A 143,134-nucleotide genomic window follows, 5' to 3' on the forward strand; every position below is an offset into this window, starting at 1 on the left:
TGCCTGGTGGTGGTGGTTTGGTTGTTTTTTTAAGTCTTTTAGGACATGTCTGAAGTAAATGGAATCTTGTTTTGTTCACTATGAAGAACAGCGCAGGTTTTCCTACCTGAGCACGACTGCGTGGATTTGACTCGTGTTTTGAATGAGTAGGCAATAGGAATAGGGGCACAGATGGTCACTTTGACCTAACCGTTATCTCCTGCTGCTGAAACATTATTAAGTTTCCAGGTGGAAAATGCGTATAAAATGACAGTACCAGTCAAGATTGGGGAGGTCCTTCCCAGACGGACTCTTGAGAGGAAGAAATGCCAGAGGGGGCATTTAAGGGGGTATTTTTTTGAAAACTGCTATTTTTAAAATTAATTTTAAAGAAAGTTTACAGAGACTTAGGATTTCCAATCATTCATTGTTGCACTTTTCTCCCTGCCCCCACCCTCTCCCCTCCAATCACTCCTCTCCTTGAAAAGAAAAAGAAAAACTCTTTCATTGTTATGCAGTCCCTCCCCCCAAGTCCACCCCACTATGCAGCCTTCATTCTGGACTTCTGTAATGACAAGAATACCCGTTCATACGTCCCTTTTAAACAGATCTCTCCCTCATCTGTTTCAATGCAATATACATCATTCCTCTCCTTCTTTTCTGTCTTTCCTCAACCCTGATGTCAGTCCTGTTTTACGACAGTGGCCCTATGCAATATTTGTCCTTTTGTGACTGAGATATTTCACTCAGCATAATGTCCACCAGGGTCACCCTTTTTGCATATTTCATGAGTTCCTTGTTTTTCAAGGGGTTGTATTTTTAAGGGAGTTGTTGGCGATGATCAGAAGCCCTGGTGATGTGTGTACATACACATAGTAGGTTGTTAACTGAAAGGTCAGTTCAAATCCAGTAACCACGCAGAGGGAGATAGACGGGCAGTCTCGTGTAAAGCTTTGCCGCCTTGGAAGCCTGCTGGAGGGTTGGCTGGAGTTGGAGTTGACTTGATGAGGGGGGGAGGGAATGAGGGAAACTCCCGAATCGGACTAATAGGTAGACTTCTTTTACAAGAAGAACTAACTGCTCTAGAAGTAGCGAAGGTGTGTTTTCCTGATGGACACATGCGTCCTGTGAGTTTAAATGGCTGATTGCTGTTTTTAGAAAAGCCCGAATCCTAGTCTCGATTTTGTTGGTCTTGCATTTGTTAATAAGGCTGACTTTCTTCTTAAAATTTGTTATTTCCTGGAAACCAGATGTATGCCAAGTGAGGATTATTTTCCGCCTTTTTAATCTTACACAGCAGAGAACCAGGCTGCCTTGGCAGCTCTTCTAGCTGAAATTACTCTTAAGGGCATTTATCTCTTCAGCTTCTAGACTGTGTCCATACATCCAAGACAGGACTTGAACCAGTTTGACTCCCCGCTGAGATTTTCCTTTCCACTAAAGGATCATGAGACTTGGTCTCACATGCTTGGGGAGCACTGTCAGAAAGGGCCACTCCTCAGAAGGGGGTGAGACATGCGAAAAGTCGAGTTCTCTCCATCTCTTCACCACTTGCTGTTGTTTCCTGTGACAGGGTAAGTTGAACTGACTGTGAGTGGTGAACAAAACAGGTGAAAAAGGTTTATTAAGGTAAGGCATGGCTGGTAGAAGATAGACCATGAAGAGAGGTGAAGTGGCAAAAAGGAGAGAAACACCATGGAAAATTGGGGGGGGGGGAGGATCATCCCACTTGGGGACCTGTGGGATTGATTGGGGTTTGGCTCCCCTGCGTTCCTGAGGTGGGAGCTTCTTCCTGCTGTAACCCCCACTTTGGCTCCTGCATGAGGTACTGTCACGGAGGTGCAGCTGTTTTTGCCTTCCCTTCCAATTTCCTCTGAGTTACTTCATTTTTAGCCTTCTCCTGTGAGAGTGGGATAGAGAGACTGGCCTGGTAGCACAATTCTGTCCCTTGACAGAGGACATCAACATCATGCTTGAAAAGGTGGGGGATCAGGTTAAGAGGACCACCTTCAACGAGGTAGGTTGACACAGTGACTACACAGCAGAGATTGTAAGGATGATACAGGCTTGGACAAGCTTTGGATCTGCACAGTGACCCCGGTTAGACTGAGTCATTTGTATCCTGGGTCAGTGTATCTGAGTCTGGGGTGGAGAGACAAATTCTCATCAGAGAGTCGAGCCAGGCGAATCAGTTCAGAGCTTAGTTCAGGAAGCTTAGTAGACGTCTGCTTTACCAAAAGCACCATGTTGTTGGCAGGTGCCATCAAGTCGACAAGGACTCACAGTGACCCCGTGACCACGATGAACTCCTGCCCCATCCTTCTTCATCCTCGTGACCCCAGCATGCCACGTCCATTGTTGCCGTTACTGTGTTAATACAGAGTGCTGATTGTTCTCCTCTCTTTCCTGACCCTCCACTTTTCCTAAGGAATGGCCATAGTAAGTGAGATGAAGTGTCACCCTCCTTGTCCCTAAGGCACATCCTGTTACACTTCCTCCAAGACAGACTTGTGAGTCCTTTGGCAGTCCATGGCATGTTTTATACTTCACCAGCACCACAGTCCAAAGGCATCAGTACTTCTGGGCTTCCTTATTCATTGCCCAACTTTCCTAGGCATACAGAACAGTTGAAAAGACCAGGCCTGAATGGAGTGCACCTGTCTTTAAATTGGTTTCCTTGATCTTTAGCGCTTTGAAAAGGTCCTTGACAGCAGATTTGTCCAATGCAAAATGTTTTTATTTCCTAACTGCTGCTATCCTGGGTGTTGATTGTGGATCCAAGTAAAAGGAAATTGTGGACAACTTCTTTACTCCAGCTATTGTGATGGTGCCTTTTGGGCCAGATGTGAGGATTTTTGTTTTCTTAATGTTAATATGTAATCTGTACTGAAGGCTTAATTGTTATTCAACAGATCTTCATTTTGTGCAAGCAACGTTATATATCATCTGCATAATACAGGAATTCTCCAGTCCTGATGCTACATCCTTATTCATACAATCTGGCTTGAATTATTTGCTCAGAATACAGATTGAACAGGTAGTAAGACAACATGGCACCCCTGACACATTCCTTTGCTGATTTTAAACTATGCAGTATCCCCTTGTTCTGTTAGAATAGCTGGTTATGGGTTTCACACATGCATGATTGAGCATTCTGGAATTCTAATCCTTTTCATTGTTATCCATTATTTATTATGATGATATTTTGTTTGTTATGTACTGTCAAGACGGAACCAACCCATAGTTGACCCTCTAGCGAGCTTTCAGAGGCAGTTAATCCCCTGGGAGGAGACTGTCCATCCCTTCTCCCACGGAGCAGCTGCTTGTGGCCTTGAACCATATTCCTTTGGGATTGCAGTGCAAGTTCTTACCACTACACTACCAGAGTTCCTGTGATTGATATAGTGTATGCATTTGCCTCGTGTGAAAGCTGAAGGAACTGAAGAAAATGTTGAGCCTTGAGTTACAATACTAAAGGATTGTTTGCTGACTGATACAGAAAACATCAAAAGAAGATAGAATGAATACAGTCACTACCAAAATAAATTAGTCTCCACTGAACTGACTAGGAAGTAGCATATGATCAAGAGTCAGTAGTACTGAAGGAAAAAGTCCAAGATGCACTGGAGACATTTGCCAAAAATAAGACCTGAGGAAGTTATGGAATACCATTTGAGGTGTTTCAGCAAACAGATGTGGTCCTGGATGTGCTCACTAGCCTATGCCAAGAAATCTGGAAGCCAGCTACCTGGAGGAGGTTCATATTTGTTCTCATTCCAAACAAGGATGTTCTGATAGAATGTAGAAATTATCGAACAGTATCATTAAATTGCGACACAAGTCTTAAATTTGTTTTTCAGTTCTCTCAGCTTGAGAAATGCAGAGCGAGTTCTTCCCTTTTTATTGTTCAGTTGCAGCTCTCTGCACATTCCATTATAATACTTTGCTTTGTCCTCCCGAGCTGCCCTTTGAAATCTGTTCAGCTCTTTAATTTTGGCATGTTTTCCTTTTGTTTTGGCTTCTCGACACTCCCGTGCAATCTTTAGAATTTCTTCTGATATCCATTTAGATTTTTTCCCCTTTCTCCTTTGTTTTTTAATAAACTTTCACTTTCTTTTTTAAAAAAAATTATTTTATTATTTTTGTGTGAGTGTACCGTCAAATCAGATCTGACTAGTACAGGTGGAGATTGTCCCTCCTTCCCCGGCAGAGCATCTGGTGGATTCGAACCGTGCACCTCTGGGATTGTAGTTGCAGCTCCTTACCACTAGGCCCACTAGAGCTCCCCTAAACTTTCGCTTTCTTCATGAATGATGACCTTGATACCATCCCACAACTTGCTATGCACCTGAGAACTGTACAATGAATAAGGATGACAGAAAAAGAATTGATGCCTTTGAGCCTTGGTGTTGGGGAGAGCACTGAACATTCCATGGACTGCCAGCGAACAACAGCTATGTCCTGGAGAGGGTGCAGTCGGAGTGCTCTTTGGAGAAAAGAATGAGAAGGCTTCGCTTCACATACTTTGGGCATGTTGCTAGTAGGGACTGTTTCTTGGAGAGGGACATAATCCTGGGAAGGGTGGTAGTCGACAAAGGAGAGGAAGACCATCAGCCAGGTGGATTGACATGGTGACTGCCACAATGGGCTCTTGTGCATCAGGAAGTGTGAAGATGGCATAGGATAGGACAGGGTTCAGATCTTTTGTCCATAGGGTCACTATGAGTTGTACTTGACTCAGCGGCACCTAACAACAATCATTAAATATCCCACTTAAGTAGAATCTTGTTGAAGATTATTCAAGAATAACTGGAACAATATGTTGACAGGGAACTGCTAGAAAGTCAAGCTAGATTCAGAAGAGACTGTGGAATGAGAGATATAGTTGTTGATATCACATGGATCTTGATTGAGAGCAAAGTATACTAGAAAAATGTCAAGGAAGCTGTCTGAATTAACATTTGATGCTCTCTCTGACTCTTGGTACCTTGAATCCAAAAGCTTGCGTGTGACCATGCAAGGCATAGCAGTTGATCTCTGCTCACCTGGAGCAACAGGGAGGTGAGTCAGAGACAGGAGGAAGCCATGTGGCCGACCTCTGTAAACAGCTGCTTCCTTTGCTGTGACACCAGAACTGATGGAGCCCAGCTACCAGGACTGAGCATTTTGATAAAAGGGCAGGGGAAACAAAACAGAATTTCAGATTCTCAAAGACTGCAGACTTTCTGGCACCAGAGAGGCTAAATCAGCCTCTGAAACTATTAACGTTTGAAGCAATCTTGAAATCAAAGATATCCTCTGAGATCTTAAAACCCAGCAATAGTTTGTTGTTGATATGTGCTGTTGAGCTGGAAACTAACTCATAGCTGACACTCTAAATTGCATAGGAGGAGACTGCCCATCTTTCTGCCAAAAAATTTAGCATAATAAAAATGGAAAACAATATCTGCTTTGAGCTTTGGGCACTCTTAGGGACTCTGTATGGGATCAAATTGACAACAGCAACTTGAAAGATTGATCATAAGCTTAGGGAACAGTGGGTTTACATTAACAGGGAGGAACAGCTTAGAAAAGGAGAGTAAGAATGGGTATGCAGACCAAAGAATGCATTCGTGCCACTGAATTGTTAAGTGTAGGAACTGTTGAGCTGGTGTATATTTTGTGTGTATAAAGTCACAAGTCAGTGTTAAGCACCAGCAAGTTTGACCCAGCACAGGAACAGTTCATGAACCATTTGATGTTTTAGAGTGCTTGCCCCTGTGGCTCAACTTTCAGCCAAACATTAGAAGACATACAAGGTGCACAATCACACCAGGGAGGTGTTCATGCCTTAGAACAGTTGCTCATTAAGAGCAACTTTAAACACAAGATTAGGAGGACAGTATTTGCCCAGAGAAAAAGCTCAGAAAACAGGAGGAGATGGCAGAGTGAGTAAAAATGAGAATCCCAGGGAGGAGGTGGGTAGAGTGCTGTTATAAAGCTGGGACTTTAATTAATGCCGTAATACAAAATCTGTGTGAATGATTGAATGGAAAGCCAGATTCTCTGTAAACATTGACTCAAAACGCATAATTAAAAAAAAAAGTTGAGTAGAATGTTAAGAGTTAATAGTGAGGGCCTGAAATGAATGTTGCCTTTTTCTGAGACTTGCTGTCCTGATGCATGAGAAGTTCAGAGGTGCCCTTTCATAGGTCGTGGCTACATGATAGTGACCGTGCAGGTTGGTCCAGGATTCCTGGTTGAAGGTGCAGACTCGGCCATTGCCTCATCCTGATGGTTTGCATTTCCGTCAGCAGCAGCCACGTATGAAGGCTCAGCGACCCCACGAATTGAGGAACTTGAGAGACTCTCTAGGAAGACAGTCTTGATGGAGCCAGTGATTGCATTTCGAATGTTAAGTGTCTCGGTGGAGACCTCTGTGTCAGCCCGCCTGGCTGTGACGTGTAGAAATCATCCTCACTCCAGTACTTGCTGACTCTAGATGGTAGGTGGGCTTGCCGACAGAGCCTATGGCCACTGGTTTCCAGAAAGAAGGCCCTGGGGAGAGAGCTGGGTAAAGGCATCCTGTCTTCACAGGTCAGAGGTTCAAGGCCACCAGTTGCTCCTAGGGAGCAAGATGTGACAGTCTGCACACATAGAGACTATTGTCGTGAGGTGCTGTGAGGTCCCTCTCACTTCCTGCAGAAGGAAACCCTGCCTGATCCTTCCCCAGCTCTCCACTGTCTCAGTGCACCCCACTGAGAGCTCCCCCTCTTTGGCTGACTGTCTCTCTACTTTTCCAAGCATGAGAAAGACTGCAACCTCAGAAGCCCTGCGAATCTCCTCTGCTCAGCTCTGTTACTCCTGTGAGTCTGAATCAACTCAGCAGTGGCTGTTTGTATACCCAAAGAAAGTGCATGAGGGTAAAAGCAGGTAAACCAGTACTCCCCTGTGATCCAGTGAGGCACCCTAGTGATGGCGCTTAGTTGCTAGCCTCAAGGTTGGTGGTTCAAACCTATCTGCTGCCTGTGGAAAATTTAAAATCAGTGTCTGTGAAAATGTAGAGATTCATAACCCTCTGCTTTCTCCCGCAGAGTCACTGCGAGTTGGGATCGTCTTGGTAGTGGTGGGCGTGGGTTTGGTGGGTTTCTTGAGATTTGTGAAATCCTGGGATCTCCCACAGGAGGATCATCATCTACACATTTTGGTGTAGAATCGCTGTGCCTTTCCTGTTACCGCGGAGGAAAGGCTGCCTGTGCTTGAGGGGCGCTGGCTTGCCCCAACCCCCGCTGACTCAGCTCTCCTGTCAGCCCTTCCAGGACCATCACTGCTGCCAAGCCAGGTGCCTGGCTCTGCGCCACACCAGTAGGGCCTTGGCCTTCATGGGCTGGTCTTCTCTTCCTTTTGTGGGGATGAGGGATGAGAGCTGTTAAACCTCTTTTATTTATTTTTTTTAAATCCATTTTATTGTTAAGCATAAACATAACAAAACCTACAGTTCACCGGTTTGTACATGTGGGACTGAGTAACACGGGGCACATTCTTGGAGCTGTGCAGCTTTCTCACCCTCCTCTTCTGGGTTAGCCCCACTAATTATCGTGGACTTACTCCCTCCCCCCCAAGGTTCGTGTGTAGCCTTTCTAATTACTGTTGTCACTTTCATTCCACATCGCCGCTAAACTCATTGCTGTTGAGTTGAAATGACTCTTTGCTGACCCTCTGAAGTTTCTGGGAATGTAAGTCATGTGGGAGGAGGCTGCCTGTTTTTTTCCCTTGGAGCCGCTGGTGGGTTTGAACCACTAGGAAGAGCTGCCTTTGGGTTAGGAGCACAGCTCCCTATCAGATCTGACCCGTAGCTGACCCTCCTGCAGGTTTTCAGAGGCAGTTAATTGCAGGAGAGGAAATTGCCCATCCTTTTCCCACAGAGAAACTGGTGGATTCGAACCATGTGCCTTTGGGATTGCAGCATGGCTCCCTATGAACACCAGCAGCAGAGCTATTAATTAGATCGTCCCACGTAGGAGATTACAGGAGTGTGAGGTTCAAAGGAGACATTTTTTTTCACTAGGTAGGCTGGACTGTGGTTTGAAGTAGACTTGGGTGGGCTGTTTTTCTGCAGATGTCAGACCTCTTGTCTCAAGTCGGAAGATGACAAAGGCCTCACTCCAGCCTCCTCTGACTCTTGGGCTTCATCAGAACGTGTTAAGTGAGGTAGACTGGCATTGTGAGGAGGGTACTCTCCAGCCAAATAGCAGTTTTCTTTCCACCAGTCTTCCTCAACAAGAGCTTGTCCACACCCAGGGTACTCCAGGTGGTGTAGACCAGCCCCAGAAAGCCAGGCCTCACCCTGTACCATCTGAGCACCTTCAGCCTCACTCCTGAGAGTTGCCGCAGTCCAGACTCTCCATGTCCCAGGACAGGACACCTTAGAACTGCTCAGGCCTCTGTTGGAGGCAGAAGCCAGCAAACAAGAGTTTGCATCAGGGGAGGCGGCTGGGAGGAGGTTGTCCCTGTGACCAGCAGCTACCAACGTTTGCCGCCCCAGGGCTGCTGAACCTTAGACCAGAAGGTTGGAGCTGCAGAAAGAAATGTCTGTTTTCTAAGTGTCTTCTGTTTGTATTAAAACATGAATCAGTGTATTCACAATAAAATATTTGCACAAGTGAGTGAGAAAAAGTTAATTTTTTGGTATGTATAAGTTCTTTTTGGAAAGTATAATCTTACACATTTTCACAAAGATAGCAATATATCTTCTTGTTGTTATGTAGATAATAAAATTTTTAACAAGCAAAGAAGCACACATTTTAAAAAAATTAAAAAACAATGTTCATTCAGCTACAGGAAAAAATGTAATGGAAAAAATGAAGTAAAATATGGAAACAAGAAATACATATGGTCACTCAGTATACCATGTATATTCTTTTAAACCACCATCGGAATATATGTATGTGTGTATATAAATACATAATATACATACTGTTTTTCATTCTCATTTCTGTCAAGTCAGAACTGACTCAGAGCTGACCCTTCAGTGGTTTTCCAGATCCTGTAAATCATGTGAGAATTGATTGTCCATTTTTCTCTTGAAGATCAGTGGTTGATTTGAATCGCTCACCTTTGGGTTACTGGTACAGCCCCCTAACCACCAGGGTGCTAGAGCTACACACACACCACACGCGTATGCATATGTTGTTAGATTCTCCTGAGTCTTAGGAGTCATAGCAACCTCAAAAACAACATAGAACAACAGATCTTCTTCACAATCTCAGCCAGACTAGGGCTCCTTGTAACAGTCATTGTTTTAGTCCATCTCTTTGTTTTTGTCTCTCTCTTGCTGACTCGCCACTTTTCCCAGGGACTGGCCTCTCCTAACAGCATGCTCAAAGTATGTGAGAGGAAGTTTCATCATCCTTGCTTCTAAGGAGCACCCTGGTTGCACTTCCACACCTATATAGATGTATATCTGTCTGTCTGTCTATATTTGATCCTCTGCGCTTGTTGAATACAGCTTTCAATATAGATTGCATCTTAAAGATTCTTACCACTAAACCAATAGGCAACATCATGATAGATGGAGAAAAGATTTGAAGCCATCAACCACTTCATCTTACTTGGATCAACAATTAACAACACCCTTGGTATCAGCACTCAGGAAACTAGGAGACATATTGGACTGGGAAACTGCAATTAGGGACCTCTGCAAATTATTGAGGAGTATTGATGTCATTTTGAGGACTAAGGTGCATCTGATTCAGGCCATGGTCTTTCTGATAACTTACTATGCATTTGAGAGCTGGACAGTGAATAGGGATGACAGAAGAATTGATGCCTTTAGTGGTGGTGCTGGAGAAAAGTACTGAACAATCCATGGATGGCCAAAAGAACAAACAAATATGTTTTGGGGAGGGTGAAGCCGGAGTGCTCTTTGCAGGCAAAGGTGATGAGGGTTCGCCTCGTATACTTCTGGCTTGTTGCTAGGAGGGGCTATTCCTTGGAAAGGGACATGATGCTTGGAAAGGAGGAGGGTCAATGAATGAGAGGAAGACCCTTGACCAGGTGGATTGACTGCCTCAAGTGGGGTCTAATGTGTCAAGAGGTGTGAGGTGTGAGGATGGCACAGGATAGGACAGGTTTCACGGCTGTTGTTCATAGGGTTACTGTGGGTCATACTTGACGGCACCTAACAACAACAACAGGAGCAACAACAGTCGGTCTATGTCTCACACTCACTCTTTTCGGTGAAGTTGAATCTGACCCACAGCTGCTGACCCTCGGGTTTTCAAAGGGTGTAAATCAAACATGGGGAGGCTGCTCCCATCTTTCTCCTGGTGGATTCTGACCACCTGCTGCAGCACAACTCCCTTCCCACTGAGAGAGAGATATTGTTCATGTTCTTTTTTTAGATAAAAAGAATTGTTTTCTATTTTATGACTTGCTTTTTAAGTTTACAACTTTATTGAGATAATTTACATTAAAAGTTAATCCTTTTAACTTTCCCAGTCAGTTGATGTTTGTCCGCAGAGTTGTGCAGCTCTAACCACCATTAGAAACTCCACCTCAAAGAGAAACTCATGCCCATTGGTACCACTGTCAACCCTCCCTTGGCCGTAGGAAGCTATTGATTTTCCTCTCTCTATGAATCTCCTGTTCTGGGAATTTCACACAAATGAACTCATACAATATGTGATCTTCTCTGATTGACTTCTTTCACGAAAAGATCACACATTTTGGGAACTCTGGTGACGTTGTCTATAAGAAGTTGCACTGCTAACACAAAGATGGTGTCTCTGGTGGTTGAAATCTACCAGCGGCTCCTGGAGAGAAAGATGACTTCTGCGTAATTTACATCCTCTTGAAAATCTTTGGAGGGTCAGCTGTAAGCTTGTTTAGACTGGATGGCCATCAGTGAGTACTTAGGCTGTTAGAAACATTTGCATACATAGGTATGGTGTGGGTTTTTTCCCAATTTTTTTTTCTTTGCTTTATCTACAAAGTTCATATACATTACCACTCATACTGGATCCCCCCACCTCCCCAAGCCACCCCCTCTTCACCAATCAGACCGTGTGACCCCATGATTACCACCCCCCATTCCCACTCCTCTGCTCTCTCCCCCCTTAGATCCTCATTTGTGTACATGTTTTATATGAACAAATGTTTCATTTCCTTCTCCACATCTCCGAGTGGAGTTGTTGGGTCATATGTGTGACATTTTGAGGAACTGTTGGACTATTTTCCGAAGTAGCTGGGACATTTTACATGCCCACCAGCCATGTGTAAGTGCTCCAGTTTTCCACATCCTGGCCAGCATTGCAACCCCAAAGGCATGTCGTTCAAATTCACTTGTTGCTTCACAGGAGAAGGATGGACAGTCTCTCTCATGCAATTTACTGCCTCTGAAAACCTGCCAGAGGGTCAGCTGTGGGTCAGTTTCAGCTCTGTGACACACAACAACAGTGGCTATGAAGTAGCCTTTCATTATGGCTTTGATTTGTATTTCCCAAAAGGCTCTTAACAGTGAACATATTTTCCCATACTTACTGAAAATTTGCATATCTTAGCTGGAGAAGGGTCTGCTCAGATCTTCTGCCCAGCTTAAAATGGAGTCCTTTGTCTTTTTATTTTTGAGTTGTAAGAGTTTATATATTTAGATAAAGTTCCTCTATCAAGACCCCCTGGGGCTTGCAGACAGTTAAGCAGTGACTGCTAGCTGAAAAGTTGCTATTTGAACCTGCCCAGAGGCAGTTTGGAAGATAGGTGTTGTGATCTGCTTCCGGAAGGTCACTGTGTAGAAAACCCAGCTGGAGAGGTCTCCACAAGTTATATTTGACTCAGTATCAACTAGCAACAACTGGAATTCTTTATACAAACAGTCCCTCCCTAGTTTATGAATGTCAAATTCCAGTAATGTCAAGGCTGTATCCTTTCTCCATACCATTTAGTTGTTGTGCAAATAGTTTGAAAAGCTGGGCATTCTGAGGAAGAGTATGGCATCCAGTTTGGAGTAAAACTCCTCAACAACCTGTGTTATTTAGATAACACAACCTTGCTTGCTGAAAGCAGGGAGGACCTAAAGTACTTGCTGCAGAGGATCAAGGACTGCAGCCTTCAGTATGGATTAAATCTCCACATCAGGAAAAGAAAAATTCTCACCACCCGGCCAATTGGGTAACGTCATGACAGATGGAGAGAAGATGAAAATTGTTAGTGATTTCATCCTGATTGGATCCACAATCAAGATTGGTACCAGCAGTCAGGAGATCTGGAGACTTACACCATTGGGAAAGTCTGCTGCCAGGGATACCCTCCACAATTTTGAAGGATAGTGATGTCAGTCAAAAGACTGAGGTGTACCTGATTCAGGTCATTTTTCAGTCTTTTTCGTTTGTTGTGTATCTCAGAGCTGTCCAGTGAATAAGAAGGACAGAAAAAGAATTGATGCCTTTGAGCTGTGGTGTTGGAGAAGAGCACTGCATATCCCATGGACTGCCGAAAGAACAGACAGATATGTCTTGGGAAAAGTGCAGCCAGAGTGCTCCTTGGAGGCAAATATGACAAACTTTCGTCTCACATACTTTTGACATGTTGCTCAGAGAGGCTGTTCCTTGGAAAGGAACATCATGCTTGGAAAGGTGGAGAGTCAGCAGAAGAGAGGAAGACCCTCAGCATATGGATTGACACAGTGACTGCAGCAACGAGCTGAAGGGTGTCAGAGATAATGATGGCACAGGATAGGACAGAGTTCAGGTCTGTTGTTTATAGGCTTACTCTGCATTATACTCAACTTAACAAAACAACAACAAAAACAACAGTTCTAGTAGACCTGTAGTCATGAACCAAACCTGTAAAACCTGTGATACTAAAATTCAAGGTATATTCAGTGTTTCATGATAGCAAATGGATGTTACATTGTAATGTATATGAAGACATTTTTCTCCTATATGATTATGTTTAAGATGTTTCAGTGTATGTGAAAATGTTTCTTTTCATGTTTTTGTGTATACACAGAAAGATACACTGTATACTGTATACTAAGACAAACATTTGACTGGTGTTAGATAAGAACTATACCTGCCTATCTGATTTATGTGGACATTTGACTTAAAGAGAGCTTCAGGAATGGAATTAATTCCCAAGCTGAGGACTGTCTCAATATTATGAGTACAGTTAGTGGGTATGTGATTTGGAGATATTTTCTCTCAATCTGGGCGTTGTCTTTTCACATTTCTGGTGGTGTCCTTTGACTCAAAGAAGTTACTCATTTTAATGGACCAGCCTATTTAGCTTTTGGTATCAATCTGAGAAACTGTTGTATAATCCAAGGTCATGAAGTTATCTACTCATGTTTTCATTTCAGCATTTTATGTTTTAGTTCTTTCCGTTAGTCTCTGATGTATTTTGAGTTAATTGTCATATATAGTATGAGGTATAGGGATATCCACTGTGTTCTAATGCATATAGGATTCAATTGTCTTAGATGATTTGGTGGCTTCTTCTCACCATTGATTTGCCAAACATCAATTCACCATAAATGCAAAGGTTTATTCTTCATGTCTCAATTTCTGATCTCTTGATTTGTGTATGTGTTCTTATTTCTGTACCATACTGTCTTGATTATATTAGCTTTGTAGTAAATACGGAAGTCAGAAAGTGTGAGTTCTCCAAATGTATTCTTTTCCGAGGTTGTTTAGCCTACTCTGGGTCTTTTGTATTTGCATGGGAATTTTGGAATCAGGTTTTCAGTTTTTGTAAAATATAATTGACTTTTTTCATTTTTTATACTGTTTTCATTTCCTTGGCCTGTAAATATACTTCCCAGTGCAGAAGCCATGCACCTTCAATAGCTGTGGAGAGCACTTGTTTTGTTGGAGTTGCGATATGTGAGGGACACACTAGAGAAAGAAGAGAAAGAACTCACTGATTATATTTTTATTGATTACATGTTGAAATTATGTAGTTGCACAGTGAACAAAATGGAGCCACTCTGCTGGTCTAGTTGTTAGGGAGTTGTGTTGCTAACCCAAAAGCAGGCAGTTCAAACCCACAGAATTCTCTGTTGAAGAAAAATGCAAAGTCTCCTTCTGTGCAGTTTATAGTCTGTGAAGACCTGCTGGAGGGTCAGCGGTGAGTCAGTTCTGACTTGACAGTAATGAGTTATTGTTGATGGGAAAGCATACGTAAAGTAATTTTACTAATTTTGCGTGTAAGAGTGTTTATTAGAAGATTTTAATGTGGCTGCTAGAAGTCATCGTGCTAAGAAAGGTGGAGGGTCAGAAAGAGAAAGGACAAGTTTCATCAAGATGGATTGACACAGAGACTGAAATAACAGACTCGAGGACCTCGAGACCATGACGATGGTGCAGGAGGGGAGAGTTCAGATCTCTTGTTCATGGACTCTACAGAGAGTCAGCATTGATTTGATGGCATATAACATTAGGAGATTTCAAATGATTTATGTGCCTTCTTTTTCTGTAGTATTTTTAGTTGCTGTTTTGGGGTTGGTTATATGACAGTTACATGATGTATCAAAGTTTCTTGATTGATTTCTGTTGAATACTTAGGTTGTTTCCCGTTTTTTCTGTTTGATTAGGAGCCTTATAGCTTGACTTTTGTGCCAGGGCAGAATTCACAGTGAGGGCCTAGGGAACATATGGTCTGTGCTTTGAAGCCTAGAACGTAAAAGAAAAGTGCATGTATCATAAAGCTGTTAGAGGAGTACATCTTCATTCAACAGATTTTAAAGCAGCTCTGCTCTGAGTTGGTCAGTGCTCCAAGGGTTGGGAGCACAGCGTGAAAGAGCCCCAGTTCTTGCCCTGGGTTTATATTCTAACAGAGGGAAAGGTAGTCAGCAAACTAGGCAGTCAGTTAATGCCAAATTAAGGAGAAAACAGGCCTAAGAGAGAGTGTGAAGGGAGGACACTTGTGAGGCTGTGACCCTGAGAACAGACCGAGGGTGTTAAGGGAGCAAACCTTGCACAGTGCTGGAAGAATGTTTTGGGCGTAGGAATCAAGGGGGAGGGAACCAAGGCCTTGGGGTGGGAATACCCTGATTGTGTTTTAGAGCAGTGGGGAGGCCAGTCTGGGTTGGCCTTGGTTGGATTTGGCACGTGAAGTTGAAACTGGTGGTCTTCTAATGGATTGGGTGTGGTGTATATAGGGATGCTGGAGGATGAAGGGTGACAGTGGGGAAGTGTCATCGATTGCATTGTCTCCTTGCCTTTTCCCCACCCCCTCATTGTGTCTACTCGGTTGGACCGTGAGTCTCAGTTCTCAGCACCAGGTAGTTCCCTTATATGTTGTAAATGCTAATCTCTGTGATGTCAGTAAGATAGAATTAGAGGCAGTTATGTAAGGATGTTCTTTCCAAAAACTAGTCTCTCCTGATCACAAAGATGGAGCGTCAGAGAAAGAGTGGAAGACCCTCCACAAGCTGACTTGACTCAGTGATGGTTACAGTGGACTCAAGTCTCAGAGATGGTGAGGATGGCACAGGACCGGGCAGCGTTCAGGTCACTTGTTCTGTGAGGTACAGTTGACTGGACAGCACCAGACAACATGCAATGATGTTACTGTTTTCCATGATGTGATCTGAGATGTGACCAGGCGGTCAGTTGTGAAGGGACCAGAGCCTTGATCTGATGTAGAGGGAGTTTCCGGAGATGCTCCCTGCATCATAAAAGGAGAGAATGTACCATAATTTCTCAATCCCTTTGATTGTGGTTGGACATTTGGACTGTTCCCGTATTCTTGCAGTGATGAATACGCAGCTTTGAACATTGGTGTTCAAGTCTCCATTTGTGCCTCAGTTCTCATTTTCTCAGGGTACATTCCAAGCAGTGGAATAGCTGAATCATATGGAATTTTTATGTTCAGCTTTCTGAGGAAGTGCCAAACTGCCTCTCAGAGTGGTTGTACCATCCCACCAACAGTGTATAAGAGTTCCTATCTCACCACATTCTCTCCAACTTTTATTACTTGCTGTCCTGTTAAACTTTGCCACTGCTACTGGAGTGAGATGGTATCTCATTGTGGTTTTGATTTGCGTTTCTAATTGCCAGTGAATTGGAGCATTTCTTCGTGTGTCTGTTGGCTATCCAAATATCTTCCTCTGTGAAAACTCCTACCATGTCTTTTGCCCATTTTGTAATTGTGTTACCAATTTTTTTCTTATGGAGGCCCTGCAGGATTCTAGAAGTTTTTTTATATGAGACCCTTGTCTTAAATGGTATTGCCAAATGTTTGGGGGTTTTCCCCCCCAGTCAGTAGGTTTTCTTTTCACTCTGTTGGAAAATGTTTTTGATGCTGATGCGCACAGGGATTTAATCTTCAGAAGGTCCCATTAGTCAGATACTACAGAGCATGCAGGAGCAATTATTTTGTAAACCACTACCTAACTTGAGAGGGACTGGAGAGCATTATGCTAAGTGAAATAACTCAGTCCATAAGGACAAATATAAAATTATTATTGTAGAATGTGTATGATGATCAAAGGGGGGAGGGTGGGAGCAGAGGGTGAGGATGGCTGGCAGGGAGGGGGTTATTAATCGTAGGATTGCACAGTTTGAAGGGTGGAGGATGGATGAGTAAAGGAAATGGGAAAGATCCAGTGTGAAAAACAATGTATACAAACTTTGTAAATAAATCAGTATAAAAGAAAAAATCACTTAAAATTAAACACACTCATTTCTAATCTGAAAAAAAAAAAAAATGGAAGGGTGTCCCTTGCTACCATTAAAAAAGAAGAGCTGGGATTAGATTGTGTCCTTTGGACCAAGGTCACTGCACTGGTAGACTCAAGCCAGATGACACACCGAGAGGAGCCCTTCCTGAGAGCTGGTACTCCACTCTCAGTTTGTGAGGGAACATTTCTGTCTGTTATTGCTGCCCACTCGTGGTATCTCTGGTATAGCAACACTGGGTCACCTGGACAGGCAGGTCTGCATTCAGTGTTGGACCTAACTTTGAGTTTCCCTTTGGACACTCCAGTGGAGATAGATATTGAGTTGTGTTATTGTTGTTAGAGGCCATTGAATTGAGTACCACTCACGGCAACCCTGTGAACAACGGATCTGAACACTGTTCTCTGCTGTGCCAGTCTCACAATCTCTGACATACTCTAGTCCATATGTCAGTCCACATGGTTGAGGGTCCTCCTCTCCTTTGCTGTCCTTCCACCTTCCCAAGCATGATGTCCCTCTCCAAGGAATAACCTCTCCTAGCAACATGCCCGAGGAATACTCTGCTGCACCTTCTCCAAGACATACCTGTTCTTGTGGCCGCCCATGGGATATTCATCACTCTTCTCCAATAACACAGCTCAAACACATTAGTTCTGTCATCCTTAATTATTGCCTGGCTTTCAGATGCATAGCAAGTAATGGAAAAGACCGTGGCCTAGGCACACTTGAAGACCTTAGTCCTCAAACTGACCTCATTGTTCTTCAGTGATGTGGAGAGGTCCCTCCCTGACTGCAGACTTTCCCAGTGCAATAAGTCTCCTGATCTTACAACTGCTGATATCAAGTATATTGCTTGTGGATCCAAGATGAAGTTAACAGTTTCAGTCTTTTCTCCATCTATCATGATGTTACCTTTTGGTCCAAAGACAAAGAGTTTTGTTCTTGATTTTCATATGCAATCCACATTGAAGGCTTCAGTCGTTGACTTGCTGCAGCAAGCACTTCAAGTCCTCACTTTCAACAGGGAAGATTGTGTTATCTGCATACTGAAAGTTATTGAGTCTTCATCCAATTCTTATGCCACGTTTTTCTTCATGGAGTTCAACTTCTCAAATAATTTGCTCAGCATACAGATTGAGTGGGTAATTGGAAATACATGTCTGGAAATCTCAGGGAAAGTGAGATTCTCGATAAATACTGAGAGTTAACAACAGTCCTGGGACTGAGTGAGGTGACTTCAGGAGTGAGTGTGATTGAAGATGGATTGGAGGACAGAGCCTGGAGGTGCAGAAGCCAGCAGGAAGACCTAGGGGCAGAGGCCACTCTCGAGGAGAGCTACTGGTGGCAGGAAGCCCTAGAAAGGATATGTTTGGGGGCCGAGATGAGCTTTGACAGCTGCGGCACAGGATGAGGAGTGAGGGCTGGTGATTGGATTTGGGATTGTGGAGGGCTTTAGGGACAGGCGGGAGTGGGAGTGGCATGGGTTGGCCATGCCTCTTGGCAGATAGCCTGGTTGTTTGCAGGGAGGGAAGGATGTGTCAGCAGCTCCTTTGAAAGTTAATGTAAGGGGGGTTGTTGTTGTTGTTATGTGCCATCGAGTCCTTTCCGACTCATAGCAACCCTGTGCACAACAGCCCTAAACCCTGCTCTGACACACCCATCCAGATTACCCCAGTCACCGAATCAATCCATCTCATAGAGGGTCTTCCCCTCCTGTGCTGTCCCTCCACCCTCCCAAGCATGTAAGGGGGGTAGGGAGGGGGAAAAAAGAAAGTGCAAGGCAGGCAGAGTCTGGGAGTGGGAGATGGGCTGCCGGGGACATTCTCTTTAATGAGCTTTGGTGGCAGTGGAGAACATGTGAGGGCCGAGGGGCTGGGACCCAGTGCTGAAGTGGATGCAGGCTGTGTGCGCACATCTGAGAGGGGCTGAGTGGACCCTGGCCCTGGGCCTCGTGCTTGGCAGTGGGGGTCTGAGACCATTTCTATCCAGATTACATCTATTTCCAAAAAAACAAGAGTGCAAGAGGTGTTTTAGGATATGCTGTGGAGTTCAGTGTAAAATTTGTTTTTAAAACATAAGACTTTCAGAAAATTTGAGTTGCTTCCAAGTGCCCGCCCTTGGGGTTCTCCCCGCCCCATGCGTTTGGGGGTGTTTTGGAGGAAAAGTTAGAGGAGCCACTTCATTATTGGGTTCTGTGGTTGTGTTGCTAAATCACACCCAAGTGAGTATTTAACCTTAAAGAGTCTCGGATTCACTTACCCATTTTGTTATCCTTAATAGAGCTGTTGCGGCGGCTGCGCCAGCTAGCCCTCCATTTGTGGTGCTCCTAGGTGCTTGGCAGGCCCCTTCATTCTGCACTGGGGAAGGCTAGAAGCCTCGGTGGGGTGCCTGCAGGAAGAATGAGGGTCCCTGTGTCCTCTGTTCTCCACTCCTGAGACTCACAGGTGTGAGGGGGGAGGTAAGGTCCACACAAGGAACCCTGAATGCAGTGTCTTCAGAGATGTTTGAGAGAGCCCTTGATCTTGCCCTTGCCTAGTTCTCCTGTTGAATGGAGTTTGGATCAGAGCCACAAGCCAAGTCATTTCAGTTCACCAACCCCTATTCACCTCCCCACCCCCAGAATTTGCATTTCCACCCCCAAATATATTGAATCATCCTGAATCAGAATCTACTTTTTAACAAGGTCCCCAGGGGGATGGGATCTTGTTAAAATGTAGATTTTGCTTTAGTGTGTCTGGGATGGAAATGCAAATTCCTGCAGGAGGTCAAACTGGAACTGGTTAGAGGCCCTGGTTTGGGGGTGTTTGGGGGAGCTGAGTATAATACTCTAGCCAACCCTTCCCAACAGTTAAGTCAATTAAGTTCAGAAGTTCTGGTGGCATAGCACATTGTGTGTCAGCTGCTAACCATGAGGGCAGCTGTTTGAATCCACCAGGCTATTTGAAAACTGCAGCTTTGGAAACCCAGTAGCAGGTCTCTGGTCAGAGCACCTGGCTTCCATGGTGCTGGGCTTGGACTGAACAGCAGTGATAGCATGTAGGTTGCTGGGAGTCGGAGCCTTCTCCATAGCTCCTCACAGCGTGCTGGGGAAGTACGTACCTGTCCGCTCACTGCCTGGTTTTTATAGTTTTCTAGAACATTTTCTGTGACAAACGTCAACCTCAGTTAAGCTTGTTCTCTCTGCACAGTGGGAAGTGTTGCGGACAGTCTGGGTCACTCCTGAGCTTGTACACACAAAGGGGGCACTTTAGGCTTTTGAATTTGGTCCCTCTTGAGGACAGGGGATTTGTACTACATCGCTGGAGGGCTCAACAGGACCTGCAGCCTTTGCTGCCACCACACTTCCGCCTCCACCTCTGGCCCAGTCACCTAACCCTGCCCTTTGCCCTGAGCTGCTGCTTCTCCAGGGCACCCTCACCCATGTCCTCTGCTTGTGGGCCCTGAATTCCCAGAGCATTGCACTTTATCCCTGTGTCCCCATCCTGTGCCCACATCCTGCACCCTTTTGTCTGTCCCCACCCTGTGCCCCCCCATACCTGTGCTTTCATCGTGCACTGTTTTCTCTATTGTCACCCTGTGCCCCCCCACACCTGTGCTTTCATCGTGCACTGTTTTCTCTATCGTCACCCTGTGCCCCCCACACCTGTGCCCGTCCTGCACTCTTCTCTTTGTTCCCATTCCTGTGTCCCCGTGCCTCTGTCCTCATTCCTGTGTTCCCGTCTTTATAGCCCCATCCTTGTGTCCCTTATCCCTTTGTCTCCATCTCTATGCCCTTGTCTCTGTATCCCCATCCTCATGTCCCCATCTCTGTATCCCCATTTCTGTATCCCATCTCTGTGTCCCCATCTCTGTATCCCCATCCTTGTGTCCCCATCATCGTGTCCCCATCTCTGTATCCCCCATCCTCATGTCCTCATCCCTGTGTCTTTGGGTCTTCCATCCCTATACCCTGCCCCCCATCCTTGTGTTCCCCTGTCCTTGTGTCCCCATCTTTGTATTACCCATCCCTGGGTCCCCATCCCAATGCTCCCACCTTGTATGCAGCACCTTCATGCGCCCTTCTCCCTCGGCACCCCTGAGTAGTCCCCCTTTGTGTCTGGTTATTTGTTGTCATGTGCTGTTGAGTCGCCTGTGACTCATAGCTACCTTATGTATAACAGCTCTGAACCCTGCCCTATCCTGAGCCAGTCTCATCCTCTCCAGCAGACCTAATTTCACTTCTCCAGTCACTGTGTCAATCCGTATTATCCTGGGTCTTCCTTTCCTGTGCTGTCCCTCCATCCTTCCAGGCATGATGTCCTTCTGCAAGAACTGGTCCCTTGTGGCTGCGTTCCCAAAGTATGTGCGATAAGAGCTTCAAAATCCTTGCCTCTAGAAAGCAGCTTGGTTTCACTGTCTCCAGGACTGGCCTGTTTGTTCTTCTGGCAGTGCATGATATATTCAACCATTCCAGCACCACAACTCAAAGACGTTGATTCTTCTTCTATTGTCCTTAGTCATTGTCTAGCTTTATGAAACATAACAAGTTAATTGCAAAGAACATGACCTATATCAGGCACACCTTAGTCTCCAGACTGACATCATTGCTCTTCAGTATTCTAGAGAGGTCCTTTACAGCAGACTTACCCAAAGCAACTGTCTTTTGATTTCCTGACTGCTGGTGCCAAGACTGTTGATTGTAGAGCTAAGCAAGCTGAAGTTGTTTGTTAACAGTCTCAGTCTCTTTTCTGTCTGTCCTGAAGCTGTCAATTGGTCCGTTCTATTCCCTTCATACAGCCCCACAGTTTGTACTTGTCCTGTGGGAGGGAATTAGTTTCCTGGCCGTAGAACTTCCCGTGTGGTTAGGAGGCCTTGCCTCAGTGGCCCTTTCAGCCTGCCATGTCCCAGCGTGCTCAGCACCTGGAGAGGTCAGAAAGTATGGCATAAATAGTTGTCTCCTGGTCGTCTGAGGGCACTCCTTCCTGCCGTCTGGTCACGGAACTAGCATGTTGACTGGACTGTCACAGGGCCACACTGCTTATGGGCGCTCTGGAATTGGAAAGTTTTGAGGTGGTGGAGCAGAAGCCGGGCGTCTGCCACCAAACTGGCCATCTTGGCAGCACCCAGTAACCAAACCCCGTCTTTGTGCGGTGAAGGCTGTGGGCTTTTTTATTGAGGGGGCTCTTGGGGAGTGTGAGGTGTCAGCCTTGAGTCAGGGCACCCACCCGGTGAGCACCCAGCACCATTCCATTCTTAGAGTGTGTTGCCTTTGGAGCTGCAGGTAAGGCTCCTGGACCTGTCCAACTGGCATCGTTCAGTGCTTTGCAGCCACCTAGGTCATCTGTTTCCGGAAGGTCCCAGCCTGGAAATCCGGTGGAGCAGCTCTGCTCTGCACACATGGGTCCCTGTGAGTGCACATCCACTCAGGTGACAACAGCATTCCGCCACATGCCGCAGGACAGAGCTGAGCTGCCCTCTAGGACTTCCTGTCTTCCAGAACTTTCCCAGAAGCAAAGGACCTCTTCCCTTTCCTGTGAAGTGGCAGGTGGGTTCAAACTGCCCACGTTTCAGTTCTCAGCCTGTTACTGTAACCACTGTGCCACCAGGACCCCTAGTTCAGGGGCGATGGGCATGAGAGTTGTGGCTCAAGATGCAGCCGCACTCTGAGGAAGTTCTGCTTTGCCTACAGCTTTAGGGGTGTCTTCCCACGCGGACAGGGAAGCCCGGCGGTGGTGTGAGGGTCACAGGTGTACCCGCCCTTACAGCTGCTTGCTGTGTGCTGACTCTAGTTGGTTTTCAGAGGCAGGAAATCACATGAGAGGAATTTACCCATCTTTCTCCCTTGGAGCAACTGGTGGATTCAAACTGTGTACCTTTGCATTTTCCAGATTATCCTGGCTCCCTTTTCTTAGGGTGGCCACGTGACTTAAGGAGCAGAGAGTGACAGGTCTTCATACTAGCTTGCCCCTCTGGCTGGCCTTCACAGTTGGACGTTCTGTGAGGGGCAGGGCCTTGTCTGTACTCACCCGCTCTGCTCTCTGAATGGGGTCAGAATTGCTAGATACCGAAGATTTAATGTAACGTTCTTCTGACTTTTAAAACACAGTGTTGTTGTTGTTGTTGTTGTTGTTGTTGTTGTGTGCCATCCAGTTGACTCCAAGTCACATAACCCCATGTCCGATGGCAGGAAGCCCAGTCCACAGCCATCCTCGCAGGGTCGGCGCTGCTGAAGCCCTGTGGGTCAGTTGCTGTGTCAGTCCACCTCAGGACTTGCTCCAAAGGACAAAATTTTGGAAAATTTCCCATGTGTGTTTTTTTAAATGTAGTTAGAAATCTGCCTGTTAACCTGCCTGTTTTCTGAAATGGCACTTGGATTTCAGAGATGTTGAAATTGCACAGCTGCAGGGAAACCTGCCCTTCTTAGAAAATGAGAGACTACTACTCAAATATGTCCAAATGTACAGATTTCAAACACTTTAAAAGGATATAGAGTGAAATAGTATGTTCCTGAGGCAGATGTCACAGCATACTACTTCCATTATTTTGAAAGTTTTCTGTTGTTGTTGTAGTTGGTTGCCATCGAGTTGCACACGACTCATAGCAACCCTATGAACAAAAAAAGGCTTGCAGCCTTTCTTTAACTATTGCCATTTATCAAAAAAGTGGTCTTTGATAAATTATACAGAATGAATTAAAACTCATCTGAAAATGTATACAAAAGCTTGTTCTTTCAATTTAGAGTCATTTTTGTCCAAGGTACTTAAGATTTAATGAGCCATGACAATGAGCTAAGAAGCCTGTTTTCGTTCTAAGAGCTCTTTCGGTGTTTCAGAGCCCTTTAAGAATGGCCTTTTGCAGTGTATTTTAACACTCCAAAGATAATGAAGAGTGGAGTTGACATTGGAAAAAATTACTTTCAAAACACATTCTGGGATTTTTAGTGCACCCAAAGTACCACAGTTAATATTTACAAATAGTTTCTTTATCCAAGTCTAAAAGAGACTGTTTAATTCTGGTGGCATAGTATGTAACATTTTGGGCTGCTGACTGAAAGATGATCGGTTTAAGTCCACCAGCCTCTCTGCTGGAGAAAGAGGGACAAATCATCTCTTCCTGTAAAGATTTGCAGCTTCAGAACCCAGTTGAGGGTTGCTCTGAGTCAGAAGGAACTCATGGCAGTGGGTCTGGATACCATTAGGCGCCCTTAAGACCAGTCTATAAAATAAACATCCATGCTGCAGATGCCTTGTAAGCATGGGACTGGAAAGGTCTCATTTCTTAAAGTCTGCTGTCAGAGACCTCTCCAAAGTACTGAAGAATGATGATGTCTGTCTGGAGACTAAGGTGTGTCTGATACAGGCCAGGGCCTTTGCAGTTACTTGCTGTGCATCAGAGAGCTGGACAGTGTCTAGAAATGATAGAAGGAGAGTTGATGCCTTTGAGCTTTGGTGCAAGAGTATTGAATAGACCATGGACTGCTAGGAGAACAAACAGGTTCGTCCTGGAGAGGGTGAAGCCAGGCTGCTCCTTGGAGGCAAAGATTCTGAAGCTTCATCTGACATACTTTGAACATGTTGCAAGGCAGGATCAGTCCTTGGAGAGGGACGTCATGCTTGGGAGGGTGGAGGGACAGTTCAGGAGAGCAAGACCCTCTGAGATAGATTGATTCAGTCACTGGGGTCATGGGAATAAGTGTGTCAGAGAAGGTGAGATTGGCACAGGATAGAGCAGGGTTTAGAGCTGTTGTACATAGGGTCGCTGTGAGTTGCAGGCAACTCCATGGTACATAACACCACCACCACCACCACCACCACCACATAGATGTAGAGGTAGATTTTACAGTTTAAAATATTTGCTCATCATTTTATATAAACATGCCATGTATAAACGTGTCCCTTTTCAAGGATGGCCTTTAGCCAATATAGACTACGAAGGTATTTTTAAAGGTCATAGTAGAAAAATCTTTTGCATTTCAATTGCTTAAGTATTTTTCTTTTACTGAGATTAAAAAAGAACCCTGACACGCTGGCTGTAACATACAGGAAAATGTTGACTGGATGCAGCACTATAACATTTTCCACACAAGTTTTTCCTTCACACTGAAGCACAGAGGGAAGACTCCATTTGCACCCAAGATGGTATCACCACGTTGGAAAACCCCTTTCACCACGGCCATGTTGCACACCTGGGACCAGGCGGCCTCCGCCCTATTTCCGTGTGTAAGGGTAACCAGCGGCAGCACCAGCCTGAAGTGACCTGGTTGGCACGTGCAGGCTTGTCCACACTCGGGATCTACACTCTGAGTTGACCAGTCTGAGTAGTCTGGAACATAGGCGCTCTAAACAGTTGAATCTGCCAAGTAGAGAAATGTGTACACACCTCACATAGTTTCTTTTCTTGGTTTTGGTGAAGTTAACAGAAGTACCTTCACATGTGTAATTTCTGGTAACTGAATGAGAACATGCTGAACTTTTGATCACAATACATTTTCCCATTATGTAAAATATTTTACACACTGGCTGACTCATTGTGACTGGTGAGCAGGCCTGACTCTCTTCCTGCGGAAAATAGAAACACGGCATTAAAATGACGTTTCAACCAGTCATACAGCTGCCTCTTGTGTGAGAGATTGTTGAAAACTCGGCAGTAAGAATGGGCTGGGATCTCCTTGTAGGTTTAGGGGATGGAATCTTTCTACAAACTGGAGAGTTGCATATTTCTTAATTTGTACTCTAAGTAAAAGTTTACAGAGCTAACTGGTTTTCCATGCCACCATTCTCATGTTTTGTTTTACAGCATTGATTACAATACCCTTAATTGAGTCCACACTTCCCACCTCCTCCCTGCAGTTCTCATTTTCATTAACCCTATCCTACCCCTTCCTGCCTTCAGGGCTTTATTCTTAGGTAAATGCTATTGTTTTGATCTTGTATGATGGCTTTTCTAAGAGATGAGTGACTCCTTGATACTACTGATCACCTCAGTGGTAAAAGAATTGCTTTGCCAACCCAAAAGACAGGTAGTTCAAATCCACCAGCTGTTCCTCTCTTGTTTGACTAAAAGTTTAGCCTTGAAGGTGAGTTTTGTTCCACGCTCAAAGGGGGACTCATGCCGTAGCTGAGGGAGTTCCATCAGTCTCTGGTGGACCAGCAAGTCCAGCCTTTTTTGTAATATTTTTAAGTTTTGTTCCACATTTCTCACACTCTATCCATGACCTTCTGCTATGAACATAAGACTTATTTTCATCTATGGATTTTATGTCCAATTAGAACTGTGTTTTGTTTTAGGTCAAGGTGTGACAGTGTTGGAGCTCTTAAAACCCGGGAACTGTTACATACTTCATAGGTGGGAGAACTGAACAGATGACACCTTAAAAAAAAAAAAGTTTATGTGTTTGATGGATTCCTTCCTCTTGAGTGTTCAGAAGTGCTTTCTTTGCGTACATATGCAATCAATACTTTACACTGACTTGACAATCACTCATCACTCTTCTTACAAAGTTGCTAAGTTCTAGCTGTGGGGCTTGGGGTGGGGGGTTGGTTACCAAAACAGTTACCAGAGTTGTTTTGAAAGTGCAGAAGCTTGTTTATGGTTTTTTGAAAGGGGTGCACCCAACTTAGTAACTGTTTTTGACAGTGAAAACTCGAGTGCTAATGCACCCCTCCCTTTAGAACGCATGGCTGTGTCTCTTTAAGTTAGGTTGATGCTGCCATGCTCAGCCTTTGCCTTTCCCAGTCAGCGGGGGATTTTTTATGGTCCACACCATGTAATTCACCTGTTTGAAGTGTGCATGTAGGTAGGTTGTAGCGTATTGGCAGAATTGTGCAGCCATTGCCTGTTTGGGACCTTTTAGGTAAGTGTGACCATACAGTAGGAGCCCCAGGGGTGCAGTGGTTAAGGCATCCCGTTACTAGCCAAGGCTGGCAGTTTGAACCCACCAACGGGAGAAAAATGAGGCAGTCTGCTTCCATAAAGAGTTATGGCTTTGCAAATGCAGGGACGGGGCCAGCATCAACAGGGCGACTAGCTTCTTTCATTTAACATTTTAAAAGGCTTTTCATATGTCAGTTCAACATTCTGCTTTATGGCCAAAATGATACTCCCATTTCTGGACAGACCACATTCTGTTTTATCCCTTTGCCCATTGGTGGACATTGGAAGGGCTCCCCTTTCGGACTGCCGTGAATCCTGAGGCGTGGACAGCAATGCACAGGTGTTTGTGTGGACGTGGGCTTCCTGGATTCCTGGTGGCTGCTCAGGTGTTTGCATCAGCTTTTGACACTGTTTTACCTGCATGTCAAGTTCACATTTGTGTTTGTCAAGAGGCTTTGCTTTTTGTAACTGAGGCCTCTTCAGAGCTTGTTTGGTGGCCTGTTTTGTGCTTAAAGGCGCTGGGCCTCCAGTTACCTGGGAAGACAAGACTGGTGCAGAAGCAGCTTTGTCCAAGACCAGATCACACTGATGGTTAGCACATCACAACCTAGGCTTTGGACAAGTAAGGCAGTATGCAGGCCAGTGACATTTGTATTTCTACTCAGGTTCTCTTCTGTTGTCTCCTGGGTTCTCCAAGGTTCCTGGCTCAGGCCTCCAGGGGAACTTGGAGGGATGTGGGGCTGTCCCTTCTGGTCAGTGGTCCTCATTCCCTGGGTAAATGGGTGCTCCTTTTCATTTTCATAACTCGGCTGCCTATTTGTGAAGCAGTAGAACAACTGAAGATAATAGTGATGCTTTTGAACATTTTGTTAAGGGTCCCAGTGAGACTCACAGGGATATTTCTATAATTTGCATCAAATTCATGTAAATGTACATTAATGATATTAGCTAATCTGCCTGAGTGAGATTATGAATTTCATTACTGCTTTGTAATGAAGGGACTGGGTTGTTTTTCCTGTGCTCATTCCAATCAATGGTGAGAGCTCTCTAGGTCTCTCTACATGTATTTAGGCTGAGTTAAGCTTTGGAAAATTATTGAGTGCTTTGTGGAGACCAGCTGTGTTTTGTAACAATCATGCCTTAAATTTTGTGGGACAGCTTGTACTTTGGGGAGCATTCAGATACATTTTATTGGTTGAAAATAAAATCAACTGATAAAGCTTATACCAAACAAAAACAAACCATTTGCTGTCTGTCAAGTCTCCTCACCTCATAGCTATCCCTTGTATGCTATGGTAGCCCTGTGTTCCACTAGGCTTTCAAAGGCTGCCTGGTTTCTTAGAAACAAATCACCAGTCCTTTATTCCAACGTGACTCTGTGTAGACTGGAACTGCCAGCCTTTTAATTTTTGTGTTGTAACCCCTAAACTCTCAGATGTCAGGGAGGCAGGATTCAGACTGACTCAAGATACAACTTGACCCCCTAGAGACGCAGTTGTATCAGTAAGTCAGGATGCAGTTTCTAGGGGATCAAGTTGTATCTTGAGTCAGTCTCTTTTGAGATGTAAAATAGACTAAATGAGTGAGTAGAAATCATCTGCCCTGACTACCACCAAGGAGGGAGAGTTAGGAGTGGAGTATGTAATTTGGGTCTAGATTCCCTGTGCTAAGAACCTCCTAAACCCAACAGAAGAGAGATACCCAGACTCCTGGGGCCTCTACAAATGCTGAGCTCACAGGTGTTGAAAGGAGACAAGGACTGCCCTTCAGAGTTGACAGAGACAAAGCTTTCCGGTAGAACCAGTGCTCTGAATTTGGACTTGTAGCCTTCTAAGTAGTTACTGTTTTTATGTGCCGTCAAGTTACTTGTGATTCATAACAACCCTGTGTACAAGAGCACTGAAACCTGCTCTATCCTTTGTCAGCCTTATTGTCTCTGACAACTTACCCTCACTCACTACCCCAGTCACTGAACCAATCCATCTCATCAAGGGTCTTCCTCTATTGCACGGTCCTCTACTCTTCCAAGCATGATATCCCTTTCCAAGAACTGACTGGTTCTTACTTGCATCATGCCCAAAATGTGTCAGACAAAGCTTCAGAATTCTTTCCTCCAAGGAGCAGCCTGGTTTCACCCTCTATATGATGAACCTGTTGTTCTCCTGGCAGTCCTTGGTATATTCAGTATTCTTCTCCAGCACCACAGTTCAAAGGCATCTATTCTCTTTCTATCATCCCTAGTCATTGTCCAGCTTTCTGACATGTAGCAAGTAATTGCGAAGATTATGACCTGGATCAGATGCACCTTAGTTTCCAGACTTAGATTGTTGCTTTTCAGTGCTCTGGAGAGGTCCCTGACAGCTGACTTTCCCAAAGCAGTTCATCTCTTGATTCCTGGCTGCTGGTACCAAGGATGTTGATTGTGGAGCTAAGCAAACTAAAGCTGTTAACAATCTTAATCTCTTCACGATCTGTCATAATGCTGCCAGTTGGCCCAGTGGTGAGAGTTTTGGTTTTCTTGATGGTGAGCTTCAGTCCATATTGAAGGCTGCAGTCATTCTGCAGCAAGTGCTTCAGGTCCTCCTCAGTTTCAGCAAGCAGGGTTGTGTCATCTGCATAACACAGATTGTTGATGAATCATTCTCTAATCCTGATGCCACACTCCTCATAGAGCCCAGTCTTCCAGATGATCTATTTCGCATATAGGTTGAAAAGGTATGGAGACAGAATACATCCCTGGGCGTACATACTTCCCAGTTGTGAGCCATGCAGTGTTTCCTTGCTCTGTTCTGATGACTGCCTCCTGGTTCAATTAAGCAGACACTAGTGATTGGAATGTGGAATGTGAGAAGCATGAATGTAGGAAAATTGGACATTGTTAAGAAAGGAATGGAATGCATAAATATTGACATCTTAGTTATTGGCAAAATGAGATGGGCTGACATGGAACGTTTTGATGATGATCATATGTTCTACTATGCTGGGGATGAAAAGGTATTTAACAGAACAGCAAGCAACAAATGCTGGCGAGGTTCTGGAGAAACTGGAACTCTTATTCACTGTTGGTGGGAGTGTATAACGGTGCAACCATTGTGGAAAACGGTATGGCGCTTTCTCAAAAAAAGTTGCAAATAGAGATACCATTTGACCCATCTGTTCCATTACTGGGAATATACCCCAAAGGAAAAATGGAGTTTCTTTCATGGCTAAAAAAGTAATTTCTGAATCCATCTTGAAATACAGTGTTGTGAGTGACAGGATAATATTCATACACGTGCAAGGAAATCCAGTGAATACCACTGTCATTCAAATATATTCGCCAACAGCTAGAGCCAAAGAAGAGGAGATAGAACATTCTCACCGACTTTTGTAGTCAGAAATTGATTGAACATGCAATCAAGATGCATTAATAATAATGAGTGACTGGAATGCAAAAGTTGGGAACAGGGAAGAAGGATCAGTAGTTGGAAAACATGGACATGCTGACAGAAATGAAGCTGGAGATAGAATTCTGTACACTCAATGATTTATTCATTGCAAATACCTTTTATAAGAAACATAAATGCAGGCTATACACATGGATTTCACCTGATGATTTGCGTAGGAATCAGATCGATTACAACTGTGGAAAGAATCAGTGGAGAAGCTCAATATCAGCTGCAAAAACCAGGCCGGGTGCTGATGGAGACCACCAGTTACTGATATGCAAGTTCAAGCTGAAGTTGAATAAAATTAAATCCACAGGAACCAGAATTTGACCTTGAATCCATCCCACTTGAATTTCAAAATGAACTCAGGAACAGATTTGAGGCCTTGAAATACAAAGTAGAGAGAATACATTTCTTTGTGTTAAAGTTACCCGCTTGTGGGATTTCTATTATGGCAGCTGTAACTAACCAAGAAGGGAGCTCTGGTGGCCTAGTGGCAAAACGCTGTGCTGCAGTTCGGAAGGCGTGCTGGTTGGATCCACCAGCGGCTCTGCGGGAGAGGGGTGGGCAGTCTCCTCCTGTGCGATTAACTGGCTCTGAAAACCCGCCAGAGGGTCTAAGCTTTGGGTGGGTTTCAACTCTGTGGTGAACAGCATCAGTGGGTAACTTGGCTGGCACAGGACAGGACAGGGTCCCAGCTCTGCTGTTCATAGGGTCCCCATGAGTTGAACCTGACTTGAAGGTGCCTAACACCCCACCTTGAGATAACTAAGACAGACAGTGATCCACCTTTCCTGCAGAAGAGGAACCCAAGAGAGAGCAGTAGGTTCCCTCAGCCCTTGGTCAGGAGAAGCTGGAGGCAGAACACCGTGACCTGAACCCTGCCCCATGAGATGGGGGAGAGCAGACTCCTTGTCCTCCTGCTCGGTTATCTAGTCCGCTGGAGCGCACACTGGAGCCCCTCACCTGCCTCTGGGGCTCACTGGGGTCCCCTCGCTCCAGCCTTCCAAGCCCAGCCCTGCAAGGCATCCCCTATGCATTTGCCTGCCGCCTTTGCCTTGCCAGTGGGTGCACTGGAGCCTGCACTCGGCCTCACCCCCAATCTCCTCTTTAAATGTCCACTATTAGCAACATGTTTGGGTGTTTCATTCCCCATGAGCATCCAGCCCCAGCTCTCCGGGCTGTGCTCTTCAGAGCGTGCAGGACTCAGAAGGGAAGACCCCAGCATGGGGACATCCACTCAGGCTAGAAGCTGGCCCTGGTCACATGGACCCAGGGTCCCTGGATGAAGAAGTTCCAGCCAGAGAAAGGACCAGATCTGCACTGAGCCATCTGGGGCCAGCGCACAGGCCTGGAGGGCTGATCTGAAGGGCCGCTGATCTGCGGGCGTCTGTGTGGAGAGCCCCGTCTTTGACAACAGTTCTGCCCAGGCCTTTAAACTGTTCTGGTGAGCTCTGTGAAGTGCAGTGTGGCAGAAGGGCACTCCTCATGCTGCCTCGCTGCCGATACCTCTGCTCGCCGCTGCTGTGAGCTCATCCCAGTCAGCCAGGAGCCAGCACATGGGAGGCCTGCTTCATCTAGAGTGTTCGTTTGTTGTATCTCAATTAGAAAGCAGGACTGCGGAGTCCCAGGTAGTGCCAGCGCCAAGTGCTGACTACTAGAACCGTCTGCTCTACACACCCAGGAGATTGGTTCTCATGAGTTGGAACCAGCTCGCTGGCAAAAAGCAGAAACAGATACAAAGCCGGTTACAGTAGAAAGTTCTGAGTGTGAAGCCCTCAGGAGAATGCACCCTGCCCAGCGTGAGGAGTGAATGACTACACAGGAGCAGGGGGTGGGTGCTGGGGGCGGCTGCGGAAGCCCGAGCTTCAGTGTGCTCCAGGTCCCCAGATGTCAGATGGCATGTGGCTACTCATGGAGGGCCAGGTGGACGCTGTGTGTGCCATGGTGTGGGTCCCAGAGCGTCTCTGTCCCCATCAGTTGTGATGTGATACTGGCACTGCAGACAAGAGTGGGCTTGCCGTTCCATGCTGTGTGGTCACTATGGGACCAGTCATCCCTTGGAAGGGCCTGTGTTGGCTGCAGTGGGAATGGACTACAGCTAACTGTCCTGGGGGATAGGTGTGGACCCCGAGATGGACACTCAATAGACAAGGGGAGACACAGGAGGAGTTCTCAGCAGGAACAGCAGTGCATCTGCAGAGCATGAGGGCGTAAACGGCAGATTCCTTCATTGACCTGCCCCCGCTCCCAGGTCAGATGCAGACGGGAGTAACAGGGCTACTCAGACCGAAGGCCCCTCCGGGCTCTATGTGGGGGCAGAAAACAACTGCTTGGAAAGGCCACAGAGCTTCCCAGCTGGGCACCGCTGGGCCCACCTGGTACCATGTCTTGGGCAAGTAGACCTCAGGCAGCACATTGCCAATGAAAGTGGTGTTGTCAATCATGGTGGCGCTGCTGGTGGAGGTGGCACTGACAGTGGTGGTGGTATTATCGGGGGAGGTGGCACTGCTAGAGTTGATGGTGATGCCACTGGTGTAGATGGCGCTGCTGGCAGTGGTGGCATTACTGATGGAGGTGACACTCTTGGTGGTGGTGATGTTATTGGTGGAGATGGCACTGCCTGAAGTGCTGGCATTACTAGTGGAGGTGACACTGTTGGCGGTGGTGACATTACCAGTGGAGGTGGCTCTGCCTGAAGTGCTGGCATTGCTGGTGGAGGTGACACTGTTGGCAGTGGTTACTTTACCAGTGGAGGGTGACACTGCCCGCAGTGCTGGCATTACTGGTGAGGGTGACACTGTTGGCGATGGTGACATCACCAGTGGAGGTGGCTCTGCCAGCAGTGGTGACAGGTGTCCCTGCTAGCCGTGGTGACGTTAGTGGTGGAGGTGACACTACCAGCAGAGGTGGCATTGCTGGGCCAGGTGGCCTTGCTAGTAGTAGCGTTGCTCTGTCCACTCAGGTCTCCTGTGAGGCTGAGGGGGCTCCTGCAACTGAGGACACAAGAAGGGTGTCGTGAGTGTCATTGCGGGCAGCCCTTTAGGAGACCGCTCCCCCGCACCTGCCCTCACTGCTCACACCCACCACCAGCTCTGTTCAGTGTGCCTGGCCTTCAGAGCCTGCTGTCCTCCCCAGGGATCATCCTCACACCTGGGCTTGGTGCTTCTCTGTGTCTTCCCCCCAAGAATGGCCACAGTCCCTGTGTTGGTCACAAGTCTTCTAGGATGACCCGTGCATGCGACACGTGGCCGCTGTGGTATAGATAGAACAGTGGATAGACCGATGGAGGTTAAAGGTCCCTGGGAGCATGCTGCTTGCTGAATTTGGCTGTGTGGCTAAGGGCCCCGCATCCCAGGCTCTCTGGTCTCACGATGTTGCTCCTCTCCTGCGAAGGCGTCTGGGTGATCACCATGATTGCTATCCACGGAGGAATGAGGGTGCTTGCTGAGTTGCATTTCTGGATGAAAAGTGGGATGGTCCCCCGGAGCTCTTCCGAGGGGCTCTGAAGCGGATGTGCTGCAGCTGTGTGCAGCCGTGGACACCGCCTGCCACACTGCTCTGCCTGCCACTGTGCTCCTTCTGGTTCAAGTCAGCTGCCTCCCCCAGCTGCATCCCAGCGGATTGTCAGAACCGCCCCTCAGCCAAAACCACAAATGCGCCAGCCTGTAGCAAACAGGTTAGAAATGGAGGAAAGCCCAGGTGGTGGCAACATTTCTTCTTGGGTTTTGTTCAAAGATCCTTAAAAAACCTTTGTGATTCAAAAGGCAGCTTCCTGTGCTGGGAGCCGCTCTCCAGCGCGCGCGCTCCCTCGTCTTGGAGGCTGGTCGCTTTCAGAAAGACTGCAATGCAGCGGTTCCTGAAGTCCCTGGGACCGTGGGAGCAGCCCTGGCCAGAGGCTCCTGCTGCCCTCCACCCTGCCGTTCCCAGGAGAGGACAGTGAAGGCAGGACTGCCTGGTCCTGGGAAGCCGTGAGGAGGGCGTGAGGGGTTCTGAGGCACCAGGACCAGCGCGGGCACGTCTGCAGCAACTCCACCACGCTCCAGAGACACATTCCAGGACGAGGATGGAAGGTGGGCTCCTAACCCTGCTTTCTTCCTGGTTCAGATGGTAGATGGTGGGGCGCTGCCTTGTATGTGGTCATTGCCAGTGTCCCCAGCAGAGGTGAAGAATATGCTGGGTGGAGCACTCCTGAACCAGAGACGTAAAACTTTGATTTCTTGGTGGTGACATTTTTGACATTTGAAGAGTTAGGACATTGAGTGCTGGCAGCGCCCTCTGAATAAATGCTTGAAAATGGTCTTTAAAAAGATGTACACCTGAACTTGAATGAATATGTTTGTTCCTTCAACTTAGGACATGCCAGCTTTATCCATCTGGTGGGGAAGGTGCTTTTTTTTTACACAAAGTGTCAATCCTCGGTGATGAGCGATGGAGTCTGATTTCCCTGATTCTTGCTGTGCCTCCCAGGGTGACTTGGGACAGGTCAGGAGCTGGAGGACTGGCCGCCAGGACCCCTTGCGGCTCCTTTTTGTTTATCTAGGTGAGAGGTAAAGAGCCAGAGCTCAGATTTATTTTGCTATGAATTGGCAGCCCAAAACCATATTAAATGCATTATGGGTGGTAATTTATACGTCCAGTGCCAAGAACTAGGATGTCAGGGTTACCATGGCAACTGCATGCATTCTCAGAGCTTGTAAATGGGCTCTGCACCGTCCAGCCGAGAGCCTGCATTGGTGGAGGAGCAGAGCCCTTGTCCCACATGAGGCCAGTCCTCTCCTTTACCAGGGTCTGCCTCTCAGCTCATCTTCCCCTCCGGTGACGTTGGCCTCTTATCTGGGGCATGAGTGCCTGTGTGACATCCTGACACCTGGCCTGTGGTGGAGTGTGTACTGGGCGGGGGCAGTGATGGTGGCGGGGGGTATGCCTAGGCCACGGGAAGCAGTCAGGCATGGCTGCTGCCAGTCCTGCACAGGCATGGATCTGGGGGAGCCTTCTTGACCAAATACACATCACGTCGCCTCGGCAGAAAGTCCCTCTTCCTGAGTGACCAGCTGCCTTTTCTGGCTTTGGGGTACCCATGGGATTGGTTTTGAGGAAGGAGACCAAGTCAGAGAAACCTGTACTCAAAATACCTGCCTTGTGGAAATAAAAAACAAAGACTTAAGATGTTCATAATTTGCTCACTGTTTCTTACAAGTGTAGCCCGTGTAGTTTCCTCGAAGACCAGTTCCCCATGTGCAAGAAAACACTTGACGCCTTGATTGCATGGGACTGAAATGTCTTTTTGTTAGTATTTAAACCCACATTTACACGGCCTGAGTGTGGAGGAGGCCTGGGGTGGACATGGAGTGGTGGAAGCTTCAGCAGCCCCCGATGCTGATGGCTGTGGAGGCGCTGCACTCAGAGGGCCCGGCTGGGTTTTGGGACACTTCCCGCCTCCACGTGGCGTCGCTCTCTTTGTTAAGGAGTGCGTAGGTCCTGTAGTGTGCCCTGAGCCTCCGGGTGGCACAGCTTGCTCTCAGTGTGGATTCACCTGAGGTGCCTTTGGAAGCCAGGCCTGGCGATCTGCTTGAAGAGGTCACGGCCTTGAAAACCCCGGGAAGTAGTTCTGCCCTGCAGATGACCACCACATATCAAAATCAGCTGGCATGGTAAAGTGGTCCTCATTTCCAGCTCCCGTGAGTGGGTGTGTCTCGGTTACTCCTTACAGGTGTTGGTCGGGAATCTCATTCCATCCTTTTATTTTACAGATGAGGAAACTGAGGCCCAGAGAAGTTATGCCACTTGGTTAAGGTCCCAAAGCTGGTCAGAACCAGATCTCGGATCAGAAGCCTGGCTCCAAGCCGCTCCTGGCCTTGTGGTCTCCTGAGGATCGCCACCCCGGCGGAAAAGGTTTGCTCCGTTTCCTTTTCCTCCAGTCAGGAGAGATCTAGCCTGTTAACCAGAGTAGAATACTCCAAGTTAAAGTTTTGATAATCCCCAGGGGAGGAGGGTATGACTTTGGTCCTCAGGCCTGTGCTGTTGTTTGCACTACATGAGAGTGGGCCCTGGACTGTTCAGGCCTGTCTGGAGTTAGGTCTTGCGGGTAGCAAAGTGCTTGTTGGCATTGGTGAGCCTGGCCGTCACAGGTGCATCGAGGCCGCCATACTGTATCTCCCAAGGTAGGGCATGGAGGAGTACTCACAGGGGACTCAGCTCGTTTCAAGGTGCCCCCGAGTTCATTCCAACTCATAACTCCAACTCATAACTCAGACAGCAGCACACACCCTGCTCAGTCCAGCTCTTTTCTCACTGACTGTGCTGTGTCTCAGCCCACTGTTGTGGCCAGCGTGTCGTTCTGTCTCATTGAAGGGTCTTCCACTTTGTCCATGACTCTCTGCTTTACGTGATGCCCCCCTCCAGAGACTGGTCCTTCCTGACCACCTGTCCCATGACCTGAGATGAAGTCTCACCATCCCTGCTTCTCAGGAGCATTCTGACTACACGTCTTCCAAGATACTTGCTCCTTCTGGTGGGCCACAGCATAGTCAATATTCTGTTCTCTGGCAGCACCATAATTCCAAGACAGCACCTCTTTGTTCTTCCCTACTCATGATCCAGCTTGCGCATGTATAGGAGGAGGTGATTGAGAACACCAGGCTTTGGGCTGGCTCACCTTAGTCTTCACTCTGCTCTTTAGAGAGGTCCTGTGCAGCGGATTTGCCCAGTGCTGTTTGGTGTCTTGACTGTTGCCTCTGGGGATGTGGATTGTGGCTCTTAAGGGCGGTGAAATCCTGGGCAGGGTTACTGCACACTGATGGTTGCTCAGTGTCAGTTAATTTCTGACTTTTCAAGCCTTCACGATTTATTTCACTATCACAGGACAGTGTTCTTTTTACTTAGTGCCTCCTGATACCTCCCGTCCTACATGTTCTTGCAGTGAGACTTTGCCCAAGACTTGGGAGTCGCTGTCCTTTCCCCCTGGGTCTGGGCTGGTCAGCGATGACCTTCCTGGTAGAGCTGGCAGAAGTGAGGCCTGCTGACAGCCGGGCTAGGTCTTCAGAAGGACACTGTCTTGCATGGCTTCTCTTTCTAGAGACACTGACTCTGGAGAAAGCCAGCCACCCATGCTGTGTGGGAGGTCAGATTTTCCACAGAGAAACTCCTGGAGGGTCCCTCCTAGAGCAGGCCTCAGCCCTCGTCCTGCAGCCCTGATAAGTGTGTGGTAAGGACTCTGCTGCTTCTAGCTTTCCCATCTCCCATCCGAGGGCCCCATCTCTAGGGAGCAGAAACGTGAGCACCTCTTGTGTCCTGTCCAGTTCATGGACTGTAGACCCTAGACGTGCTGGTGGGGGCCTCCGTGCCCCTACCCTGCAGGGTTACTCGACTCCCTAGTGTTTCCATCCAGCAGTCCTGGAGATGGCCTTTCATCACATGCTAGAGGTAGAAAGCTGTGAGAGTCATGCTTTTAGTTGATAATTAGGCTTTTAAAAATTTCATTTGTAAGTAACTGCTTCAGGGATATATAATTCACATCCTATAAAATTCATGGTACATGTGTATTACTGGGTAAACAAGAGTGGTACACCATCACCACGATTTAGCTGTAAAACACCTACATCACCCCAAAACAATAGATAGTTTATAGGAATACTTTCAAACTAGCCAGAAGGTTTGTGGTTCAGACTCAGCCAACGGTGCCTGGGAGAAAGGCCTGTAGGTCTACTCTTGGAGTCAGTGTGGCAGTGAAGCTGTCTGTACGTGTCTTCACGAAGACTTAGAACTGGCTTGCAAGCATTTCACAACAGCATTCCAACTTACATTTCCAGCAGTTGACCTGCCAAGGTACTGGTCCCGCCATTTTAAAATAATTTTCAGCAAGATTTTACTTGAATGTGACATTAATGATGATGTTGTTGTTGTTGTTATGTGCCATCGAGTCACCTGCAACTCATAGTGACCTTATGTACAACAGCCTTAAACCCTGCTCTATCCTGTGCCAATCTCGCAGTCTCAGACAAACCTACCGCCATTACCCCAGTGACTGAATCAGTCCATCCCATAGAGGGTCTTCCTCTCCTACGCTGTCCCTCCACCCTCACAAGCATGATGTCCCTCTCCAAGGACTGGTCCCTCCTTCCAACATGTCCAAAGTATGTCAGACGAAGCTTCAGAATCTTTGTCTCCAAGGAGCAGCCTGGTTTAACCTTCTCCAGGATGAACCTGTTTGTTTTCTTGGCAGTCCATGGTATATTCAGTTCTCTTCTCCAGCACCACAGCTCAAAGGCATCAACTCTCCTCCTGTCCTCCCTAGTCATTGTCCAGCTGACGCATAGCAAATGATTGCAAAGACCATGACCTGTATCAGGTGACATTAATGATAGTATTTGGTAATTTCCACATTCTGTTGGATCACCTTTTTTGGTAATGGGAACAAATGTGGATCTCAGTTGGCCAGGTCAAGCTTGATTTAGAAAAGGCTGTGGAACAAGGGATATGTTTGCTGATGCCAGATGGATCTTGGCGGAAAGCACAGAATACCAGAAAGATGTTCACTTGTGCTTTATTGACTATGAAAAGGAATTTGATTGTGTGAATCATCACAAATTATGGATAACATTGAGAAGACTAGAAATTCCAGAACACTTAATTGTGCTCATGAGAAACCTGTATCTAGACCAACAAGCAGATATCCAGATGGAATTGTGGGACCCTTGTGTGCTATGTATCAGAGAGCTGGACAATGACTAGGGATGACAGAAGGAGAATTGATGCCTTTGAGCTGTGGTGCTAGAGAAGAGTATTGAATATACCATGGACTGCTGGGAGAACAAACAGATTTGTCCTAGAGAGTGTAAAACCAGGCTACTCCTTGGACACAAAGATTTCGAAGCTTCGTCTGACATACTTTGGGCATATTGCAAGGCGAGACCAGTTCTTGGAGAGGGACATCATGTTTGGGAGGGTAGAAGGACAGTGCAAGAGAGGAAGACCCTCAGTGAGATGGATCAGTTCATTGATTGGGGTAATGGGAGGTAGGTGTGTCAGAGACAGTGTGGTTGGCACAGGATAGAGCAGGATTTAGGGCTCTTGTACCTAGGGTCTCCTTGAGTCGCAAATGACAACACATAACAACAACAACATGATTTAAAATGAGGAAAGACGTGTCACAGTTGTATCCTTTCTCAATACCTATTCAGTCTGTAGGCTGAGCAAATAATTTGAGAAGGTAGACTCTATGAAGAAGAATGTCCCATCAGGATTTGAGGAAGACTCATCAGCAATTTGTGATGTGCAGATGATACAGTCCTGCTTGTAGAAAGTAGAGAAAACTTCTAACACTTAATTGAAGAAGATCAAACACAGAGACCATACCCTTCGATATGGGATACATCTCAACATCAAGAAAACGGAAATCCTTCCCAGTAAACCAATAGGTAGCATCATGATATATGGAGAAAAGATTAAAGTGGTCAGTGATTTCACTTAACTCAGACCCACAGTCCACATCATGATAACAACAACAACATTCAAAAAATCAAAAGACATTATATTGGGAAATCTGCTATCAAGGACCTCTCCAAAGTGCTAAAGAGCAAGAATGTTAGTTTGAAGACTAAGGTGTGCCTGACCCAAGCTGTTGCTTTGTATGCATCTGAAAGTTGGACAAGTGAATAAGGACGTCAGAAGAAGAATTAATGCTCTTGAATTGTGTTGTAGAAGAGGACTGAATGGAGGAAATGCAATCAAGGTGCTCCTGAGAGGCAGGGAGATCGTCCCACTTCCTTTGGGCGTGTTGTCAGGAGAGGTCAGTCCTTGGAAAAGAACATCAGGCTGGGAACGGTGGAGGGTCGCAGAGAGAGAAGACCCCCAACAACATGGACCAACATGGTGACTGCAGCAATGGGCTTGATCATATCAGAGATGGTGGGGATGTGTGGGCGAGGGGAAGGCTCAGATCTGTTGTTCACAGGGCCACTGCAAGTCAACTTGATGGCACCTAACAACAGCAGACAGATCTAAAGAGGAGTTAGGATTCCCTTACAATTGGCATTCGTTGTGGGGTGATGGTGCTGGGGGGCCAGGAGCTGGTGGGCACTTGGTAGCTGCTTTGCCTCCACCAGACCAGGAAGGGCTGAAGCTTGGCTGCTGGGAAGACAAATGGAGTATCTGATAAGACGTGAGCTCTCCCAAAGGACAGACTCTATGCTGCAGGAGGGACATCTCAGGGAGCCCTCCCTGTGGGTCAGAACAGAGTATGGGGTGTGAGTTCAACACAGAGGAGAAACACACCTGCCTTCTCTCCTCATGTGCGTGCGCGCGCACACTCTCACACCTACCACACACTCTTTATTCTTCACTCACACTCATGAGAGCTGGGGGCCTGGGCAGGAGCGGAGGCACGGCTGTCAAAACCTGGACCTGACGATAGTGTGTTTGGCTGTGCAAGCCAGTGGCTGTCTCTGTGTAAAGGAGCAGGCCGTGGTCCAGCAAAACATCAGGTACAAAACCAGACCTGTGCCGCTTGTCTGCCACACCTGTGTCACCTTCTGGGCTTTGTTCTGCATGGGTGTCACCACCTGTGCTGCCTGTGTCAGGTTCTGCTGTTGTCCATACTCTAATGAGAGGTAGGACACGTACCAGAAGGAGCTGCCCTGACCCCCGAGGCTGTCCCTGTGGTCCTGCACCCTGTCTCTCTCCTCAAGGACAGAAAGGTGCTTCTCACACTGCGTCTTAGGCTCCACTTATACCAGGAACCTGGCTAGAGGGTGAATGATGTGGCCATGGCAGGTTTTGGAAGAGTTTGTAAACATGACGGAGATGGAAAAAGGCCAAGGGACGGATGTAGTACCATCTGGACCTTGTTGTCAGTAGGCACGTGGGGAAATGTGGGGAAATCCAGAGCATGAGCTCAAGAACGCGCGTTCAGGCAAGAGCCCAGGAGGGATGTGTTTGTTCTTGTGAGACAATTGAATTCCCCCTGTTAACACAGAACCACATCGAGCCTCTCACAGAAACCGTTCAGATGAGAAAGATTTTTGCTTCTAGATCATGGGGGAGGTAGATTTTTATTGATCTGAAGAATCTGGTAAGCTCAGCGCCCTCCCTTCAGGCTTGGTTTAACCAGGCCGCTAAGGCAGGCGCCTCAGCAGCGTCTACCCGTGTGTTCCCTCCCTAGTTGACATGAGTGAACTCCCTGAAGGAGAAAATGTTTGTGTCCTTTGTTCCCCACTGTCCAGGTCAGGACGAGGGCTAGCCATTAATTTGTGACAAGAGAGTCTGTGATAAGCTAAAAGTGAACACAACAATATAATCTTATTAAAATTGTTCTTTGGTGTAGGGGGAGAATTAATTGAAGGAGGGCAGTATCTTGACTTGTCAAAAACAGGCATGATATTCAATTAAAAATGACAAATTGTCATGCTTCAGTGGGCCCTGCTTGTGTTTCCCAGACAAGTTCATTAATTCGGACTCTTGCAGGGACCTCAGCCCCTCAGATTGGGGTGAGTAGGCCTTCTAGGGGCTCCTGTGCTCAGCTGTTGAGCATCTGCATGAGGACACCAGCTCTGTGGTCTTGGAGATGCCCGGGGAAGCGTTGAACTGTGTCCCACAGGATACAGCAAGCTCGGCTGGGTCTAGCTGCCTCCTAGGGAGGAAACGCCTCTTAGACTGTTGAAGACATAGATTGTGAAATGCCAGAACATCAAGAACTAATCTTACTTGCTTCCTCTTCCCCAGCCCGCTGGGCCACTGATGGGGAATCCCAGTCCCACGCTCCGAGGTGTGTGTCCCTTGGGGTCTGTGGACTTCTGTCCTGCTTCCTTGGTATGCATGCACCAGCCACCCCTTCCTCTGTCCTGGCTGAGAATCATCTGCTGCCCTTTCTGATGGCTTCTCCCACTCTCAGCCAGGGGATACCACAGCACAGGGGTCTTTCCTGACCGAGATCCTTAAGTTAGATTCCACAGCTCTGGAACATTCCCCTTGTCTCCTAGCTGAGCTCCGGAACGTGTCCGGGAATGGTGGGTGGTTTTCTCATTCAGCCACAAATGTAGTGCGTGTGTGATTTATTTACAGCTTGGACCTTCAGACCCTGTAAAACAAGTTCATTCTTTGCTTTCAGATTTGTTCATTTAAAAATTCTGTGTACGGTACAACTTTGAACAAGCTTTCAATGTGTGAGTTATTGAGCTCTTATATCATCTTTAATAAAGATAAATTTTAAATGTAATTTAATGCCTGGAAGTCAGTTGGTAAGCAGGTGGGATTTGTCTTAGAAAAGAAGGGCCAAGAGAAAAGTGTGTTTTAACAAAAAATTTTTCCAAACTCTGGTTCATAACACACTCAGTTCAGTTAATACTGATCAAGCCACGTGACAGAGCTCAGGAGGATGGTGCGAGGTCATGCTGGGTTTTGTTCTGTTGTACTTAGAGCCACTGTGACAGCATCCAAGATGACATATTGTGACAATAACAGAAAAGATCGGCAGTTCAAATCCAGCAGCTGCTGCGTGGAAAAAGATGGGTGATCATCTTGTGTCACGATTTCCAGCTTCAGAAACCCACTGGAGGGGTTGTGATCTAGAATCAGCTGGTGCCACTGGGTTATGTTCTCATTGTACACAGAGGAGCCCTGGTGGAGTAATGAGTTGTGTGTGTTAGACTGCTATCCAAAAGCATTGGTGGTTCGAATCTCCCAGGTGCTCCACAGGAGAAAGATGAGTTGTCTCCTCCTGTGAAGTTTACTGCCTGTGAAATCCCAACTGAGGGTCAGCTATGTGGGGGGGGGGGGGTTTCTGACCTGATGGTCCCTAACAGTAACTCCCATTAAGATTTACAGGCTTAGAAACTAGAGGAGAGGGTCACTGTGAGTCAGAATCAGTTTGGATTGTTTTTAACAAAAAATCTAGTGCCCTAGAATTGTCATGGGATCGGTTTTCTGAGCAAAGCAAATAAGCAGTTGCCATTAAGTCAGACTGCCTCCTAGCTGACTCTCCCGCAGATTTTCAGAGGCTGGACCTCACGGGGGAGGAGTCTGCCCTCATTTCTCTCCAAGAGCAACCAGTGCATTGGAACCACTTACCTTCGGGTTGACGGTGCAACTTGTTACCAACTAGGCAAAAATGGAATGTTGAATTGATACTCAATATTGAACCACCGTGTAAACATCTTTTTTCCCTCTAATTTAATGGAATTTATCTATTTTATAAAATCTTGAATATCACAGAAGAATTCACTCCTTTATCCTTCATTTTACACATCCCTCCTCAGGGAGACCTTCTCTATACCCACTTACATGGGCATTACCACGTGCCCATCCTTCATTAGTTTTACACACACACATCGTTACTTGTGTCCCCAACCCCACAGAGTGCCAGTTCTGTGAGGGCTCCTGCCTGTCACCCCCCCCTTCCTTCAGTTTGCCTGTCCTGCAGTAGGCAGGTGAGTGCGTGGACACCGGACACAGGAGTTCCATCCTGGACGTGCCTGTGATGATCCCCATCCTCCCTTCTTACTGGCTCGTCTTGGAATCTGACAAGTGTTTCTTGATTCAACCAGGAAGATTTTGTTTCCACGACTAGTTTACTACTTTCCATCTAACTGAACATGGTAGAGTGTCCCGACTCCAGGGAGCTGGAGATGACTAAGAATGGATGGCTTTTTATGTCTTGCTTGCTCCCTCTCCCTCCCTTGACTCTTCCTTCGAGTTCTTTCTCCTAAGCAAGCAAGTATATCGTGAGGGATAACGAATTGAATTAGTCCTTCAGGTTGAAGGGTGGAGAGTAATGAGGAGATGAAGTGGTTTTGGGGACTAGTAAAACCCAGTCCAGTGTGTTTGCTGTCGTCACTGGCTAGCAGTGTTTACAAGTACTGAGCGGAAGGAGGAGTGCTGAGTGCGCATCTGTACAGGTCTGAGGTGGACAGGGCCTGGGAGCCGGGTGAGGTGCTTGGGGTTCCGTCTGCTCTTGACTAGCTGGAGCGGTCCCCGGTAGTCCTGGGCGCTGTGACGGCCAGGAGAAAGGGAGGTGCGTGTTGATCTGGTGTGTCCCCCAGGAAGCCCGCTAGCTGGGTCCCCCTCCCCTCAGTTTCTCAGGGCTCACAAAGGCTTCATTTACAGCAGAGCTCTAGCCCACATTTAAAGATTTATTCTCTTATTATTCCAACATAGCTTTATTAATGTAGCGATTTTTATTTATATAAAACGTGTTGACAGTCGAATATTTTATGCTCAAAATATTGATTAATTTTTTGGGAAACGTATGAGATTTGATGTTGCATAACAAATCTCTATTTAAATTTACTGAGTAAACTGCAATGAATCATAACTATATTAAGCAAAAGCCAACATTGCAGAATAGTTTATTTGAGAGGCCGATTAGATGTAAAATTTCAGGGTGACCTGGATAGATTTCACACTTGGTATAACCCTCAGCTGCAAAAATGTGACCAGTTAGGCGCCAACAAGGGAAGTTTGTACTGGTGGGTCTAGCAGTTTTAAGAGCAATGAGGTCATATTTAGTCATGAGATGACTTTGTTTTAGAGGGTTTATGGAACATGAAGAATATTCCTTTCAGGAAGAGTCTAGAAATGTTGCCTTGTGATTGTTAGGCCTGTCAAGTCGGCTCTGGCCCACAGTCGCTTATTAACAGCAGCGTGAGGCCCTGCACCTTCCTGTGTGTAAACCCCTGGTTGCAGTCACTGCATCAGTCCATGGCATTCAGGGTCTTCCTCTCTCCAGAGTCTGTAAGACCAAGTCTTACCCTCTTGGCTTCTAAGGAGCACTTTAGCTGCACTTTCTCCAGGACAGATTTCTTCGTTCTCTGAGCAATCCATAGTGTTTTCCATATGCTTTATCGACACCACAAGTCAAAGACACCAGTTCTTTGGTCTTCCTTATTCATTGTCCAACTTCCATATGAAGTGATTGAAAATACCATGATTTGAGTCAGGCACATTTTAAATTGATATCCGTGCTCTTTGTTGTGTGCCAGAGTCAGAACCAACTCGTAGCTCACCCTCCAGTGGGTTTTCAGAGCCAGTAAATTACATGGGAGGAGAATGCCCATCCTCCTTCTACAGAGCAGTTGGTGGGTGAACCACATTTGAACCACAGCTTCTCACCATTAAAGAAGTCATGAGGAGCCAATTGGCCGAGCGTTCTTGTTGTTAGGGGCTGTCAGGTATGACACAGGCAGTCCTGTGAACAACATACCTGAACCCTCTCTTAACTGTGCCATCATCACAATATCTGACCCACTTGAGGCCTTTGTAGCGATCATTGTGGCTGTCTGTCTCATTGAGGGTCTTCCTCTCTTTCACTGACCCTATCTCTGCCTCTAAGGAGCATTCTGGCAGCACTGTTTCCAGTTCATATCTGTGTTCTTTTGACCGTCTGTGGGATGGTCTGTGCTCTTCTCCAACACCACGACTCAAAGGCATTGATTCTGTTTCTATCATCCTCATTCATTGTCCAGCTCTCAGATGCATCACAAGTGATTCAAAAGACCATGGCCTGAGTTAGGCACACTTCAGTCTTCAGACTGATGTCATTGCTCTTCAGTATTTGGGAGAGGTCCCAGACAGCAGACTTAACTCAGTACAATACATCTCTTGATCTGCAGAGTGCGGGTACCAAGGATGTTGATTATTATTCCAGACAAAATTAAATTTTACTAACAGCTTCAGTCCTCTCTCCATCTATCATGATGTTGCCTCTTGGCTCTGTGGTGAGGATTTTTGTCTTCTTGATGTTGAGATGTAATCCATATTGAAGGCTGTAGTCCTTGATCTTCTGTAGCAAGTATTTCAAGTCCTCCTCACAAGCCCTCCTCACTTTGAGCAAGCATAACACAGTTTGATTTGCCCAATACGGCTCATCATTTCTTGACTTCAAGTTCCACGGGTGTTGCTTGTGAAGTCAAGTAAAATTAAATCCTTAAAAGTATAAATCTTTTTTTCCAGCGTCATGTTTCTTTTTGGTACAGTGGTGAGGATTTCTATGTTTTTAATATTGAGATGCAGAAATATGAATGTTTATGAGTAGAAATATTGCACCAGATTATTTACGCTTCAAATGTGACTACGTGGTTGTGAAAGTCCTTGAAGTAGGCCTGCAGTGGTAATGGATGTTTGGTCATGATGAGAGACATTTATTGTGGTGCTAACAGGAGAAGCAGAAAACCCTTACCAACGCATCGTAGCTTCAAAACATGGCTTGTTTCCCCAACAATGATTTTTTTCCATTAATTTTTTTATTTGTGTGGAAGTTTACAAATCAGTCATTCACATACATTGTGTTTTACATTAATTACAATTGATTAATAGACTTTCAGTGTCTCATCAAAGCCTTGTTAGACATTGCCTTGCCCTGTACCAAATTTATCAAGTAGTCTTTGGTCCACTCTTATTTTTTAACTCTTCTGGTACCTGTCACCATTGTGTGCGTGCACACTTCTCAGTTGTTATCTGGAAAGAAAACATTCTAGAATAACAAATTTTTTTTCTTAAAAAAAAAAACCCACCCAGCTCTGATACAGCACGATCACTATTACATATCACAAGCAGCTCCAAGATAGTTCACATTCGCAGAGGTCTGATGCGGTATGGTCTTCCGTCGTAATGCTAGAAGACACAATTAAAAAGGCATTATTTTGAACTATTCCCCCTCCATTTCCTCCCCTTGTGAACCGTCCAGGGTTGATTCTACCTGCATGTAAACCTCTCCTTAGCTTTTTGTAATAGTGATTTTATACCATTGTTGTCCTTTTATGACTGACTTAATGTCACTCAGCATCATTTGTTCTAGACCCCTGTTGTGCAGTATTTCACGGGTTCGTGATCGTTTTGTAACGATGCCTCATGTTCCATTGTGTGACTGTGCCGTGGTTTCTCTAGCCATTCACCCACTGGTGAGCATTTGGGTGCTTTCCTGTCTTTGCTCTCGTGAATAATGTTGTCATAAACATGGGTGTGAGTATGTCAGTTTGAGTTGCAGCTCTTATTTCTCTGGGATCCCTACCTAGTGGCAGCTTTGCTAGGTCAAATGGTATTTCTGTTTCCAACTTTCTGAGGAAGCTCCAAGCCACTTTCTGTAGCGGTCGCACCATGTTGAGTTCCCACCAGCAGCATGTGCCAATTCTTCTCTCCACACCCTTGCCAGCATTTGTTGTTTGCTGTCTTTTTTTGAACATTGCTATTCTTGCTGGGGTGAGATGATTCCACGAATGATTTTAAATATTACTCAGCGGCGTAGAGTAGTCATTTCATCTGACTTAGCTCTGAAGCGAAATAGTTCCGCTGAACTGTCTTATCAGAATAGCTCAAAGTTAAGCAAATATTTAGGTAAATGATGTGAGAAAATTTTCTTTAGCCTCGTCAGGGGCTTAAATCTCTTCCTTGAAGTCAGAAGTGAGTGACCTTATTTGGCTCAGCTGACAGTGGCCTTCGGTGCCTGTGGTTGCGAATGTCACACGTTAGTCCTCAGAGGATAAACAAGCTCTGGGAATGCCTGTGCTGAAACCCTGAATAATGAAGAATGTGTCATGGGGCAGACACCATCAGCTAGGCATTGGTATCTGGGGAATTTCAGGGTACATGTGCTTGACCGGCAGTGGTGGGAGTACTTGTTATGTGCTGCCCTTGAGCTGATTTCAGCTCATGGTGACCTCTTGTGAGAGAAGTGTCCCCAGGGCTCCCTCGGCTGTGGGCTTTCCAGGAGCGGATTGCCAGGCCTTTCTCACAAGGAGCTGTTCAGTGGCTTCAAGGGGCCCACCTTGCAATTAGCATCTGTGCACTTGACCGTTACGTCTCCAGAGCTCCTTGGGCATGGGGAGCAGGGCCACGGGCACAGCAGCTGATGGGACGTTTGGTGAGGAGCCCTGTGAAGAGGCAGGCCAGGCTTGGGGGGGGGGGGGCAGCGAGCCCAGTGGGTGGACTGGTTGAATTTGTTGGATAGTTGATTTGAATTTCCTGGATACTAAGTTTTCCTCATACAGATTATAACTTGAAACGTCATACTTGTTTACACACTAAGTTTAATATCATACAAGTTTTAATGAAGAAAAAAAGCTTTTCCTCTTTTATTTATCATCACATTTGGAAGCATTTCCTGTGCCTTAGGACAGTGGAGGACGGGGAGAATATGAGGAAACCGCGTTTCTGTGTGGAAGGTTTCTTTCTCACACGGTAGTCCTTTTCTTGCCAAGTGCTTTCCCGCCTGATTTATTAGGTAATAATGGAAGTGGGAGTATTTAGCAAATGAGCTTGCTAATTTTAGGAGAGAGGGAGAGAACGTGGAGGACCCTCATGAGAGGGCGTGGCACAGTGGCCGCAACCACGAGCCCACACCTCACAGCTCTTGGGAGGAGGTGCAGGACCAGGGTTCCACCCTGCTGTAAGGGGGCCTCGGTGAGCCAGGACTGGCTGCCCAGCACCTCACAGCAGTGTTGGGAGGGTGGTCATTCTGTAGAGCCAGGAAGGATGTTTATTGGTTGATTTGTTTTTAATTTATCTGATATGTTCAGGGACTCTGATGACAAGACCCATAGCAGGTTGCACTGCTCGTCCAAAGGCTGTGTGGCTCTGATGGTTCATATCCACCGCCTCCTTCACAGGAGAAAGATGGACAGCCTTATCCTGCTGTGATTTACAGCATCGGAAACCTGATGAAAGGTCACTGTGAGAACCAGCTCGACAGCAGTGAGAGAATGGGGAAATGTGGTCAGAGACCAGGTGTCAACTCTCACCAGTCAGTCACATGACTTGACAAGCTATCTGAGTGGGTTATTGCTGGATCCTACAGTTAGAGGACTGTTTTGTAGTTACTTGTGTAATACATTTGTGTGCATACATACGTGTAATAGTTGGACAATAATTGAACATTTTATATCCTTATAGTCATTTCCTGTTTGCAAAAGGGCTTTGTGTACCAGTTTACATTTGACTAACATAGGTTTGGCACCAGCAGCCAGGAAATTAAAAGATGTATTGTGATGGGAAAGTCTGCTATTAGAGATCTCTCCAAAGTACTGAAGAACAATGATATCACTCTGGAGACCAAGGTGCACCTGATCCAGGCTGTGCATCAGAGAGCTGGACACTGAGTAGGAAGGATAAAAGAAGAATTGATGCCTTTGAGTTGTGGTGTTGGAGAAGAGTATTGAGTATACCATGGACTGCCAAGAAAACAAACAGATTCATCCTGGAGAGGGTTAAAACCAGGCTGTTCCTTAGAGGCAAGGATTCTGAAGCTTTGTCTGACACACTTTGGACATGTTGCAAGGAAGGACCAGTCCTTGGAAAAGGACGTCGTGCTTGGGAGGATTGGAGAGACAGGAGAGGACGACTCTCTATGAGACAGATGGATTGATTAAGTGACTGGGGTAATGGGTGTAGGTGTATCAGAGGCAATGAGATTGGCACAAGACAGAGCAGAGTTTAGGGTTGTTGTACATAGTCGCTGTGAATCACAGGCGACTCGACGGCACGTAACAACATAGGTTTTATGAGGTATGTGGACCATGTGCATAGGAGATAGGTGTTCCTTGCAAGCTGTAGGGATAACTAGAGTGAGGTTTCAGATGGAAGCAGTTCTCTGAGATATCTGTGAGAAAGCAAGCATTTGGCGTATCGATTCTCATGAGCTCCTGTATTAGATGGTCTTAGTGTAATTCCACTTAGTGAATTTGTTCTGTTTGCACCATGATGAAATAGTGACAACCATGTGACCCTCTCGCCAGGACTAGAGGGAAGCAAGGGGCCTGCTTGCCTGTTTATTTGGCAGCAGGGTTTAAGAGGGCATCAAAAATTCAACAACTGAGATAAGTAATATTTTAACTAATGTATGCTTTTAGTTAGTGGAAAAACCATGACTAAGAAATAAAAATTGGAATTGACAGGATTAATGTGAAATTTTTTTCTTTTGCCTCAGGCCCCAGTATGTCTTAGAATGGAATTATTATTGATCCTGTCTTTATTTGAAATTTTAATATTAGTTCGTCATAGATTTTCTTCCACTAATCTAGATTTTTTTTTTAAAAAAAAAAGTATTAAAATACTTACCTTGACTCCTGAGATTTTTTTGCGGGCTCATAGATTCTGTGTCTGACACAGGCACGGGAGGACTCTGTTCCTTGAAGTAAGAGAGACAGGGCAATGAGCCCTGTGATTATTCTAGCTTATTCTGTAGAGTAGAGGTCTGCAAATGTTGAATTTTTTTTTTTACAAAGGGCAAGATAGCAACAGTTTTTAGGCTTTACAGGCCATGCAGTCCCTGACCAAACTAGTCAGCTCTGCTGCCGTGGGCTAGGGATGTTTTCAGGCTATATGGTACATAAATGAATATGGATGGGTGTATTGTAGTAAAACTTTATTTTCAAAAATTCACAGCTAACAGGCTCAATTTGGCCCACAAGCCTTAGTTTGTCATATCCTGTCCGAGAGACAGTTCTCAGGTTGCCGGGCAGGGAGAAGGAATCCACACAGGCACTGGCTTCACTTAGGATCCTGGATCACAGAGGTTCGCCATGCGTTGGGCCCCAGGGATGCACTGTGCACCTGGCTCTTCTTCCTCCGTGTTACTGGGGTCCCTCTCCCTCACTGATCTTGTCATTCACCTTCTATCTTGCACAATAAAAGGTGGCTCCATCCACTTCAAGGAAATTGAGATCAGGGTTGTGATGGGATTAAGAGTGTACTGTCTCATTCTTAATCCTTTTACGATTTGAAAGTACTCAAAATATGACTAGGAAAGGATTAACTCCTCAGAGTAGAGTTGACCTTAGTGGATGGGGGTCATCATTTGGTGATGCAGCATAACGCAGAACGTTAAGGAACAGCAACAAACATCCTTTAATAAGTAGAACATTGAATGTACAGAATATTACTCTGGGAAAATGAAATAGAATGCATAGAGATTGTTATCCTAGGCATTCATGAACTGAAATGAACTGGCATTGGTAATTCATCTCATGTACTTCGGGCACGTTGCTAGGAGGGGCTGTTTCCTGGAGAAGGACATGATGCTGGGAAAGGCGGAGGGTCAGTGAAGGAGAGGAAGACCCTCAGCCAGGTGGACTGCCACAGTGACTGCCACAGTGGACTCCTGTGTGTCAGGAAGTGTGAAGACGGCCCAGGATACAACAGGGTTCAGATGAATTGTACTCAGCTCAATGGCACCTAACAACAACAGCATTCTGAATTGGACAGTCATATGATCTCTTGTTCTAGGAATAAACAAATTGGAAAAGATTGCCATGGTATTTATTGTCAAAAAGAACGTTTTAAGATACTGTCAGTGATAGGATAATGTTTATAGTGTTCATGAACGTACAAGGAAGACAAGTTAATAATGACTGTTATGTGAATTTATGTACCAGCCACTAAAACCAAAGGTAAAGAAATTGCTCAGATATATAGTCAAGATTCATGATAATTACTGATTTTTAAATTTAAAAAGTTGGAAACGAAAAAGAGCTGATATTTGGAAAATAAGATCTTGATGATAGAAACAGTGTTGCAGATTGCATAATAGAGTTTTGTGAAACCAGTGACTTGTTCATTGCAAGCAATTTTTTCAACAATATAGGCAGCAGCAGCAATACATGGGGACTTCTCCAACTTAAATATGCAAGAATCAAATTGACTACATCTGTGGGAAGATAAAGTGAGGGAAACTCAGTATCATCAGTGAGAACAAGACCAGGGGCTGCGTGTGGAACACACCATCAAATGCTCACATACACGTTCAGATTAAAGCTGAGGAAAAGGAAAGCAAATCCACTAGAACCAAAATACATCTTTGAGTATAGCTCACCGCTATTTAGAGAATATACTACCACGAGGCCACCAGAGCTCTCTCATCAATAGTTTTATTTGACACATTGGAAAACAATGTCTGAAGACCAGACAAGGAATTAGGTGGCATCAAGAGAATTTTGCATGGAGAAAGCAAAAGGACATTTAAAAAGACAGGAAAGGAAAAAAAGACCAAAATGGATGTCAGTAGAAACTCTGAAATTTGCTTCAGAATGTACAGTAGCTAAAACGAAAGCAAGAAATAGGAAGTTCGCTGAACAGATTTCATAGGCAACTCAGGAAGACAAAGTGAAGTATTGGAATAAAACATGCACAGACTCAGAGTTTGAAAACCAAAAAAAGAGGAAAACATTCAACATTTCTCAAGCTAAAAGATCTGGAAAGAAGAAGAAAAAAATTTAAAAAACCAAAACAACACAACAAACTAGCCAAAAAACCAAACCTCCAGCCTCAAGATGCAATAAGTAAGGATTCTATGGCAAAATATTGAGTGATACAAAAAGCATGAAAAGAAGATGGGTAAGAGACCTGGCAGTAAAGCCCCAGACCATAAGTTCAGAAGAGACAAACTGGGACCACTCTCAGAAGACCTAGTGTATAGTATAAAAGGACTGCCAAATTCAGCCAGAAATGCACAGTCTGAAGAGGATAAAATTGATAAATGGGACCTTGTAAAGATTAAATCTCTGTGCTTATAAAAAACTTTTTCCAACAGAGTGAAAAGAAAACCTAGTGACTGAGAACAAATATTTGGCAATACCATCTCAGACAAGGGTCTCATAATGAAAGTTTATAGTCTTCTACAGGGCCTCCAGAAAAAAAAAGACTGATAACACAATTACAAAATGGGCAAAAGACATAGGAACACTTTTCATAGAGAAGGGCATTTGGATGACCAACAGACACAGAGAGAAATGCTCCAAATCACTGACAGTAAGAGACATGCAAATCAAAACCACAATGAGGTACCATCTCACACCAGTAGCAGTGGCAGAGTTTAACAGGACAGCAAGTAGTAACTGTTCGAGAGAATGTGGTGAGATAGCAACTCCTATACATTGTTGGTGGAATTGTAAAGTGGTGCAACCACTCTGGAAGGCAGTTTGGCATTTCCTCAAAAAGATGGTCATATAAATTCCATGTGACCCAGGTACTACACTGCTTGAAATATATCCTGAGAAAATGAGAACTGAGGCACAAACAGAGACTTGTATAGGAATGTTCATAGCAGTTTTATTCGCCATCACAAGGACATGGAAACAGCCTAGATGCCCAGCCACAATGGAATGGATTGAGAAATTATGGTACATTCACACAATGGAGTACTGTGCAGCACGCAGGTGCAATGATTTTTTAAATTACTACCTAACATGGGAGGGACTGGGCAGCATTATGCTATGTGAACTAACTCAGTCTCATAAAAACAAATACTGTATAAGATCACTGTAGAACGAATACACAGATCCAGGGGGGGATGGCTTACGCATAGAATCACACAATTTGATAGGTGGAGGGAGGAGAGGATAAAGGGGAAAGATCTGGTGTGGAAAAACAGTGTATACGAACTTTACGAACTTTGTAAGTAAACCAGTGTAAAATTTTAAAGAAAGAAGAAGATGGAAGAAGTACACAAAATCACTGTACCAACAAAGATTGTTCAGCCATTTAAAGGGGTACCATAAGATCAGCAGTCTATGGCCCAAGCTACATTGAAGGCAGTGGTGAAAAACATGGATGAAATATCAGTTGAAATGATTCAACAAACAAATGAAATAAATACTGGGACCACTCTCATTTATGCCAGGAAATTTGGAAGACAGCCACCTAATTGTAAGAGTTTCACATTTGTGCCATTCCAAAGAAAGATGGTCTACAGTATGTGAGGACTTAATCAGCCAATATCATTAATTAAAAATGGAACTCAGGTATACTGCATTGAAACAGATGAGGGAAAGAATTGTTTGGGAGGGATGTATGATTGGGTATTATTGTCATGACAGGAGTCTGGAATGAAGGCTGCACGGTGGACTTGGGGGAAGGGATTGGGTAACAATGAAAGAGTCTTTCTGTTATTTTTCAAGGAGAAGAGTGAAGGGGGGGAGGGAGAGCAGGGAGAAAAGTGTAACAATGAATGACTGGAAATCCTAAGTCTCTGTAAACTTTCATTAAATTTAATTTTTTAAAAAGCCACTGAACTCACTGTCCCTGAGTCCGTATGGACTCGTCACTGTAAGTCACAAGAGGGAACTGCCCATCTTCTCCTTTGGGGCCCCTGATGGACTTAAACTGCCAGAGACTCACAGTCTTTGGTTAGCATCACAGCTCACCAGGAACTGCCTCATCAGAGCTTCCTATCATTAGCACCATAGGACTTTGCTAAAGGGAATTTGAAAATGACTGCAGCAGTGCATGAGGAGAAATGCCAGAATTCAAGCTAGATTCAGAGGAGGACATGGAATAAGGAATAGCACTCTAGGTGGATCTTGCCTGGAAGCAGAAAGATGTTTACTTATGTCTTATTGACCATGCAAAGACATTCACTTAAGTGGATCATACAGATTATGGATAAGATGGTAAAGAACAGGAATGCGAAAACTACCTAATTATGCTCATGTGGAACCAGTATATTGACCAAGAAGCCATCATCCAAACAGCAAGAGTATATTGCATGCTTGAAAATCAGGGAAGGTGTGCATCAGGCTTGTGTCCTTCCATTGTCCTGTTCAGTCTGTATGCTGAACAAATGATGTGAGAAGCTGATTAAAAACTAAGAGTCAGGATTGGAGGAAGATTCATTAACTTCCGTTACGCAGATGGCCTTTGTTTGCTAAAAGTGAAGGGGACTTGAAGCATTTACTGATGAAGATAAAAAAACTATAACCTAAAAATACCCCAAAACTGTAACCTTCAGAATGAATTACACCTCAACATAAAGGAAATAAAAATTTTCTCACTGGACTAATAAGCAACGTCATAATAACCAGAGGAAAGATTAAAGTTGTAGCTTTTACTTTTCTTGGATCTGCAATCAATGTGCATGGATTCAACAGTCAAGAAACCAAATGACATATCACACCGGGAAGATCTACTGCAAAGGATCTCTTTAAAGTGCTGAAGAGCAAGGATGTTTGTTTGAAGACTAAGGTGTGTGACCCAAGCTGTGATATTTTCACTTATTACATACTCATGTGAAACCACACGGTGAATAAGGAGACAACAGAGGAATTGATAGATTTTAATTATGGTATTAACAAAGGGTGTTGACTATCCCATAGACTGCAGAAAACCCAAGCAAATCTGTCTTGGAAGAAATGCAGCCAGAATGCTTTTTATTTGCAAGGATGGCAAAACTTCATCTCATATACTTTGAACATACTATCAGAAATTGCCAATTGCTGGTGAAGTATATTGTGCTTGGTTAAAGTAAATGGTCAGCAAAAAAGGACGATTCTCAGTGTGGTGCAGTGTTCATTCTGCTGGACATTGTTGTTGTTGTGTACCATTAAGCTAGAACCAAGCCCTCGCTGACGCACCAGTGGGTCTTGGAGGCAGTAAATCGCATGGGAGGAGATTGCCCATCTTCTTCCTGCAGACCGGCTGGTGGAGTCAAACCACATTCGTTGAAGTTGGCAGTACAGTTCCTTAGCACTGAGCACCAATACAGTATCATTACTAGAACAGTATAATTAATATTACATGCAAGCAAAATACTGCTGAAGAGTAAAAAAAAAACACAAACTACAACGGTACATAGAGAACTACCAGAAGTTCAGTCTGAATTTATAAGAGGCGAGTGCATCAGTATTATTGTTAATGTCAGATGGATCCTGCCTGAAAGCAAAGAATACTAGAACAATTTCTATCTGTGCTTCATTTACTATACAAAGGCATTTGGTTTTATGGATCATAACAAATTATGGCTAAACTGAGAAGAATGGGATTCCCAGAACACTTAATTGTGCTCATGTGAAACCTATACCTCAGCCAAGAGGTTGTTGTGCAAATAGAGCAAGGGACCACTGAGTGGTTTAAAATTAGGAAAGATGTGCATCAAGGTTGTATCCTTTCTCCATACCTGTTTAATCTGTATGCTTAGCAAATTATTCAAGAAGCTGGACCCTATGAAGAAGAAGGTGGCATCCAGATTGGAGGAAGACTCATCAATAATGTCATTATGCAGATGACACAACCGTGCTTGCTGAAAGTGAGGACTTGAAATTGAGGGCTGCAGAGGATCAAATAATACAGCCTTCAATATGGATTGTGTCTCATTGTCAATAAAACAAAAATTCTCACCACTGGACCGATAGGCAACATCATAATGGATAGAAAAGAGATTGAAACTGTCAGTGACTTCATCTTAACTTGAATCCACAGTCAGTTTTGGTACCAGCAGTCTGGAGACATATATATTTCTCTGGGAAAGTCTGCAGTTAGAGACCTCTCATAATTATTGAAGAGTAGCTCTCATGGCCCAGTGGCAAGAAACTGAGCTACAGTTCCAAAGGCATGTGGTTCGAATCCACCAGCTGCTCTGTGGGAGAAGAATGGACAGTCTCCTCCTGTGCAGTTAACTACCTCTGAAAACCCATCAGAGGGTTAGCTGGGGTTGGTTCCAACTTTATAGTACTCAACAACAACAGTTATGTTAGTTTGAGACTAAGGTGTATGCCTTGTTCAGGCCACAAGTCTTTTCAGTTACCTGCTATGCCGCTGAGAGCTGGACATTGAATAAGGATGACAGAAGAATTGGTGCCTTTGAACCACGGTGTTGCAGAGGGGTACTGATTATCCCATGGATTGCAAAAAGAAGAAATAATTATGTAATGGAAAAGGTGCAGCCAGAGTACTCTTTGGAGGCAAAGATGATAAAGCTTTGTCTCACATACTTTGGGCATGTTGCTAGGAGAGGCTGTTGTAGAGATGGACAGCATGGTTGGAAAGGTGAAGGGTCAGTACCAGTGAGGAAGACTCAACCAGGTGGATTGACAAAGCAACTGCTGCAATGGACTCAAGTGTGTCAGAGGTTGTGAAGGTGGCACAGGTAGGACAGTGTTCACATGTGTCACTCATAGTCACTGTGACTCACACTTGATGTGATGGCACCTGACAACAGCAAGCACCAGAGCTCCCCGTTGTACACAGGGTCGCTTGTGAAGTGGAACCAGATTGATGGCACCAGGCAACAACCACAACATGAAAGACTCAAATTTAAATTAATCACAGAGGTGGAAAATACTAAAGGCCAACAGGAGACAGAAGGAATGGACCTAACATGTATAACTGGAGTATGAGAAAGGGAATCATGCAGAAGTGGTATTTGGAAAGATAAATGACTGAAAAACACAACTGACAGTAGTCTGTAAGTTGTAAATATGATGAGTGGAGCCAGTGTTTAAACAGTTTTGTCTCAGAGAAATTAAAAGGCAATGATTAACATTGAACTCTAACAAATCAACATATTATCATTTCTAAACCAGCCACTAGAAGAATAGAGTCTGTACCTTTCAGATTAGGAGGGAGTGACGACTGCAGTGATAAGCAGCAGTGAGAAGGCCAACACTAAGTTGCCAGTAAATTAGATTAACATAGGATAGCAATTTTAGTTTTTGGGTTTGTGTTGTTTGTATGTTTGTTTGTTTTCTGAGTACAGTGTGCTTTATTGATGGTGCATGACAAGATGGGCTCTCCAGAGCCCACCCCCTTTTCTCAGAGGGACTGAATGGAAACTGTGTCAAGGGTGTGAGATTCTCAGTGTGTTGAGGGATAGAGTTGGGGCAAGGACGTCCCAGCAGCTGAGGGTCTCTTTTTCATTTAGTGCTTTGCTGGAGCTGAAACCTAAGGGTCTCTTATTTTTAGGAGGTCATGTGAACCATCAGGTCTACCACCCTGTTGCTGTAGCCAAATTCATTGTTATACCAGGAAGCGAGTTTGACAAAGTGGTTGTTCAGGGCAATGCCAGCCGCAGATCAAAGATGAGGTGTCACTGTTAAAGTGGCAGGAGACAACCTGGTCTTCAGAATATCCCAGGATGCCCTTTAAGAGCCCTTTCAATGCCTGCTTTACTACTTGTTTGATGTCATCATATTTGGCAGCTTTTTTTAGACAGCAGGTCAGATCCACAACTGACATATTGAGGGTAGGGACGGAAAGCCATGCCAGTAAGTTTCTCTTTCAGCTCAGGAGTCACCTTGCCCATGGCCTTAGTGGCAGGGATAATGTTCTGGGAAGTTCCATGGCCAACACACCACAGTTTTCCAAAGGGACGATCCACAGTCTTCTGGGTAGCAGTAATGGCATGGACTGTGGTCATGCCAGAGTTGTCGATGACCTTGGTCAGGGGACCAAGCAGTTGGTGGTGCAGGAGGCATTGCTGACAGTCTTGAGAGAGTTGTCATACTTCTCATGGTTCACGCCCATCACAAACATGAGGGCATCGGCAGAAGGAGCAGAGATGATTACCTATTTGGCACCACCCTTCAAGAGAGCCCCAGCCTTCTTCAAGGTTCTGAAAACACGAGTGGGCTCCACAACATACTCAGCACCAGCATTACCCCACTTGATGTTGCCTGGATCTCACTCCTGGAAGATAGTGATGGGTTTACCATTGATGGTCAGCTTCCCATTCTCAACCTTGACAGTGTCATTGAACTTGCCATGGGTAGAATCATACAGAAACATATAGACTATGTAGTTGAGGTCAATGAAGTGGTCATTGATGGCAACAGCATCCTCTTGGCCAGAATTAAAAGCAGCACTGGGGACCAGGCATCCAATGTGGCCAAGTATATTTACTCTGACCTTCACCGTCATGTCTCAAGGATGCGGCTCAGGTTGCACAAGAGAAGAGGGCTATCTGTGGATCGATGAGGAGCAGAGATCCAGCATAACAGTTTTAAACGAAGGTGAAACCCAGCAACAACACAGCAAAATTTATAGAAAGCAGCTTAAGTTGTGCTCAATGAAAAATGTGTATCCTTAGAGAAAAAGAAATGCTGAAAATTAACAGGCTAAATATCTAAATGATAAAAAGACTATAATAATTTTTAAAAAGACCAAAAGGAATAGAAGGAAGAAACTAATAAAGACTAGAATTAATGAAATAGTAAATTTCCAGTATTAAGTATAATAAAACAAAAATGTTGATATGAAAAGTCTAGCAAAATTGGCAAACCTCTCATGAGATTGATAAGAAATAGAGGCACCAGTGATAAATGAAATGAAAGGAAAAATGGAAACCAGTTGTGGATTCAGGGACTAAAAATACCACAAAAGAATATTATAAATAGCATCGTACATTTGACAATGTAGATAGAATCAATTTCTTGAAAAATACATTTTTGCTAAAGGTGACATTGACTGAAGAAGAAATCCTGAATAATCCTATAACCACTTTAAACGTTAAATCAGTAATTACAAATTTTTAGGCTCAGATATTTCCATTTTATATTCTACTAGACTTTAAAGGAAGAAATTATTTCCATTTACTTCCTGAAACTAAAACAAGGTGCGTTTCTAATCTGTTTCACTTTGAATGAGTTACAGAGCCGGTGTTACCAGTGAAGTATTTATAGCGGGCACAAACACTACAGCTGTTAGTTAGTTCTGTTACTAAAGAAGCAGTCAGATCTACCTTGACCATTTCTCAAGAAATGTCATCTAACCTCAACAAGAAAAATGTAAACAATCCAGTCACAAAATGGGCACAGGATAGGAATACATACTTCACCAAAGAGGATAGTCCAATGACCAACAGGCGCATGAAGACATGTTCAAAATCCCTAGTTATTAGTGAGATGCAAATAAAAAAACCTACGAGATATTATCTTACCCCAGCAAAGTTCAACAGGGCAGCAAACAACAAATGCTGGCAAAGTTGCAGAACCCTTATTCACTGCTGGTGGCAATATGAAATGGTGCAGCCACTATGGAAGGCATTCTGGCACTTTCTCAGAAAGTTGGAAATAAAATTACCATTTAACCCAGCAGTTCCACTGCTAGGAATATAGCCTAAAGGAGCCAGAGCCATAACTCAAGCAGATGTATGCACATCCATGTTTATTGCTGCATTAGTCATAATAGTAAAAAGAGGGAAGCAACCCAAGTGCCCATCCGTAAACAAATGGAAAGGAAAACTGTAGTATATCCACACAATGGAATACTATACAGCATTGAAAAACAATGAAATACTAAAACATTACACACCATGTGGTAACTATGAGGACATTATGCTAAGTGAAGTATCTCAGTCACAAAAGGATAAATATTGCATAGCAAGCTGTTCTAAAATAAATCAGACCTGGAAAGGGAATGGAGGAGGAGTAGATAGATAATGAAACACTGCTTTGGAATAGATGAAGGGAAGAACCATTTGAAAGGAATATAATACATTATATGTCTGAGAACAGTTTGGAACAAGGAGGGCATTGTGGGGATTGAGAGGGAAAGGGGAGAAAATGTGCAATAATCAATACATTTTAAAAATTAAAAAATTTTTTAAAAAAGAAATGTGGCCTAGGTTTGGGTGATAAATGGCTCAAATTTGCAAAGATGTGAATGGGAGTTTGGGAGGTGAGGGAGACGAGTGCATACAAGTGCATAACGTGTGAGGGGTTGTGAGTAGATTAAATCCATGTTCTTGAATATGTGGTTGTGTCTGTGAGGGCTCAGTGTGATGTGAATTTGAGGACGTCTTCACCTTAGTGGTTTTATCACGGTGGGATTTACAGACTCGCATAAGTGTAAAGCAGGGCTGTCTGCAGACATGCCATTTGGTCACGCTCTTCTCCAGCATCCTCTGCGTTTGCTCTTTCAGACATCTCATAGTTGTCAGATGCCTAAATTCTTCAGGAAAACGAGGCTCTTTTAGTCCCCAAGGAGGAAGAAAAGATGTGTCACTTCTGAATTTGCTGGATTGTGTGTTTGTAGAGATGACTCCATCTCTGGCCAGGGCCAACTCTCAAGCTTCCTCCAGCTCCAAGGGTCCTAGGCGGGGTCTCTGGGCCCTTGTGAGTGAGTGTAAGTGAAAATCCCTGGGGGAGACACGAAGGTACAGTGGGCACGGGGAGGGGAAATGAATGCAGAGGTTGCAAAGGGAAATCTCCTTGACAGCAACCAACAGGTGTAAGAGTCCTTAGATTCGTCATTCAAAACATTTCAGCTCTGTGTTCTTGTTGTTGATGGTGATGTTTGCCATTGAGTCAGAACTTCTGGTAAGCTGCCAGAGCTCCCTGTCGCACGGCTTCTTAACAATAATAAGCTCCCTTGTACTCGGTTGTTTACTGTTGGATGCTGTGGAGTGGGAACCGAGTCCTAACTGACACGCTGGTGGGTTTCGGAGGCTGTGAATTGCATGGGAGGAGATTCTTCATCCTTCTCCTCCAACAGCAGCTGGTGGGTTTGGACCACTCCTTACCCTCTAGACCCGGAACTCCCTTCGAACTCTACACGATGAGGAATTAATTCTTAGGACATAAGTATATAGCCATTCGATTAGCAAGATTTAAGAAGTCTGTTGAGTCTTAAAACTGTTGAGCTCCAGCAGCTGTCATCCACTCTCCTGGTGGGCTTGTAGACCCTGAGAGATGCCTGAGAGAAGAGTTTGACCTAATGGAGCGCAGTTCAGTCTGTACTACCAGGAGCCTGGCTGTCACATTTCTAGGTGTGTACGCCAGAAAAACGTGCATCTGTGTACTTGAACCAAAAAGATCTCCCCAGCGTTATTTGAAAATGCTCCAAAGCCGAAACTGCAGAAACTACCCTTGGGCCCACTGACAAGGGAATGGATCGATGAGTCACAGAGTATTTAGACAATGAATTGCCACACCGCAGTGATAGTAAATACAGTACAGCAGTAACCAGCAGTGAGTGGCGGGGGTGGGGGGCATGACAAAGACTATACGTGCCATACCATTCCACCCACCCACTGCTGTGGAGTCATTTTCAGCTCTGCTGACTCCGTACGTAGGACAGAGTAGACTTGCCCAGGGGTTGTCCACAGCTGTTGGGTCTTCACAGAGCAGCTTACGGCTTTGAAACACCTTTCAATCAGCTTCTGAACTCTTTAACCATTGTACAACCAGATCACTTTCAGTATGATCCTGTGTATCTAAAATTCAGGAACAAATAAAAATAAATTCTCTCTGTTAAGGCTGCATACCCATAAGATGCTGTCAAGGAAATGATAGTTGAGTCTTCCTCCAGTCTAAAATATTCAGAGTCGAGCTTCTCGAATCATTTGCTCAGCATGCAGATTGAATAGATATGGAAAGAGGACATCGCCTTGTCACACACCTCTGATTTCAAACCATACGGTGTTTGCGTGTCCTTGATCTGACCAGTTTTTTGGTGCATGCATGACTAAGTGAATAAAATAAGTGAACATACATTGTATTTACTATATTGAATGTGTGCATGTAAAAACATGCATACTTTTTTACCTCTATTTTCTATAAACCAAAATAGTGTAAACCCATTGCCTTGGAGTAGATTCTGACTCATTAGCTTTCAAAGGCTGTAATATTTATGGGCAAAGACTGTGGTTCTTCCACCAAGCCTCAAGTGGAGTAGAACTAGCATTTGATTAGCAGCCTGACGTGCTACACAAGCACTTCATCAAGGTTCCTGTCCTTATCTGTATGTATGCACTATTTTGTGATACAAGTGATTGCAAATGAACATCCTCTGAAGATGGGCACGGTTTGTAATTCATGTGTAACTTTGAAAAAAAAATGTCAGTAACTTAAACCACATCTGCATGGCTCTTTGTCCAACTTCCCAGTTTTTTATAAGCACTGTACCGTTTGAAATTCTGTTTTTAACACCCTTTAAATTTCCCAGATAAGAGTTGACAAGTATTGTGCTTCCTCCTCAGATAAGGGCCCAGCCTGTGACAGGCCAGGCTGACAGGACGCACTGCAGACGCCTCCTCCTGACCACGCTGGGAGAAACCTGCAGCAGCTTATGACACACAGGTACACAAAATCGGGACCTTTTCCTGATAATTGTAAGAACAGTTAACTTCGGAGCACCCCGGGCTTGTTCATTTGCAGTTTTAGTTTTTAGTAGCTTTATTCTTTAACAGAAGCTTTGTACCTTCTACAGCATGACACTGTAATTTAGTTTGTGTTTGATCTCATTTTCCCCCCATTGTTTTCAAACAGCAGCATTAATTAAACGTTGAGAGTAGTAGGCAGTCTAGCTGACAGCCCAGGGCTTCCTTTCCTAAGGCTGCAGTAAAAAAAATTACCACAAAGCCAGTGTGTTCAGGAGCAGAACTCTACCACGTCCCAGCTCTGGAGGCAAGGAGTCATGCTCTTACTGTCCACCTCGGAGGACTGTCCACCCCGAGGATGGTCCACGCTGGGAAACGGTCCACCCCAGAGGATGTTCCACCCCGGAGGATGGTCCACTCTGGAGGATGGTCCATGCTAGAGGACAGTCCACTCTGGAGGATGGTCCCCCTGGAGGATGTTTCACTCCAGAGGAGGGTCAACCCCAGAGGATGGTCCACACTAGAGGACGATCCACTCTGAAGGACGGTCCACTCTGAAGGACGGTCCACCCTGGAGGACGGTCCTGCCTTATCTTCCCCAGGGTCTCAGAGACCCAGGGGTCTCTAGCATCGCTGGGCTTTGTGTGGCATCATCTGTGTGACTCTATCTCTGTTTCCTCCTTTCTGAAACCCTGTTCAGAAGCGGCTGGGTCCTCCCCTACCCTAACGTGACCTCGAGTAGACTGAGAGCGCTTCAAAAAGGAATCTGCTTTTCATGAAGGTCGTATAGGGTGGGGACTCCTACACTCCCTTTGAGGTCAGTTGATATGTTTCCTTTCCACTTTTGGGGTATGGGCACACAGTTAACCTATGACCTCAGTCACCTGGAGGCCAGCCCACCTGCTCATCGGCCATGTGGGGGGAGGCTCTGCTGGCTGACCACGTGACCTCTGAGAATTGCATCTCCTGAAACATGAACTCTTCCCTCTTTCATCATCTTTCTTAAGGCCTTTGAAAGGAAAGAAAATAACCCAGTGTTTGAACCTGTAATTTGTGAATGAGTGGCATTTTATACTTGAAATTAAGAACTCATTAATATCTTAGAGCATTAAAATGAATGTAACATGGGTTTGAAATGTTGACATCCTAAGTGAGACTAAATACATAGTTCCTTTTCATAAATTGAAAAGCTGATATTTAGTATTTCATGCACAGTCTAAGGAGTGTTGTAGTGCCATCTCATTCCCCGGAAGTCAGAGTTTTCACGGAGTGATAGGAGCAGGGTCTGGAGTGGTGCAGTCTGTCAGTCCGTCTCTCAGTCAGCACACTGCTACCTCCCTGTTTAGTTCTTCCTTGCATATTTTTTGTTGGAAAACGCGAGCAAGTTCCCCCATAGGCGTCCGCATTTTTATTTCACTGCATACCTTCAGCAGGCTCTTTAAAGCCCAGCGGAGCTCTGGTGCCCTGCTTGTAGGAAGTTTCACTCCCAGCCCAGCAGTAAGCGGTTCGAATCCACCACCTACTCCAAGAAAGAAAGGTGGGCAGTCTCCTGTGCGACTTGCAGCCTCGCCGGAGGGTCAGCCGTGAGGGTTCCTGGATGGCTGTGAGTGGGCTGAGTTGGTTCACGGAGCGTGAGTCTGCTGCTCACCGTGGGGTCAGAGTCCACTCCATGGCAGCTGGGAATTTGTTTGTTTCTAATTTATTATTATGCTTGGAGAGAAAGTTTACAGATCAAATAATGTTCTCTACTGAGCGATTCAGACCATTCTGTTTTGTGACACTGAATCCCCACAATTGAGCAGCACTCTTCCCTCGTCCTCCCAGTGTTTTCTGTTTCCACACGTCCTCCTTTCCTAGCCCTTCCTATGCTTTGGAGTTGTGTTCACCTGTTCTTCTGCCCCCTGTATTTCCTGTGAAATGCTAAGTGGCTCTGGAGACCTGGCCACACAGGCTCGGCCTTCTGTCATGAGTCGTCTCTAGAAGGGGGAAGAGGGTGTGGACTTCCCACTTGGAGGTCCGGGGTGTCTGCTTGTCTCTTCCACGCTGACCGTTGCCTCCCCTCAGAATTCTTTGTCCTTGTTACTTGCCGTTAGGTTGGCTGAGTCATGGCTGACCTTGTGTATAACAGAACGAGAGGTCCCCAGTCGTGCCCCTTCTTCATCGCTGGGTCATTTGAGTGTCCTGTGACTGTCCTGTCGCCCATCTTTCTGAGGATGCCTTTCATGCTCTAGCACCCTCTCCTATACCGAACATGATGTCTTTTCAAGTGATCTTTCCTGATGGCGTGTCCAAAGTGAGCTGAAATCTCACCATCCTCGATTCTAAAGAGTGCTTGGGTGGAACTTCTTCTAAGACACATTTGTTCATTTTTCCTGTACTCCAGGTGCATTCAGTATTCTTTACTAAAACACAGTTCAACTGCGTCAGTGTTTCTTCAGTCTTCCTTTTTCACTGCCCACCTTTCACATGCATATGAGACAGTTGAAAAATACCAGTCACACCTTAATCCTCACAGTGCTGTCTGACACTTTAAAGATTTCTTTGCAGCAGATTTCCCCCGGGTGTCCGTGAACTAGACTGGTGCTCCAGTGGTGTGGATTGTTGATCCAAGTAGAGTGAAGTTGTTGGCAGCTTCAGTTTCTTTCTCCACTTAGAGTTTGCAAAATAATGATACTTTAATTGTGCCCTGAACTCTCCCTTCGTTAACTGTAGCTTCTGGGAGAGAGACACTTCCCCTCAGCAACTCTTTGTTACCCTGAGGGACACTTCCTCCGGGGGGAGCCGAACAGCTCCTTGATTCTTTATATTTAGCAATTTTCAGAGTCTCAAGATGATTTCATAGATGGTAAGTGGCTGTTTTGAATATCGTTGTAAATTTATTAAACTTGTATTCTGTGTTCTAAACCACTACCATTATTTTTCTTATAGAGGCTAACATCAGGCTATTTGACTAGCACTAACTTAGTCCAGCTGACTCCTGAGTCCTTCTGACAGGATCCTGGGAGTCTAATCTCCTTACTTTCTGTGTGCAAGGTGTTTCAGACTTACCTTGGTTCCTTGACATGGGAAGGGTATTTAAGACCATGTTTTCTGGTTCTGGTGAGGATTAGGGTGGAATGTTTACTCACCATTGGGTGTGAGTTGATTCTATCCTGCCTCCTATTGAGAAAGGGCAAAAGTTATGCAGGAGGTGTCCAGGACTTCAATTCATAGGGTTGCTATGAGTTACCTGCAACTGGATGGCACTTAACACCACCACCAGAAACAACAGCAGAGAGAGAAAAAAAGAGAGAGAGCGTGCGCACACAGTTGGCCTAGCAGACAAAAAGCCATGCCCCCAAGCTAAAGGTGGGCGACTCTACTTTGCAGCCCTTAGGCCTGTCTTCAATTGTTTTTGGTGAAACATTCTAGGTCATGTAACCCTGATATGTCCATTTGCTGTACAGAGGTAACTCATGGTTGCAGTGAAGCCGAACACTGACACTGATGAGTCAAATGTGAGAATGGTCACCCTTGGTGGACAGTGTTTGGTGGAGCTCCTTGATTAAAACAAGCTTGGAAGCAGGAGTGGCATCCACTTTCACAATAGCTTGCCTCTGGAAACCCTGTGAACCTGGAGAAAGGACGAAAGTTATACAGGGTGTGTCCAGGACTTTTGTAGGGTCACAGTGAGTCGCCTGTGACTCAGTAGCACTTAACAACAACAACAACCTATAGAAAAAGGCATTTGAGCCTGAGGACCACAATTGGTTTTGGTCAAACATTCTTCTAAGTGGTATAGCACTTGTCTGTCCATTTGCTGTACAGAGGTAACTGTGGTTGCTGTGATGCTAAACACTGTGACACTGATGTGTCAAATGCAAGAATGGTTACTCACGGTGGACAGTGTTTGTTGGAGCTCCCCAATTAAACAAGCTTGGAAGCAGGAGTAGCATCCACTTCCAAAACAGCTTCCCTCCAGAAACCCTATGAACTTGGAGAAACAATGAAAGTTATACAGGTGTTCAGGTCTTTTGTCCATAGGGTCACTGTGAGTCTTCTACAACTCGACAGCACTTAACAACAATATCTGGGGACCAGGGATGTTCTGCAGCTGATTATTGTTCGTAGGCTTTGCTGGTGAACAGCTGGCAAGAACACTGTTGAGTGAAACTGCATCATGAGTTCATACTGTTCCTAATTCCAATTTAGAGTTACTGGTTAAGAAGGAGCTCTGGTGGTGCTGTGGTTGAAGCCTTTGGCTGCTAATAAAATCTACCAGCCACTCCGTAGGAGAAAGGAGTCAGTCACCTTCCATAGCTTCATAACCTTGGGAACCGTGAGGGGGAGTTCTGCTCTGTGCTGTAGGGTCACTGTGAGTTGAAATCCACTCAGGGACATCGAGTTTGGCTTTTTGGGTTGGTGGTGGTTGTTGTAAGGTGTGATCAAGTCAACAAGGACTCACAGCAACCCTGTGAGAGCAGCTCGGAACCTTGCCTGTCCCACACCGTCAGTCTCGGCCTAACTCTCAAGTTCATTGCCGCAGTCACCATCTCATCGAAGGCCTTCCCCTATTGCGCTGACCCTCGGCCTTTCTCAGCACGATGTCCTTCTTCAAGGACAAGACCATCCTAACAGCATGGCCAAAGTATGTGAGGTGAAGTTTCAACATCCTTGCCTTCACATTTGATTTTAGTATATCATTTTTATGTCTTATTTTAATTTTGTATTATAAGAAAATCCTTGTCCCTAGCAACACTATATTTATTTGCTTTATCCTATAAAATATGTCATACTTTACAAAATAACATTACCAATATATATCACTAGCAATACTGAAGAGAGTTGAAGGTTTTCTGCAGTTTTTTTGACCTATGAGTATATCTCTAGGGATGTACTGTCGAATTACTGTAGTTTGAAGTACTTGACTCAATTCCTGACTGTTGCCAGATAGGCTTATTTATTTCAAAATGTAGGGGTAGGAGGTTTTTTAAATTTGGTTTTCTAATGTTTATACAGTATTCTCAGGGTTTTACTTCAAATCCAAAAAATAAATTCTCACCACTGGGCCAGTAGGCAACATCATGATAGATAGACAAAAGGCTAAAATTGTTAATGATTGGACCCACAGTCAACACCCTTGGTAGCAGCTGTCAGGAGATCAGGCAGTGTAGCGTTAGGAAGTCTGCTGTCAGGGACCCCTCCAAAGTCCTGAAGAGCAGTGATGTCAGTTTGAAGATTAAGGTGCATCCGCTTCAGGCCGCTGTCTTTCTAGTCACTTGTTGTGCATCTGAGAGATGGGCTGTGATTAAGAATGACAGGAGAACAAGAGACGCCTTTGAGCTGTGACGTGAGAGAAGAGTCCTGAATAACCCACGACTGGCAGAAGAACAAACGGAAACATCTTGGAGAAAGTGTAGCAGGCGTGTTCATTGGAGACTAAGATGGGGAAGCTTTGTCTCACGTATTTGGGGCATGTGGTTAGGGAAGGCTATTCCTTGGAGACGGACATCATGCTGGGCACGTTAGAGGGTCAGAGAGAGACAGGAAGACCCTCAGTGAGACGGTTGAGATGTTGAGGATGAGGATGGTGCAGGATAGGACAGAGCTCAGGTCTGCTGTTCATAAGGTCGCTATGAGTCGCGCTCGTCTTGATGGCAGTTAGCAAGAAATATGTGTGGAATCCGTCGAGAGCTGTGCCGCTCACCCAGAAAACCACTCCTCTCTCGTAGCTCAGATGCCGCCGCTGCTCTGAGGAAGAAAGACGGGCCAGTGGCCTGTGATTGCAACCATGGGAATCCGATGGGAATCAGCTACGGCTCGGTTCCTGCCGTACCGAGTACACACGACCTGCCCGGTGCTGGGGAGCTCAGGTGGCCTGGCCTGCAGGGCGCTGTGCTGCTACTGCACCCGTGGTGGCCCTGACCCACCAGCAGTTCTGCGGGAGGAAGATGAGCAGTCTCTTCCTGTGCACTTTCTAGCCCTGGAAACCTGCTGGAGGGTCGGCCGTGAACTGGGTCCAGCTCCCCAGCAACGAGCTGCTCTTCCTTGGGGAGTGCGTATGTGTGTTTGTGACTATGTGAATACATAGCTCCCTTTCTTAGGGAATAGTAATGTACAGAACTCGCTTTTCTCCGCCTTGACTTTTAGGAATTTTTTTCATTAAACAACATATCATGAATATATAGGAGATCTTCCTTGTTTTCTCCCCCTATCATGTGAATGTACTTGAAAAGATGTGTTGTGGTTTTGTTTTTAGAAGATGTGTTTTCACTTCAAAAAGATTGTGTTTGCCTTTGGCCCAGCAATTCCAGTCGTGGCTATGTAGCCAAAAGGCTCGAAAGTGGGGACTCAAATGGAGACCTGTGCCCCCGGGCCCATTGCAGCGCTGCTCACAACGGCCGAGAGGCGGAAACAACTCTGTTGGCTGCTGTTGAATGGTCACCACAGATGAATGGTCACCACAGTGTGTGCTGTCTGCACAGGGAACACGGCTCGGACATGAAGAGAAATGAAAGCGTTGCGAGGAGTGGAAAAAAGTGAAACAGAGAAAGGACAAACTTTAAATGATCCCTCCTCTAAGAAATGCTTAAACCAGGCAGATGCGTAGAGACCAGTGTTGATGCCTGGTTACCAGGGCTGGATGGGAGTTGCTGCTTAAAAACAATAAAGATGCCAGCTTTGGCCATGTGTCTCTTCTGCATGAATGTGATGCATCTTTCCTCTTTATCCATTTACACATTTCTCTGCTTACTAGGTTTGGGTCTTGCAAACTCATTGCTTCCTGGGCCTGAGTTTCCTTACATGTCTTAGGAGAGCCTGGGCGAGAATCGGCTATTAGCCAGATGACCCTCCAGGCAGAAACATTGTGTTTGTTAGGCCATCTCACTGGCTGTAGATCCAAGGGCCCTGTCCTGGGAGGAGGTGAGGATAGGGTGAGTTAGAGCCACAATGTGATGAGCTCAGTGGGATTTGGTTAGTGACCGGAGGCTAATGACTGGGAGTTCTTGGGGGGAGGAGGTCCCAGATGCTGGTGGGGAACTGGTTAGGTGGTGGGGTCCTTCTCCAGGAGAGGAGGTAGGCGAGGACATGTAGTCTACGAGTGGGAGGCACACAAGGTGGCAGGTCCCCTCTGGGCTGTGTGAAGACCAGGCATGATGTGCAGTGGGAACGGGGCTTTCAGGAGTCACTGGTCCAAGAATCGGAGGGCCACTTGGTCACATGTGGAGGGGAAGCTGAGGAATAGACAGGCTTGCCCAGCGGAGAGAAGAGAGGTTTCATATCAGAACTACAACAGCTCCCGCCTTTAAACAATAGAGTCTGTGCCAGAGGGTAAGAGTGGCCAGAGATAAGAGCTGACAGTGTTGAAATCTTATGTTTCCTTCTAAAAATGATTTAAATGTTATAAGCTCCTGCTTAATGTGGCATGCTCTGAGCTTCCATTCATCTTTTCAAGTGAAGTTCATGCTCTGCAGACATGATTATATGACCTGTACGGCTTCTGATCCTGATCCTCTCACAGGGAGCGGGGCCTGAGATCCAGGCTGGTGGCCTTGCCTGTGGGCATCCATGCCGGTCCGTGGGACCCCCTCCTCCCTTGTAGAATAGACACAGGAGCCTCCTCAGCTCCTCTTTGTCCAACTGTGGCCTGGGCCAAGAGAGATGCAGCGTCTTTGCCTGTATTAGGAGCTGAGTGAGCTCTCTAAAGAAAATCTCCATCGTTTCAGTCAAGGGGCATTGACAGTGCTGCACCTCAAGTGGATATTGTTTTCTTAAAGGTTCCGAGACCCAGTTCTGTTGTCATTGCCATGAGGTGCCATTGAATTGGACCTAACTCACCGTACCCCTCTATACAGCAGAGCTAACCTGCCCAGTCCTGTGCCGTTCTCACCATCTCTGCTTTGTGTAAGCTCACTATTTACAGTCACTGTGTCAACCCATTTTCCTGAGGGTCTTCCTCTGTTTTTAGTAACCCTCTATTTTTCTAAGTATGACGTCCTTCTCCAAGGATTGACCCCTCCTGATAATGTGCCCAAAGTCCATGAGAGGAAGCGTCCACCTTCACCCTGGCCTGTGTTTATTCTCACTTCACCTCCTCCAGCACAGCTCTCTCTCATTCTGCCAGTCCCTGTGTATTCCATCTTCTTCCCCAGCGCCACACTTCACAGTCATCAGTGCCGGGGTCTTCCTTCTTCATTGTCCAACTTTTGCATAAACACACACCTTAGTCTTTAAAATTGCTCCTTGCTCTTTAACACTTTAAACAGACTTTTGGCAGCAGGTTTGCCCAGTGTGGTATGTCTTGATTTCCTGACTGCTGCATCTACAGGTGTTCATGGGGATCTAAGTACCATGAGATCCTTGACACTCTCAGGGATTTCCCCATTTGTTATCATACCGCTTACTTGGTCCAGTTTTGAGGCTTTGTGTATCTTTGTGTTGAGGTGAACATACGTTTCAATCAGGTTCTTTTCTAGCTGTCACCTGTGTGTGTGTCACCCGCTCTTAGACACAGAACCTTTAAGCAGGACTTCTCATTCATTGTTGGGTGTTTGTTGGGTAGGCATCCAGCCTCCTCTGGTCAGTGCCTTCCTCGTCTGTTAGCCGAGGGACCCCAGCACGGCGAGCCCTTGGCACCCCCAGGTGTTACGGCCGAGTCAGTGTGCGGGCATGTTTACGTAAATACACATTTCCAGAAGGTGTTTTTAGGATCAGGGAGCACCTGTCTCTCTGTGGTGCTCCCTTCCCCTTGGTTGGTAGCACTTGGACAGCACTCACCTTCCCTCTGGGCTTGCTGTCAGCACCTTTGTCTATGTGTGTACTGTGCTCCCTGTCTCGCTGGCTGGAGCTGTCGTCATCTGATGCTTCCCTTTTTTGGTTTTCCTGGGACTTTCCAGTTCCTGGAACCACTCACTAGTCAGCAGCTGTCCTTTTCTTTCCAGTTTCTGATCTGCACCTCGAACATAGCCGAAGGCGGGAGCTTCTTAAACTCTGCACCACTAGAGCAGGAGCTCTGGGAGCATGAAGAGGCCTCCAGGTCACCATGCTCTGCTTTCACGTACAGACACACCTCAGCCGTCAGGGAGATGCTTCTGAGTCAGGCACACACTTCTGAGCCGTGCGGGTCAGAAACTCAGTGTCCACTAATGAGTTGATCAACAATTAAAAGTTTTTCCTTTGAGTGGCCTCAAATAAATCATGACAAGTAACTACATGAAGAGATGTTCGACTACTAATTGAAAGGTTGGCAGTTTGAGACCAAGCTGCTGCACAGGAGAAGGTTGAGCAGCCTCCACTCCCAGAGCTTGACAGTCTCCGAGAGAGGGTCCCCGTGAGTTTGAATCAGCTCAGTGGCAGTGAGGCTTCCCAGTTTTGTTTTTTGTTTTCAGTGTGCCCATAAAACAAGTAGCTAAAACCCAGAACACCAACGGTGCCGCCTGCAGACGTGGAGCCACGGGAACGTGCAGGCCCTGTTTGCAGGAGTGCAGATGCGTCCGGCCACTGGGGAAGGCGATTCTGCAGCATCTCACAGAACTGAGCAGAGTCTCACCATGTGGCCCACCAGCCACACCTCGGTATACCTTCCCAAATGAGCGGGAAGCTTGTCATCTGCTTAACACAGACTGTTAATGAATACACAAGCAGGTTACACACACCAATTCAAGATGTTAATAAGAGAAAAATTAGAGGATGAGGCAGAGGGACTATGTGAGAATTCTCTGTTCTCTCTGCTCGGTTCTTCTCTAAATGTAACATTGTGCTTATTAAATATACCTCTGTGTGTATAACACATTACTAAAAAGTGTAACAAACCATACATCACATATTAATACAGTAATAATTCTACTCCTTGTGCAGAATCAGTGTCTGGGACTCAGGGTGTCCCGCAGTGGCAGCCCTGGTCCTTGGGTGAGATCCACCTCAAGCTGCTGCTTTCTTGATCTGTGGCTCCTGGTCTCAGCTCCTCCTCTTCCTTGTTGTGTTGACATGTTGGTGCTATTTCGTACTCTTAGGTGCCATCGAGTCACTTCCGGGTCATAGCCACTCTGTTTCCAGCAGAACAGAACACGTCAGGTTCTGCACCATCCTTACAGACCTGCTGCAGCCCGTTGTTGCATCCACTCTGCTGATCATGTCATTGAGAGTCTGCCCCTGTCCCACTGGCCTTTCACCAACTGTGAAGTCCTTCTCCAGGGATTGACCCCTCGAGGTAATATGCCCAAAGCATGTGAGACCAAGTCTTGTCATCTCATGTCTAAGGAGTATTCTGACAGCATTTTCCCCCAAGCAGATTTCTTTGTTTTTCTGGTATATTGAAAACCTTCACTAGCACCATAATTCAAAAGCATCACTTCTCTGGCCTTCCTTATTCATTGTCTGGCTTTCACATTCATGTTTATTGTTTGCCGTCAAGTTGGAACCAACTCACAGCTAGCTGACCCCCCAGCGATTTTTCAGGGGCAGTGAAGTCGCATGGAAGGAGATTGCCCATCCTTCTCTGGAGCAGCTAGTACATTTGAACCACATGCCTTTGGGATTGCAGTCCTCTCAGTGACGGTTACACTTTTTAGCACTTTACAGAGGTCTTTCGCGGCCTATTTGCTTGGTGCAGTGTGCATCTGAGCTGCTAGTTGTCTGTCAGTTCGGCATGTGGTGGTGACTTGGGTGTTGCTGTGTTGCTAGAAGATCTACCACCAGTATTTGCAGTGACTGCAGGGCCACTCATGGTGGACAGATGTTAGTGGCATTTCCCATCTCGGATAGACTAGAAAGTTTTTGCAATCGACTTCTGGGAGTAAAAACCAAAACCAGGCATTGAAAATTGTATTAATAACTCTTTCTTAGTTATACTGTTCCCTTTGTTGCCCTTTCCTTTACATTCTTCTTGCCCAGTTTATATGCTGCTACAATCCAATATTTTTTGTAATGTGATGTCAGCAAACATCCTCTTCTTACGCTTGGTGGTAAAATGCCAATAGGCAGGTAAAATGCCAATAGGCAGGTGAAATACCTGTGCTGGTCCCAATGTCTTATCGTAGGTGTGACATCTAACCAGAGGGTGCTCATTTGCTCTCTATGCCTTGAGTCCCCCAATTAGGCTGTTAAGTGTTAGTCCACAGACCCTTCAAAGTTGCCTGCACCATCCTCTCTGAAGTGTTGTGAAATGAGCGTAGGCAGCATGGGGATGGCCAAGTCTGACTTCAACCAACGCCATAAAGGGGAACTGTCTGCGTCAGCTGCATCCAAAGTGCAAAACTAATTCCTGTAAAGTCAGGCATGGCCTCCCACACTCCTGCACCTACTTTTATGAATGCCAGCACCAAACTGCTCTGCTGGGTCTGAAACCTGGTGCAGGGACTGCACAGACTTTACAGATCCGTCCTCACGGGCATGGGGTTTATTAGGGATGTTAACAGGTTATAATTCCGGTTGGTAGCAGGGTACACTTCCTCAGTCCAGACAGCTTCTCAGGCGTGGTCACAGACCCTTTGACCTTCAGTCTCATAGCTTAGATAAGTTTTACAAAGTCCCCTTAGTCCTGCCAGCTGTGATGTGGTCCCTCACTTCGTTGTCAAGCTTAGGTGAAAACCCTGGGCTCTGGTTCCGTGAGGCAGTGGTCCCAAACCAGCTCTGTCTCATGTTGCTCTTTGGTTCCCTGCCGAGACTGCTTTTGGCTTTTGTGTGGATCTCTGGCCCCGAAGGATGTGTTCTGCTGCCGTTTCCTGGTTTTGTTGAGATTTCCCTCTTCTGCTGCTGAATCCACTCAATTGAATCGTGAGTCTAGCCCATTCCCTTGTGGATACACCAACACACCCTCTTTGTACGTTCTCACCCATCTGCATGGCAGAGTCAAAATCGGCGTGGCCACGCACCTCCACATCCAGTGCTTCGTAGACCCCCCGCACCCCCGGCATGGAGGGGCCACTTCTTATCACTGTTTTCCATTTCACGGGTCTCCAGCAGAAAATGCACCAGTCACATGCTTGTTCCTTATAATGTTAGCTGTTCTCAGGGACCTTCATATTGGTGCCAGAGTGCCGTGATGCCACCAGAGCGCCCACCATCTAGTTAGTGGATTTCTCCTCTTCCTTCTCTCATCCTGGGCAACCATCAAACAGTGATTCCTGCTTTCATATTTCTTTTCATACCTTACAACTTTTTGTTGAAAAATGAGCATTTGAATGTCATAATGTAGAAATCAGTGTCCTCCTAGGATTTGTTACTGTTTTATGTTGTAGCTGATATCTGTTAGTGAGTTTTTATAAAAATGTGTATTTTATATTGGTTGGCATACAAGGTTTGTAAACATTGTGTTCCACACCATCCTCTCACATTGTGTTTTGTGCAATCATTCCCATTCAGTGTGTTTGATAATATTGATCACAATTGATCTATGCCTACCATTACCCTATATTTCCAGATCCCCACCAGATCTTTCCCATTTCACTTACCCCCACCCTCCACCCACCAAATTGAGACCACTTTTAGTGACTTTTTGAACAAACTTTGTAAATTCTGTGTTCTTTTGTTGTGTATGGCCACTGAATTCTGTATTTGATTAGGTTAGTGATGAGCTAATGCGATTTCGCTCAATGACTGGCACCAAAAAATCAGTTCTCCAGCTTTTACAGATGGGTGTGAAGCAGTGTACAGCTCAGCCTTGGCCTTCGAGTCCTCCTTGCACAAAGGCCAAGGGCCAGTGAGAGGAGGGAATCCTCCTTTCCCAGGGCTGCGCTGTGCATTTGCAGGGGCCCCAGGCAGGTACATGGACTCCCAGAGTCTGTGTACACTGGGAGCTTTGTTTCCCAAAGCATTTCCTGGGAATGGGAATATTTAATCAGTCTGCTGTTTGCCCTAGCTGTTATTCTTTGCCCCGGGTAGCGGAGACTAATGCATTTACCTCTAAATACTTTCAGCAGACACCCTGAACTACTGCCTGGGAGAGTTCTCAGTTGAGAGAGATAAAGGCCAGCCCTTTGAGCTCTTCCTCCCGGGAGCCAGTAGACCTGTCAAAACAATCACCTTCTGTTTGTATTGGGAATGTGGCACGTGTAAATTAGACTGCCACAAAGCTTGCTGTTCTTACCAGATTCAGCCATATTTTCTAATTAATTGTTCCCCTGGTTGCTGCAAGATTTGGTTCATTTCCAGAGTGCCTGGAAACCCATTCCGACAATTTTTCATTGCTCTATCGAGAGTGGGCTTGTGGAATTCTGACTCAGGCTTTGAGTTTCACCAATGGAACCGAACCTCAGACTGTTCTTAAAACTACAGTCCTGGGTCCTGCTGCGGCCTCTGTTGGTCACCGCACTGGCACAGAGGGACACGAGCCCAGCTGCTGGACTCTGCCCATGACTCCTGTCCTTTCTTTCTTGTGGAACTGTCTGTTTGCTGTTGTTGTTCTTCGGTCCCATTTAGTCCCCCATGGGGGAGTATAGTACAGCACCCCTGAGTACAGCAAAGCAGAAGCTACCTGGGCCTGCCCGTCCTCACAGTCATGGCTGCGCATTCTGCCTCATGTTGCGGCCTCTGTGGTTTGTCTCCTCAAAGGTCTTCTCTTTCCCTGGCCCTCTACTGTACCAGCATAATGCCCTGCTCCCAGTCCAATTCCTCTGAAGACCACGTCCAGTGTGCCAGAGAGTCTTATCAGCTTCACTTCCAAGGTGCACTCTGGAATTTTAGGGAGTATGACTGTCTTGAGCAGTGTTGTTTGTTGTTATGTGCTGTCAAGTAGCTTGAGGCTCATAGCGACTCTATGTTCAACAGCTCTGAGCCCTGTTCTTTGAGCCAACCTTGTCTCTGACACTCCTACCCCCATTACCAATGCTAGTCTGTTTTAAATAGTTGGCACTTCATTTGCTAATCTTATTTGAGCAAAATTCCCCTTTTTAAAAAATAATTCCATGATAAAACTGCTTTCTATTTTGGTTTCAGATATACTTAGTTGGCTTCTTTTTTTTTTTTCTTTCATCAATAGCATCCATTGGCCAAACTGAGCATTTTTAAAAGGTTGAGATAGGGATAAATGCTTGTCCATTAAAACTACAAGTTTATGTTCTTTAAAAGATAACACAAATAGGAGCTCTGGTGGCCTAGTGGCAAGAAGCTGCACTGCAATCCCAGAGGTGCGTGGTTCGTCTCCACCATATGCTCTGCTGGAGAAGGGACAATCTCCTCCCGTACCAGTCAGATCTGATTTGATGGTACACACACACACACACAAAATAAAATTAAAAATTGAAAAAAAGATAACACAAATAGGCTGCAAATTTGGAAAGGACATTTACAATATATATAAATAACTAATACGTGTACCTGATTCAGATTATGGTCTTTTCAATCCCTTGCTATACCGTTGAGAGCTGGACAGTGAATAAGGATGCTAATCTTCTGTTGTTGTTGTTGTTGTTATAATTGATGCCTTTGAACTGTAGTGTTGGAGAAGAGTACTCAATATCCCATGAACCACTGAAAGAACAAACAGATGTATCTTGGAGAAGGTGCAGCCAGAGTGCTCCTTGAAGGGAAAGATGATAAAGTTTCATTTCACATACTCTAGTCATGTTTTTAGGAGAGGCTGTTCCTTGCAGAGGAACATCATGCTTAGAAAGGTGGAGTGTCAGAGAAAGAGAGGAAGACCCTCAGCCAAGTGGGGTGACACAGTGACTGCAGCAATGGGCTCACGTGTGTCAGAGATTAAGAGGATGGCACAGGGTAGTACAGGTTCAGACCTGTTGTTCATAGGGTCACTGTGGGCTGTACACCACTGATGGCACCTAACAATGTAGCTAACTAAGGGTTATTGTCAGGTGCCCTCAGGTTGGTTTTTGACCCATTGTAACCGTATGTGAGAGAGTAGAACTGCCCTATTGAATTCTCCCAGCTGTAGTCTTCGTGGGAGCAGAGCGAGTCTTTCTCCCATGGAGCTGTTAGGGGAGTTCAAACCACAGCCGCTTCATTTTGCAGCCGGCGCTTAACCATTGCAGCACCAGAGCTCCTCATTAGAGGCTTCTCTCTTGGATTCCAGCTGCCTTCCAGTCGTCACAATGTGTGAAGAAGCCCCACGAGTCAGTAATTAGGAGATAAGTAACTCGTTGCTCAACAGTGACAAGAAAGTCAGGCATTTCTCAGAAGATCCAGTACAAGCGCCCATGAATCTAGGAAGAGATGTTCAGCTTTTAAATTATAAAGAGTCTGACTCTCTCGGTTGTCACAAAGGAAGATGTGGGCTGACCCCAGGCGCCGGTGAGGACGTGGGTGAATGGACGCGTGTGCTGCTGGTACCTTTGCTTTGGAGAGCACCCTACTCTTGTTGTGGAATTGGGCATTCCCTGCACACCTACACCTCACACACAGCCACGTGCACACCCTCGCCTCACGCACACCCTCCCCTCACACACAGCCGCACACACACCCATGTCTCACACACAGCTGCACGCACACCCTCGCCTCACGCACAGCTGCATGCACACCCACACCTCACGCACACACACCCCCCCCACTCCCTCTCCATCTCTGGATGTGGACTTCAGGGTAGGGGCTGCTGGCTCATTGATTTTTGAGACTTTGCCAACCACATACAATCTCTGTTGAATACTTTTTATTTATTTTACACAATCCTTTAAAGGGTTGTTTTATACAACCCTTTAAAAAGTATCCTTAGCTCCCAGACCACTGACTGGATTTTACTCACAGTCCATAGTTTGCTAATCCCCAGCCCTGGGGTATCTACCTAGAGAGAGCCCCAGAAGACGTGTGCCAGGATCAGAGCAGCAGCAAAAAGAGATGACTTCCATCCACACATGACAGAAGTGGAGATTTCAAACACTGTGGTGAAAGAAGCCCCACAGGACGGCGTCGGCTGTGACGTTTTTTGGTGGTAAAAGGCAAGCACAAGCATATCATTTACAAAGAAAACCATTTCTCTGCTCGCTGGCGAGCTGTAAGGGCCACGTTCAGGCTGGTCCAGGCTGCTGCTTCCTTTGGGGCAGAGTCAGGAGGGAGGGGAGGGGAGGGGCACCCAGGGGATGCTGAGGGCTCACTGGGGTGGTTCTGGGGTTCCTTTGTTGTGTCCCTCTGTACAGTGCTTATGGACCTACACATGACCCTTTGTGTGTGCCAGATAGCACATGCTGCATTTTTTCTAAATTCCTGAGCAGCGTGTTCAAGGTTGTGTTTTGGCTCTGGCGGGCTGGTTTTCATTCTCTGTAGCTTAAAGCTGAACTTGCATGTGAGCAGTTGATGGCTGTTCCTTAGTCGGCCCCTGGCCCTGTTCTGACTGATGATACTGAGATTCTCCACGCTCTTAACCATCGATGTCATCACTTTGATGCCTGTGTATTCCGTCCGGTGAGATCTGTGTATACAGTTGCCATTTATGGTGGTTTTTCTAAAAAAAAGGTACTTGCCATTAATAAATTGTTGGTTCTACAAGTGATAGTGGTGTTGGGGCAGAATATTGACTATATCATAGACAGCCAAAAGAACACATGTATCTGTCTTGGAGAAAGTGGCGTGGTGAGGTTCCAGCTCACAGACTTTGGGCTTGTTACCAGGAGGGGCCACTCCTGGAGGAGGACATTGTGCTGGGGAAAGTAGAGGGTCGGGAGGGAGAGAGAGACCCTTCCCGAAATGGATTGTCTCAGTGACCGCGGCGAGGGGCCTGAGCGCAGCCAGGACGGTGAGGAGGTGGGTTTCCTGTGTCCTTGAGGTCACCGTGAGTCGAAGCCAACCAGACAGTGACTGACCACACGCTCTCTGACCGATGAGCAAAGACTGTGGCCAGAGAAGGCTTAGAACGTCCGGCCTACCTCGCCGAAGCAGTGCTTTCCCCACCACATCCACAGAGGGCAGGAGCGGCTGCTGTGGTGTAGAGAGTGCCAGCGGTGCGGCCTCCCTTAACGCGTGTGTAAGGTCGTCCTTTCCCAGTGTGTGCTTTCCGCAGGCTTGATTTCTGGGCTCCAGTGCTGTTCTTTTGATTGGCATGGCTGTTCTGATGCCAGTGCCACACTGTGTGACTGCTTAACTTTATTAAGAATTACTTACTGTTTAGGTTAAGTTAGCATTAATTACTGAATGTGAGGATAAGGGTGTGTGCGCCCTCCAAGTTTGTTCTTAAAGATTGTCTTGTCCTTTCTGGGTCCCTCGCACTTCCATATGAATCCTAGGACCTGTTTTTCTTTTTGTATTTAAATTGTTGAAAACAGATTCAGCAAAACATGTGCCACATAAAACTTGTATGTGTAGCATTTGGTGAGGATTGATTACCTCATTTGCTTTATGCAGCCTTTCTCCCCTGCCTTTTCTCAAGGATTCCACACCCAATGAAACGAGCTAAATGACTTCCCCTGCATTTCCCGCCTGGTCTTTGAAGTTGCTGTTGTCATTTTGAGCGTCAGCTTATTAATTTCTGTGAAAACCATCGGGTTTACTGGGCCTGCCATTGAATCTGTAGCCAGTTTATTGGTGTTAAAACTTCTGCTCCATGAACATAGCATACCATTTTGTATATTTAGGTCTTTTGTGCTTTGATTTAGATCTCAGCAGTGTTTTGTGGGTTTTGGGCCCTGGCCTTGTACTTACCTTGGTATTACTCTTTTTTGCTGATGTAGGCATTACTTTCTCGGTTTCATTTTCAGATTGTTTGTTGCTCATATGTAGAAGTAAAAGGACTTTTATGGTTTTGGAGTGGGTTTTTTTTAGTGTTCAAACTATACTTCTAAAAAATACTATTTTATTTATTATATATGAAAAAAGGATGCATTAGTTTTATATACATACCAATACTGGGAGAGTTTGATAATGAATCACATCTAAATTTTATAAAGAACACATTAAACATAACACTGATTGGTTATAGATAGTGGGGTGCAGGGAGAGAAAATCATTACCTGCAATTTTCATTTTAGATAAAGAACAGCACCCTCTGAGAAGAGCCAGATCAATTCATAGTAGTCACCTGTGTCATAAAATAATATATAAATAGGAAAGTTAGCGATTGTACTGATTTTATTACTTTTGCTAAGCCATTTTTCTTGCATTCAACGCAAAGAAATAAAACATATGAAGAAAAATATGTCCTTGTTACTATTCACAATAAAAACGGCCTGCTTCATTTTTCAGGCCTGGGCATATTTATAATAGGCAACACTGCAGAGATTCGAGTGGATCAATGTACCATTTTGGTTCTGATCCACTGAGGAGACTCTCATCCATAGTGAGTGACTAAACAAACTTCACTCCACGGGGGCTGTGATAGACTGACCATTTTGTGATATTCCCGAATCTCATTAATGAGATTCTTCTTTAAAGAAGACCTTAAACAAAGAAATATATCAATCAATTTGTTCAGAAATTATACTCACAGTTGATAGTTTTAGCATAAAATGGAAAAGAAGACCCTTCCTTGAGTGCACAGACATAGGCGTTATTGTCGTCTGAGATTGCTGAGTTGACACACCACCGTAAGACACTTCCACAGCTTGTCTCAGTTCTTCAAGGAATGGAGCAAGTTGCTTTTCTAGGCTCACAGTCAGTCCTGTATTGGCACTGCTGCTGGCTATGAAACTCACCACCAAAGGTAGACGATTAAATTGAACCACGTGGTAAGTGTTATAGTAACAGATAGTACTTGTGTTGACTGAGAGTCCAAGTTTGCTGCCTTGGGCCGTTGCAGCAGCACAGGTAGACAAGCAGACAGGTGTCCGACCCTGCTCTGGAACGTGATCATTGGTCGCTCTAATAACAGGCACTCCAACTCCCAGAACAATCGCGAGGAGTCCCTCAACACTTGGCAACTTTTTTATACAAGAATATCTTCAGGTTGTCCGCCGTGATGAACCCCCTTCCCCCGCAGGATCAGTGTTCACCCCTGCACTTTTCTCCCGGATGCCAGGGCGTTCTGGGCTGTCACTTTAGGGACAACCTCAGAGTCCGTTTACACTGCAAACAGCTGTCACCTGACCTGCGGCCAACTTTGACGTTTTGATCTGGAATTCTGCAGCCTTGCTGAAAATGGATTTTAGTTCGACTGACTCTGGATAGGGAGCTCTGGTAGCCTAATGGTAAAGTGCTTTACTGCCAATGTGAAGGTACGTGGTTCGAATCCACCAGCTGCTCAGTGAAAGAATAAGAAATATTCTCCTTCTGTACAGTTTATCAGCAACAGCTGTCTTGCCTTTAGGTATTTCCTTTTTAAAAAGTGTTGTTTATTTTTATTTTTATTTTTGTGTGTGTGTACCATCAAATCAGATCTGACTGGTGCAGGAGGAGATTGTCCCTCCCTCGCCAGCAGAGCATCTGGTAGATTTGAACCACACGCCTCTGGGATTGCAGTTCAACTTCTTGCCACTAGGCCACTAGAATTCCCTAGGTAATTCCTTAACTGAAATACAGTTTTCCTCCTTTCTCTTCAGGCCAAGTACCTTCTCTTTCTTTTTCTTGCCTAATTGCCAAGAGGGAACTTTTTGAACAGAGGCTTTGAGCAGTCCGAGATGAGACAGTCTCATCTTCATGGGCCCTCCGTGTCCCATTTGGCAGGAGAATATTTATTTTTGCAGGTCCACCCAAAACCAGAGGCACTGCCTACCTCTCCTAAGACCCCAGCCATGGGGGTCAGGTGGTGTTTCCTGTACTCTGTGGCTTCTTGTGGTTACTGATCTTGTGCTGTGCCGTGTGCTCCCTGCAGCCCCATCTCCCTCAACATCTCTCCAAGGCAGGGACCACCTCCCAGTCCTGTGACTGTGGGGTGCTGGCACCCAGCTGGGTACCTCAGAAATGACCAGTGCACTTGGTCAGTTGAAACAGCTTCACAGAATCCTGGTTCAGACAGTTCTGACATCTGCGGTGCAGAGAGAGGGCTGGGTGGGATGGCATCCACAAAGGAGGCAGCCAGCAGTACCTGCTGGCCAGGCCCCACAGCGACCAAGTGTGCGCTCCGGAAGACACCGGGAGGCTGAAGAAGCAGAAGCATCAGGTTTGAGTGAGAGGGGTGCTCTCCTGTGAAATCCCAGTCACCCGTTACTGGCCACAGGAGGGGACACTCACTGATGGAACAGACTCTTCAGGAGGCAGTTTGGCCGCGCTGATGGTCTGGGCCTTGTCATCTTATCTAGTCGGGGTTGGGTTGTTCTCCTGCATGTCCTCAGTGCTGTGTGCCCTGGGAGTGCTCTTTCAGAATCTTACGTTTGAAGAAAGGGACACAGTCTGTCTTCATAATGATCACAACTTAACCACATTCAGACTGCTGGGGCCTCAAATTTACCAGCAGCTCTGAGGGAGGAAAATGGGCAATCCCCTCTTGTATGATTGGTGGTGGTGGGTTCCATTAAGTCAAAACCAACCCATAGTTGACCCTCCAGCAGGTTTTTAGAGGCAGTAAATCACATGGGAGGAGATTGTGCAACCTTCTTTTGCACAGCAGCTGGTGGATTTGAACCACATGCCTTTAAGTTTGCAGTGCAGTTTCTTACCACTAGGCTGTGATTAACAGCCTCAAATCCAGTGGAAGGTCAGCTAGGAGTTGGTTCAGACTGGAGGGCAGTGAGTTGAGTAACAGAGCTCCACCAGACCAATTTACATGTTGTTCTTGTTGTTATGTATCATAGAGTCAGAACCAGCCCATAGCTGACCCTCCAGGAGGTTTTCAGAGGCACTTAATTACACAGGTGGCCATTGCCCATCCCTCTCCCACAGAGCAGTCAGTGGTTTCGAACCTTGTCCCTTTGGGATTGCAGCACAGCTTCTTGTCAGTACTGTAACAGCACCAACCCCATAATAGATGGTAGTGTTCCATGCCTCCAGTTCTCACACCCAGTGACCCCTCGGACCACACCCCCAGACGCTGCCTGGCCCCCCGTCCTCAAGTTCACTGCTCTGCTCAAGTCCCTTGTCACACAGTGGACTTGGCACATTGAGAGATGTGGCTTACATACCGTACAATTCACCCCTGAAGGATGCCTGCTCAGTCTGGTATGTTCATCAGGGACCTGGGGAAGTCTGCTACCGACCCCTGAAATCCCCTGCCCCACAGCCTGGCAGCCCCACTGCTGTCCACCTGCATGAACGTGCCTGCTCTGGACAGTCCCTTTCTGGGTCACTGTCACTGGGTGCATTTGGGGGACATGGGTGGCCCTGTGGGACTCCATTACTGAGCTCAACTGGAGAGTGGCGATGTACAGTCCGGCTAGGCTGAGTGTAAGCACTGGTGGCTGCTGCTGTCATGGGACAGCCCAGGGACCTGCCAGCCACGGGCTTTCAGTGCTGTCAGGACAGGCCGCCTTGGGGCACTGGGCCACCTTTCGTGGCCATGTTTCTCTCTGGGATCTGTAGTCACATGGGGCCCAGGACAACACTCCTGCTGGTGCTGCAGGAGGACACTGTGAGCTGAGCCAAGTTCTACCTCATGTGTCAAAGGAGGATTCACTCCAAAAAACTAACATTGCTCATCACACACTGGGGTGTGTCCAGCATCCGAAGCATGGGGACAGAGGAGTGCACAAAGGTCATGAATCGATGACAGAAGTGGGAGTGAGGCTAGGAGAGAGGGATCGGGGAGCTGACCTGTGCTCTGGCACTAGAACTTTCTGTGTGTTGGGAGCTTTCTAACCAAACAGATCAGAACTGGTATCGCAGGGAGTTTAATGTCTTTCCAAGGGAAAGTGGTGTTGACACTTCTGGAGTGAGGTGTGATAGGTGGGGTAGCCCAGCCAGCTGCCTGAGAAGGTAGAGAGTCCAGCATTGAGGGTGAGAGCACTTTCCAGGAGGGGGTAGATGGGGCATAGATGGGGGAGGGAGTTCAGGTGGCTGACAGGAGGCAGGTGCACTCCTGGCCCCCCATCTGCGCCCCTCCTCAGCGCAAGGCCGGCCTCCCTACCTCTCCAGTTGCTGGGACGGGTATGTGGCATTTTAGCAAACAGCTTTGATTAGTGTGCTCATAAAGGGTCATTAGCCTTTCGAGGTCATTTTGAAACCTCTTCTCTAATAGGTGAGTTTCTAGGAGGCCCCGCTTTGCACAGTAATGTGGTACTTTATGCCATGGGACACTGGCTTCCTCGCAGCAGGTCCTGCTGCCACTCTGGGCCTGCTACCCCAACCCAAGACACTGCTTCCCCCTGCTGCCTATAGAGGGAAGGGCCACGGCTGGGAGAGGTGACCGCATACCTGTCCTAGCTGGCAGGATCTCCGTCCCAGGCCTCACGGGGAAAGGCCAGGATGCCCAGGAGCGAGGGAATGTGGTTATTACAGAGGTGGACTGGGCATGAGCACCGCATCACCATGAGTGCTGCTGAATTGGAAGAAAATCCCTGGGCAGTTCAGCAGGTGTATCGCCATCTGGTGTGAGAACGAAGGGGCGGTCAGAGCCCGTGTGGAGATGTCCGTGCTGCGGCCCGAGGGGCCTGCCGGGCACCTGTGCAATGATTCCAGCCCCTGACCGACCCTACCTGCCCCGTGGGTCCCTCTCTTCTGCTGACTGAGGTGTGTGCACGTGGGAGCAGGGCCGACGGGGTGGTAGAGCGGGGCTGCAGCACCCTGCGATGTGCCGGGCAGCTGGGCAGAGGGCTGGAGCAGACAGAGGTGTGGCCCCCTGTGCCAGTGCATCTTAACGTTGTCCAGCACCCAGAGCTTGTGATTGTGAGAGACACTGACGGTGGGAAACCCAGACTGAAGACAAGTGTAACAGCAAAGCCAACAACCCTTTACCCCTCTGTTGGAAGCTGTTTACTTTTGCAGCATATAAATGTTAATAAATATTTAGGATCATTAATCAGCTTACTGATGCATATGTATTAACGCATGGCGTGGCTTCACTTAAGCTGTCGCTTCTCATGCACCTCTTTCCCATCCTTCACGCCCTGTGTGATTCATCTCTCTCTCTTGGGGTCCCTCTGTCCTGGCTGCTCAGCATGGAGTCCTCCTGGTGGCCTGTCCTTGGAGGTGGGGACCGGTGTAGTAGCACTGCCGTTAAATGACATCTGGACCTTCAGGGTGGGATGTTGCGTGTGCTCCTGCATCCAAGCCCCCACAGTAAGGGTAACAGCAATGTGGATTTGGCTAAGGACCCTCATTGCTTAGCCAGGACCAGAGGGGGTGAGTGGACCATAAGTGACAGCAGCAAAGTGGCCATCCAGTTGTGAGAGGGAACTTCTGAAGAGCTCTGAGCAGACAAGGGACAGTGGTGTGTGGGCAAGGGGCAGCAGTGTCTAGGTGAGGGATAGCAGAGTCTGGACAAGGGACAGGGGCATCTGCACGAGGTACAGTGGCATCTGCACAAGGGACAGTGGCATGTGGACGAGGGGCAGGGGTGTCTGAATAAGGGATGGTGGCATCTGCGCTAGGGACAGTGGCATCTGGATGGGGAGAAGCATGGGACACATTGGTGCGGCTGGCTCCTGTCAGGAGGAGATGTGGCAAGCAGTGTCCCCCCATCTCACAGCCGTTTCTTCCCGCAGACGTCCTCCTTCCCACGATGGAGTCCAGTAAGAAGATGGATGCCCCGGGGTCCCTGCAGACCAACCCGCTGCTGAAGCTGACTGACCGCAGTGCTGGGGCAGCCGTGTTTGTCCCCGAGCAAGGGGGCTACAAGGAGAAGTTCGTGAAGGCTGTGGAGGACAAGTACAAGTGTGAGAAGTGCCGCCTCGTTCTGTGCAGCCCGAGGCAGACCGAGTGCGGACACCGGTTCTGCGAGACCTGCATGGCCGCCCTGCTGAGGTGGGGCCCCAGCGGCTGTGCCCGCCTCCCACACCCACCCCTGTGCTCACTCATTTCTCTCAAAAATCCCTCTAAAGATCGGAAGCCCTGAAGAGGTCTGAATACAATGTTCAGACTAGCAAGCCGTTTAGAACTCAGGAGGAGCCGTGTGTGAGCCTGGGGAGGGTCCCTGGACATGGAGAAGGGGACACTCCTCCTCTGACGCCTCCAGGCCCTCCACCTGATGCTGGCTCCCCCACCCCCACTGTCATCCTCAGCCTGTCCTGCAGCTGCCCGGGCCTCCTCGAGGACTGTTCTCAGACCCTGTCCTCTGGGACCTCTGGGACTGCTCGGCCCTTGAGGAGCAGGTCTGGCATAGGCTTTCAGAGTAGATTATACTCCACGGGGTATGCAGCGGCTGATTTTTTTTTTTTTAGGTAGCGCATCAGGCCTTTCTACAGGTGCCTCTGGGTGGATATGAACCTCTTGACCTTGTGGTTAGTAGCCCAACGCATTAAGCACTTGCACCCCCTCAGGGTTCCACGTGAGTTCCATGCTAGCATGGAAAGTGAGTTAACTTCCCAGCCCTCAGTCAGCCCTCACCTGCGTTCCCAGGTGTCTGGAGCTGAGAGACCCCTCTGCCACAGCCCTTCCTCATACACCTGTGCCCACTGGTGCTCAGGACTCGCTGCCCGTACCCCTTGGCCTCCCTCGGCTCTGAGGCTGAGCCGAGTGGCAGTTTGGAGGTGGCAAGGGCTCCCATCTCATTGTTATTTCTGATCTCTCGGAGGTGGTTTCCAGACGAGGGGGATGGCTCAGAGCCAAGACCAGACAAGAACAGCTTGAGAGAAGCAGGTTGTGTCCCAAGTTTAGGGACAAGAATGACAGAGGAGCCTGGTGGTTTCCTTAGACAGGCCAGTTTCAAATTCCTGCGGTGTTGACAGTCTGGAATTGCATTCACATTTTTAATAGATGGTTAAAAAAATGCTTGTGGGTAAAGTATTGGCTATTTTTAAAAAGACGAGCACTCCAGGACTCTTCTAATGAATGTAACTGCTGTACAACCCATCCGCAGACAACTTGTTTTGATTTCTGAGATAAAATTTCACTTTTATTTTAATGGAAAGGGGCTTTCCAAGGGGGACTGGACTAAACTGCACTGCTTACCAACTTCCTCCAGAAAAGGTTCCTTTGTTGTTCATTCAGCCCTTTCCTCCCAGGGCTTCTGTGCAGACCAGCCCCACCGTGGCCCACAGACGCTCCGGCTGCTCAGAGCTCCACACAGCCACCTGCACCATGAACTTGAGCTGAGAAGCCTGCTGTATCTGGTGGTTCCACATCAAACGGGCCCCTGTGCTAACATGTCCTTGTGTTTCTTCCGCAGCACCCCCAGTCCAAAGTGCACGGCGTGTCAAGAAAGCATCGTTAAAGAGAAGGTACTCCTGATTTCTGTCCATTTTGCTGCCTGTTTTAAGCTGGATGGTGCTCTCTTAGGATGTGTCCTTGCGCCCTGGCACTCTGACCTCACCGGGGTGTTGACAGCTGACCACACCCGGCAGGTGGCTAAGGGTTCAAATCCACATCAGGATGGATCATTCCCCCTCATTCTGAGACCACAGGCAGCTTCCATCTCCCGTTACACACCACCTCATGGACCTGTGGGCAGTTGTGAGGGTAGAAGTGTGTGTGTGTGTGTATGTGTCAGTGACACATGTCCAAAGTGTGCCCATCTGAGCAATTCTGAGCAGTTCTTCTTTCCTTGTCCCCCAAACAATAGCTCTAAATCATCCGCACACCAATTACCCTTGAATTGGAACTGACTTAACAGTTGACCCTCTGGCAAGTTTTCACAGGTGGTAATAAATTGCATCAGAAGAGATTGCCCATCTTTCTCCTATGGAGCAGATAGTGAATTTGAACAGCACACTTCTGGGTTGGCAGCTTGATTCTCTACCCACTCAGCCACCAGAGCTCCATCTAAATCATTGCTGCTATTTGTTGTTAGGTGTCAGGTCGCGTACAACCTATCGTGACCCTTTGAACAACAGATCTTAACCCTGTCCTATCTTGTGCCATCTTCACACTTCCTGACACGCTAGAACCTGTTGCAGCAGTCACCATGTCAGTCCACCTGGTTGAGGGTCTTCCTCCCCTTCGCCAACCCTCTACCTTTCCAGTCATGTCCTTCTCCAAGGAATAGCCCCTCCTAGCAACATGCCCAAAGTATGTGACGTAGCCTTGTCATCTTTGCCTCCAAAGAGCACTCTGACTGCACCCACTCCAGGCCATATCTGTTCTTTCTCTTGGCCGTCAATGGGATGCTCAGTGCTCTTCTCCAACACCACAGCTCAAAGGAGTCAATAATTTTTCTATTATAATCCTTATTCATCGTCCAACTGGACAGTGAGTAAATCTCAATGAGTAGATGTGAAATTTCAGCCCCTCCATGCACACACATATATAGGATATACATACACGTGATATACACACATAGTACACAGTACAACACACGTGCGTGCACAGGTGCGGCTGCACACACGAGGTGTGTACACGTATGGACGTGTGCGTCGACAAATGCAGGTCTACACTGTGTGCACACAGCCTCCGGGGCATGACTGCAGACCCAGGGCAGGAGGACATTTCCAGCCAGCCCTGACCTCTGACAGGGCTCTCAGGGTCTGTCTGTCCTACCCGGCACTCACTGTGTTTGAAAGACTCATTCTTAAACTGCTGGAAAGATCCATGTACCTCTATACTCTGATAGCTGGCTCTCCCCATTGTTTAAATGTAAATCACCACCTTTTGTAATGGAATTCTTGCTCCAGGCTCCTTACACACTGGGTTTGTCTACCAGGTGAGTGGGATGAGACGATGGCACCTGCCCTCCTGGCTTCGATCGGGACTGTCACCTGTCCACGAGCCTTCACCCATCTGCCGGTGAAGGTTACCATTCCAACAGAGGAAAGTGTTTCCAAGAATAGTCACTCCACTATGCTGCTTAGTTTCCTGCCAGGGGACTGCAAGAAACCTGGGACAGAGGGCAGAGAGGGTTGGTGGAGTCCCTCTGTATTTGTCATTCAGAGATACGGTCCCTGTTCCCCAGTGGCATTGATGGCTGAGGAATAGACTTCAGTTTTGTTGATGAATTCAGAGATTGATAGCACAGCGAGACAGAGAGGGGCCACATCGGAGCCCAGACTCCTCACCTAGAAAGTGGGGCAGCTGCTTTGGGGTCTTTCAGCTTCTGAAATTCTGTTCTTTCATTATGCTGCGCTTCTCAACTAATGATGTGTTGTTGTTTATCTTGTCATTGTTGTTATGTACCGTTTAGTTGCTGACCTTCTAGCGGATTTTCAGAGGCAGTAAACCATGGCAGGAGATGGCCCATCTCTCTCCTGTGGAGCTTGGGGGTTTGAACTATGTGCCTTTGAGTTGGCAACATAATTCCTCACCACTGACCCCCCACAAAAAGGATTGACACAGTGACTGCAGCAGTGGGCTCCAGGGTGTCGGAGGTTGTGAGGACAGCACGGGCCAGGCGGGGCTCAGGTCTAATTGTCCATACTGGGTCGCTGTGAGTGGTACTTTTTGGCACCTAACAACAACAACAAGCCAGCAGAGCTCCTGCAAATGACGTAACGGCGTGAAAAGGAACACATTTCTTAGTGGTTAAAAATGTGTCTTGTTGACTCTGGTACCTTAAATTTAAAAGTCATGTTTATGAAGTATTAGATTCCACTCCAAATTAGTTTATTCTTAACTCTTGACAGCTGCGGCTTCTATTTCTTTGCCTGTGGAGTTGAGGAAGGACTATTAGATCCTTGTCTGTTTTTCTTGTGTTGGAGTGTGGGCAGGTAGGCGTCTTTTGGAAGTGCCTGAGGACTGAGAGGTTGCAGGTTGTATCTTCAGAAAGAATAATGAAGAGTTTATATATTTTTCCAAGGGGAAAATAAAATAAAATTTATAAGTAGCAAGACTGTTTTCCAAGGGGAAAGCAAAATTAAATTAAAATGTAGCAAATATGTTTTCCAAGGGGAGAAGAAAATGAAATAAAGTCAGGAAGGTTTTCATTTGTAAAGAAGAGTATTTCTATTATGAGGGTAACCCTGGAGTTTTGTTTTTCCTTCTTTTGAGAGGAGAAAAAAGAACAATAAGCAACAGCACCTTAGCAGAACGCATGAGTATTTGACAAGCCATTCCTAAGACAGGCTCCTTGCCAGTAGCTCCTGTGTTCTTGGCTGGCATTCTAGAAGCCGAGATGGCTGCAACAGGCCCTGCCCTCTCCTAGCGGGACTGGGGACTCGCTCCCCCTGTGAGCCTGCTACCTACTGTGCCCTTGTTTTGAGATTATGCCAAAGTTAAGCTAAAATGTTTTGACTTCTTGAAATACACATTTCCTCTGGGCTCATCTCATCAAAGGGGGTAGTCCAAATCTGTTTAGATTATACCTTGTAGTGGGGCAGCGCCTTCATGCTCTTCGTTGCAATTAAGACGGTCCTCAGCGCTTCCTGAGGTCCACTTAAGAGCTGCACTTCTGACTTTCTTTAAAGTGGTTTTACTTGTCCAAAGTAGTAGCATGTGGAGATGAAGAAATATTAATCCTCTAAAATAACTATCTTTCCATTTCAGGTGTTTAAGGATAATTGCTGCAAGAGAGAGATCCTGGCCCTTCAGATCTACTGTCGCAATGAAAGCCGGGGCTGCGTGGAGCAGCTCACCCTGGGGCATCTGCTGGTAGGCGCTGCTGCAGGTTTACACTGAGAAATACGGCTTTGGGCCTTGGGCAGCCAGAGGGCTGGGTAGATTGAACAGGGTATCTAAACCACATCTGCATTGATCTTTCAGAACACCACCAGTGAAACCTGTCAGAACTACCTGGCCGTAGAATGTTGCCTTTTAGACACCAGTCTCTCATCATGAAGAATAAGCTCTCCCCATGAGGGCTCATGATCAAGCATAAGCATTTCCTGGGAGCTGGAAGCCAGAGGGCCTTCTACTCACCATATCTGAGAGCAGCCCGCCCCATGCCACTCTGCTTCTCTGCAGGGTTCAGTAATTCCTCACAGAGCCACTCAGAACTCATGAACTGTATTTAGAGTGAGAGGCTCTGGCGTGGGGCACACAGGCCAAGTGGGGAAGGCTCTCTCCTCCCATCCTTAGGCAGGAGAGCTTCCAGCTGGGACCACCTCCTCAGCCACTCTCTCTGTGGGCCTCTGGCGCACCCTTTCCCACCTTCAGCCTCCCCTCCTTGGCCTTTCCTCTGTAAAGGCCCCACTCACAGCCAGGGTAATAGCTTGCTCAGCTCCCACTTTCCTCCAAGCCAGCCAGCTCTGCTGCAGGGTCCTTGGGGGCCTCTCATCGTCCTCAGGGATGCAGCCCTTCACCCCTACTTTACCTCTCTCAGAAGAGAGTGGGTTTAGCCACTTTCATAAGCAAATTCCTTGTCAATTTCCTAGCATGGCCCTCTCAGCAGAAATGCCCAGCCCGCCAGTCCCCAGTGGGCTGCAAGGTAAGGTCCTTCAGGTGGATTTTCAAGCCACTGTTTGCATAGCCAGTTGACCAATCTTTGCAGAGAAGAGTCACATGGCTGATGGCAGTCAAGGACCCTGAAAACCTCAGACTACAAGTTGTTTGCAACTTATCTGGGGACTGTCTTTCAACCCAGAGAGTTCGCAGTAACATCTTCTCAGGTGTAGGAAAGCCAGGCGCCTCCTCCCCAGGTTACTTCTCCAGAGTATAGGGAAAGAGGCTTGAGGGGGGATTCTCCCCAACTGTTTTTCCAAAGAACCAAAGCAAAAATCCATATGAAAGGAACTCAGTTTGCGCAAACATCATTGACTGGCCTGTCATCTGGCTTTAAACACCTCACCCCGTACAGAATAAAAAAAGCTGAATTTAGCTTTAGTTTCGGAAACCCATTAGCAGCTTATTCTTCTTTTACCATGAAATTCTGTACTTTGTTAGGTTTTTCGAGGAGTCCCTTATTTTATCGTGGAAGGCTCAGTTGGAACACCACCAGGCATTTGGAGGCTACCTCTCTCCCGACCCAAGAGAAAGCGTTGACTGGCTCTTTCCAAAGCAGTCAAGTTCAAGTCACCACTAATCACAGCCTTTGGCTCTGTCTCTCCACATGCTTGTCACTTCCCGATGTGGAGAGCTCGTCAAGTGGCAGATTAGAAGCTTGTCTGTCAGTTGTAATGTCCACAGGTTAGAGGCTAGTGTTTCAGATTGAAGTTTTGCCGAGTGAGAATTCGGAATCCTCTGTCCCTCAGGTACATTTAAAAAACGACTGCCAGTTTGAAGAACTTCCGTGCATCCGCACTGACTGCAAGGAAAAGGTTCTGAGGAAGGACCTCCGCGACCACGTGGAGAAGGCCTGTAAATACCGCGAGGCCACGTGCAACCACTGCAAAAGCCAGGTCCCCATGATCACCTTACAGGTGCGGTGCTGTCAGCATGCTCGTCCCTACACCTGCTCTGTCCTCCGCGCCCCGCCACCGCGTCCCTCCACCGCTCCCTGTCCCGTTCTCCTTGCCCTGCCACCGAACTCCTCCCCTGCGCCCCTACCACCTTTCTCCTCCACCACCCCCTGTCCTCCTTGCCCGCCACCCCACCCCTACACCTCACTTGTCACCGCTCCACTACTCACCTCACTCCTCTGCTTCTACCCATCCACCTCACCCCTGCCACCTCTCCCCCTTCCACCTCATTCCTCACCTCTCCCCTTACGTCTCACCTCTGCCACCTCTACCCGTCCTCCTCACCCGTCACCTCACCCACATCCACATCTCCCCTTGACCTCGCCTGTCACCTCTCCTTCATCCACCTCACCTCCATTTATCTCACTTCTCCAGCTCATCCCTGTCACCCCCACCTCGGCCCTACCACCCGTCCACCTCTCCCCTCACCTCCTCCGCATCCACCCACCCCTCTAGTTCACCCCACCACCTCTTCCCGTCCGCCTCCCCCGTCCATCTCTCCTCTGCCACCTCTCTACCAAATAGCTTTTTACGTCACTATTTTAGCAGGAACAGAGAAAAAACATGAGACTAGTAGCTGTTTCTGTCTGACTCCATTTCACAGTGGAGTTTTATCTGTTTTTCACTGTTTTGGTCTATGCCATTGGCATTCCCAGTTCATGATTGAATACCATTGGGGAGAATCAGAGAACTGAAGACTAATTACCAAACTATGTCCTTTCCACATGTCCCAGGGAGTGGCCTGGCCAGTGCTGCTGGGCGCCTCAAGCTGCTGCCCCTCTGGACCATAGTGTTCAGAGACAGAATGTCGTGGAGGAGATGGGCTTTTAGGGCTACACTGGCTGCGTTATTGGGGCGGCAGTCAGGATCCAGTTAGGAACGCTTGCAGGTGAAGGGAAAGGGAGCGAGTGTGGGGGACGGGCATTTACAGCAGCTGCCCTGCTGTGGGGGCACTCCGTGTTTGTCTGCTCACTGCAGATACTTACCGTGCTGACCACGTGCTAGGCCCTGACCCAGGAGCTGCCCTCAGAGGGACAGTGACGCCTAGCTGCAGTGGGGAGAGGCAATTAGCATTTAGCGTTTACTGCTAGCAAAGACCTCGCTTACCCAAAGAAGTATGGTTTTAAGCAGAAAAAATCCTTCAACTCTGCATCTTTGCAGAAAAAATGAGAAACAAATCCTAAATTCCATCGTGTACAAACACCTAACACCGGATGGTAAGCACCGTGAGGAGAGGTGACCCTGTGTCAGAGGTCGGAGGAGGCCCAGGGCCTCTGTAGGCCCGTCAGCCTCCATCTGTTGAACATCACTGGGGAGGACCACTCTAGCAGAGGGATTGACCTGCGTGGTTCTTCCAGGAGAGCCTGTGGGGCTCTGAGCAGAGGAGAGGGCAGAGGGGTGGCCTGGCCAGAAGGCAGAGCCATCCAGGGGGGTGCATCACCTGTCAGGCACAGGAACAGGTTGTAGGGGGGGTAAAAGGTGGGAGGAGAGGAGAGGACCAAATGTGCTGGTGTCCATGGTGACAGTGGAGCCAATCAGATTGGCCTTTGGCGTGAATATGGTGTACAAGAAACAGCAAACTTGAGAAGCAGCCTGGGGGGAATTGATGAAATGATAATATTGGTAGTTCAGTTAGCAGATAGGAACAGGATATGTACAGCTGTTCAGACAAGAAAGGGAGAGGAAGGAGGAGGAGGGGGCACCCCAGCTCAGCAGAGATGGTGGATCGATAGTGGCCTGTGAAGGAGTAGACAGGGCGCAGTGGGATTTGACGAGCAAGGCATTGCTCAATAGTAATTAATCATATGAAACACAGTATACATGAGTGGAACTCCGTGTATATGAAGAATTGTATGAAAAAGCAATTAGAAAAAGTACCCAAAACAAAGACACCACAGAGCTGAGGATGATGCCTAGCGTTCTCTGGGTCCCGGATGACAGGGTGCTCCCCGAGGAGAGCCTGTGGAGGAGGGCAGGCTGAAGGAGCACTGAGGTAGCTGTTCACCAGCCTCAGGCCTGCAGTGGTCCAGCCTCAGGGCAGAGGTAACAGGTGGAGTGAGTGAGGAGAAGCGACACCTGGAGACGTACCATGCCAGGGGGTCATCCAGCCAAGGTGGGGCCAGGAAGGCAAAAAGGGTCAAGGCAGGGGTCTCTGATGCAGGTCGCAGCAACTCCTGAAGGCCATGAGCTGGAAGGAGGGGCTCCGGAGTACAGCCAGGAAATGCCGCCACTGCCCGGTGTCTGGGGAGCTGTGGGACAGCTTGGGAACTGACCCTGATAAAGCTTCATCTCTGCTTCTCTGTGAAATGAGACGTTCTCTCTGTGTAATCTCTCTGGTTCCTTACACTATAGCTTCCCCGTGCCTGGGACTTTTACTCCATTGTGAATTCATTCTCCTATATAATACAGACATTTCTCTGAGTTACTGGTGGCGCAGTGGTAAGAAGCTGCACTGCAATCCCAAGGCATGCAGTTTGAATCCACCAGCTGCTCCACTGGAGAACAGACAGTCTCTTCCCATGCGATTCACTGCCTCTGAAAACCTGCTGGACGGTCAGCTATGAGTCCGTTGCCGCTCGATGGTCTACATCTTACTAAGAACTTCTCTTTCATTTCTTTTTTAAATTTTTATTTGAGTATGCAAAGCAAATTGATTTTCCATCTCACCATTCATACCGGTTATTCATAACATTAATTTACAGTTTGCACAGTGTGACCCAGGAGTGGCATCCACTTCCTAAATCACGTGCCTCTGGAAACTCTGTGAACTTCGATCAATGTCGATAGTTGTAGAGGGGCTTTCTGTTCATAGGGTCACCATGGGTCATGCTCGACTCAGTGGCAGTCAACAACAGTGTGATCACACTCTCCCACTCCCTTCCTGTAGTTCAGCTTCCATTAATCCTTCTGACCCACCCCGTCTGCTTTCTGGGCTTTAACCCTGGGCAGATGCTGCTGTTTTGACCTTCTGTGGTTGGTGGTTCTAAGGAATGAGTGCCTTCCCGATGGTGGAGCTCGCCCTGTAGGCCCATCTGTCCTTTGATTAGAGGTGAGCCCTAGGAATGAGAACTGTTAGGTTTGAAAGGAGAGCAAGAGCCGGAGTGTCAGGGCTCCGTCAGCCTGTCTTGGACCTGTAAGCCTGACCTTGTTATTTTTTGAGATCTGTTCCGTTGACTTCCCACCCCTCATGGTTCCTGTCAGCCTGGTGGTGGCTTCAGTGGTGACCCAGCCCCATCTAGCCTCTGGTCTCAGGGTCATAACTGTTGGTCTGTGGGTTCTGTGGTCATCTGTCCTTTGTACTGATTGCTTGCCTACAGCTTTGCTTTTCTTCCCTCATCTCTGTTCCAGACAAGGCGTGACTGATACTGGACCTTAGATGACTATTCAGATGGGTTCAAGGCCCCAGCCCACTTATTAAGAACTTTCACATCTAGGCTTTTCCCTTTGAAAACAGCAGTAACATTTACCATAATCAAGGCGCCCTGAGCTACAGTGGTTAAGCCCTCAGCTGCTAAGCAGTATGTTGACAGTTCAAACCCACTAGCAGTTCCTAGGGAGAAGGATGCGTCAGTGAGTCTCTGTAAAGATTTACCATCTAGCCAACCCTGTGAGGACTCTGTGCTGTCTTTATAGGTCTCTATGGTTCAGAGTCAACTCGACAGCAGTGGGTTTGTCATTTGATTTCTTTGCCATAATTGAGTAATTCCTTCAATTACTAGATTCAGGTGAAGGACACATAGGCCCAGTGGACACTTCCCAACCTTACACGTTGTTGCTGTCGAGTATGACTCACAGTGACCCTGTGAACAACAGATGTGAACGCTGGCCTCTCCTGTGCCATCCTCATCGTCTCCGACATGCCTGAGCCCTTCACCGCAGTCACTGTGTCCGTCCACCTGGTTGAAGGTCTTCCTCTCTTCACCGACCCTTCACCTTTCCAACTGTGATGTCCTCCAAAGAGTAGCCTCTCCCAGCATCCTGCCCAAAGTATGTGAGACGAACCTTTGTCGTCTTCGCCTCCAAGAAGCACTCTGGCTACCCTTTGCCCAAGACATATGTCTTGGTTCTTTTGGCAGTCCATGGGGTATTCAGTACTCTTCTCTGATACCACAAAGCAAAGGCATCAGTTCTGCTGTCATGCTTATTCATTGTCCAGCTCTCATGTATAGTCAGGGATTGAAAAGACCGTGGCCTGAATCAAGTGCACCTTAGTCTTGAATCGACATCGTTCATCATTATGCAGTTATTTGAAACAGTCCCTGACAATATTGGCTTGCCCGCTACATCTCCTGACTGTTGGTACCAAGGGTCTTGATTGTGGATCCAAATAAGAGAAACCATTGAGTTTCAGTCCTTTTTCCATCCGTCCTGATGTTACTTATCAGTCCAGCGGTGAGGACCTTTTGTCTTCTTGATCTTGACACGCAGCCCATATTGAAGGCTGTATTCTTTGATCTTCTTTAGCAAGGATTTGTAATTGGTACATACTTTGCTTCTTGCAAAAATCGTTAGCCTCTGTCTGGAGAACAGAATCCAGGAATTCATTTCCATCTGAGAAGGCATACAGAGCGTGCCTGTTAGCGGCCACTTAAATGACTGGTTCTGGGCCCAGAAAGAACGTGCAGAATCTGGCTTTAAAATGCCAGCACAGCTCATGTGTTCACCAGGCAGCCAGCGATACCAGCTGGCACCAGGCTTGTGCCAGAACTCCGGAGCGAACAGCACAGTCTCCCATCAGACTGCAGCCGAGGCAGGAGACAGCCAGCTGAACAAGGAAATGCTGGACCTACCTTCCGGCAAAGAGCCAGCAGGACGCTGCTTTCTGTCATGTGATGGGATCAGTGAAGGCTCCGGTAGGGAGGGAACTTTGACCTGGATCTCAGAGGGTCAGCTAGAGAAGGAGGCCAGCAGGCGTGAGCGCATGGGAGGACAGCAGATGTGGAGGCCTGAGCCGTATGAATGAAGAGTAAATAATCCTGTGATGAAAAATATTTTTGTTGCTTCAGCATCCTCAATACTGTTGTTGTTGTAGTGTGCTGTAGAGTCGGAACCTTCCAGCAAGTTTCCAGAGGCAGTAAATCGCACAGGAGGAGATTGCCCATCCTGCTCCCACAGAGCAGCTGGTGGAGTCAAACCATTTGCCTGTGAGATTACAGTGCAGCTTCCTAGCACTAGGCCAGCAGAGCTTCTGCCTTGATTCTAGTAAACGCCGTAAGCCGTGAGCCCCTTCCTCTCGGGCCTGGCGTGACTGCAGTCAGCACCCTGAACTGGCAAGGCAGTCAGATACTCACTGTCTCTTGTGCCGAGAAACTTCCTGGGCTGCCCACCCTGTGGGCAGTGGGAGGGCTTCCCTGGTCATTGGTTCTCAGATCTGACTGAGGTGCGTGGTCCAGTCTCAGCAGCCAGGACGCTGCAGGCCACTCTGGCTGTCCAACCTCTCCCATCATGTAGCAGGTCAGACGGGCCGGGTTACCAAGACAATTGATGAGGCAGTGACACTCAGCTCACCATGGTTTATTTGAGAATTTCCATGTGATACTTAAACAGTTTTTTTAAACCTTTAGATCAATGTAATATTAATAGTCTCAGACACACACACACACACACAAATCCTCTCTTGCAATTAATCTAGAAATTATCGTATATCAATGCCTTTAAACACTTGGATTGATTTTGTGAAAAGCCAGAGCTATAAAGATCCGTGTCGGGGGAAAGGGACCCATTGGGCTGCGATGTGTACAGGCAGGCAGTGGTCTGTGGGTCCTCTCGGTCAGCACCTCGCTGGACTCATTAGAGAAGTGTGCACACCCCACCAGTAATCGTACCCCAGCCCTGCACAGCAGTGGAATGCAGCCACTGCTAACCTGTGCTCGGCACTCCCGCAGGCCGTGGCAGTGGTGACGTAGCTGTCAGATCCACGTGGGGACACCAGGTGTGGGGGCCCAAGACGTTGCTGTGTTCCCACGTTATCACTGTCCCTTCTCTCCCACAGAAACATGAGGACACAGAGTGCCCCTGTGTGGTGGTCTCATGCCCCCATAAGTGCAGTGTCCAGACGCTTCTGAGGAGCGAGGTAAGAGCTGCGGTCACTGCCTGCCTATTGTGGTGTGGGGCTTTGGGATGGGGGGCCCAGGTCCAGTCCCCTAGAGCTGAAATCTGACAGCAAGGAATGTGCAGAGAGATCCTTGTGTGTGTTTTGGAAGCAAGCAATTAAAGAATGTTTCTAAGAATAAAGAAAATGGGACCCCCCATTAGCTATGATGCAAGCAAAGATGACATTTTCTACATAAAATATTTTTAAAGTCATATAAACCTATAAGGTGGGGCATTATGACAAGATTATATCAGGAGAATAACTACACATAGAGCCTCCCAGGCCTGTCAGGGTGTGTGTGAGAGCAGACGGCAGGAGACTGGGGGCCTGGGCTAAGCCCACACCTCCCTCAGCACTCTGTGGAGACAGCCCGACCAGGTGGGCTTCACCTGCTCAGAAAAGACCCTGATCCGGGCTGGTGTCCCTGCTGTGACTGTGGCGGGGCTTCCTAGGCCCTCAGCCCGTGGTGCACCTTGCCTCGCCCCGTCTTTCCACCAGGCCACGATTTCGCTGGATATTGGGGACAAGGCAAGAGACCTTGGGGCTTGAGCAGTCTGCTGTCCCCAGCTGAGATAGAGAGTGACTGTATGGTCAAAACCAGGGCATAGATGGGGAGCCCCCATTGCTGGCACTGGTGGGTGAGACCTTGTTACTGCACCCCACCCCTGGCCCCATCCACTCGATTTTGGCCCCCAGCCGTGCAGAGTCTCTGCCATGGCAGCTCAAGTGTGAAGGGGCTGTGCTGCTGACGTTCCTGCAGCATTTTAGACACTCTTCAAATTTTTATCCCTCAGGGTGACCCAAACTGAGAGCAAGGTGTGCCTCTGTTTTGTCTCATTTTGTTTAAGAAAAAAAAAAAGATCTTTAAACATGTGTTTATCATGGGGAGTAGAAACAGGGTAAGAAGTGAGCATAAACCTTCCCTGTGCCCCGGAGTGACCACAGCAGGCCCATCCCAGTCCCAGGACCTAGAGAGATGCTGTGGGAACTAGCGGCACCCTCCTGGGTGGCCACCCCCACGTGCCCATTCCCAGGAAAGCACAGAGGCTCCCAGCATGGGCCCCCCGGGCTGTGCAGGGCCTGGAGCTTCCTGAAGAGAGCTCCTCGTTGAGGAAAGGGCTGGGCCCATGTATAAGCAGGGCTGTAAGACTCTGATACCCCAGCCCCCTGCCTTCCTCCAGAGCGGTTCTCCGTGGCCAGTGCACTGGGGCTTTGCCTGCAGGAAGGTCCTCTCCCATCCCCGCTCCGCCCAGCTGTAAGAGCCCCAGCCTTGGGACCTGGGAGGTCTTTAAAGTCTCAGGGACGCGCAGACAGATGCCCAGAGATGCTCTAGAAGGCAGCCCCTCCTGAGGGGTGTGGTCCGTCATCCGTGGCGTGAGCACGTCTCTAGCGTGTACTCTGCATTAGGTGTGTGAACCCAGTTGCATTCTGAATGCTTTATAATTTTTGTGTTTCATGCAATTTTTGTTTATAGTCTATAAATGTGCTTTTCAGTTTGCTTTTTTTTCTTTCTTTGAATTCTGGCGCTATAGAAAGCATGTCACATTTTGCAGTTCTGAAAAATCAAAGGGCACGTTTGAGAAGTGTTAGCGTGAATGTATTTCTGTACACGGTGTGTATGTGTGTTCACGTGGCTGTGCTGCATCTCTGGCCATGGGTCTCGGACGCAGGTAACAAGCGCCCGTGTGTAGCCGCGTTGTCCCGTGCAGCGCGTATGGCATCAGCGCGGTCTGTGCCCTGAATGTGTTTAAACTGTTGGTGCAAACGTTCGTGCCACAACTCACGTCTCTTTCCCGTTGCAGTTGAGTGCACACTTGTCAGAGTGTGTCAATGCCCCCAGCACCTGTAGTTTTAAGCGTTATGGCTGCGTTTTTCAGGTCAGTATCCAACATTTGTCTTCCGGTCACTGGCATTCTGCACTGAGAAAAAGTTGCTATATTACAGGTTAACATGCAAGTTCTGGACTCTTCTGGTCTTTGTCACAGACGGCGAGCACCCCGTGCAGCAGGCGTGGGCACTTGCTTCCCAGGCTGCAGATGGACCCTCCACTGAGGGACGGGTCAGCTCGCTGGCCTCAGAAGAGGCTACTTCAAACCAGCAATGAGAGTTTGGGGGTTTCCAGGGAAATTGTTATGGAAAATCTATATTATTTGCATATAAGTAAACACCTGGCTGGACACAGCTCCCCAGTGTGTGCCAGGTCCACTTTTCGAGAGCACCTGAGCTAATGGCCGCAGACCGGAGCCCGGCCCCAGGGACAGCGTCGTCCAGACCAGCCTCCAGCCCCCCGTGCGGTGGGAGAAGCTCTCTGCTTGGTCTATCTGTTGATTATTTTCCCCCCAACAATCTGAAACTTCTAGAGAGTTTTAACTGAGTTCTCATTTAAATGTTTATCTTCATTTTAAAGTATCAAAGGGAAGTGTATCTTGCAAGCACAGTATTTTCTATTTCATTTGTGTCTCATGAGTACATGATTACGGAATCAATGTAAAGCGTTGGCATCTTAGCAGTTTCCTGGAAAGTGGAAAGGTTGAGAATGACAGCAGCATTTCCCCTTGCTTTAGTCTTTAATGAGACTGGGCCTTCACCACTGTGACGTCTGATGTAGCACCATTCATCCTCTGTGTATGTGTATATATATGTTTATATATGTCAACACTTATATCAACATATATATATATGACTAGTCTATGTACAGAGTATATATTTTGGAGATCATGAAAATACTTTGTGTGGCTGCTTAATTCTCTGCTGTCAGGACAAATTCTATTTTTATCCCCATCACATCCTTCAACATATGTGGTTGTTATGGTGTAAAATGGTCTCCATCTTACGTACTCTGTAGAATTTCTGTGTTTTGTACGTAACTTTCTGGGTATGTTGCCAGGGTGAATAGCAGTCCATCTTGGATACAGTGTGTTTGAGCCCACACGTCACTACCCCAGTCAGTTACTTTGAATAGTAATTTAATGACATTTCACATTTTTATCAGTATCTTGCTGTAATTGCAGGAACCTTAAAGTATCTGTTCAAAATGCTAAAGGAAGCCAGCTGCCGGCTGGGGCGGCGTGGCTGGCATGAGGGCAAGTGACAGCCACTGCGGAGCCACCCCTCACGCCGGCCACAGCCTGCCCCTCTGGCCAGCACCCTCTCACGGATGGAGGTGGTCATAGAGTGATGGCTGGATGTTTTAGGGGCGTGAATTGGCTTAATGCTTTGTGTCTTTCTTCTTCCAGGGAACAAACCAGCAGATTAAGGCACACGAGGCCAGCTCTGCAGTGCAGCACGTGAACTTGCTGAAAGAGTGGAGTAATTCTCTGGAGAAGAAGGTACACAGTCTGCCTCCGGCTCTCTCTCCCTGCCTGCCTCTCGCACGCGCACATGTGCACGTATCCCCCCCCACCCCCCGATTGCTTTTGATTGTCTCTGTGAATAGAATTTCCCTGGAGGACAGCCCCTTCCTACCTTGACTAGGTCTGTTTGGGGGAGCATAGTCTCACTAGGGGAGAGCCCCTGGTCTTTTGGGGGGCACAGTCTCACTGGCCCACAAAGCCCACTCTGTTTGGGGTGCAGCCCCTGGTCTGTGTGGACACAAACTCCCGAGGGCCTGGCCACATCCTCTCGTTCCGCTGCCGGTGCCATTGCAGCAGCAGACTGGAGCAGCTCCAGCAGAGACCTGTGACCCGCACAGCCCAGAATACTTCCGTCCAACTCTTTACAAAGTTGGCCAGTCGGACACCCAGTGCACTGTTCATCATTCTAGTATTCTGTTATCCTGGTGGGAGTCCTGGAGGCACAAGCACAGTTTGGCTCCACGGATGGTACTGTGGGAGAGAGGACCTAGTCGTCTGTAAAGACGTGCAGACCAGGGGACCCCACGGACGCAGTTCTCTGGTTATTGTTCTTAAGTCAGAACTGACTCCGAGCTGACCGTAAAGTCACATGGGAGGAGACTGCCAGCTTCCTCACGTGGAGCAGTTGGTGGCTTCGACACCAGCCTTTGGGCTGGTAACACACATCCCTCCCACGAGGCCACCAGCACTCTCTTGGAGAAGTTCCACGTGGCCCTTATGAGTCAGAGTTGACTCAACAGTACAGTCATTCCCTAGATGCCATCAAAGTGATTGGGACTCTTACCCCCACTGGGTGTTTAGGGCTGTAAATCTTACAGGCAGGAGACTGCCCATCCTCCTCGGAGAAGCAGCTGGTTGTTTGGAACCCCAGCGATGCACAGCCTTTTGGGGAGGAGCACAGTCCGCTAGAGACTGTGCCTGGGGAGCTCCCCACGGTGGTGATGCATGGCAGTGACAGTTACACCGCAGCGATAGCTGCTGTGGATGGGGATGGGCCTGCCTTTCTGCAGAACAGTTACTCCTTTGGAAGAAGAACCTACTATTTTTGTAGAAATCATTTTCTCTTTTCTTGCTTAGATAGTGATTAAAAGAATAATAATAATGAAAAAAATACCCCCAAAAACAAAGTTTGCCAAGCTCTCCCCTGGACGGTGGCGGAAGCTGAGTGCTTTCGGTACTTTGTCTTTTGAGAGAAGCTACATCCGTCAGTAGTTTGGACTATGGCGTTTGCAAGCTGGCCTACCGTTCGGTGCCCTGCAGGACCCCTTGCTGGGCAGCACCCCTGCGCAGCTTGTTTGCACAGAGAAGGGGCCCCCGCCCACCGCTGCACCTCTTACCAGAGGAGTCAATTCTGCGGTACTTTAGTCCACTGGGTCAGCTTCTCACAGGCAAAGGGCTGAAACCTCTGAACCTGAGCGTCGTTAGAGAATCTCCCACTGTGGATTATTTCCGGAAATAAAAACAGTTCTGTATTCAGTGAACAGATAATGAGAATCTGCACGTGTGCACACACAGTGACACATGCTGAGGGGCAGGGGCACAGAGACGCACCACGGGCACAAATGGCCGCATTTTCTGAAGATTTCGAAGGTCTTGTTTTGAGTTTAAATCCAGGCAATTAAAAATTTAAACATACTTGAAAAAAAAGCTGCTTTGGAGTTGTCTAAATTAAGATATTTAATCAAGTGATTATCATAAGATCTGACATAAAAAATCATTTAGTACAAATGCTTGAGTTGAGAAGGAATTAAAAATTGGTGTGTTATATATTTATATTATGTTGTTGCTGTGTGTGCCACCCAGTTGGAACTGACTCGTAGCTGACCCTCCAGTGGGTTTTCAGAGGCAGTTAATTGCACGGGAAGAAATTACCCATCCTTCTCCCGCAGGATAGCTGGTGGATTGGAAGCGAGTAACATTAGCGTTGTAGTGCAGTTTCTTACCACGAAGCCACCAGAGCTTACACACACACACACACGAATGGAGCAAAAGAAGGCTTTTTTTTTTATTTTCCCCGTTCAACAGTGAAATATATCATCATGATTTTCTTGAAATCTGATTGCAGGGTTACACCTGAGTTGTATGTGTTTACCTTGAACACTATCCCCCCCCACACACACACTTTTTGAAGAACATCTTGATATTGGCTTTTAAGAGCCATAGACTGACATCTCCAGGCTTCCTGCCCCTCGTGGTGCTGTGTTTATCACAGACCTTACTTACGTGTGAGGCCTTACCTGGGCCCAGGCCCCCTGGGGATGTGTCACCTAGCAAGTTGTGGTCCAGGCATCTGGAGTGCAGTGGACAGCATACTGGTCCATCTGTCTGGGCGTGTCTGATGGACTCTGTTCATCTCATCACTTTTGCTTTGAGGCCTTTCCCCCACTCAGAGTGAGTGAATGGTCTCACTGGAAACCCTAGACATCCAGGTGCCGGGCGCATTTACTCATTGACCACGCTGGCACGGAAATGGCCAGAGTGCAGGCAGGGGATCTGTGGGCACAGGGGCCTCAGGGCTTCGGAAGACTTTCCCCTGGAGTATCACTTGGAGATTTACTCTGATGTCCATCGACATGTGTCCCCATATGGGCATAGGGCCAGTTCATCTCCGTGCAGCCTGGTCTGTGATCTTGAGACCAGCTTTCCCCTCACTGGGCCCATAGGAGGGTAACAGTGTGGTGATACTAAATGTCCTGACATGTCCATGAAGTCTCTGTCCCTTAAAGTATCCACGAGCTGAGGGAGCTCTGGTGGCCTAGTGGCAAGAAACTACACTGCAATCTCAGAGGTATGTAGTTTAAGTCCATCAAATCCTGTGCTGGAGGAGGAGGGGCAATCTCCTCCTGTACCAGTCGGATCCGATTTGATGGTACACACACAAAAAATAATAAAATAATTTAAAAAAAAAAAGTATCCATAAGCTGGACTCTCTTAGGTTATTTTGTTCACTGTGACAGAAGTAGAATGTTTGCATTAGCTGGGGAGGTCTGATTACGGTACTTACGGTTCAGCTAAGGAAGCTGTCCTGAAATCTTGGCAGAGGAACACGGCTCTTGGTTTTCGGGAATTGTGAAGGGAAGTTCCCACAGCCAAAGGGCTATGTGAGAGTGTCCTCAGGGAACGGCCCTGTGTGTGGACTGAGAGAATCCCTGGATGGAAAACCTAAGAGCCAGAGGTCCCCTTTGCAAGTGCTTCGCAGATGTGACTCCAGGCATTCTGGAGACACATCTGCCAGGTGGATTTCTCTGTACTTGCGGTGTTTATCTCAGAGGTGTGGAGCAGCGCTGGGCACCCAGCAGCCGTGCTGAGCTTAAAATGGTCCCAAGACAAGACATGTGTGTCTTCCTCCACACACAGGGCTCTGCTGCTTCTCAGGTGCTTGAATTGTCTCAGAAATGAACGTTGACAGCGTTTCTGGCAGGCTAAGATTGTCCCTCCAAAGGGCTGGTGGGTGTGGTGTCTCAGGAATGTGAGGCTGGAATCTCGGAATTCTGTGTGAATTGTAACCTTAAGCATAAAGGTGGCACATGGACCTCCTCCTGGGTCCAAACAAGATCATTGCTGATGGACATTTCAGATACTCTGTTCAAGGCAGGAAACTCGCTTTTTGCTGAGGAAAGTCCTGGAAAAGCGGGTCCTCTTGTGTGTCTGCCTCTCAGGCCCCATACTCCTTCCTAAATGCTTGTTACAGCTCCCCAGTGCCATACCCCAGCATGGCTGGCCTCAGCAGATGCGCATCATGCGTGGAAGGGGCCCTGTCTGGAGGCAGGCTGCTCTTTGCACAGCAGACAGCTGGACTAGGTTCTCTCTGCAGCAGTTTTATCCCGAGCTGCCCCGAGGGTCTGGAGTCCCCTTGTTAGAAGAGCCGTCAAGGCGGAGTCAGCTCCTCGGACTCTACAGTGGCTGTCCTCCAGGCCACAGCGCCAGAGGACCTCTATTCTGGAATGTCAGCACATCCTCTGTAGGAGTCTTGTGCAAATGAGGTTTGCAAGAGTGTCCCCCACCTCTCCCCCTACCCTTTTCAGACCGTGTGATGTGGCCTTGGGAACGGATTGTTTTGTAGAATATTCCGAGTCAGAAGTGGGTTTGGAAGTGTCCACTCTGTGTGTCCATCCTGTAGCCTAGTGTGGGTACTCAGCTGAAGGCCAGGGTGTGGGCACCACAGGTAAATGCCAGGTGCAGGTGTTAGGGCATTACAGGTGGGACCCTGCCACAGGCACATGTCTCCAGCACTAAAGGGGTTACAGGTGAACCCCGTGATACAGGTGTGCGGTGACCACGGTGGGGATGGCAGTGCACGTGGACGCTGTGGGGCTTTTGTTGCAGCGGCTCCCAGGCTCCTGAGAACTCTCTGCCTCACTGACAGGTTCTTGTTCCCACCTGCAGACTCACCTCTTGTGAGGGCTTCCCAGAATTCAGGGTGTGGCCTTTGGGGATTGAGAAATAGCTCAGCACATTACAACCAACAGGCCTTTTCCAAAAGGGAAGTGGAGTGAATTGATTTGGGCAGGTGCGGTTTGGAAAACCTGTTCCTCAGGTGCACACGCACAGAGGGGTGAGGTGTCTCTTGCTACGTTCCTTGGTGAGTTAGGAAGCTGCTTCTCGTGAAAAGGGTACTGTTCTCAGGGCAGAGTTGAAGCATCCCGTTCCTCCTGACCTGCCCCCAGCTACCACTTCATCTCCCCTCATTACTGGGATGGGTTCTGAGAGGCGCCATCAGGCCCCCCCATCACCCCCCCCCCGCCCGCTTCACTTCCTGCTGGAGGAAGGCTTTTCCAGGAACTCCCGCAGGGAGCTAACCGAAGGGCTCTGTTACAGTGATGTAACTCCTGTCATTAAAGTCGCTGATGAGTGTGGAGCCCGCGTTCTCAGGTTCATTGGAGAATTCCTTTGCAGGTTTCCTTGCTGCAGAACGAAAGTGTCGAGAAGAATAAGAGCATCCAGAGTTTGCACAATCAGATCTGTAGCTTTGAAATTGAAATCGAGCGGCAGAAGGAAATGCTGCGGAATAACGAATCCAAAATACTTCACCTACAGGTGAGACTTCCTGCACTCGGGGCTGCCACCTCCCAAGGTCTCCCTTACGATGGGGACGGGGCCGGGGTCGTGGGGAGAGTCACCTGCGGAAGCATGGGGTCTGCACAGCCGTTGCTCTGTTGTCGCCCTGTGGCCAGCGGTATCTGGCAGGTGGGAAGGGACGATGCTGTGGGGGGCACGGAGCACCCCTGGGTGCTGTGAGGCAGACTCGTCCATTTGTCTGTCCTCACCCTCTCACCACGGCCTCATTAGAACCTCACTGGCCCTGGAGAAGGCTTCGCTTTCATTCTCTACCATGCCCAGAGCATAGGGTACAGCCGGTGCCTGCAGCATGAGGGTGGGGCCACCCCTGCTGGTCTAACAGATAGTGCCACATGTGGGCTGTGCTCTGGAGATGCCACGAGAGGGGCTTCCACAGCCTTGCAGAGTGTGGCCGTGGGACTGACGAGAGCACATTCTCTGACGAGGGTTTATTTATAGGGAGCACATCCACCTTGCTTCCTGAATTCTTTTCTAGTAACATCCCACAAGTCCCTCTAAGGCTTCTTTTTCTGGAAAGACTGTGGCAGCTGAGGTGTAGCCCACTTTTGAGGAAGGAAACTGGGTGCTGCATTTTGCAGAGGGCGTGGTTTTGGTCTGCATTCTGCCTTGGGTCTGCCCTGTGAAACAGATTGCTGCTTGGAAAACAGCACGTTCTCACATGGTGTGTTGGAAGACTCCTTTCCAGTCGGTTGGGTCCTGTTTCTGGTTGTGTGTGTGTGTGCGCACACTCGCGCACTTGTGTGACATTTGGTGGTGCCCTGCCTGTGAGCACAAGAGGTCTCATCTCAGGCACCAGGTCCTGTTGGTGGGCTCAGTCGTGCCCACACACCTCCACACCTAGAGCTCCATGGACACCCCGGCATGGAGGGGCCACTTCTTATCACCCTTTTCTACTTCAAGGGTTTCCATCAGTCTGGTTAGAAGATGCTCCAGTCACGTCCTTGTTCATTACAGTGTCGGCTGTTCTTACGATCCTTCATGCTGGCACCAGAGTGTAGTGATGCCACATACTGAGATCAGACCCAGCCTGGGCCTGCAGCGTCCTCTCAGTCTCTGCTGTATGTGAGCCTGTCGATGGAGTCACGATGTGAGGTCATCTCCCTGAGGGTCTTCGTTTTCACCGACCCTCTACCACACATGGGGAACCTGGTGGACTCGTGGTGAGGAGGCACACTGCCACCCAGGAAGCAAGCAGTTCAAATCCACCACATACTACAGGAGGGAAAGATGGACAGCCTCCTCCCGTGCAGTGTTCGGCCTCTGAAAACCCTGTGGCTTCGTACTCGACAGCACACAACAACGACCACTGAGCATGGTGTCGTTTACATGTCTGAACTGTGTGAGATGAAGTTTCTCCATCTGTGCCTCTAAGGAGCACTCAGGTTGCACTTCGTCCAAGACAGATTTGTGTTCTGTTTGCAGTCCTGGGTGTCTTCAGCAGTCTTCGCCGTCACTAAGATGCTAAGGCATCAGTTCCTTGATTGGCCTTGTTCATTGTCCTGCTCTTATATGTATGAGGCAGTTGAAAATACCGTGGCTTGGGTCAGGCACACCTTAGTCCTCAAAGTGAAATTTTGCTCTTTCGAACTTTAAAGAGGTCTTTGGCAGCAGATTTGCCCTTTGCAGTATGCTGTCTGATTTCTGTGTGTGTGTGTGTACACGTGTGTACTGTCATATCGGATCCGACTGGCACAAGAGGAGATTGCCCGTCCTTCTCCAGCGGAGCATCAGTGGATTCAAACCATGTACCTTCAAGACTGCAGTGCTTTTTCTGTCTGATTTCTTGACTGCTGCTTCCGTGGGTGTTGATTATGGATCAGAGTAAAATGCAGTGTTTGACAAATTCAGTCTTTTCTCTGTTCCTCATGTTATTTATTGGACCAGTTGTGAGGATTTTTGTTGTTCTTATGTTGATATAATCGATACTGAAGGCTATAACTTTGAACTTCATCATTAAGTGCTTCAAGTCTTTGTCATTTTCTGCATGCAGCATTGTGTCATCCACATATCCTAGGTTAAGTCTTTTCCAGTCCTGATGGTGCATTCTTTGTGTATTTCCATTTCTCAGATTAAATGGAAAATTCCAAATCATTGCTTTTGGGTTGGCACTGACTCGTGTCTGACCCGCCATTGGGTGTCCGAGGCTGTGAACTAGAGAGGAGTGCTTATTTCTCCTTCTCACAGCCAGTGGACTTGAACCACCAGACAGGCATGACTATAGCACTGGAACTCCCTGTGGACCAGCCACCAGAGCTCCCACAGATAAGTGAGGGACAGGATGCATCCCTGACGTACATCTTTCCTCTGTCTCATTGCTCTGCTTGAACTTCCTCTGGATTTATGGGCAGGTTTTACATGAGCACAGTTAGGTGTCTTGGAATTCTCATTCTTTGCAATAATATCCACAGTCCACTTCAGGTGCACATAGTGGAATACTTTGCTCTCAGCAGTTGGCAGAAAAAGCAAGGCACCAGGAATTGACGGCATACAAATTGACACATTTCGGCAAACAGATGTAGCCCAGATGGGCTCACCAGGTCATGCCAAGAAATCTGGAGGACAACCACCTGGCCAATGGACTGGAAGAGATCCATATTTATTCTCATTCCAAAAAAAAGGTGATCTGACATATTGTGGAAATTATCAGACAATAGAATTAATATCGCATGCAAGCAAGATCCTGATGAAGAAATTACCCAAAAACAACTGGTACAGCATATCAACAGAGAACTGCCATATGTGCAGACTGGATTTAGAAGAGGCTCTCGTACTCGGATATTATAGCCAAAGTTAGATGGATCTTGGCTGAAAGCAGAGAGTATCAGAGGAATGTTTATCTGTGTTTAATTGACTAGGTAAAGGCATTTGACTGTGTGGATCACAAACAAACTGTAGCTAGCTCTGAGAAGAATGGTAATCCAAGAACACAGAGCAAGGAAACACTACATGGTTGAAAATCAGGAAAGATGTACACCAGGAATGCATCCTTTTCATTCTATATACAGAACAGATTATCCAGGAGGCTGGGCTCTATGAGAAGAATGTGGCATCAGGATTGGAGGAAGACTCATCAACAACCTGGCTTATACAGATAACACAATTTCCTACAGAAGATCAAAGACTGCAGTCTTCAATATGGATTGAAGCTCAACATCAAGAAAGCAAAGATTCTCAGCAGTGGGCTCATTGGCAGCTTCATGATAGATGGTGAAGAGGTTGAGACTGTTAACAGCTTCAGTTTGCTCGGCTCCACAATCAACACTTTTGGTACCAGCAGCCAGGAAATCAAAAGACAAATTGCATTGGGAAAATCTGCTGTCAGGAACTTTGCCAGAGTCCTGAAGAGCAGTGATGTCAGTCTAGAGACTAAGGTGCACCTGATCTAGGCCATAGTCTTCATAATGACTTGCTGTGCATCAGAGAGCTGGACAGTGACTAAGGATGATAGAAGAATTGATGCCTTTGAGTTGTGGTGCTGGAGAGAGTATTGAACATACCGTGGGCTGCTGAGACAACAAACAGGTCCATCCTGGAGAGGGTGAAACTAGGTTCCTCCTTGGGGGCAAGGATTCTGAAGTTCCATACTTTGAGCATGTTGCAAGGAGGGACCTGTCCTCGGAGAGGGACGTCATGCTTGGAAAGGTAGAGGGACAGTGCAGGAGAGGAGACCCTGGATGAGATTGACTCTGTGACTGGGGTAATGAGGCAGGTGTGTCAGAGACAGTGAAGTAGGCTCAGGATAGAGCAAGTTTCAGAGCTGTTGTGCACAGTGTTGCTATGAGTTGGAGTAGATGGAACAGCACACAACAGCAACAGCAGGCACTAAAATCCAGGTAAATATCTTCTTTTTTTAAAAAAATTTTTTTAATTTTTATTTTTATTATTTTTGTGTGAGTGTACCGTCAAATCAGATCTGACTGGTACAGGAGGAGATTGTCCCTCCTTCCCCGGCAGAGCATCTGGTGGATTTGAACCGTGCGCCTCTGGGATTGTAGTTGCAGCTCCTTACCACTAGGCCACCAGAGCTCCCCTAGGTAAATAGCTTCTTGATATAGTCTACCTCCAGCCAAGATCGTCATACTTTTCATTAACCTGCCTCTTCTGGTTAGCGTCCATCGCAGCTCAGTTACGGTGTCCCTGCACCAAAGTTACCACCGCAGGACCAGGCATGTCATTGAAGACACTTTTGGTGCATGTCTTTTTTAATACACTGACATCATCCCCAGGAAGTAGATTTTGTGGATTAACTGAATACCTCTCTAGCCATATGTACTTGTTTAAAGAGAAAACAGGGTTGCAGTCTCCAGAACTGGGTCTCAGAGAAGCCTTCCGCTTCCTGAGTGGTAGTAGCTGGCCGGAGTCTGTTCGTGAGGACAAGGGTGCTACGCTTTACCCCAGAGCAGCCACCGAACACATGTGTCTGTGCCTTGTGTTATTAACAGCCAGCAAAGGTGACGAAACCTGTGTGTTTAAAAATAGAGTCTGAAAGGAGAAGTGTGTAAGGTGGCAGGCTGTGGGCCTGTGCCTCCATGGTCCCATTGTGCCCAGCTGGACCCCAGCTGACAGGCCGCCTCCAGGGGTGGGGCTGCTGTGAGCTCCCTCACTGTCACACACTAACAACGTTAGAGGGTCCTGGGTCCTGGGAAAGTGTTTTTGTAGTCATAGTGTAGATGAGCTGGGGGTTGAGTGGAGGAGGCTGGACTGAGGGATGGGCCCTGCTTTCCCGCAAGGCCTCTGCCACCTGCCAGCCCTTCAGGGGCAGCTGTCCTTCCTGGGACCAGGGTGGAGTTCTGGGGGGGGCGGTTCCTCAGACAACAGGGGCTGGAGGAGGAAGTGCTTGCTGTCTGCCCTGTCTGGTGGGTCAGAAGACACAGGCCTTATTTCCTGGGAGGAAGGTCGCACAGGCCTGGCCTCGGCTCTTGGACTTCAGACCCCGAGCGAGCCCCGCACTTGGGGTGACGTCTCTGTGACTCAGCTTCCCCTCTGGTCTCCCCAAGATTTCTGGAGATGAACTCAGGGAGTGTGAGTTCTGGAAGCTGAAGAGGTGCTGAGAGGAGACAGGAGAGTGAAGATGGTCTGTGAGCAGATGGCAGTCCTGACCCCTGCACTAGGATGGCTGGGGCATCCCGAGACCATCACTGTGGGTGGGCGTCCTCCGTCACTGTGGCCCTGGACACCCCTATGGGACACTCTCACTGGAGCTCTCCTGCCCTGTGCCTTTTCCCCTACTTGCATCCAAGACCTAACTGCTTTTCCCTTCCTCTCACCTTGAACTTGGCAGCGAGTGATAGACAGCCAAGCAGAGAAACTGAAAGAACTGGACAAGGAGATCCGTCCCTTCCGGCAGAACTGGGAGGAGGCCGACAGCATGAAGAGCAGCGTGGAGTCCCTGCAGAACAGAGTGACGGAGCTGGAGAGCGTGGACAAGAGTGCAGGGCAGGCCGCACGCAACACAGGTGAGGGAGGGAAGAGGCTGGGCTGTGAGGGACAGGGCATGGCTGTGAGGGACAAGACTGTGAGGGATAAGACGGGGCTCTTGAGGGACAGCATAAAGTACAGGATGAAGAATGGGGTGAGGGGCGTGACAGGGCTCTGAGGGACGAGGTGAAATACTGTGAGGAGCAGACCAGAGCAGTGAGAAAGAGGGTGGGGAGCTAGGCTGGGCTGTGAGGAACGAGCCAGATGGTTGATGGTTGACAGAGTTGTGCCGGCTCCAGCAGGTCACGTGATGGGGCTGGAAGGCCGTTGGGTGTGGCCTGCATCAGAAGCTGCTGTGAGCTCCAGCAGACCCTCAGGTGACTGCAGCTGGTCCTCAGGTGACTGCAGCAGACCCTTGGGTGACCTCAGTGGCCCACGGGTGGTTCTAGCAGCCCTCCGGTGACTGCAGCTGGCCCTCGGGTGGCTCCAACAGCCCTCGGGTGACTGTAGGCTGCCCTCGGGTGGCTCCAGCAGCCCTTGGGTGGTTTTAGTAGCCCTCCGGTGACTGCAGCTGGCCCTCGGGTGGCTCCAGCTGGCCCTCGGGTGGCTCCAGTGGGCCCTCGGGTGGCTCCAGTGGGCCCTCGGGTGGCTCCAGCTGGCCCTTGGGTGGCTCCAGCGGGCCCTCGGTGGCTCCAGCGGGCCCTCGGGTGGTTCCAGCAGCCTTCTGGTGACTGTAGGCTGCCCTCGGGTGGCTCCAGCGGGCCCTCGGGTGGCTCCAGTGGGCCCTCGGGTGGCTCCAACGGACCCTCAGGTGGCTCCAGCGGGCCCTTGGGTGGCTCCAGCAGCCCTCAGGTGACTGTAGGCTGCCCTCAGGTGGCTCCAGCGGGCCCTCGGGTGGCTCCAGTGGGCCCTCAAGTGGCACACTGACTGCAGGACCTGTTGCAGTCCCCCAATAAAGACAGAAACACGTCCCTTTGAGAGTGTCCTCTCCCAGTCAGGGAGTGTGTCTCAGGAGCCCCCCAGGTGGACAGCAGACGCTGACCTGTCTGTAGGTTCTACATCCCCTGCCCTGTCCACTCATGGGAGGAGGACAGACTCGGAGCACACGGGTCTGGGGTGAGGCCGACAGGGCAGGGTGGATGCAGCATTGGCTCAGCTGCAGAGGCCTCTGGGAAGTCGCCATCCAGGAGTCCAGGGTGGGAGAAGGGCTGCCATCTTGGCCGTCCGCAGACTCCTGGGTAGGTGTCCTGTGACCATCGTCCCCATCAGTTGTCTCCTGGCCCTCGGGTCTGCCGGTTCACGTCCAGGCTCTGGCCTGCCTAACTGCCCTCCGCCCTCACCGGCAGGCCTGCTGGAGTCCCAGCTCAGCCGCCACGACCAGATGCTGAGCGTCCACGACATCCGCCTGGCCGATATGGACCTGCGCTTCCAGGTGCTGGAGACCGCCAGCTACAACGGAGTGCTCATCTGGAAAATCCGCGACTACAAGCGACGGAAGCAGGAGGCGGTCATGGGCAAGACGCTGTCCCTCTACAGCCAGCCCTTCTACACCGGCTACTTTGGCTACAAGATGTGTGCCCGGGTCTACCTGAACGGGGACGGGATGGGCAAGGGGACGCACTTGTCTCTGTTTTTTGTCATCATGCGTGGAGAGTATGACGCCCTGCTGCCCTGGCCCTTCAAGCAGAAGGTGACCCTCATGCTAATGGACCAGGGCTCCTCTCGGCGCCACCTGGGGGACGCTTTCAAGCCCGACCCCAACAGCAGCAGCTTCAAGAAACCCACCGGGGAGATGAACATCGCCTCCGGCTGCCCAGTCTTCGTGGCCCAAACTGTTCTAGAAAATGGGACATATATTAAAGATGATACCATTTTTATTAAAGTGATAGTGGATACTTCTGACCTGCCCGACCCCTGACACGTTGCCGGGGAGCTGAATCCGCAGAAGGTAACTCCGCTGGGGGGGTTGAACCGGTCTGTCCTCAGAGGGGAGGTCCTGGCGTTCAGAAAGGACCTTGTGGAATGACAGAACGGCAGAAGGCGGCCCACCCGGCCCAGGGGCGCCCACGTCCACACCATCTTCACATGTTTGTATAGACTTAGCCACGCTCGACTCTGAAGACCCACCTGTCCTCCACTGAGGCCAGGGTCCCCATCAGAGGAGGCTCTCATTTCCATTTCTAAAGATCTAGTTAATTAAGGTGGAAAACATATATATTACCCAAAAAGAAACCAGATTTTATTTTCTTCCTTAAACTTGAACACCAACAAAATAAGAAAAACAAAAAAAAAAAAAACCCATACAAACGCGTGGGATAGCCGGACATGTCAGCATGTTAAGTCAAAGAAGAATTTATGAAGTCATTATGCAGTTCGGATATATTCACCCTAAAAGTCAGGAGTGCAATCTTGTTTGAAATATAGTATATTGTCTATTTTTAAGGCCTCACCTGGTCTCTGTTTTAATAATTTGTTTGTCAGAAGACCCAGAAGTACACCTCGGTCTTTCTTTTTTTTTTTTTTTTTTTTTTAAGTCTCTAAATTCAGAATCATTTTTTTTTAATTTGAAGTTCTACAGATAATTGTTAATGGCAAACATTTTAAAACGTTGATAGACTGCTATTTCTCGGAAGAAAACTGTAAAATATCAAACACTGGTTATCACTTGTGATAGGAAAGAGAATATATTCAATCTGTTGTTATTTCTCGTTAGAAATGTAAACCTTCAATCTCTGTTGTAGTTAATGACACTACTTCAAAATTATTACGAGAGGGAAATTGCTCATGGATGCTGTGCATCATGTCAGATTTATAATTGTTTTCACCCTAAAATAGGGCATTAGTTGAACTTTGGAGTTCTAAACAAAAAGCCTGTAGGTTTTTAAAATTCTGCCCCACTTGTCCGATGCGCTCTCTTGCTGCCCGCCCAGACCCTTCCACGCGGTGGCCGGGGGACCGCCAGGAGGCCACAGCGGGCTCACCCCGTCCTGGTACGGAGCTGGCAGGGATCCGGTGGCGACATTTCTCCGTAGAGATGGCGGCATCCCTGTCTGTGCCTTAGACGTGACATGCTGCTCCTCGCCCCTGGGTTTGTGTTCCTTGTCACTCTAGACTCCCCTGCACCGCTGAATTGTCACAGATTCCAAATCGCGAGGCCCCACACGTGAGCCTGGCCACCCCCCAAAGGCTGATGTGGACAGGAAGCGGTACCCCCCGCCTGGCCACCCCAGGCCGTGGATGCCCCCCTGCTGGATGCGGAGTCCCCTGAGCATTCCGGAGACCCTGCCCTGGGGCTGCCCGGGTCGCCCGCGGCCCCCAGCGCCCCCCGGCCCGCGCCCCCCAGCGGCACCGTCTCAACTCTGTTTACTTTGCCATGGTCCAACTGTGATCGGAGTGTGCGGCCCTAGTCCCTCCCGCTATGCACCACGCTCTCTGGGTGCTCTCTACACTGATGGGTGCTACACCTGATGGGTGCTCCCGGCAAACACCGTGCGCGAACCACCGCATCTGTGCCACTCGCTCAAAGGCGCGCCGCGATCGGCCAGGCGGCCGCGCCCCCACTGCCTGCCCCCGGGCCCCCACCTCGTCGCGCGGGACAGCTGGGCTGGTGCCCCGATGGCCCACGCGTCTCTGGTGCTGCCACCTGTCCTGGGTGTGCCTTCGCCCCAGTGCCTGCTGGAGGCGCCCCCGCCGCGTCCATCCTCGCCCGTCCTGGCTCCGCCGTGGTCCTGTGGTAATGTGCTTGCTGGTCTCCATTCTCCTCTCTCCACGCTGCTTGGGGGTGAGTTCATGTCCCCCGCCGCCCTCCCAAGTCCTGAGTCTTGTCACCATTCACAGGAAGGACTTCCGCAGACTTGGTGGGGACTGGTGGTCCCTCAAAAGAGTGCTGGCCCACACCCTCCGCCTGCCCGGGCTCTTCCCACAGGCCTGAGGGCTACCTGGCTGTCCCCTTCCTCCCATGTCCCAGGGGGCTTCCTGCCTGTGACTCCCATCCCCTTTACAAAAAGGCCCATATGGTTAAAAACATAGACAACCGTTCAGGCCTGGAGAAAAATTTTCCCTTCCCTGGGTTTAGAACCCAGTTGGGCATCTGCCTCCTGGGCGTGTCCCCTTTGAGCATCCCTCCCAGCTGACCCCAGCCGAGCGACAGAGGCAGCACTGTCTTGGGGTGGGGTCAGTGCGTCCACCCGTGTCCACTGGGAATAGAAGATAGTGCATTCAGCTGTGCTCCTGTGGGGTAGAAGGTGGTGTGTCCAGCTGTGTCCTGTGGGATGGGGACAGTGTCCAGCGGTGTTCACTCTGGATAGGAAGTACATCCAGCTGTGTCCCGTGGGATGGAGGCAGACGCTGCGTCCCTGTTTGGTGGCAGCTTCTCTCTGGGTGCTCAGGGCCTCTTGGCAGAGCAGGTCTCAGGTGGGGTGTGACGTCCATCACACCGCATCTCAGGCTGCTCTCCGAGGCCGCCTCGGTGCGTGAGGTGCTTCTACCCGCTGTTCACAGCGTGGGCTGCGTGTGCAACCTGGCTGCCTCTTCGTGGAACCAGCCCCCCTCCCAGCCTCCCAGCAGCCAGAGAGGTGCAGGCTCAGGTGTGTGGGCCTGTGTTCACTCTGCCCGCTGACCATGGTGCCAGCGTGCCCACGGGGCGCACGGCCACACTGAGCTGACGGCGTGCACCTAGGCCTGCACTGGGGCATGAAGAAGCCGTCCCTCCACCCTGAACTCGCCGTGCCCCTCCTCACTGTGACCACATGAGGGTGACCCCAGTCTCCTCATGTCCAGCGCGGCCCCTAAACCTAATGTCTCCCCAGCCTGAGTCTGTGCCCACTCTGGGGGTTCAGGCACAGGCTTGGAGAGGAACACTGTCTGAACCAAGGGGTAGGCCCCTGCCGGGGGGGGGGGGCCCAGTACCCAGAAGACACAGCCCAGGGCCCTTTTCCAAGTTGACCTAGTTCCCCCAAGGCCAGGAGTCGTCCAGGCGCTGACGTGTTGGAAGTGGTTTGGTGCAGTCCCCGAGAGAGTCCACTGAGTGAGGAGGGTGGCTGGCATTGGTGCTGACAGGGCCCTCGGCATGGCCTGGTGCGAACGGGGCACAGCTGAGCCACCCTCTCCCCACTTTCCCTGTCCCTGCCCCCAGCTCAGTTCAGCTGTGACCCCAGGGGACTGGCTGCCAGAACCCATCCACTGTCGTGTCCTCAGCTCCTCCAGGACCCTCTGGCCTGCCCCCTGGGGTCTAGCAAGGCTAGCTGGCAGAAGGGCCCCTCCTGGGCCCACCTGGATGAAGGGGCGAGGCCCTGCTCCCTACTGGCCCCCAGCTTCCCTCGCTCTGGTCAGGGAAGTGGCCCCTCCGCCTCAGAAATGATGGGTGGCAGTGGTGTCAGGCAGGAAAGGTCAGCTCCCAGCCACTTAGGGCCTGGCGCAGCCCCAGCACAATTGGCACCTGGGACACGTGTCCACCCAGTGACGGGGCCGCCACGTGTGTGCCACGCCAGGCCCTCCACACCAGTCAGGGCCACGGACCCCAGTGGGGGCACTGTCCAGCCTCCAGCCCTCCAGATGTCCCTTCTGCACAGCCACTGGGCGCAGAGTGAGAAGCTGTTTGGCCCAAGTCATTACTAGTAGCTGTGAGAGATGGCGCTTGGAAGGTTCCAGAACACCTGCACCGTGGGCGTGCCTGCCACCCCGCCCCAGCTCTGCGCCCACGTGTCCCCTCCTCCTTGCAGGGCGTTCTGTTGACCGCCGTCCCCAGCACATCCTCACCCGGGTCCGAGCCTGCGACCAGGCCGAGCCGGGGGGCTTTGGAGGTGGGCAGGCGGGGAGGCTGACCACCATCTGAGCCCCTTGTGCGTTTCTCTCTGGCACTGAGGTGTGAGTGATAAGAGTTTCAGGGCAAACCTTCGAGGTGGGTCCCCCCAAGTCCAGGGGGTGCCCCGACACCATGACCCTTGCGCCCACCCCCGCCCCCAGCTGCTGTCTTCAGAGCACATCTTTTGAACTTTCTCAGTGAAAAAGGCTGACGTCCGGGCTCGCTGTGACTCGCGGGACCGATTTTTATACCTTAGTCCCCTTAGACAACAAACTCAATGACTTAATTGGAAAACACAAAGCCCCGTGGCTTCCAGGATTTCTGTCTGAAACAGCACCTGTGACAGGAGGGGTGGCGCCGCCCGGCCTGTGCACACCGCCAGCTGCGTCCTCGGATGGCGCACCCCCCCAGTGTTCAGTTCTCTCCACCCAAAGACCAAAGAAGGCCAGTCCCGCCCCTCACGTTCCGACCTGCCCTGTCCGAGTTGCCGTCTGTAGTCGCCATTAGCTGTGAGGCCCATCTTGACAGTCCAAGTGAATGTGACCAGTGACCGTCGCGTCCGCTCCGCTGAGAGGCACCACCGCGGCCAGAGCGAGCGACCGCAGCAATAACGGTGTTGGTAGCCACATGCCTGACTCCGACAGCATTATTACCTGGTGAATTTCTGTTTACTGTACATCCTGTGTGGTTTTATTTGGTATTTATTTGTGTTTTGAGGTCTTGCAATGTTTTTGTGTTTCTGATGCTAATAACTAAAGTTTGTAAGAGTGTAGAATGCAAAACTCTGAAATGCTAACCTGTCTATTAGAGGAAAATAAACCTGACTGAGCAGTCTGGCCTCTTCCTCCATGGCTCTCGGGGCGTCAGCAGGAGCCCCCACTCTGAAAGGCCCTTTCCCAGGGAGATTGCGGAGGAGCCCAGAGCCCTGACCCATGTTCCCGCTTCGCCCTGGGCCTGCCTGTTCCGGAGCTGGGCCTGCCTGTAGCCGCTGGCTGTCCTCAGGCGGGGGCCCTGGGTCTGGGCCCAGTCTTTGCCTGCTGCCTGGCGTCAGTCTTAACAGAAGGAGTGGTGAACCCCACAGGCCCAAGTCTGGGAAGCTGTGGAAGTGGGTGGTGGGGGAGCCATGGGAAGGGGGTTGGGCCTCGCGGGCCTGGGTCTGGGGACCCATGGGAAGGGATGGTGGGCCCTGCATGCCTGGGTCTGGGGACCCATGGGAAGGGATGGTGGGCCCTGCATGCCTGGTCTGGGGAGCCGTGGAAAGGGGTGGGCCGTGCAGGCCTGGGTCTGGGGGCCATGGAAAGGGGTGGGCCGTGCAGGCCTGGGTCTGGGGGCCGTGGGAGTGGGTGGGGCCCTGCAGGCCTGGGTCTGGGGAGCCATGGGAATGGATGGTGGGCCCTGCGTGCCTGGGTCTAGGGAACCGTGGGAGTGTGTGGTGGGCCCCACAGGCTTGGGTCTGGGGAGCTGTGGCAAAGGGTGGGCCCCTCAGGCCCGGGTCTGGGGAGCTGGGGGAGGCTCCTTGGTCCTCCTAAGCCTCCAGCTATCACCTGTGAAGTGGAAGGACAGTCTTCCCATCTCTGGAATAAGGTGGGTGTGGAAGCCAGATGGCACTTGGGGACAGGAGTAGGGTCCAGGCAGTGCCTCTGGTGTGATGACGGCTGTGAGCTGCTACCAAGGTCAGCACTCCATCCACTCTGGTCACTGCAGTTGGCCCGGAACAGGAAGACCTGCATCTCCCTGGAGGGCCCCTCAAAGTACCAAGTGGGAGCTGCTTTCTGACACCACAGCCAGGAGGCTGGACCCCACTGGGCCCCCCAACACTTCCTGTTGCTCACCAGCAGTCTTCTTGGCCATCACAGTGGCCAACTCGGCTCATCCTCGTGTGCTCCCAGGGGACGGCAGGAACAAGCCCCCAGGCTCCCCTCCCAGGGTTCTAGCCAGACAGCAGCCCAGCCCTCACTGCTCTCAGTAACAGTTGACGGGTACCCTGGACGACCACTAGCCCTCTCGGGACCCTGCCAGCCAGTGCTGGCCAGGAAGCACCAGGTCCCCACAGCGAGGAGGCCCCTACTCTGCCCAGGGCATCCCCTTGCCTCCCAGAAGTCTCCATGACACTGAGTGCCACTGCCACAACCCAGTGACCACTGCAGGCCATGCAGGGCAGCCACCCTGGACGCTGAGTGAGGTCTCCAGATGACCTCATAGGTCACAGCCGGTTCTTCCGAGAATGGGCTCTGTCATGTGTTGAAAGGTGCCGCCCCAAACCATTCATTCTCTCATACCTATGGACGTGGGCCTGTTTGGAAATTGGACCCTGAGGATGTCCACACGTGGGCACTGGAGCAGGGACCCTATTCCCATCTGAGTGATGTCCCCTGAAAGGGAAGACAGTGAATGAACACCAGCCAGAGCGGCTTCTGCAAAGTCAGGGGTTGGGAAGAAATGGGGACCCCGATCTCCTGTCCTCTAGCCACAAACCCCAGCTTTCCCTTGAAGGAGGCCAGGAGGGACAGGCCCAGCCTCCCTCCATCCTGACTCCTGACCGGGAGTGCTCGGGACAGGCCATCACCCTTGAATTTGCACGGTGAGGGCAGGAGCTGGGTGTGCCCGAGTTACACACACTTGAGGAGAAGGGGGTAAGAGGGACTAAGGGGTGACCCATCAGTGAGTGGGAGCCCAGAATGAGAAGGGGCTCCCTGGCTGGGAGAGGCTGGGCAGGAAGGAGCCCTGTGGCTTATTGGGCTCGTCCTCCCGCTCAGCCCCGGGGACAGGCCTGCTCTGCCCCGATGCCGAGGAGGACACATGGAGGTGCCCAGTGGAGAAGCAGAAAGCTTTCCAGCTCAGCATCACCACCCCCAGCGCCCCAAACCCCCTGGAGGGTCCGTGGGGACAGCGCCCTTGGTAGAGGACCACCCTACACCACAGCTGCCCTTAAGGGCAGAGCCGAAGCCCAGCAAGTGGAGAGATGGGGTCTGGGTGGCGAGCTTGGCGGGCACAGCACCACTCTTGCCTCTGGCTGGACACGGGAATGCCACGGTCTGGGGAGCCATGTGGGCCCCTTAGGCCAGGCACGCAGCTGAGGCTGCTGGCAGGGCTGCGGTGGACCTCAGCTCTATCACGGGAAGGCCCTGGACACTGTTCGGGATGGACAGGCCAAGACAGCAGGACCAGCAGCCTGGAGAATGGCCGTGTCTGCCAAGAGGTGACCCTGAGCGGAAAGGTGACCCGAGCACCTGGTGTAGGTGGGACATGGCACAGACCCGGAGGCCCTCTCCTGACCCCGCCTGGCCTAGGACCGGATCTGTGTTCAGGGGTCGCTGGCCACTGCCAGCCAGGCACAGTGTGGAACCGTGACTTGATGCTCTGGAAGGCTCAGCCATGGCCTCTCGGCCCTCTGCACTGACAAAGGTCCTGTGTGAGAGGGCACATCACTGAAGAGTGGGGCGCTTGCTCACAGCCTAACCAGTGCCCCAGAGTGGCCCGTGTCATGTCCACTCCAATGTCCCGGCCCTGTCAGCCCCACTGAGGCCCTTAATCTTCCCTTCCCTCTCCACCACGCGGCACCCGCGAGCCCTGCACCACCTTGGGGAAACTCATGCACCTCCATCCAGAGAGGGGGAGTGGTGTGTCCAAAATCGTCCAGATTTGTGCCCAAGACACCCTGCTCCATTCTTCCCTCCCCACCCAGTGACCATAGTGACTGGTGCAGCGATAGGACCAGGGACCATAGGACTCTGCCAGGTGACAGCTGTGTGAGTGGACAGCTCGGCCAGGGAAGGTGGGAGCAGAGAGAGAGGAACCCCTGGATCCAGCCATGACTGAAGCAGCTGCCCAAAGGGTTTCTAGCTTCTTGAGAACATGCCCGTTGGGGTTCTGCATTTCTCCCACTGCCCACTCAGTGTCCTCGTCAGTTCTGCACGTGTCCACACCCTCCGGCCTTTCGTGATGTCTAGACCCCCCTGCTTCAGAGTAAGTTCTTTAGCTGCAGGAGACCCCTGCTGGCAATCCCCCTCCAACCTCTCATAGCCCCTCCCAGGGCCAGCCAAAGACAGCTCGCCACCTCCACCCTCTCGGGGAGTCCCCTCAGGGTGGGGAAGGTGGACATCAGTGTGCCCCATGACCATCTGGCCCAGCTGTCTCTCCATGCCACACAGCCTCTCTGGGAATGGAAGGTGGGGCCAGAAGGATCTACTTCCCTCAGGTCCAGCCGTCTGGGAGCCTGTCCCCTCACTCCTCACCCTCAGGCAGTCCACTTTCTGTGTCACAGAAGGAGCGCTCAGCCTCCTGAGAGACGCATCTAGGCTTTCCTCCACTGATTGGCAGCCCACCTCCTGCCAATCCAAGCTCTGTCCTCCCCACCACCCTTCGGCCACGTTACCATCTGCTGTGTACCTCCCTTCCACCCATCTGCCATCTTACCCCCATCTCCCGTCATCTACAAATCCACCATCCACCACCCAATACAAGGACCCAAGAGTCCCCTCACAGCCCTAATCCAATGTGAAAAGGGTGTTTTGCTTTAGGGTGTGTCTGTAATACCTTTCATGTCACCATAGATAGAAGGGCAGGACAATGAGTCCAGAGGGGTGACCCTCCGCACCACCGAGGAAGAATGGCTCGGGGTCTAGTGCCTCTTGGGGACTTGGGGCCCTGCTCAGGGCTGTTCCTTGGCACTATCTCCAGGGAACTCCCGGCCTGCAGATGCTGAAGGACTCCGCCAGAGCTGGCAGAGACGCTCGCCCTGACACTGGAGCTCTGAATGTGGACTCCGGCATCCTAAATGGTAAGAGAACCATTCCTGTTTGTTCAGTACATGTGGTTTATCTGATAGCAGCACCAGTGGCAGAAAGTCCAGGACCCGCGCCCATCCTCATCCCTCCAGCACCCTCTGTCCGCTTGACCTGCTGCCAGTCCACCCACACACGCACGTCCAGTCACCTCTCTACCCTCCAGCCACACAACCACCATCGTTGCCCCCCAACAGTCCATTCATGATCCATTCTCTACTGATCAGTGTCATCTATCATCCGTCTGGCCATCCGGCCATAACGCACCCGTTCACCAACTGACCTACAGCCCCTCACTTATTCATACACCATCCTTTCATCATTACCACACGCCTGCACTGATCTGTGGTAGGTACCAGCGAGTCGATTCCTGTGCAAACAGGACAAAACACTGTGGAGCGAGGGCCATGCTCACAATCGCAGCCACCTTGAGCCCATGACGGCAGCCAGCGTCGACCCGTCCAATCCAGAGTCTCCTTCATTGATGACTTTCACCTTTACCAAGCAGGATGTCTTCCCGCAGGGATTCATGTCTCTAAGCAACAAGTCTAAGATGCATAGGACGAAATCCCAGCAGCCTTGCTTCTAAGGAGCATCCTAGCTGTGTTTCCAAGACGTATTCTCCTGGCAGTCAGCAGGATGGTGCATGGTCTTCTCCAGCACCGTAATTCAAAGTGCATCAACCCTCCTTCAGCCCTCTTTATTCCTCGGCTAGTTATCATCTGCTTTAGACAACAATGAACACGTCAAGTCTGGGCTCAGGTGTATTTTGCATTTTAACATTTTAAGGAAGTCATCTGAAGCAGCTTCGCCCCCTCGTGCTCCCTGGTTCCATTTCTTTTTTTTTAATTATTTTGGGTTTTTTTATTATTTTATGCAAGGAGCTGGAGTCGGAAAATCAAAAGGGCCAAACTCATTCAGCATTTCTTAAGCTCAAGGAACTGAAGAACAAATTCAAACCTCGAGTTGCTATAATCAAGGATGCTTTAGGCAGAATATTAAATGATCCAGGAAGTATTAAGAGAAGATGGAAAGAATATACTGAGTCACTGTATCAAAAGGAATTGGCAGACACAGAAGAATTTAATGAAATAACATATGAGCAAGAGCCAATGATGATGAAGGAAGAAGTTCAAGCTGCTTTGAAGGAAATAGCAAAAAACAAGGCCCCAGGAATAGATGGTATACCAATTGACATATTTCAGCTAACAGATGCTGCCATGAATGTGCTCACCAAGTTGTGCCAAGAAATCTGGAGAACAATCACTTGTCCAACTGACTGGAAGAGATCTATATTTGTTCCCATTCCAAAGAAGGGTGACCCAACAAAGTGTGGAAACTACAGAACAATATCATTGATTTCACATGCAAGCAAGATTCTACTTAAGAGTATCCAAAAACAACTGGAACAGCACATCAGCAGAGAACTACCAGAAGGGGTCACGGTCATAGGGATATTGTAGCTGATGTTAGATGGACCTTAGCCGAAAGCAGGGAATACCAGAAGAATATCTATCTGTGTTTCATTGATTATGCAAAGGCATTTGACTGTGTGGATTGTAACAAACTGTGGCTGACTCTGAGAAGAATGGGAATCCCAGAACACTTGATTGTTCTAATGCAAAACCTATACTTGGACCAAGAGGCAGTTGTCAGAACAGAGCAGGGAAACACTGCATGGTTCAAAATTGGAACAGGTGTAAGCCAAGGATGTGTCCTATCTCCATACCTTTTCAGCCTGTATGCAGAACAGATTATCTGAGAGGCTGGGCTCTATGAGGAGAAGTGTGGCATCAGGATTGGTGGAAGATCTATCAACAATCTGCATTATGCAGATGACACAACTCTGCTTGCTGAAACTGAGGAGGACCTGAAGTGCTTGCTGCAGAGGGTCAAGGACTGCAGCCTCCAATATGGATTGAGGCTCAATGTCAAAAAGACAAAGATTCTCACCACTGGACCAATTGGCAGCATCAGGATGGATGGTGAAGAGATTTGACTCCACGGTAAACACTCTTGGCACCAGTAGCCAGGAAATAAAAAAACTTATTTCGATGGCAAAGTCTGCTGTTAGGGATCTCTTCAGGGTACTGAAGAGCAATGGTGTCACTCTGGAGACTAAGGTGCGCCTGATACAGGCTATGGTCTTTGCAATCACTTGTTATGCATCAGACAGTTAGACAATGACTAGGGAGGACAGAAGGAGAATTGATGCCTTTGAGCTGTGGTGCTGGAGAAGAGTATTGAATGTACCATGGACTGCCAAGAAAACAAACAGATTCAACCTGGAGAGGGTTAAACCAGGCTGCTCCTTGGAGGCAAGGATTCTGAGGCTTCGTCTGACACACGTTGGACATGTTGTAAGGAGGGACAGGTCCTTAGAGAGGGATATCATGCTTGAGAGGGGAAGACCCTGTGTGAGGTGGATTGATTCAGTGACTGGGATAATTGGGATGGGAGTGTCAGAGGCAGTGCATTTGGCACAGGACAGAGCAGGGTTTAGGGCTGTTGTACATAGGGTCACTATGAGTCACAAGCGACATGACGGCACATAACCACCACAACAACATACCATCAAATCGGATTCCTCCTTCTTCAGCAGAGCATCTGGTGGATTCAAACCACATACCTCTGGAACTGCAGTGCAGCTTCTTGCCACTAGGTGACCAGAGCGCCCTTGGTTCCATTCCGTGAGTGCTGCTTTCAGTTCATTTCACCATTTACAATCCTCTGACCCCACGGAAGAGCATCAGACATCGTGCTGTAGCTAATCCTGGAGGATGAGGCCTTCTGGGTGGAAAGAGCTCATGAGCCTTCTGAGTCTAGTCTCCTGTACGGATGTGGCTGGCACTGCACAGAAGGCACTGGCAAAAAACAAGGGCTAGGAAGGGCAGGGTACCAGCGGAGGCATCTGAACAAACAGAGGCATCCCTGGACGTACTTACTCATCTGCGCCAACAACTAGCAGACAAGCTGTCTTGCCAACGGATGGGAAAATAATCATATTTGTGCCCATTAAAAAATATATGATCAGACAGCGTGGAAGATACTGAGCAATGTCACTAATAGCATGTGCCAGTAAAGTCTTACTGAAGCCTATTAAAAAATGTCACATTCCAGTAAACTCTTGTTGTTCTTCTTGTTATTGTTATGTGCAGTCCATTCGCCTGCCACTCAAAACAACCCTATGTACAATAGCCCTAAACTCAGCCCTATCCTGTGCACATCTCACCTTCTCAAATACACCTATCCCCACTACCCCAGTCACTGAATCAATCCATCTCATAGAGGGTCTTCCTTTCCTCCTGCCCCTCCACCCTCCCAAGCATGACGTCCTTTTCCAAGGACTGGTCCCTCCTAGTAACATGTCCAAAGTATGTCAGACAAAGCCTCAGAATCCTTGACTCCAAGGAGCAGCCCGGCTTCACCCTCTCCAGGACAAACCTGTTTGTTCTCCTGACAGTCCATGGTCTATTCAATACTCTTCTCCAGCACCACAGCTCTAAGGCATCAATTCTCCTTCTGTCATCCCTAGTCATTGTCCAGCTCTCTGATGCATAGCAAGTGATTGCAAAGATCATTGCCTGTATCGGGTACACCTTATTCTCCAGACTGACATCTTTGCACTTCAGCACTTACTGAAGCCTGTTAAAAAATGGCTGGAGCAGTACAGGAACAGGGAGGTGCCAGAAGTTCAAACTGGATTCAGAAAAGTCTGTGGAATGAAGGATGTTAATGCTGAAAGCAAAAAACACCAGAAAAGATGTTTACTTGTGTTTTATTGACTATGCAAAGGCATTTGACTGTATGTTGTTGGTGGTGTTGTTAAGTGCCATCGAGTCGCAGACGACTCTTAGCGACCCTATGAAGGAGAGACCTCAACTCTTGGGTGCCTTTCATCCTCTCTCCAGTTTGACTATATAGGTCATAATAAATGATGGTTAACATTGAGAAGGAGGGGAATCCCAGAGCATGTTATTGAGGTCATGATAATGGAAACCATGCACGAGCCAAGGAATACTCATTCATACAGAAGAAGTGTATCCTTCATGCTTTACAGTCACAAAAAGTGCGCATCAGGGTTCTACTCTTTCACCGAACCCATCCAATTTGTATGCGGAGCAAATTGCAGAGACTGGACTATATGAAGAAAATGTGGCATCAGGATTAGAGGAAGACTCATCCGCAGTCTGCATTACTCAGATAACACAACTTTGCTTGTAGAAAAAGAAGACTTTAAGCTCTTACTAATTAATGATGTTCAAATACTTTGGTCTTCAGTATAAATTGTACCTCAAATTCAAGAAAAAAAACAACAAGCCTCACAACTGGACCAACAACCCTGTAAGATGGAGAAAAGATAGAAATTGTAAGAATTTCATTGTACTTCTATCTACAGCCATCACCTCTGGAAACAACAGATACAAAATCCAAGGATATCTTGCAAGGGGCAGGCGTGCGGCCCCGTGCTGTGAAGTGAGACGCGGTGAGCGCCGTCTGCACCTGCCCGCTGTCTGCACCTGCCCGCGCATTTGCATTTGCTTCATATCACGTAGCCTGACCAGCCCATGGACAGCCAAGAGAACAAACAGGTCTGCCTCGGAGGGAGTGCGACAGGAAGACTCCTTAGAGCAAAGGTGGTGAAACGTCCTCTCACATCCCTCGGGCATGTTGTCGGGGAAGGGGGAGCAGTCCTTGGAAAAAGACATTCTGCTGAGCAAATGGAGGGTCAGTGAAAGAGAGGAAGACCCTCAACAAAATGGATTCATACACTGACCGTGACGTTGGACTTGAGGATGCTGGCGAATGAGAGGATGGCACAGGCTAGAGAGAGGTTCAGTTCTGTTCCTGGGGCTGAGCCTAGTGGTCACATAATATATATGCATGTGAAAGTCAGACGAGGAATGAGGAAGATGAGAGAACTGATACCTTTGAATCATGGTGTAGACACTGCTTACCACTGACTGCCGAAAGAACAAGCAAATCTGTCTTGGAGGAAATGCTCAGAGCACTCCTCCTCACCACACTAGGGCTTCATTCCGGGAGGGGCCAATCCCCGGCAGAAGGGCATCTTCTGTATAAAAGCAGAGGCCGGAAGGCCCTGAGGGACCGATGCATTGACGGAGACAGTGGAGGGTTAACGCAGCAGGGGCCGCAAGGAGGGCCTGGGAAGGGCCATCTACTCTTATGCGCAGGGTTCTAGGGGTCAGTGCTGACGTATACAAGCCCACCATTCGTCTTCCAGCCATCACCCATGGCTCATTGTCCACCCTCCGCCCCCTGTGGTCCGCACACCATGCTGTCAGGGGCTCCTGAGTTGTTGGTTCCAGTGTCAGGAAGCTCCATTGGGAGGGCCGTTTGGAAGCGGTTCTGCCGGGCTTGCTTTCCAGGCTGCCTCTGGTGGGGTCAACCAGTCATTGAGTCAACTGTAAAGCCCCATCCATCAATACAAACACCACCCAGCAACGGCACTCACTGTGGTCCTACAGGGAGGTCAGCCGGCCTCGTGTAAGGAGCTGTGCGGCCAACCCAGAGGCATGGGGGTCGAATTCATCAGTTGCTCCACAACAGAAAGACAGGCAGTCTCCTTCCATGGGATTGACTATCTCCAAAAACCCACTGGGGCCTCAGCCGTGAGTCGGTTCTGACTCGGACAGAGCACTGGCCCTGCACCCTTCCCCGTTGTCACCCGTCACTGGCCAGCGGCCATCCACTCATGCAGGTAGTAACCACCGCCCAACCGCCCGCACAGGCCAGGAGGGAAGGGGGGCCCGCATGCAGGGGAGGGGGGCCAGGGGCAGCGGGAGCCACAGTTGGCACAGAAAAGGGTCCAAAGGGCATGGGGCCTTCCTCGTTACTTGGGACAAGTCTGTCTTCTGCAAGGTCCTCGGACGGTGGAGGGCGGGGCAGGTCTGCAGGTAAATGTGTAACCCTCCCTGCGGCCCCCACCGACCCTCCCCTGGGCCCAGCGGGGCAAAGTCCCATCTGCGGAGAGATGGGCACCCTGGGCTGCGTCCTGCTGAGCCTGGGGCTGTGCGGTAGGCCGGTCCTGCAGGGAGATGGCGGGGAGGGGGCGGCTGGACAGACGGACCCGGGGCCCAGGCTCCACCAGGGACCCCAAGGGGTGGGCGGCAAAGGCCTGGAGTGCCCTGCACTGCACGGGTCGCCCAGACAGCAGGAGGTGGGACAGCAGAGGGCTTGGCCTCCAGCAGGCAGCTCCACAAACTGCCTCAATTTCCCCATCCGCAAAGGCCACCAGGTGCACTCAGCCAGCTTGTGCCAGTGGACCCCACAGCGCCCCCGTCCCCCTGCCCTGTCCTCACCTCCAGCTTCAGAAACTGCAGCCCAGTCCTCATCCCTCTTCCAAAGACCTCCCCCCTCAAGCCTGCGGCACCCAGCCGCTAGTCTCTGCACCTCTCCTGCTCTGCACCCCACTGGGCTCAGCACCCCTCCTGCTCTGCACCCCACAGGGCTCTGCACCCTTCCTGCTCTGTACCCTTCCTGCTCTGCACCCGCGGCCACCCGACTTGGAATGAGCAGCCTGAGCAGAGGCCACCCTTGACCCGTCCACTGCATTCTCACCCCTTCAATTAAGAGAAAGGAGGGAGAACCAGGGAGGGTGTAGGGAGGAGGGGACATTTCCCAGGGCTTTGCAGATAGTGTAGGAATTGATCAAGGGAGCACTCAGGGGCAAGTGGGAAATGAGCAGGGCTGAGGGCTCCGGGCTGGGCTGCCACGGGCACCCCAGGGTGTTGCGGCCCCAGGGGACACTCAGCCCACCATCCCCCAGCGTTGACTCAGGCCGCCTACAAGGTCTGGGTCCCCAACACCGACTTTGACGACGCCTCCAACTGGAGCCAAAACCGGACCCCGTGCGCCGGTGCCACCATCGAATTCCCAGCTGATAAGGTGCCTGGTGTCCTCGGGGGACCTTGGCCTGAGACCTCGAGCTTAGGCCAGGCGGTGGGGGGCAGGGCGCAGGAGGGGAACCCAGGTCACTCACTCAGCCACGCTGACACCCTTTTTCTGCAGATGGTGTCCATCTGGGTGCGGACAAGTCACAGCGTCTCCGACATGGTGAGGAGGAGAATCCGTGGGGGCTTCGTGGGGGCGGGGACCGGTGAAGAGGGGGCCTGATGAGGAGGAATCCAACCTGAGTGGCCCCGAAGCCCTCTCCTTGGCCTTTGGCCTCATGGCCTCTGCTGGCATCACAGGCTGGATGGGTGGTCACACGCAGGTTGGAGGGCAGAGGGCTGCCAGGCACAACCATGGCCTCAGCGGGCAGCGGATGGGGCGCCTCTGCCCATTGCCTTGACCCAGTCTGTCTCCCCTAATGCCCCTTTGGCCTTCACATCGCGCCCCCAGATCAAAGCTCTCCCTGGAAGCCACCCTCAGAGCTCTGGGCCCCTTTGTTTCAGACTGCTTTAGGGTGCACTGGTGTTCTACAGAAGGGTGAATTCCGGGGTGAAGGAACCCACTTGGGTTTGGGATGCGCTGCCTGCTGCCTGCCATGCTTCCCGGGCTCTGGGCAGGCCTGGGGGGGCGTGGCTGGCATCTTCCCTGAAGCGGGGCCCTCCAGCCCTCACTGAACCGCCGTTAGAGCAAAGCCAGGCGGAGCGTGAGGCCGCAGCGGGCCGCTCTGGAACGTCCAGGAATCTTTACTGCAGCTGATTGTGCCCCTTCCTGGGAGCAACCGGTGGGTTCGAACTTTCGGCCTCTCGGTTAGCAGCCCGCCACAAACGGATGCAGCATCAGAGCTTCGGACAAATTTACAAGCGCAGCTCCTTGGCACATGCGCAGGACGGAAACGCAGCGTTCCTCCACGGCCTCTTGGCCACCTGCACGGAGTCGGGGTTCACCGACCGCTGGGTCCTCGGACCTGAGTCCCCAGGGTGTGTGTGGGGCGCCCTGCCCAGAGCCTGCCACGCCCCGCGGGAGTCCTCGCTCCTTGCTGGTCACCAGCCTGTGCGCGGGGCCAAGGGTTCCAGGACAGGAACCCCCATTCTGAGCCTCGGGAATGGCAGAGTGGGAGGTGATGCGGCTCCATCTGCCCCACTAGGCTCTGGGGGGCGCGGGCCTTGGGCTCCCCTCCGAGGGTGCTCTGTGTATGAGTTCCTTTTGGAGCTCGGGGCAGGGCTGGGGAGGTGGGGTGTCACCGCGGGGCGCTGTGCCACGAACACCCCCTCACTCCCCCGACTGCGGGGTGGAGCGGCCGGCGGAGGGGCGCGTGGGGGCGGGGGCTGCAGCTGCGACCCCGCCTCCAAAGTGATGAGTCTCCATGGCAACCGGCGGGCTGGGCGGAGGGTGGAGGAGGACCACCCAGAGCTGGGTGAGGACGGAGCCCCAAAGGCGCGGGGAGGAGTCGGATGGGGGCCCCTCCCGCGCCGCGCCCCCTCCTGCTCCCCCGTGTTCGTGTCTTTTCTAGAGGGGTCTGCAGTCACACTCATTCCTCAGATATGTCTGGCGTCCCTCCAGCCTGGCCCTTCGCCCGTGCCCCTCTGCCAGGGGGGACCCCTCATCTGTCTGGTCTGGGCCAGGAGGGGACCCCTCCACTGTCTGGTCTGGGCGCACAACCGCTGGGCATGTCCCCTCCCCTCCAGGCCCAGGTGGGATCAAGCCTGAGGTTGGCACATCGCCTCCAGGCCACCCCCACCTGCCTAACAGCGGGGGTCACTGCACCGGGCAAGCTCGGGGCGCTGTCGCACAGAAGCCCTCCTTGGCATCCTCGAGTTTGATGCGTCTTTCTTGGAGCTTTGCTGGGGTTTCCGCTTTCAGGGTCTCGGATTTTCTCCTCAGTGGTTTTGGCTGGAGATCTGAAGTCTCCCCTCCTGGAGCGTCCCTCCTTGGCCGGAAAACCCCTCACTTTAGTCTTGTTCCTTGGCTCCCTGTGTTATCGAACAAAACTGCCCCACGGGATTTTCTCGGCTCAGCCCGTACAGCAGCAGGTCACCAGGCCCTTTCTTCCGCAGCACCTTGGGATGAGTTCAGACTGCCACCCTGTGTTAGCAGCCCCATCAAAGTATCTGCATGGATGCCCTTCCTTTTCTTCCCGAAAAAACTCAGACTCACTGCTGCCTCGCTGATCCCAGGGCCGAGCCTCCAGCTGGTTTCCAAAGCTGTAAATCCCAGGGAAGGGACCGCCCATCTTTCTCAAGTGGAACCACTGGTGGATTTGAACCTCCAGAGACGTCTGCCCTGTGGGTTAGCACGGCTGGTACAAATCCATTGCCTTTGAACTGTAGTTTGTGACATTGATGTGTCAAATGTGATGATAGTTACCCATGCTTGCCTCTGGAAACCCTAGGAACCTGGAGAAAGGATGAAAGTCACGCACACAAGTGTCGAGGACTTTTGTTCATAGGGTCGCTATGAGTCGCCTACAACTCGACAGCACTTAACAACAACAAAAAAACCTCTTTGCCCAGAAGCATCCGGGCTGCACTCCTTCCAAGACAGACTGCTCCTTTGACAGTCGTCACACTGACCTCAGTGCTGTCAAGTGGGCCTGGCTCATAGCTGACCCTCCGGCGAGGTTCAGAGGCCGTAAATCCCCCGGAGAAGATCACCCATCCTCCTCCCTCAGAATTGCTGGTGGATTTGAACTGTCAGAAAGGTGCCGTCTTGGAGTTGGAAGCACAGCTCCTACGGATTACACCACAAGGATGTTTGACAGTCATACTTCATGCTCTTTCCCAACACCGCAATTCAAAAGCATCAGTCCTTCAGTCTTTCTTATTCATTGTTCGACTTTCACACGCAGATTCTGCTGCTGCTCTTAGGTGCCGCTGACTCACACCGTCCTGCGAACACCAGAGCTGAATCCTGTCCCACGCTGTGGCTTCCCCATTATTTTAGACATGCTCAAGCCCATTGCAGCGGGCAGTGTGTCAGTTCACTTGGTTAAGGGTCTTCCTCTCTTTCTCCATCCCTCCACCTTCCTAAGCATAGTTCCCCTCTCCAAGGAACAGCTTCTCCCAGCAACCTGCCCGAAGGATGTGAGACAAAGCTTCACCATCTTTGCCTCCAAGGAGCCCTCTGGCGACATTTTCTCCAATTCATATCTGTGTCTTTGTTCTTTTGACAGTCGATGGGATATTCAGTGCTCTTCTCCACACCACCGCTCAAAGGCACCAATTCTTCTGACACCCGTGTTCATCGTCCAGCTCTTCCATGCATAGCTAGTGATTGAGGAGACCATGGCCTTAATGAGGCAATTGCAAATACCATGGCTCAGGTCAGGCACATCTTAGTCCTCAAAGTGAAATCGTTGCTCTTGGCACTTTACAGGTCTCCTGCAGCATATTTGCCCAGTGCAATATGTAACTTGATTTCTTGATTCTTGTGTGTGCTTGGTGAGTACCGACGAGCCGGTCTCCCAGCAGGCTTTCAGAGGCAGTAAATCGCATGGGAGGGGATTGCCCGTCCTTCTCCCGCAGAGCAGCTGGTTGAACTGCATATTTTGGGAATTGCAGCGCAGCTTCTTCCCATTAGGCCCCCCAGAGCTCCCTGACTGCTTGTATGAACAACTCAGGCTCAACTCACCATGGCTGAGGTGGAGCCAAGTCAGAGCTGACGCTGCAGTGGGTTCCTGAGGCTGTGACTCCAATGGGAGGAGACTGCTTGAGTTCCTCCAGGAGCTGCTGATGGGTTAGAGATGCCAGAGTCGGGTATTGGAGTTAGCAGTGCGCCTCCCTGCAGAATACACCACCAGAGTTCCCTGACTGCGTGAACGGGGCCATCCAGTCAACCAACTTATAGTGACCGCATGGACAGATCTGAACTGTGTCCTACTCGGCATCATCCTCCCCTCTCTGATATCCTGAGCCCATTGTTACAGCCTGTGTACGTTCCATGTTCAGTTAGTAAATGATGTATGCCATTATTTTTCCTCATTTCAACTGATTTCCAATCTGGGCTCTACCACCATAACTATCCGCATTCCTCTCCTGTTCATAGGGTGTTCAGAGGCCTGCTATTTAAGAAGTAGATGACCAGTCCTTCTTCCTGGTCTGTCTTAATCCAAGCTCAGCTAAAACCTGTCCATCACGGGTAATCCTTGTGGTGTTTGACACCCCAGTAACATAGCTTTCAGTATCACAGCAACCCACAAGTTATCTCAATATAGCAAACTGTCAGACAAGTACTGTACCAGTCAGAACAATCTTCTCCCCCAATACAACAAACTGACCATATAATTTGTAACTCTAATATTGACTATGTAAAGACATTTGATCGTGTGGATCGTAACAAGTTGTGGCTGACATTGAGAAGAATAGGAATCCCAGAGCATTAGATTGTGCTCATGCAGAACCTACACCTGGACCAGGAGGCTGTTGTGCAAACAGAGCAAAGGAAATATTAAAATTAGGAGTGTGTAAGGGTTGTACTCTCTCTCCATACCTATTCAATCTGTATGCTGAGCAAATTATTCGAGTATCTGGGCTCTATGAAGAGGACTGTGGCATCAAGATTGGAGGGAGACTCATCAAGAGCCTGTATTATGCAGATAACAAAGCCTTGCTTGCCGAATGTGAGGAGGACTTAACGTACTTGTTGCATAGGGTCAAAGAATACAGCTTTCAACAGGATTGCATCACGATGTCAAGAAGGCAAAAATTCTTACCACTAGACCGATAGGCAACAAACATCATGCTAGATGGAGCAAAGATTAAAACTGTCTACAACTTCATCTTACTTGGATCCATAATGAACACCCTTGGGACCAGCACTCAGGAAAATCAGATGTATTGCACTGGGAAAGTCTGCAGTTAGGGAACTCTCCAAATTATTGAACAGTAGTCATGTGTCAGTTTGAGGACAAAAGTGTGTCTGATTCAGGCTATGGGCTTTCCAGTCACTTGGTATGCATCTGAGACCTGGACAATTAATAATTAACAAGGAGGACAGAAGAAGAATTGATGCCTCTGAGCTGTGGTGTTGGAGAAGGGCGCTGCACATCTCATGGACGGCCAAGAGAACAAACAGGTACATCTTGGAGAGGGTGCAGCCAGAGTGCTCCTCAGAGGTGAAGATGATGAGGCTTTGCCTCATATACTTTAGGCATGTTGCTAGGAGGGGCTATACCTTGGAGAGGGACAGGATGCTTGGAAAGGTGAAGGGTCAGTGAAGGAGAGGAAGATCCTTGACCAGGTGGATTGACATGGTGACTGCTGCAATGGACTGTAGTGTGTCAGAAGGTGTGAGGCTGACACAGAATAGACCAGGGTCCAGATCTGTTGTTCATAGGGTCACCGTGGGTTGTACTCAACTCGATGACGTCTAAAAACAACATCGTTGCAGTCACTGAGTCAGTTAATCTTGTCGAAAGTCTTCCTGTGACCTCTCCACCTTTGCCAGCTTGATGTCTTTTTTTCAAGGTCTGGCTCCTCCAGACATGGGAGACAAAGTTTCACCATCCTTGCCTCTTGTTTCATTTCACCCTTGCCTCTTGTATATTGTCAGTTACTTTGTAAATACAGGCTGGGCTGCTCTTGTGAATGGCACCCTGATTACAAATACTGTCTCCTCCACTTGGTTATTGTTTCAAATAATATGGCTTGGTGCCTTCTCTTCCTTTTCCCTTGATTTCTGTTCTTTCCCGGTATTACTAACTAGGACTCCTATGTAAAACAGAAGTGATGAAAGCAGGCATCCTTTTATTTTTCTTCTGATGTTAAAAAGAGAGCATTTGACGTTTCTTTATTGAGTGTATCTCATTGCTGTAGGTTTTTGGCATATTCATTTTATCCCACTGGGAAATTCTAGTTTCTGGCTAGCATCTCTTAAACAATCACAAATGTGGTTGCACTTTATCAACATAGTTTTCTATGTTGATTGAGGTGCAGTTTTGCGTCATTAGCCTGTTGGTGAGGTTGTCTGAGACTGGACTGTCTTTGCGAGGCTCATGTTCTCCTGACACCTTCCCTGGGTTATAAAATCTGACACTTCAGGAGCTTCACTGCCTGATACCTATGTTACTGGCACAAAACTCTCTACTACCACCTGCTGGGAAGTGTGATACTTGCAGCCTCTGGTAACCTCTGGTAGACAGTTAACTCAAAGGCTGTGTGTTTCTGGGGGTTTGCAGGCGCCTTTAGCTCTGCTGGAGTGCTCCATGGAGGCAGAGACGACGACACTTTGTCTCATACGTGGGACATGGTGCTTAGACAGTCTACTCCTTGGAAAGGGACATCATGATTGGAAAGATAGAAAGTGAGTGAAAGAAAGGAAGCTCTTCCACAAGATGGGTTGACACAGTGACTACAGCATTGGCTCAAGTGTGTCAGAGATAATGAAGATGACACAGGATAGGACAGAGGTCAGGTCTGTTGTTCCACTCGACGGCACCTAACAGCAACAGATCAGCAGGAGAAAGATGGGCCATTTCCTCCGTGTGATTTACAGGCTTAGACACCCAATCGAGGGTCAGCTATGAGTCAGTTCTGAGTTGGTGGCAGTGAGTTGAGTTTGACAGGAAAAGTAGAGGGACATGAAAAGAGAAGGAGACCGTCAACAAGATGGACTGACATCATGACAACGATGACGTGGCAGAGGTGGTAAAACTGGTGCAGGATTGGATGGGATCTGATTCAGGTTCCAAGGATCTCACTTGAATGGCACCAAACAGCAACAAGTGGCCTGCCAGATGCCCAGGGACGCTACACTACCTGGAAGGTCAGGTTTGAACACACCATTGCTTCGGGGAAGCAGGAGGGGGCGGTTTCCTCTAGCAGAGAGTTACCGCCATGGAGAGAGGGCTGGCTCTTGGGGGCAGTGAGGCGAGTTTTGTTGTCAGGGGCCCCGGCGTTTGCGCTGACTCAGAACTGTGCACAAGACCATCTTCACAGCCGACGCTGTCCTGGGTCATACCTCAGAGGGTCTCCTCTTCTGATCGTCTGCATTTCCAAGCATGATGTCCTTTTCCTGGGACTGGTCTCTTGATAACATGTCCAAAGTATGTTGTTATTGTTGTTGTTAGGTGCCACTGAGTTGAGTACAACTCATATCATCCCTTTGAACAACAGACCTTACTTCAGAGGCCTGTTATTTCAGAAATGGATGGTCAACCCTGCTTCCTAGTCTGCCTTAACCTGGGAGCTCTGCTGAAACCTGGTCCACCAGCTCTGATCCTTGTGGCATCTGACACACTGGTGGCACAGTGTTCAGCATTACAGAAACTCACAAGTTACATAAGTACAGCAAACTGACAGACAAGAGCTGTACTAATGAGAACTGTGAATTCCCCCAATACAGCAAAGTGACATTCCAATCGATATGTTTCAAATGACAGATGCAGCCCTCTATGTGCTCATCAGTCCATGCCAGGAAATTTAGAAAACAGCTATCTGGCTGAATGACTTGAAGAGATCCATATTTGTTCTTATTTCCAAGAAAGGTGATCCAAGAAATTACTACAACAAATTAACAGAGATGTGCTGTACTAATAAGAACCACCATTCCTCAGTACTGTTCATAGGGCTTTGTCTGAAGAATAGGAGACGATATCTTACCATCCTTGTATCCAAGGAGCATGCTGGCTGCACTTCGTCCAAGATAGATTTGAGCCCATTATTCCATTTTGTCAATTCATCTCACTGAAAGCCTTCCTCCCCTTTCCAAACATGATGTCCTTTTCTAAGGACTAGTCCCTCTTGACAACATGCACCAAATATGTGAGACAAAGTTTTGCTATGCTTGCGTCCAAGGAGCCCCCTTGCTGCACCTTCTCCAGGATACATTTTGACAGTCTGTGGGATATCATTACTCTTCTCCAACATCACAATTCAAAAGCATTGGTTCTTCTGTCATCTTGAGTCATTATCTAACTTTCAGATGCATAGCAAATTATTGAAAAGACCATGGCTTGAAACAGGTGCCTCTTAGTCTTTAAACTGACTTCATTACTCCTTAACACCTTGGAGAGGTGTTTGACAGCAGGTGTTTCCATCGTAACATGTTTCTTGATTTCTTGACTGCTGGTACCAAGGGTGTTGATTGTGGATTCAAGTAAGATGGAATTGCTGACAATGTCAATCTTTTCTCCTTCTGTCATGATGTTGCCTATTGGTCCAGTCGCGAGGACAGAGAGGCCAACAAGTCATAGTGTTAGTGGTGAGGTCCCACTTGGGTCAGTTCTGGTGCCAGGAGAAGGACTGTAGAATCTTGTTGGGTAGATAGCCTTGACAACACTGGCACCTGCCACTCAGGGGTCATCTCTGACTCCTCAGGAAGAACCATGAGAGGGGGGCAGTGGTCCTGGGGTAAGGGGCTGGGTGAGGGAGTCAACGTCCTAAGTTCGGTCTTTTTGCTTCATGTCTTCTCTTGTACCCTAGGCCTGGGCTGTGGCCTGTTCTGGGAGGAAGGGGTTCCATGTTGGGTTCAGGTCTGGGAGCAGGAGAGTTTTGACTTCAAGGCTCTGATTCTGTCAGCCTGCTCCTCCCCTAACATGGTTCAGCAGCCTCCCCAGAGGCTGCTCCAGTTCCTGGAGTCCACGACCTTTACATCACCCCGTTCCCTCAGGATCCCTGGGGTCTCCCTTCAAACCCGTCCCTCCCTAGTGCACCCATGCCCATTCTCTCCCTGGCTTAATCCCATTTTCCTGGCCCTGCTTCCCCCTGGCCCTCTCCATGGTCATCTGGATTCAGTTCTTGGGAGACCCCAGGGGTGAAAAAGGATGGGACTCCTTGGGCTCCCAGGCCACCATGTGCCACCATCTCAACCTGTGTCTCCACAGCTCTTGCCACTGGATGGAGAACTTATCTTGGACTCTGGAGCTGCATTCAGCACTTCAGGCACCACTCGGGATCCAGTCTGCAGTGCAGGTCAGGCCAGGCAGTAGTGGACCAGCTTCCTAGAGGCCAGCAAGGAGAGTAGTGTGGTTGTGGGTGGGGACTGGTGGCTGGGCAGGACACGGGTGACCATCACAGATGGGGTAAGTGGGGGAATGGTCAAGCACCCTGTGAGGAGGAAGAGTGTGGTCAGGTGCAAGGCAAGACAATAGGCGGGGCTTGCCAGCAGGGAGGGTCAGGGAGGCAGATTTCTGAGTGATGTGTCCTCTTCCCCTCCCCCATTCATTCATTGTTGCACATTTTCCTCCCTACCCCCCACCCTAGTCCACTTTACTGTGCACCTCTTATTCTGGACTATTGTCATGCAAATTATGTCTAATCATATATTCCTTTTAAACAATTCTTTCCCTCATCTGTTCCAATGTAGAGTTCATTATTTACTCCCTCTTTTATTAGTGTCCTCCAACCCCCAACGTCAGTCCTGTTTCATAACAGTGGAAGTATGCAGTATTTGTCCTTTTATGTTGAGATATTTCACTCAACATAATATCTTCAAGAGTCACCCATTTTATATAATATTTTCTATAATTATATTTTATTAATTTTCATAAACATTTACAGAGATTTTGGGTTTCCATTCATTCATTGTTGCACTATTCTCTCTACCCTCCTCCCAGTTTGTTCTTGTCCAAATGCCACAGTGCTTGTCAAAGCCAGTTCTGATTAATCTTCTTTGTCAGTGTGTCCTTTGCCATTCCCTATCACTCCTCCCTGAGAGAGACTTCACCCTGATTCATAAGGAAAAGGGGATGGCGTATTCTCTTAGCTACTTCCTGCTGAAAAGGGACGCTGTGGGTTTCAGGGTGAAGATCTTCTCTCACTACTCTAAAGGGCCCCTTTGGCAGTAGGAAACACATAGACTATTATGGAGACTGATTTTGGAATTTAGATGCACTCTTATTGATTGTGCTTGGCTGTACATGTTCATATCCTTGAAGATGTATCATGGGGGGTGTTGCAACCCAGAAGACACAAATTTGACTAACAAGTTATAAGTACATGAGTCAAAAATTATGGAAAAGTAAAAGAAAAGATTCTTTCATTGTTTTACAAACCCTCCCCCAGGTCCCCTCCACCATGTAGCCCTCACTCTAGACTCCTGTGATGACAGAAATACCTAGTTATATATCTCTTTTAAACAGTTTTCTCCCTCCTCTGTTTCAGTGCAGTATACATTATTGAACCCAATCTTACTCAGTCTCTCCCCAACCCCAAGGACAGTCCCATTCTACAACAGTGGCATCATGTAATATTTGTCCTTTTGTGACTGGGATATTTCACTCAGCATAATGTTCTCCAGAGTCAACCATTTTGAATAATATTGCATGAGTTCCTTGTTTTTCAATGCAGCATAGTATTCCATTGTGCGAATATACCACAGCTTCTCTAGCCATTCGTTTGTTGATGGGCACTTAGGTTGTTTCCAACTCCTTGCTATTGTGAACAAAGCTGCAATAAACATGGGTGTGCATATATCTGCTTGGATGTCAGCTATGGTCTCTTCAGGGTATATTCCCAGTAGTGGAATTGCTGGGTCAAATGGTATCTCTATTTGCAACTATTTGAGAAAGCGCCATACTGCTTTCCACAGGGGCTGCACCATTTTACACTCCCACCAACAGTGAATCAGTGTTCCAGTTTCTCCACAACCTCGCCAGCATTTGTTGCTTGCTGTTCTGTGAAATTTTGCTATTTTGACTGGGGTGAAATGATATCTCATAGTTGTTTTAATTTGCATCTCTCTTAGGGCTAGGGATTTTGAGCATTTCTTCATGTGCTTGTTAGCCATCTGAATGTCGTCTTCGGTATAATATTTTATGAGTTCCTTGTTTTTCAATGCTGCATAGTATCCTATTGTGTGACTATATCACAGCTCTTTGTCCATTCTTTTGTTCATGGGCACTTGGGTTGCTTCCATTTCTTTGCTATTGTGAACAACACAGCAATAAAGATGGGTGTGGTGATGTGTCCTCTTGTTTTTCTGTGCTGCTGAGTCCCCTGTGACTCATAGTAATACTATGTACATTAGCTCTGAAACCTGCCCTATCCTGAGTCAATCTCATCGTCTTGGACAGACCTAATCCCATTTCTCCAATCACTGAGTCAATCCATCTCATTCTGGGTCTTCCTCTGCCTTGCTGCCCCTCCACCCTTCTGAGCATGATATCCCTCTCCAAAGACTGGTCTCTCCTGGTCACATGCCCAAAGTATGTGAGGAGCTTCAGAATCCTTGCCTCCAGAGAGCAGCTTGTTTTACCCTCTCCAGGACAGACCTTTTTGTTCTCTTGGCAGACCACAGAATGTTCAGCACTCTTGTCAAGCACCACAACTCAAAGGCATTAATCCTTCTTCTGTCAGCCTTATTGTCCAGCTCTCTGATGCATAGCAAGTAATTGTTAAGACCATGGCCTGTATCAGGTGCACCTTAGTCTCCACACTGATATCATTGCTCTTCAGTACTGTAGAGAGGTCCCTGACAGCAGATTTTCCCAGTGCAATTAGTCTTGATTTCCTGACTGCTGGTGTCAGGAGTGTTGATTGTGGAACCAAGCAAGCTGAAGTTGTTAACAATCTCAATCTCTTTTCTGTTATCATGAAGCTGCCAATTGGCCCAGTGGTGAAAAATCTATGTTTTCTTCATGTTGAGCTTCAGTCCTTGACCTTCTGCAGCAAGCACTTCAGGTCCTCAGTTTCAGCAAGCGGGATTGTGTCCTCTGCATAACACAGGTTACTGAGGAGTCTTCCGCCAATCTTGATGCCATATTCCTCCCCATAAAGTCTAGTTTCCTGAATGATCTGTTTTGCATGTAGATTGAATAATAATGGAGATAGGATGCATTCCTGACACACTCCTTTCCTGATTTTGAACCAGGCAGTGGTTTTCCTGCTCTGTTCTGATGACTGCTTCCTGGTCCAAGTATAAGTTTCACATGAGCAAAATCAAGTGTTCTGGGATCGCCCTTCTTCTCAAGGTTAACCACAATTTGTTGTGATCTACACAGTCAAATGCCTTTGTATAATCAATGAAACACAGATAGACACCCCTTTGGTACTCTCTGCTTTTAGCTAAGATTCATCTAACATTGGCTATGATGTCCCTAGTGCCACAGCCTCTTCTAAACCCAGCATGCACATCTGGCAGTTTTCTGCTGATGTACTGTTTCAGGATAATATTCAGCAGGATCTTGCTTGCGCGTGATATTATTCAATAATTACCAGACTGTTGGGTGACCTTTTTATGGAATGGGAATAAATATAGATCTCTTCCAACCAGTGGGCTAGGTAATTGTCCTTCAGGTTTCTTGGTATGTCCGGGTGAGTGTGTCCAAGGCAGCTTCTGTTTGCTGAAAAATGTCAATTGGTATTCCATCAATTCCTGGGGTCTTGTTTTTTGCCAATTCCTTCAGAGCAGCTTGAATTTCCTCCTTCATCACCACTGCCTCTTGGTCATACATTGTTTCATGAAATTCTTCTGTTGGCAATTCTTTTTGGTACAGTGACTCTTTGTACTCCTTCCATCTTCTTTTGATGCTTCCTGTGTCATTCAACAGTCTGCCCTCAGCAAGCATCCTTAAGTATTGCAACTCGAGGCTTAAACTTGTCCTTCAGTTTAAAAAATGCCTAGTGAATTCATCCCTTTTGATTTCCCGACTCCAGCTCTTTGTACATTTCATTATAACACTTTGTCTTCCCAAGCTGCCCTTTGAAATCTTCTGTTCAGCTCCTTAACTTCTTGTTTCCCCCCTTTGTTTTGTCTTCTCAGCGCTCTAGTGCAATATTCAGAGTCTCTTCGGACATCCTTCTTGGTCTTCGTCTTTGTAATGACCTTTTGCATTCTTCATGGATGATATTCTTGATATTCTCCTACAACTCATCTGGTCTTTGCTCATTAGTATTCAAT

The 143,134-nt window shown here is 48.4% G+C and overlaps 2 protein-coding genes and 1 pseudogene across 4 annotated transcripts in view; 2 read left to right on the top strand and 1 right to left on the bottom strand.

Moving 5' to 3' along the window:
- Nucleotides 1–32,172: 32,172 nt before the first annotated feature.
- LOC102865432 lies at nt 32,173–84,194 on the bottom strand (annotated as a pseudogene).
- A 1,943-nt stretch (nt 84,195–86,137) lies between these two features.
- On the top strand, nt 86,138–114,920 carry TRAF3 (TNF receptor-associated factor 3). Of its 3 annotated transcripts, XM_006879084.1 has the most exons (10): nt 86,138–86,396; nt 87,760–87,811; nt 91,005–91,109; nt 92,648–92,815; nt 98,847–98,927; nt 100,751–100,825; nt 102,185–102,277; nt 107,198–107,338; nt 112,662–112,836; nt 114,145–114,737. In XM_006879084.1, the coding sequence occupies exons 1-10, from the start codon at nt 86,155–86,157 to the stop codon at nt 114,714–114,716; spliced, it is 1,704 nt and encodes a 567-aa protein (XP_006879146.1). In that variant the 5' UTR covers nt 86,138–86,154; the 3' UTR covers nt 114,717–114,737. The 3 variants fall into 3 exon arrangements, with proteins under 3 accessions (XP_006879146.1, XP_006879148.1, XP_006879147.1); XM_006879085.1 differs by lacking the exon at nt 100,751–100,825 and having other exon boundaries at nt 86,155–86,396; nt 114,145–114,716; XM_006879086.1 differs by lacking the exons at nt 98,847–98,927; nt 100,751–100,825; nt 102,185–102,277 and having other exon boundaries at nt 114,145–114,920.
- Nucleotides 114,921–129,380: 14,460 nt separating this feature from the next.
- The window catches only part of AMN (amnion associated transmembrane protein), a 17,109-nt gene continuing 3,355 nt past the window's right edge, over nt 129,381–143,134 (top strand). Inside the window, exons 1-4 of the mRNA XM_006879184.1 lie at nt 129,381–129,423; nt 130,176–130,294; nt 130,418–130,462; nt 139,119–139,206. Coding sequence (XP_006879246.1) covers nt 129,381–129,423; nt 130,176–130,294; nt 130,418–130,462; nt 139,119–139,206 — 295 coding nt within the window. The remainder of the gene's footprint in view (nt 129,424–130,175; nt 130,295–130,417; nt 130,463–139,118; nt 139,207–143,134) is intronic.

The sequence above is a fragment of the Elephantulus edwardii genome, unplaced genomic scaffold (assembly GCF_000299155.1).
Source record: "Elephantulus edwardii isolate Elephantulus edwardi_28Jun2011 unplaced genomic scaffold, EleEdw1.0 scaffold00002, whole genome shotgun sequence".
NCBI lineage: Eukaryota > Metazoa > Chordata > Mammalia > Macroscelidea > Macroscelididae > Elephantulus > Elephantulus edwardii.

Bases quoted from the DNA above. Each gene is read 5' to 3' on its own strand.
- TRAF3 (XM_006879084.1), top strand. From the start codon at position 86,155: ATGGAGTCCAGTAAGAAGATGGATGCCCCGGGGTCCCTGCAGACCAAC. The intron at 102,278-107,197 runs GTACACAGTCTG...ATTCCTTTGCAG, and splicing joins GTAATTCTCTGGAGAAGAAG to GTTTCCTTGCTGCAGAACGA. The intron at 112,837-114,144 runs GTGAGGGAGGGA...CCTCACCGGCAG, and splicing joins GCAGGCCGCACGCAACACAG to GCCTGCTGGAGTCCCAGCTC.